This window comes from Globicephala melas, chromosome 6, assembly GCF_963455315.2.
Source record: "Globicephala melas chromosome 6, mGloMel1.2, whole genome shotgun sequence".
Classification (NCBI taxonomy): Eukaryota; Metazoa; Chordata; class Mammalia; order Artiodactyla; family Delphinidae; genus Globicephala; species Globicephala melas.
The window spans coordinates 99,804,638-99,917,225 of NC_083319.1; the positions used below are offsets into that span (position 1 = coordinate 99,804,638).

At 53.6% G+C, this 112,588-nt stretch overlaps 5 protein-coding genes across 23 annotated transcripts; 3 read left to right on the forward strand and 2 right to left on the reverse strand.

Annotated features, from left to right (window-relative positions):
- Nucleotides 1-1,042: 1,042 nt before the first annotated feature.
- PDLIM2 (PDZ and LIM domain 2) lies at nucleotides 1,043-14,065 on the forward strand. Of its 4 annotated transcripts, XR_009564192.1 has the most exons (11): nucleotides 1,043-1,118; nucleotides 2,561-2,655; nucleotides 3,353-3,504; nucleotides 5,531-5,600; nucleotides 5,703-5,854; nucleotides 6,009-6,087; nucleotides 10,109-10,197; nucleotides 10,430-10,575; nucleotides 12,125-12,242; nucleotides 12,531-12,618; nucleotides 13,318-13,454. XR_009564192.1 is itself a non-coding variant. In XM_060300024.2 (10 exons), exons 2-10 carry the CDS (start codon nucleotides 2,563-2,565, stop codon nucleotides 13,493-13,495), a joined length of 1,077 nt encoding a protein of 358 aa, XP_060156007.1. In that variant the 5' UTR covers nucleotides 1,043-1,118; nucleotides 2,561-2,562; the 3' UTR covers nucleotides 13,496-14,063. The 4 variants fall into 4 exon arrangements, 3 of the variants coding, with proteins under 3 accessions (XP_060156007.1, XP_060156008.1, XP_060156009.1); XM_060300024.2 differs by lacking the exon at nucleotides 12,531-12,618 and having other exon boundaries at nucleotides 13,318-14,063; XM_060300025.2 differs by lacking the exons at nucleotides 1,043-1,118; nucleotides 12,531-12,618 and adding an exon at nucleotides 1,365-1,449 and having other exon boundaries at nucleotides 13,318-14,063.
- A 4,010-nt stretch (nucleotides 14,066-18,075) lies between these two features.
- C6H8orf58 (chromosome 6 C8orf58 homolog) lies at nucleotides 18,076-22,952 on the forward strand. 11 transcript variants are annotated; one of them, XM_030832629.2, is made up of 7 exons: nucleotides 18,076-18,618; nucleotides 19,756-20,264; nucleotides 20,550-20,729; nucleotides 20,838-20,946; nucleotides 21,075-21,187; nucleotides 21,387-21,493; nucleotides 22,037-22,952. In XM_030832629.2, the coding sequence occupies exons 1-7, from the start codon at nucleotides 18,570-18,572 to the stop codon at nucleotides 22,146-22,148; spliced, it is 1,179 nt and encodes a 392-aa protein (XP_030688489.1). In that variant the 5' UTR covers nucleotides 18,076-18,569; the 3' UTR covers nucleotides 22,149-22,952. The 11 variants fall into 11 exon arrangements, with proteins under 11 accessions (XP_030688489.1, XP_030688491.1, XP_030688492.1 ...); XM_030832631.2 differs by having other exon boundaries at nucleotides 20,550-20,690; XM_030832632.2 differs by having other exon boundaries at nucleotides 20,550-20,690; nucleotides 21,411-21,493.
- A 736-nt stretch (nucleotides 22,953-23,688) lies between these two features.
- On the forward strand, nucleotides 23,689-38,890 carry CCAR2 (cell cycle and apoptosis regulator 2). 4 transcript variants are annotated; one of them, XM_030832612.3, is made up of 21 exons: nucleotides 23,692-23,867; nucleotides 24,740-24,835; nucleotides 25,105-25,196; nucleotides 25,639-25,730; nucleotides 25,935-26,049; nucleotides 26,192-26,321; nucleotides 26,507-26,603; nucleotides 31,130-31,249; nucleotides 32,953-33,175; nucleotides 33,262-33,375; nucleotides 33,687-33,850; nucleotides 34,305-34,476; nucleotides 34,572-34,802; nucleotides 34,908-35,126; nucleotides 35,769-35,913; nucleotides 36,038-36,117; nucleotides 36,790-36,936; nucleotides 37,099-37,210; nucleotides 37,301-37,489; nucleotides 37,633-37,838; nucleotides 38,065-38,890. In XM_030832612.3, exons 2-21 carry the CDS (start codon nucleotides 24,778-24,780, stop codon nucleotides 38,107-38,109), a joined length of 2,751 nt encoding a protein of 916 aa, XP_030688472.1. In that variant the 5' UTR covers nucleotides 23,692-23,867; nucleotides 24,740-24,777; the 3' UTR covers nucleotides 38,110-38,890. The 4 variants fall into 4 exon arrangements, with proteins under 4 accessions (XP_030688469.1, XP_030688472.1, XP_030688470.1 ...); XM_030832610.3 differs by having other exon boundaries at nucleotides 23,693-23,867; nucleotides 36,035-36,117; XM_030832609.2 differs by having other exon boundaries at nucleotides 23,689-23,867; nucleotides 37,099-37,489.
- Nucleotides 29,705-83,300, reverse strand: BIN3 (bridging integrator 3). 2 transcript variants are annotated; one of them, XM_030832637.2, is made up of 9 exons: nucleotides 83,199-83,299; nucleotides 60,331-60,379; nucleotides 53,053-53,093; nucleotides 52,629-52,690; nucleotides 49,939-50,075; nucleotides 49,016-49,056; nucleotides 42,909-43,050; nucleotides 42,546-42,680; nucleotides 29,705-39,989 (listed from the first exon to the last, which is right to left on the reverse strand). In XM_030832637.2, the coding sequence occupies exons 1-9, from the start codon at nucleotides 83,204-83,206 to the stop codon at nucleotides 39,843-39,845; spliced, it is 762 nt and encodes a 253-aa protein (XP_030688497.1). In that variant the 5' UTR covers nucleotides 83,207-83,299; the 3' UTR covers nucleotides 29,705-39,842. The 2 variants fall into 2 exon arrangements, with proteins under 2 accessions (XP_030688497.1, XP_060157244.1); XM_060301261.2 differs by lacking the exon at nucleotides 29,705-39,989 and having other exon boundaries at nucleotides 40,009-42,680; nucleotides 83,199-83,300.
- An 18,139-nt stretch (nucleotides 83,301-101,439) lies between these two features.
- On the reverse strand, nucleotides 101,440-107,056 carry EGR3 (early growth response 3). Of its 2 annotated transcripts, none has more exons than XM_030832640.2 (2): nucleotides 106,488-107,056; nucleotides 101,440-105,131 (listed from the first exon to the last, which is right to left on the reverse strand). In XM_030832640.2, exons 1-2 carry the CDS (start codon nucleotides 106,639-106,641, stop codon nucleotides 104,122-104,124), a joined length of 1,164 nt encoding a protein of 387 aa, XP_030688500.1. In that variant the 5' UTR covers nucleotides 106,642-107,056; the 3' UTR covers nucleotides 101,440-104,121. The 2 variants fall into 2 exon arrangements, with proteins under 2 accessions (XP_030688500.1, XP_060157245.1); XM_060301262.1 differs by lacking the exon at nucleotides 106,488-107,056 and adding an exon at nucleotides 105,980-106,301.
- Between the last annotated feature and the right edge of the window lie 5,532 nt (nucleotides 107,057-112,588).

Genomic DNA, 112,588 nt, shown 5'->3' on the forward strand with positions numbered 1-112,588 from the left:
GTGGCCTCCCCTGGAAACAGGCCAGCCTGAGAGTGAAGTGGAGACCAGAGGGAGATGGGAGAAGCCGGCTCTGGTGGGCCCTGAGGTCCCCAGGGTGAGGGTTGCCAGGTTTGGCTCTGGGGGAACCATTTGCCAGATGGTTCTGAGTTGACACCTGGGGCCTCTCCTTGGCTGTCCTCTCCTGACCCCTAGAGCCGGGGATCCAGGTGGTTGGCAGAGGGCTGGGGGCAAGGGGGATCAGGGCCATTGGTGGTTGTTGGTAGCGGCCGGCCGCAGGCAGGGCAGCCGAAAGGGTGAGGGGAGGGCAGCCAGGAACGGAACAGGCATCAGCCCGCAAGGGACGTGTGTAGCCCAGGAGGGGGCCCGGTCACTTCCAGCCGGAGTCTCTCTTCATCTCTTCCTGGGCCTGGCATGTCGCCCTGAGTGGAGCAGGCTTACGGCGCATCTCAAGCAGGGAAGCTCTGCGCATCCAAAGCGCCGCAGCAGTCCGCGACCACCGCCCCGCGAGCGCGCTGGCCAGGCAGGAAGGCGGAGGGGCGGCCTCTGGGTTGGGATTTATGGGTGTCGGGGCTGCATCTGCGCCAGCCTCGGAGCCTGGAGTGGGCGGAGGAGCCGGGCGGGCCGACCGCAGACAGCCCCAGTCTGCCCTCCCCCTCCCCCTCCCCGGCCCTGGACTGGGGTTGGGGGAGCTCAGGGCCCCTTTGAAGGAGGGGGGGGCGAAGGCGGCCTGGGCGAGCTTCGGGGGTCGGCAGGCTCAGCTGTCTGCGAAGTGGGACTCCGGGCCCGTCACCGGGTCACCTCCCCTGACCTCGAGAGGATGGGGACACCCCGGGGAGGACGGCCGCAGCCTCTAGGGGGCTCTCGGGAGAGTAGCCCCGGGCCCCTAGCGGGCGCGGGCCAGGTGGCAGCGCCGGGGCTGAGCTGCGCGGAGGAGGCGGCCTCCCTGGCCAGGGGCGGCGGCAGGGGCGGCCCTGGGATCACATGGGCGGAGGCAGGTCCCGGAGTCCCGGGCGGGCTCTCCCCAGAGTCGGGCAGACGGCTGCGGCGGGAACGGCGGCGTCTCCTCGCCTCCCTCCTTCCTTCCCTTCGTTCCCCGGCCCGGCCGCCCAGCCCGACAGGTGAGCGGGAGCCGGGTGAGCGCGCCCACCTGCGTGCGGTCCGCACGGCCGGCGACCTCCCCGGCCCCGGCGCCTTCGCAGCTCTGCGCGCCTGCGGCCGGCTCGGCGCCCGGACCTCTCCTCCGCGCACGGCCGCTCCCCGCAGCCTCGCCTGCGGTCGGCGCCCCCCGCTAGCTGGGCTTTCCCGTCCCGGGTGCTCCTCCTCCAGCCCCCGGCGTGCGCGGGTACTTTGGTCTTGGAGCTCAGAAGGAGCCAGAAGTGGGCAAGCCGGGCCGACGGTCTGGGCACCTCCCCGCGGCCCCCGGAGCGGAGTCCACTGGCCGGCTCAAAGGTCTGGGAATCCAAGGCATCTGCTAGCCGCCAGCGCCGACCTGGGGCCTGCGGGAGGGACAGAGGCTGGGCCTGGGCAAAAGGGGAAGCCGGAGGGCCGGGAAGAGGGCAGACAGCCCCGCTCGCCTGGGCGCCCTCTCCCCAGGCTCCTAAACGCGGGAAGTGGCCCCAGTGTGCCTGATAGACTCGGGCAGCGCTTGTAGTCTGTGGGCCTCCCCAGGGACGGCCTCAGGGTGGGCGCTGGGTAGGGCGGTGGCCCAGACTGGCACTGCAGCTTCCTGCCTGGGTTGGCTCCTGACTCCAGAGCTAGAGGGTCAGGAAATCCTACATGGGTCTGGTCTACAGGGACACTCCCTTGCCCAGTGGAGGGGCAGTGGGTGGGAGGCCGGGGGCCCCAGCTAGCGGGCAGCATCAGTCAGCTCGCCCTGTTGGCCAGCGCCCGGTGGCGGGTGTGTCCTGCTTGGCAGATAAGCCCGTCCTTCTTGCCGGAGCTGCTCGGAGGGCAGCAGGCTGCTGGCGGAGGTGGGAAGCCCAGTCTTGCCTACCTGGACCACACGGCCAGGGGCGTGGCAGGCAGCCAGGAGGCCCCTCTGAAGACCCTGGCCTCACGTGGGCAAGCTGCCCCGTCCCCAGCCAAGTACTTGAGAGTATGTGGTGGTACCACCCCTTTCTGTGCTGCCACCTCTGTTCCCAGAGCGCTGCCCTCCCCCAGAGCGGGGAGGAAGTCTCTTGTGCTGTCGGTTTCGGGGACCGGAAACAAGCACTAGGGGGACTTCACCCTGATGGTGGAGGAGGGGAGAGGGAGGAAATGCTGACATCTACCACCTGCCAGCCCCGCCCGCCCGCCTGCCTGTTCTCAGCAAGCCCCTGTGTAGCACCCTGCCGCTCTGCCGAAGACGGGGCAAAGGGGGAACTCAGGAGTCCTGACTTCCCAGGGTGGGGGGAAGTGGAACTGGGGCACGCGGGAGAGGTTAGTCACTTCCTCTACCCACCTCCACCCACCGCCAGCCCCTGACTGGCTCCTCCGGGGACCTGTCACCCCCTTCTGCCACCTCACAGAGTCCCTTGCGGGGCGAGGGACAGGCTCCATCTCTCCAACCTCTCTCCCTCAGGTATGGCGCTGATGGTGGACTTGGTGGGACCCGCACCCTGGGGCTTCCGCATCTCGGGCGGCAGAGATTTCCACACGCCTATCGTGGTGACCAGGGTAAGGGCTAGTTCCAGGAGACGGGGAGGTACCCCCAAAGTCAGAGTCTGCCCTGTCCACTTGGTCCTCACAGACACCTTTCTTTTTCTGTTTTGAAGCCAGAGGCCTGCTTCTGGGATCGTTGGCGTGGGCAGGGCTGGGGCCCCGTTGCCATGGGGATGCGGTGGCCACTTCAGAAACAGGCTTCTAGAGAGTGAAAGGGAGCTGGGCCCAATGCAAGGCCTTCTCTTTTCTCCTTGGCCACTAACCCCGTACGTGCTGGCAGCCATTTTAGGTGATTAGAACAGGAGCCCCGAGCTCTTGACAGTTTTCCCCTGACCCAGGCCCAGGCCAGGGAGTGTTCACGCAGAGGGCCTGCGTGCAGGCATGATTTGATTTGCACGGGCAGGGCTCTCTATCCAGAAGTATTTCCAAGCACAGTTCCTGAAGTTCTGCCATTACACGTTCTTTGGGGAGCCCCGTTAGAAGGCCAGCGCTGAGGTGGGTGGCGGGGGGCTGCCACTCCAGCTTTTGGAGGGGATTGGCTGGTGGGCTGGGTGGACACCGGCAGGCAGGGAGAGAGATGTTAAAGGGAGATGCAGGCCAGCCTGGTTGAAACCAGCCTCTGTGTTTCTTGGGCAGGGCAAGGAAATCCCTTCCTCTCCATCCCTACCTGCCTGAGTGTCACCTCAGACTACCTGCTCCTCACCCCCTACAGGTAACTGAGGAGGGCAAGGCCGAAGCCGCTGACCTCCGGCCCGGTGACATTATTGTGGCCATCAATGGTGAGAGTGCAAAGAGCATGCTGCATGCCGAGGCCCAGAGCAAGATCCGCCAGAGCCCCTCGCCGCTGAGGCTGCAGCTGGACCGGTAGGTCCTCCACCTCTGCTGGGCCTGCCAGCACTCTTCTGCCTTCTGCCAGCCCGCTGCACAGTGGCCGCCCTCACCCCTTGCTCTCAGCTCCGACCTGGCCTTCCTGGGCCCTCACGGCTCATCCGTGAGAAGGTCCCAAGCTCTGGGGCTGCAGCAGGGTGGGCTGAGGGGTGTCCTTGTGCCCAGCTGGGCGTGCACTCACAGGCAGAGCAGGCTGGCATCAGCCACCTGGACACCCGGGTTTGACTGGTTCCCAGGTGTGCAGGGTACAGGGCGTGGGCATGCAGTCGGTTGAAGAGGGGAAAGGTGTGCCTTAGGCTGGGTCTGCAGGGCCCCTGCCTCCAAGGGGTGGGGGGAGAACCTTTGCTCAGATCCTGGGGTGGTGAGGAGTTTGGGGGCTCACTCCCCATAGAACCACTCCGTTGCTCCCCAAGTTGCCTCTCTGGGCCCTGCTGGGGAAGGCAGATTCCCAGGTTCCTGGGACTTCAGCCTGGGGGTGTGGGTGGGAACAGGTGGCTCCCTGGGGGTGGGGCATCCCAGTGAGTCATGGGGCAGGAATGCTGGGAGATTCCCCAGCCGGGAGAGCCCTCTGGGCGGGCCTTGAACCTGAGTCAGGTACCTCTGCTCCTGCCCTCTCCTCGCCCCTGCCGCCCTACGTCACTGCAGAACCTGGCTCCCGTCTCCTGGGACGCTCTCACGGCCCGGCCCCTTCAGTGACTGTTTTGTACCAGTCTGGCTCATGAGTGTTTACAGGAGTGGGACCCAGAGGAGGAGGGTAGAGAATAGCTCATGGCATCTGGGAAGGGGACCAAGATCTACAAGAAGCTGCAAAGTGGGGCGGGGGAGGGGCAGGGAGCTGCTGACACCATCACTTCCTCTCGGGTCCCTCCAAGAGCGACCCAGCTCCATCAGAGAGGTGGGCCTGGCCGAGTACCCCCAGGCCTCCAGTTCCACGTTGGGCAGGCCAAGGCTCCCTGTCTCTTCTTTCTTTTGCCCAAACCCTTCCTAACCTCCCCCAGTAACCCACCCCCAGGAGACCTCTCCAGCACTCAAAGCCCCAGGCAGGAAGCAGTGCTCTGGGCGGAGCCAGGGCCCGAGCTCCCCTGCTCTGGCCCTAAATTCTCCCCAGGGAGGGAGGCGGAGGCTGTGGCTGGTGTGGCGTGTGGTGACTGAGGTTCCTGCTGACCTCTCTGGAGGCAGTCAGACATCCAGGAAAGGTGTAGTGGGACATGGTGGGCTCATCCCGCACCCTCAGCAGCTCCCAGTCCTCCAGTCACCTCCTGTTTGAGGCTTCAGCCAGGTTCCACTGGGCAGGGCTTTGGAGGAGGTGGGGGGTCCCTGGGGAGTTGAGGAGGGGGAGCATTGGTGATTAGCAGGGGAGTTGGGCCGCCTTGTTCTCTAGGTCCTTCAGCTGCCTTCATGGCAGGAAGGGGGGCTGGCTCTACCCTCTGGTTTACAGGGGGCGGGGTGAGGGGGGATGACTTTGGAAACCACAGGGAGGGATCCTCTCAAAGGCAGAGCTGATGGGGGACAGGCCCCTGGGCAGAGGGGGCAGCTGGCCCAGCCATTGTTGGCCTTTAGGAATTTGGGCAACTCACTTTCCCTCTCTGGGCTTCAGTTTCTCCAGGGGTGAAAGATAAAGGATTATTTATGTACAATCAGCAGTCCAAAGCAATCTACAAACTGATGCTGACCAGCGACAAAGTCTGGATGAAATGCTCCCCCCACCAAAAAAAAAAGACTAGAAAAGGAAAAGTAAAGGCGAGGCAGGGGGAGGGGTGATGATGTGAGGAGCTCTTAAAAAAAATTTGAATTTATTGAACTTTTTGCTGAAATGATGTCCTTTCTACTTTTTGGTGCTAAATTGTCCTTTCTTTTAAGAAATGATGGTGGTCGTTGAGGACAGTTGTTTGTTGTGAATTTGACGAAGTTAAAAGTTGGCTACCCGATTTCCAAATGTTTTGGACATGTTCCTAATCTTCAGAACCCGGGGACACTTTGTCTCCCTCTGTCCTCTCTTCAGGCCTCAGGTTGCCTCTCCCGGGCAGACCAACGGGGAAAGCTCCCCCGAAGTGCTGGCCACTCGCTTCCAGGTAGGATGGTGCCTCCTGCTGGGAGCCCCACACCCTGAAGTGATGGGGGGCCCCCTTCCCTGCTCTTCCCGGCCCTGCCCTTCCAGGCCCCTCTCTCCGCAGGGCTCCAGGAGGACACACACCGACAGTCAGTCCTCCCTGCGGTCTTCCTGCTCCAGCCAGGCCTCCCTCAGCCCCCCGCCAGGCAGCCCCTTCTCCACCCTGCCCCCCGCCAGCCCCCAGGCCCCCGTGGGAGAGGTGGTGCCCAGCCACAGGTGAGTGCAGCGGGTAGGCCCCCTGGCCACCAGGTCCAAGCCGGCCTCTCAAAGTCTCTGTAGCTGGGTTTAGGGGGCCCTAGGGTCACCTCTGTCTCCCGGGGCAGCCTGGTGGCGGGGCCCCCGGCACACACTGTCCACTTCCCCATTTCAGTTTCCAGAGCCTGGCGTACTCCCCAGAACCCACTACTGCTGACCACTTGTCCTACAGGGGCCGCCCTGGAAGCCAACAGGTGAGGATACCTGAGGCGAGGAGAGAGCCTCCTGTCCTGGCTGGTTGCTAGTGGTGCCCGTGGGGCTGCATGTGGCTGGTCCCACCTAGGCGGCCAGCACCACGGTCTCCTAGTAATAGGTACGCTCCTCTCTGGAGCCGGGAGGCCAGAGCTCTGGTGAGGGTCACACTCACTGCACCGGCCCTACCCGTCCAGGCCCAGGTGTCCTTCTACCTCTTACATTCAGACCCGCCGCTGCCTCCCCCCTTCCTGCTGGCTTCCTCCCTTCTCAAGTGTTTCTCTTGGGCCGGGACCGAAATAGTTTAGCTGCTGTTGTTGGGATGATTCCCTTTGGCTGTATCTCTTGAACACATTCCTCCCCATTCCAAGCCCCATGCCCGCCCCCAGCTCCCATCACCCATTCCCCCTCTTCGTCCTCTGACTCAGCCCCCGAGAACCACCAGAGAACCACCAGCCGGCCTGTGGTTCCGACTCCAGTTGCACTTGGCTTACTCTCTGTCTGCCCCCCTCCCCTGCCCTTTTCCCCTGGACACCCTGCCAGGTCCCACTGTCCGCTAGTGACAGCCCAACACCGCCTTGGTGGTATGTCTCCTCTCTAAGGGCGGGGGTGGGGAGGTGAGGAGTGAGGCGGCCAAGAGTCAGGGCCACAGCTGCTGGGGGCAGAGTTAGTGGGGGCATGTCCAGCCTTTGGGGTGAAGAGGATGAGGCCCAGCTGCTGGAATCCTACCTCGGGTAGATTCTGCATTCCAGAAAGCAGAGCCTTTGGAGATGACTGGGGGAGGGTGCTAGAAACTGGGGGCTCTGGAGAAGGAAAGAACAGGGTCCTCTGGGGGCTGCATAGTAGTGGCTCCCTGGTGACCCTCTGTTGGCCTGCCCAGTGACCCTCCAGGAGACGTGGGCATAGAGATGGATGTATTCAATGAGATCCCGTCTTTAAAGAATTAAAACTGCAGTGGCAGAAATAAGATAAACATGCAAAACAATTTTGGGAAAATTAAGCACTGAGCAGTATGATCTTAATTATAAAAGCAGGAGGCATTCGGGGAGGGGATAGCTGAGTGTGGGCTGGGGTGGCCTGAGAAAGCTTTGTCAGGAATTTTGCTGGATGTCAGAGGCAGGATGGGGTAGGTTTCGGATTAGAGAACGATGAGCTGGGGAGATGGGAACTCCACGGTACAAGCAAGACCTGGCGTGTTGGGGCCTGGGGGCCTTCTCCAGAGAGCTCCGGCCTGAGATCAGCTGGGAATGAGCTTGGTCCACCCTATCCTCCTTCCTCGAAACCGGGGCAAAGGGGAGAGGCGGGTGGGACAGGGAGTGGCTCTTAAACCAGCAGCAGCACCTTGGAAATTGTTAGAAATGCACGTTCTCAGGCCCCAGCCTAGACTTACTGGATCGGACGCAGGGGTGAGGGGCGGGGGTGAGGGCACCCATCCCTGTTCTAAGGAGCCCTCAGGGATCTGATGCACGCACAGATTTGAGGGCCACCCATGTGGTGTGAAGAGGAGCCCTGAGCTGGGTGGCAGGGAGACCTGGGTTGGTCCCACCTCTACTGTGTCACTTTGGACAAGGCACCCTTCCACTCTCTGGGCCTCAGAGTCAGACCCGACGCTCTGAATTCCCTTCTTTCACCCTGAGGCCCCTGGTCATTCTTTCAGCAACTATTTGTGGAGCAGCTGCTTTGTGTCAGGCCCCCTTCTAGGCTTTGGGGATGCATAGGTGGAAAAACAGAGAAATTCCTAACCCCGCGAAGCTTGCATTCTGTTCTACAAATGAGGCTGTGGTCAGACGGGGTGGGAGTCACCGGGTCCCACAGCTCCCTCTTGGGAGTCACCGTGCACTTGAGCACCTTAAAGGCTCTGAAAAGTCCTGCCTGTGAGGAAGAAAGATGTTTAATTTTTTAATTTCCTGAACTTACTTAACTGCAGAATTTCTCCGGGGATCCCCCTGCCAATCGCTTATTAATATCCCCCCAACACATTTTGAGAGGGGTTGGCTGGAGACAGCTCTTGATGGACAGGTGAGCAGCTTTTCTGGATCTAGAGATGAAAGGTCGCTTCTGTGAAGGCAGGTGTCGCCTACCGGTGACTGGGAGGGAGGTGGGGAGAGGAAAGGGCGTTGGGCGCCCCTCCACCGGGGTGAGGTGCTCTGGCAGGAGAAAGGCGGCAGAGGTGACTACAGATGAGGTGCCCCTGCCCCAGGCTCTTGTGGCCATGGCCTTGCTGCTGGCTCCTGAGGGGGCTGAGGCTGCGCTGGGCCCAGGGCGAAGAACATCGACAGACCTTACAGAAACCGGAAGTTGCCCCCTCTGGAGAGGCACACACTTGGGTGAGCAGATGTAAAGTGAAAACAACCCCTGTCCCTCTGGCCGGCATGAGGACATGGCCTGAGAAGGGAGTCAGGGCGGATTTCAGCCCTCCCTCCCTGCTGGCCGGTGCCCCTGTGCAGGGCACACGCTGGCCTGTCTAGGACAGCGAGATGGGACATCGTTCTTGAGTACCTGGTGCCAGTTGTCCTTCCTGAGTTGACCGCATGGAAGCAGCTGGGCACCCAGGAGCCTAGGCGTGGACTCCCAGCCCTGGCTCCCACTCCCCAGGTGGCTTGGATTGGCCACTTTGCTTTCTGACCCTTAATCCCCTTACCTGTAGAAGCCCAAGAACAGAAGAAGAATGCAGGCTAGTGCAAGAGGGCCAGTGGGGTGAGGGGCTAAGGGCTTTTTGTTTTTAATTAAAAAAAAAATTTTTTTAAAACATTTTTTAGGGCTTCCCTGGTGGCGCAGTGGTTGAGAGTCCGCCTGCCGATGTAGGGGACGCCGGTTCGGGCCCCGGTCCGGGAAGGTCCCACATGCCACGGAGTGGCTGGGCCCGTGAGCCATGGCCACTGAGCCTGCGCGTCCAGAGCCTGTGCTCCACAACCGGAGAGGCCACAACAGTGAGAGGCCCGCGTACTGCAAAAAAAAAAAACAAACCCCAAACCAAAGAAACCCCACATTTTTTATTTATTTATGGCATGTGGGATCTTACTTCCCCAACCAGGGATCGAACCCTTGCCCTCTGCAGTGGAAGCACGGAGTCCCAACCACTGGACTGCCAGGGAAGTCCCTAGGGCTGTTTTTTAGCTCTGTGAAGTTTCTGTTTTCAGGTTAAGAAGTCATGCAGCTTTTCCACTTGACCCCATAATTCATCCCCAACTTTGAACTTTAAAATCGAGGGCATTTTCCTTTCCAGGAGACCATGCCCTCAGCCGGTGCACCTTGGCCGGCCTGGTGGTCTCTGAGGCTGTCTTTTCCATCGGGGCTGGCCACGGAGAGGGAGCAGAGTAGGGGAGGGTGCAGAGTGCAGGCCGGAAAACAGGGAGACTGAAGGCAAGATTTCCAGGTAGAGAGCAGGTGTCGGAGCCCGAGAGGGACAGCACACATCGAGCAGGGGGCTCTGCTGTGGGGACCTGGCTCCCCAAGGCTCTGTGGGGCAGGACCAGACCTTCCAGGGCAGCTGGGAGAGGCTGGTAAGCCCAGACCCTGGCCATTTCAGAGGAAGGACCAGAGGGTGTAGGAGACAGGACTTTTGTGCGGCCTGAGCCCTGACGCCAAGAGGGGTCTTGGCCCTTTATGTTTCCTGTTCCTCATTGCAGAAGGCTCAGCTTACTTTCTCTCTGCTTGTTCTGCCTGCCAGGCCCCAGTGTAAAACATCTTTGCAAACACATTGTGTGAGATGGCAGAGGAACAGCCATGGTGGCCCCGCACACTCATCTTCATCCTGCCCCTTGCCCAGTCCCCTTAGGGCAGCAGGCTCACCCTTCTAGAGCTGGGCGCTGGCCTCCCTCCCCTCGGGGACCCAGCAGGAGCAGTTGCAGGCGGCTGCTGACCCCCGGTTCTGCGAGCTGGTTGGGTGGGGCTACTGGTCAGCGAGGGCCGGGGGCCCCCTGGTGGTGGGCCTGGGGAACAGCGGGGTTCGGCTGCCCAGATGGGTGTGCTGGCCCCAGGCCCGGCCGCTGACTCCTCCCCTGGTGCCTCTCCTTCCCGCAGGCCGGCCTGGGCCATGCTGGCGACTCGGCTGTGCTGGTTCTGCCGCCACCGCCTTCCCCAGGTCCCCGTTCCTCCAGCCCCAGGCTCAGGTACCAGTGAGTTCTGGAGGGTGGGGTGGGATCTTGGAGGGCCTGGGAGGGGCAGGAGACAGGCTTCCCAGAGAGGGATGGGGGGGTCCCCCCTCCCTAACCCCCGTCCACTTTCCTCTGGCCCCCAGAATCCCTTTTACGCCCCCGGGACACTCTTTCTCTGTCCTCATGTTCATCCCAACCCCTGGGAACGGGGCCCTCACTCCTGGCTGCCTCCTTCCCATCCCTGCAGCGTGGCCTCGGAAGGGGAAAGCCACCTCCTGAGAGAGGACTCAGAAGTCTTCAAAATGCTGCAGGAAAATCGCGAGGCACGGGTGGCCCCCCGGCAGTCCAGCTCTTTTCGGCTCTTGCAGGAAGCCCTGGAGGCTGAGGAGAGAGGTGAGCCCCCGGGGGGCTCGGGTAGGAGAAGGATGTTCCCCCAGGACACGCTGGACCCCCGACTGGACATGTTATGAAATGAGTATTTGTTAAGTGCCCATCATGGGAGTGGGCTCTGACTTGTAGAAGCCACAGCCCCTGCACTACAGGAGCTTAGGGTCTGCTAGGAGTTACTGGGGTGCAACCCAGAGGTGCTGGGATCAGGGCAAGTGCCAAGGGAACGATAAATGTGGGCGGTGTGGCCTGGGTCTCCAAGAACGGCTTCGTGGAGGAAGAAGAATCGACTGGGCCCTTGAAGAAAGATCAGGACAAACGGCCTTAAGATGGTGGCCAGGAGCAGTGTGGAATGTGGAGGCTGGAGCCGCAGGGCTCTGGGGTGGGACTGACAGGACACTGGGGCCTGGCTGCATGGACGGTGGCCACGAAGGTTAAGTCCTGGCTGTGAGGCCTCGCATACCAGGCCTGAGGAGCGTCCCAACCCAGGAGGACCCGTTAAATAACGCCAGGCGGTGTGTGAGGTGCCGAAGTGAGCAACAGAGATACAGGCTTCTGCCAGCCGTCCAGTTGCTCATTCGAGACGTTTGCCGAGTTGTCTGATGGACCAGTCATGTGCTGTGTGGAGATCGAAGGCGGTCAGGACCCACGTCTGCCCCGCCAGGAACTCTGTTTATTGGGAAGACTGGTTTGCCCAGCCGCCCAGGAAGTGGACCGTGCCGCAGGAGTTCGTGTGGGTGCATGGGGAGTAGGGGGTGAGGGGGGCACTGCCATGGTCCAGGGGAGAGATGAGGAGGGCCTGGCCTGGGCAGTGGTATCAGGGAGAGAAAGGATGGGACAGTCAGAAGTATTTGACTGGCACAATCACTGGTACCTCGGGGCTGCTTCCAACTCTGATGTTTTGGAGACAAGGTGAGAAGGTTTGGAGCAGAGCTTGTCCATCACTACCCTGAGGCCTCGGCAGGCCCTGGGAGGGGGCACGGGGAGAGGCGGAAGGGTGGGGGGAGGGCGGCGCAGACAGATGGTGACTTCACCCCTGGAATCACGGGGTCCTCGGCTGCACGTGACCACACCTGATAACATCCGTGCTTCATCTTAGCGTCGTTCCAAGGCTCAGGCACAATAATGCACATGAAAGCCCTTTGGAAACCGTACAGAGGTGCTGTGATGCTGTTATTATCTATTATTTTCATCTCTTGATATCATCATCCCTGGGTCAGGAGAGAGGAAATGCCTGCTTGGCCTGCCGTGTCAGACACCAAGCAGACGCTGCTCAGGCTGCCTTAGCTTGGGCTAACTCAGCCTTGAACGTGCTCCCTGCCCTTGACCAACCTCCGCCAAGGATCTGGGGTGATCGCTTCCTTCCCCCGTGACCCCCTCTCATGCCCGGGCTTACTTTAGGGGTCTGCGTGTAAGTGCACCTTTGACAGGGGCTCTTTGGAGCTGTGTTGGAGGAGGTGGAGTGGGCATCAAAAATACAGCCTGATGGCACTGCCGTGGGCGAGCTCTGATGTGTCTGTCTGTCCTCCCCACCCTCATCCCCCACCCCCCACAGGTGGCACACCCGCCTTCCTGCCCAGCTCGCTGAACCCCCAGTCCTCCCGGCCCACTTCCAGGGCCCTGGCCACCCCACCCAAGCTCCACACGTGTGAGAAGTGCAGCGCCAGCATCGCGTGAGTGCTGGCGGCCTGGGGGGCAGGGCACACCCTGCAGGGCGGGGGCCAGGGGCCAGGACGCTCTCAGGAGGGGCCTGCATGGCTCCAGTAGCCAGGGACCCTGCGGGGAGCATTGCTACAGTGGATCTGTGATGGGCTCAGGGGTCACTTCAGCCTTCGTAGGATGCCTGCACTGGCTTTTCCCTGCTGTCTCTCCTCTTCCTCGGTTTCTTTCCCCGCCTCCCTGGAGGAGGAAGAAATGCTACTGCTTTCGATTTCTCGCCAACCATCTCAAAGCCTCTGCAGATCTGCCTCTGGATGAGGGGCCTCCTCTTGGAAACTCTTGCTGTTACTTCCTCCTCCCCCTCTTTGGAATGGGATGCGTTTTCCAGAGGTAGGCCCATTTTTCTCATTATAATGCAGCCACATTCTCTGGAAAATTGAACCCTGCCCCCCCCCCCCCAGATAAATTTCTTCCGTGCACAGTGGTGAGGGTCAGATGACTCATTTTAGGCAAACCCCTAGCCTCCGTGGGCCTCCGTGGGCCTCCGTGTGTCATCTGCAGAACGCAACACTGCCCAGCCCTGCTGCGCAGGCCCGAGGAAGGGGTCCTATACGGTGTTTCTCAAAGATCAGCAGCTGGACCTCTGAGGGGTTTCGGGCCCACACCCCCAGAGTTTCCTCTTCGGGAGGTCCCTAGCCCCAGAGTTTGCATTTCCGATTCATCCCCAGGTGATGTGATGCTGTGGGTCCTGGCACTGGGACCGCATTTTGAGAATCACTGCTCTATTAACAAGCCACAAGATTCAGGACGGTGCTTGTCTGCCTTTGTGTGTGGGAGGAATGACTTTTTAAAAATTGGGGTTCGGGGATGTGGGCTGGGGGTCTGTTGAACGGAGATTCCTGAGGGCAGGCCTGGGGAGTCAAGTGACTGAGATTTTGGGACCTTACCGGGTCCTGACTCTGGGCTGGAAACTAGGTTCCCTGAGAATGGGAATGGTGGCTTCGTGCCTGGTGTTCTCCCCTCTCTCCTCCCCCCTAGGCTAATGGCTCTCTCCTCCCTGTGCCCGCCCCCCCCCCCCCCCCCCCGCAGGAACCAGGCCGTGCGTATCCAGGAGGGGCGGTACCGCCATCCGGGCTGCTACACCTGCGCTGACTGTGGGCTGAACCTGAAGATGCGAGGGCACTTCTGGGTGGGGGACGAGCTGTACTGCGAGAAGCACGCCCGCCAGCGCTACTCCGCACCGCGCACCATCAACTCCCAGGCCTGAGCGCCCGGCTGCGCTCTCAGACCGCCCTCCACTCTGTGGGCACCTCCGCACCCAGGCCGCGCCAATATCAAGTTGGCCTGGAAAGGCGATGGGGACTGGTGAGGCCCCTTCCTCCTCGCTGAGTGAGGCCAGAGGCTAGGACCTGCCTGTGCTGCGGGTGAGGGCAGCCTCACCTTCCCAGGCCTCTGCTGGATACTCTCGCGTCCCCCTGCTGGACAGGCTCTGCGTCAAAGTGCGAAGTGGGTGCTGCCTTGGACACCTTTGTGTACCAGGGGTTAAGCAGGCTGGGACGTGGAGAGAAGTATCTGGAAGGAGAGGGCTGGGCCAGAGGCTACAGGTATTCACTGTGTAAAGTTTTCAACATACGAGCTCTATAAATATATACTGTACGTGGACAAAATAAAGTAGGTGCCCCTCTTTTCTCTCCTTCCCTGCCCCAGCCCCTGGGGATGAGCTTCTCCCTACCACTGGGTGGAGAGTCTTCCTACATACAATTTTTCTCCCCTCTTATTTCCGCCTCCCTCAAACCTCCACCCTACCAGATGCTTCACCACGTGACACTCCCGACTGAAGACACCCACTCCTGTTAGTGGAGGGTCGTGCTCTTCCTGGACCCTCTTTTAAAGATGTGTGTTTTATTGGGATGATCCCTGGTAGAGGAATGAGTTTCTCACTGGGAGCCCGAGAGGGGAAGGGATGCTAGAGGGCCGGCAGCAAACAGGAAGCAGGCCCTGAGACTCCTGCCCAGGCCCGTCTCCGTGAGACAGTTTCTGCGCTGGCGCTCTGTGCCCCTTGCTTTACTTGGTTTGGAGGCTGCTTGCCCTGCTGACGCACCCGGGGAGCTCGGTGGGCCAGAGAGGGGGCAACATCTAAAGGACCTCCTGCGCCTGCCCGATGCTGTCTGCACCCGTTTGAGAAAGCTTATCCCAGGAGTAACCTTGGACAGGGCTGTGAGTTAGCTTTCCCTGGGAGGGACAACCCTGCAGCGCCCCTACCCTGAGGACCAACACCCTCCAAACCAGGGTTGGTCTGCCTGCCCCTTCCCCGGGAGCCCCAGCTGGCTTCGCTGGTGGTTGATTTGAAAGCTGCCGCTAGGCAGGGCAACAGTGGTCCTCTGCCCGACTTTTGGCTTGATTCACCCATCACTCCCAGTCCTAATTCCAGAGGACCCTTCAGAAAGATGCATGGGTGCTGCTGGGTGCTCTAGACCTACCCTATCGCCCACTCAGCCTGAGGGAAAAGATCAAAGCTGGGCTTCAGAGGGTGCTTTGTGCTATCTGGCTCTTTTGGGAGGGAATCTTGGCAGAGACTGTGTAGTATTGCCTCCCCAGGCACCTTGATGTAATTTACACCTTGCTATAATTGTCTCACCTTTTGCCTGGATGGCTGTCTTTATTTTCATAGGAAAGATCAAGGCTGTCTGCGGCTCAGGAGTTGTCAGGCCAGAACTGTCTGGTCCCAAGTGGGATGGGCTCCTTGGCGCCACCTAGTGTCAGGTGTAGCCCTTGGCGGGGAGAATGCTCACAAAAGGGGATTCACTCCTCCGTAAATTCTCAGGTCCTGGCACAGTGGGAGTACAGAGATAGAGCACTTTTCTGGCTTTCCTAAAGATAATAGTCAAGTGGCAGCGACTGAGATGGCATGAATGAAATAATGTTACATGGTACTGAGTGTAAAGAACTCGTGCGGAACAGACAGGAGCGCCCTGAGAGTTCAGAGCAGGGGCCGTGGGTGTGAGAGGAAGAAAGGACACAGACAGATGGAGGAGAGAAATGCAGCGTGAGGGGCTGAGTGCAAGTGGCATGATCAGTTTAGGGCAGCGGCTGAAAGCGACACTGAGATAAGATTGGAAAGGAAGATGGGAGCCTTGAATGTTGTAAGATACGGTTTGAATTTCTCCTTGCGGCTCTAGGGACACTGAAAAATTTTCAGCAGGTAAGTGACAGGTTGGAAAAGGGTGTGTTAGAATCTTAATATGGTCACATCTTCGCCTGTAACAAACCATGCTGGGCTAGCAGTGCTCTAAGGAATGGAGAACAAAGGGGGAGTGGAGGCCCGTGGGAAATGGGTAGGCCAGTGAGTGGTTGAATGCCTTTCGAAGAGTGGACCGGGGTTCAAGCTAAAATCCGCCTCTCTGTGTCAGCCAGCTCTCCTCCCCGGGGCCAGAGGGTTTCAGCATCAGAGCTCTCTGCAGCCACACAACTAGCCCGAGCTTGGGGGTGAACTTCTTCGGAAGACGGAGTTATTAGTCCATCTCATTTGTCAGCAGAGGAGGTTGGGGGCGGCCTTTGGTCTCTGCCCAGCTGTGTACACCCACCCCCTTTGGCCCAGACGTGCTGGGGTGGGGAGGGGGCACCGCCCAAACACGCGGCCGTTATTTGTCCAGTGCTGTGCCCTTTTTACTTTTTCTTCATTTTGGGGAATAACTTCAGAAATGATGACAGATTCGAGTTAGAAGCGACCTGAGAGAGCGTCTGATACAGCTTCTATTAGAGATGAGAAAACGACTTTCCCAAAGTGACACCAATAGATAATTCTAAAGTGCTTTCAACTCCAGTCCTCACCATTCTGAAGTAGGTACTGTTGTCATGCTTGCTGTGTAGATGAAGAAAGCAACGACAGGGAGGCTAAGTCGCTGGTCTAAGAGCTCCTAGCAGTAAGGGGAGGGTGCAAAGGATGAGCCAGGAGCCTGACTCCTGGGTTTCTGGTTTGCCCTGGGGTGCGCTTGCCCTTCCCTTCCAGGCCGTAAGGGAGGTCACCACAGCTTCCAGCCATCTCTAATCTGGCAGGAGCTGCCCTAGGCTCTTGGCTTTGCCCTTCCTCGCACAGGGCCTAGCTCAGCACTGAGCTGGCAGGAAACATGCTTCCTGAAGCTGGGATTTCCCCATGGAGGCTGGGAGGCATCGAGCATCCCTGGCCTCAGCCTGAAGGATGACTCTGCTGGGCTACCATGTGTCTCAGGAACTCATGGTAGCTGCTCAGCCCTCAGCTGGGCAGCGAGGGGGTGGCTGTGCCGCCCCTCCCACTCCTTGAAGCATCACTCAAAGGGAGATGATTCTCCTCTGGTAGAAGGTGGGGTGAAGGAGAAACAGCCCTCCGGGCGGTGAAGGCCTGGCCCAGCTCCGGGCCTGGGGCTGCCACAGTCAGGGCAGCAGAAGGCAGAGGGGAAGGCAACATGTTGGCCCTCAACTGCGAGGGATCCCAGCTGCCCTGAAGATTGTGGCATAACTGCATGGAGAGGGGAGAATGGCCTGGAGGGGAGTGTGCCGTGTGTGTGTGTGTGTGTGTGTGTGTGTGTGTGTGTGTGTGTGTGTGTGTGTGTGTGTGTGTGTGTGTGTGTGTGTGTGTGTGTGTGTGTGTGTGTGTGTGTGTGTTCGTTCTGTGTGTGGTTTGAGCCCACACAGAGCCTTGTGCTGAGACACTGCATTCCTGCTGGCTGGGCTTCCTGCTCCAGATGCATTCCTGCCCCAGAGTCACCACGGAGACTGCTTGGAATCTGGCCCTACATTCTCCAAATTCAGGACAAGATCTGGCAAAGGGTCCCTCACTTTACCTCCCCATCCTCTGACTTTGGAGGGAGGAAGCCACCTGATGGCCAGCCCTCCTCCTCTCCTCCCCAGGGAGGCCTGGCGTGGGATCTTCACGGACTGTTGGACTTGGGTAAAGCAGCTCCCCCCAGGCCCAGGTCTCCCTCTCTGTACCTGGGAAAGAGGAAGGTGGGGGGGCAGTGCTTTCCAGGAGGATAGGGTTGGGAGGCGGCAACCCAGAGAACCCGCAGCTAGCAGGAAAGAGGTTGGCCTGAAAAATCAAGGTGTTAAGAGAGGCTCTCATTCTTCCCCGGGCTTAGCTGTAGGCCTGTTTCCCAGAAGTTAGAATGTTGTAGTTCGTGACTCTGATTGCTGACGGCTCCTGCGTAGGGTGCTGGCAGAAGGGAAGGAGGGAGCTGGAGGTGGGCAGACTGTCTTCTCCCTCCCAGTTAATAACCACTTGCTCCCAACGCCTCCAGCTCCAGCTCCGGCCCCCTCCCCCAGAGGCTCAGGTGCAAGTTTGCACGTCCGCCAGCTCCCTTATCTCCCTCCAGGGAATTTAGGTCCCGCTGGGAGTTTTCCAGCCTGGTGGTCGCCTTCCTCAGGAGGCTGAGGTTTCCTTAGAGCCCACCATCCCATCTGGTCACCAGGCTGTCTCACCGTCAGTGTCTGCCTGGGCTGCCGGCCCCCTTTCAGGGTGGTTGGGGGGGTGGAATCCCACGGACCCAAAGAGTTCGGGGGCGGGGACGGGAGAGCATTTACACTTCCAGCACCTCAGGCTTGCCCTCCTGTCCCCCCTGTTTCGCTTCCCCGGATCCTGAAGCCCCCTCCCCCCGCGCCAGCCCCCAGCTTTAGGGTACCCGGGTGAGGAAGAGATGTGGGACGAGGAGGGGGTTCAGATCTAGCCCAGAACCCAAGGCGCTCTGCAGTTGTTGGAAAGGATCTTCCTGTGCCGGGAGTCACTTCCCCCTTTGATCGCGCCAGGTTTCTGAGTGGCTGAGTGACTTGCCCCAAGGCACACAGCTGGGAGCGCGGGTACGCCGGTGTCCAGGTCCGCTCTCCTCCCTCCGCCGGCACGTGCGGCTCCATTTCCTTCCGCGCTCGCGTCCGGTCGCCGCCGCCCCCCATCCCCGCCCGGGTTCATTTCGGCGGCAGGAAGACAGACCCCGCTTGGAAACCGAGGGCGGGGTGACCCCGCGCCACGAACCAGACGGCGTCTCCGGGCAGGGCTCCCCGCTCCTCGTCCGGGGTCGGCAGTGCGGGGCCGCCCGGGGCCCGAAGGACGGCAGATCGGGGCCCGCGCCCCGCCGGCCCTGGGGGCGGGGGGGTGGGGCCAGGTCCCGCCCCCGCGGCCCCTCTCCGAGCGCCCGCACACCTGCGCACCCCTCCCGCCGTCCCTCCCCCATCCCCGCTGGGAGTGTCCGGGGGCCTCGCCAAGCCAGGTCCGGACGCGCACCCGACAGCAGCGCGGGGACGCCGGCCGGGATCGCTCCGTCCGGCTGCAGCGGCCACGGCCGGGGCGCCGTGTCGGGGCCGGGATTGGGGCCATGCTGGGCCGGCGGCGCGTCTTCGCCGTGGAGCCGCTGGGCGGCCGGGGTGAGTCACCCACCCCGGGGCCGGCCGGGACCTTTGGCCTAGAGCCGACTCCCGTGCCCGGGCCCCTGTCTGCGCTCCCCGCCCCACCCGGCGCAGCCCGCCCGACCTCGCTGCGCCCTCCTCGCCGCTTCCCTTAGGAAGGGCCGGGGGATCGCGCCTTGCCCGTTGGAGACCCTCTGGCTTCTGGCGTTAAAACGACCGCCACCTCCATCCCATTTCCTCCGAGTCCACTTCCCTCTAATTCCCGGTCTGGATCCTCCTCTGACCGGCCCCTGCCCCAGCCCGCAGTTGCGAAAAGCTCTCTCCGCGGCGGCGGACCCCTTTCCAAAGGAGCCGCGCAGGGGTGGACTTCCTGGTCGACTTCCTTGCCCAGAGGGGCCTGGTTTGGCATCCCGTTCCAGCTCTCCCGCGTGGCGGGCAGGGAGACGAAGGCGGCCCTCCATCGTCTCCAGCCTCCGTTTCTGCATCCTTACAATCGGGGCACCCAGATCTCAGGAGAGCCTGGCACAGGCCAGGAGAGCTGTAGGAGAGGACAGTGAATGGGTGATCACGCTGTTCCTCCTCCTGCCCGCCTGGTTCTCTTTCTTCCGTTTAAGTTTTTCCTTTTCAACTCTCCAAAACCTTCTGTTTCTCACTTAAAAGAACAAAAGTCCAAAATGGTCATAGCGATTGTTATTTTTACTACCCATCTCCCCCCAGGAATTCCAGGATGGACTTCCTTTTGCATCCTGATGCCAGTTTGGGCCCAGGCTTCCCTCTTTGCGCCCTTCCCCCTCTCCCTGAGGCTAGGGCACAGTCATACTTCCCCATGGGGAGCACTTGAAGAGGCTACCACTCCCCAGTTATGGCTCAGAGGTCTTAGGCCAAGCTCAGGGGCTGGAGCACGAGGGCTCCCTGGAAGAAAAAGTGCTCACCCCTCCAAGGCGGATATCACTAACAATTACTTTTGTAAAGGGAACCCCATTCTAACATCTCCCAGCCAGGGTTGGAGAGAGATCTGGGCGGGGCTGTGGCCAACCAGTCTCCTCCTGTCACCTCTGGCCCAGGACACTCCTCCTCAGGGAATGTCGCCAGCTGCCAGGAATGCCGGGGGTGTTGGGGCAGCCTGCCCAGCCTGATGACTGATTCTCCTTGCAGATGGGGCTGGCGAGGACCTGGCACGTGGTTGTGTAGTGCCTGGAGTCACCAGCACCTACAGACGGATCCCGGATGCCGCTCCAGGGTGGTCGGCAGACTCCTGCAAGGGGCATGGCCGGCTGAGAGCACCTGGGAGGCAGGTGCCGCTTCTCAAACTGGCCTCCCAGGACTCAGGAGTGGAGATGGCGATTGGGGACAGGTCCCTAGCCACCTCCCCGGGCCTTTCTCAAGACTCTCTGAACTCTGAGCCCATGCAGAACGCTGAGCCCCTGGCCCTGGGTGCCACGGAGCCTCCTGCCCGCCTAAGCCGGCTTCTAGCCAGCCGTAAGCTGGAGCAGGTGCTGGAGCGGTCCCGCCAGCTCCCGACTGCCTCTGCCAGCTTGTCACATTACCGCTCCCCAAAGCCGCCACGCAACCCTGAGTATGAAATGCCCCTTTTTGGAGCAGGAGGACAGGAGGCCACCAAGGCAGAGAGTGACCTAGAGGCAGGGCTGGAAGAAGCAGAAGTGGTGAGTGCCGACTCTCAGGCGTGGGATGGAGATGCCTCCGCCCCCCAACTTCTTCTCTCTTACGCCTCATTGATGTGTTGTGTGAGAACGTCTTGCCTCACCCCGCCTCCAGCTGTGTGGAGGTGGGCAGGTCCGGGGCCTGCCCGGCACTTTGCCTGGCTGGGCACTGGGAGGCCAGCCGGGTGTGCGTCCCTCCTCCCACTCATCCTGCCCCCATCTGCTGGCCCCTTAGGGTGCGAGTCTGGTTGAGTTCAGAATTCTCCCCTACCTCACTACGTCCCACAGGTGGGGGGCTTGGGGCCTGAAGCCTGGGCCTGCCTCCCAGGGCAGGGTCTTCGCTACCTGGAACACCTGTGCCTGGTACTGGAGCAGATGGCGAGGCTGCAGCAGCTCTGCCTGCAGCTGCAGACTCAGAGGGCCCCTGGGGTGAGTGAGCTGTGGGCAGTCGGGCCAGCGGGCAGGCAGGTGAGTGGGGAATGCAGAGGATGGGGGGGACCCCTGGAACCAGGACTCCCTTCAGAACAGCCTCAGCCCTCTAGCCAGGCCCTGAAAGCCCGTCTCTCCTGTGCACAGGATCCTAAAGAGGAGGAGCCGGCCCTGGCGCCTTCACCTCCACCCTCTCACGCCCCGGGCAGTGAGGTACACGGGCGGTGGGAGCGGCTCAGCCAGACAGAGGAGACAGGTGAGGCGCAGTTGTGTCTCTGTCTGTATCTTGCCTGCCCAGGTCCCCATAGGCAGACCCCCTGAGCTCTGGGCTTGATGAGTGCCTTCCTGTTCCTGGCCTTGGGTAACTGGATTCTCTTTCCGAAGGAGCAAGCACAGCTTCACCCCCAAAGGTAGGGGTGCCCAGCGCCAGCCCTTCCAGGCTGTCAGAGGCCCTGGCAGAGCCAGCTCACACCTTTCCATCCTCCCAGGGGCACAGGGTAGGTGAGGGATGTACGTGGGGGCAGGTGACAGGATGCGGCGGAGGTCGGGGGTGGTTGGGATGTGTGCTAGAAAACGAGAGGATTCCTGTTGGGGACAGGTGATCTGTCCTGGCTGTGCTGACAGCTATCTCTGGGAGTTTGGTCAGGGGTACGTTTTGGGGAGGGGCCCTGGGTAACCCTCTCACCCTCTGCTCAGCGGGATCTCTCCCACTGGAACAAGGTCAAGGTCCTGCTCAACCGGATCCGGTGGAGAAGCCCCCGACCTGCTGAAGCCGCTGCCCCTCCTGATGGCTCTGCCCCCAGGTGAGTCCTGTGGCCCAGCCCAGGGCAGAGGGAGGAGGCTGATGAGCTAGGATGCCAAGATTGTGCTGCCAGTTGTTATCTTCGTCCCTGCAAAATTTGAGAGACGTAGTCTTGGAGAGGGTGCTGGAAAAAACAGAAAGTGGTTAAAGCACCCCGTTTAAGGATGAGGAGGCTGAGGACTGGGCTGGGGACGGAAGTCATTTTCCCGAGGCCACACGGTGAGTCAGTGGCAGAGCCAGGACCAAAAGATGGGAAGTCCTCATATAAGCCCAGCAAGCCCTCACCCCTCAAAGCTGAAACTTAGGTCACCTCCCTGGGTTTCCCCAGGAAAGCAAGGTAGGGCACACGGGATGCCACGGTGGATGCTGGGGGTTGGGGGGTAGGGGTCTATACTGAATAATTCTGGCGCCTTCAGGGTGGTCAATGGGGGATTATCCCTGTCATTTAATATCCCCAGGCCTCCCACAATGCTTGGTCAACTCTGGGACCATCCTTACCTTTGTTTCTTCCTCCTAGCCTAGTGCCTCCTTTCTTTCTCCACAGGATTGCATCAAGGGACCTCCCTGAAAGGCCTCCAGGCCAAACCCTCCAGAAGACCTTTATGCCATCATTAGTGGTTAAGAAGCAACGAGCAAAAAACCTTACTGTATGCTGAGACTTCCTGGTGCAGGGATGTAACCCCAGCTGGGGGGAGTGCAGTGAAGTCTTCTTCCTCGCCCTCTGCCCTGTTGCTGCTTCTGGGCACTGCCAGGAAAAGCTGTTGAGCCTCAGTTTTCTCTCTGAGGCAAGGGCTGAGTCTTTCTCCTCTGAGCAGCCAAGGAACCCTGGGTCCCTGAGAGGCCCCAAGGTGCAGCAGCTCTCGGGCTCCTCCCTGGTTGCCAGAAATCCCTGGGCTTAGGCAATGTGAACTTACTGATTCATCTGGCGTCCGTGGAGTGTGTTTGGTGTGGCGATCTGTCGGGGCCCAGCGTGTCGCTGGGGACTGTGGGACTGTCAGTGTTGTGAACTGGCTGGATCCAACCATCTCTCTGGAATCATGCACTCAAAGAGTCAGTCTTCAGGGTGAGGTAACTGCAGAACGATGGACTTGACCTTCACTCCTGAGCGGACAGTTACTGATCTGGAGTCCTCCCTTCCTACTCATACTTGCACGGGCAGCCCCAGGACAGAGAAGGGTGCTCTCTTGGCTGCCTCTGCATTGAATCTTGCCTGAAGACTGCACCAGGGATGGGAGTCAAGGACAACATGGGGAACAGCAGAGTAATCTTCAAGGTCTATTCTCAGCTGCTTTACTCCTTACTAGCCTTTCCACGTCACAGCTGAAACCAGAGGCCCATACTAGCTTTTAGACCTTGACAAAAATCCCTTAACTTTTCTGAGCCATAGCTTCCCACTTAATCTCCCAAATGGTATAATGATGCCTGTCCTACCTACCTCACAAGCTTGTTTTGAGGGTAAAGTGAGATTAAACTGTCTCAAAATGCTTGGTGAATGTTAAATGAATAGGAAAGGGTGTTGCAGGGAGGCTAGACTGGAGGGTGATGGGAAGGTCAGAGGGTAAGGGGGAACTGGGATTGCTAATGGGGACTAAAATGGCCAGTGATTAGCGGCAAGACTTTGAGCAAGTCATTTCATTGAAGTCTCTCAGGTTTCATAGCTGAGAATTAGGACACTAATTCCTGACCTCCTTATCCCCCAAGGGTTGATGTGAGGACTAAAGGAAATGATTGTGAGAACTCTTTATATATGTATACCTAAATATTGTGGAGGTTTATCCTACTATATGGCCTATTAGGTTCCTAGCTCTTTGTTAATTGAGAAAGGGGGAAAGTTTAGTCTCCTGCAGGTACGCAGGAGGTGTGTGGGGAGGGGTGTGCTGCCAACAGAAGGGTAGGGCTAGGGATGGTTGAATCAGACACAGGGATGTCTTCTGGAAATGGCCACTGATCATGCATCCTCCTCCTCCAGTCAGCTGGTTCTCTTGCTGCTGCGGTCTTGGGATCTGCCAGAATGAGGCATAGGTGCTCCCTTATGTTTGGGACTCCAGCTCCAGCAGTCTTGGGGCCAGGAACCAATTCTCCGAAGCCTGCTTTTCGAATGGGACACGTAAGAGAGGACACCACTGAGGCGCGGCTTCCTAACGCGCATCCGATCGGGGAAAGCGCACTTCCGCTCCACAGTTGGAGCGGGATGGCAGGCCGGGGTGGGGGAAGGGACAGGTCAGTGGATAGGAGGGAGGGACCATATCCGGGAGAGAGGCAGCTTCCGACCAGTGGTCGCGCTTCCGGAGAGGCGTTTCCGGTGGCGGCAGCAGCAGCGGCTGTGGTGGTTCCGGGTGTCTTTGTCCCCCCGGTGTCGCGGCCCTGGCCCGCAGGTGGGTTGCGGGGCCTTCCGCCGCCCCTCTGCCTCTTCGCCCCTCCCCTGGCCGAGGGGCTGCGAGGGCCGGGCCTCGAAGATGATCCGGGCGCGGAACGGGCCGAGCCCCCCTTCGGCCTGCAAGTTCCGTCTCCCTGGCAACGGTCTCGGCCCTGGGGGCGGGCGGGAGGAGGAGAAGCCGCGCGCCTTCGTCCTCCCACGGTGGCCTGGCCGCGGCCCGCCCCGGGAGACTCGGCGCCGGCGGCTGATGAGGCGGGAGCCGAGGGCCGGGGAGCGCGGGATCAAGAGGGCGGGCGCGCAGCCGGATTCGCGTTCGGCCGGGCCACGGAGCTGTCTTCCCACCCGCCCGTCCGGGGAACAACGGGCCGGGCTTCCGGGGAGAGGGCCCACACCATCTCCTCTCCGGCAGCAGCCTCCTCCATTTTTCCGGGCCTTGCGTGGAACTCTTTGGCGGATGCATTGAATGAATGAATGTCATCGGGGCTCTTTCCAACCCTCCACTCTCCCCAACCATCTGAGGGTGGCGTGGCATAGTGAGAGGAGCTCTAAGTTGTCGGGAGATCTGGGTGTGAGTCCTAGTTTTGTACCTACCTGGTTATGTGGCCTCGGGCAAGTCTCAGTCCCTCCGAGCTTCAGTTTCCTTTTCGTTGAAAGAACATAACAGTATCACCCATCACTAGATTATTGTGAGGGCTGACTGGAACATTGTAATTTCTCCATTTCCTGCTCCTTTTCATATTCTCGCCATCCGTCTCCTCCTTTCCTTCTCAGTATCCATCTCTCCATTTTCCTTAAGATCCTTAGTTCCTTTTTTGGGGTAGATGGAAAATTTCCCTATGGGCTGTTAATTTATTTCTTTTCTGATTGAAGGTTTTTCCCCAAGACTCTGAAAGAGGACAGCATTCCCAATGTCCCAGTTTAAGCGCCAGCGGATCAACCCACTACCAGGGGGACGCAACTTCTCAGGTGAACACCTTTATCTCTACCTGGCCTAGTACTGGGAAGTGTGTGTTTTGGAGTTAGTCTTTCAAAATGTGGCTTTTGGGGTTTCCCTGGTGGAGTGCAATTTGCTGCTGACTTTTCTTAGGAAAAAGCATGACCACAGTAGTTGTCGGCGAAACCCTGTGTGGGACATGCTTGGATCCACTTTGCTCTTTGGGTTTACCGTTTCCTCTAGCTGGACTAGTGCTTAAGATGGTAGGTGCAGTTTCTGGATTGCTTCTGTGTTCCAATAGGCGCAGCTTCAACATCTCTTTTGGGTCCTCCTCCTGGTTTGCTCACTCCTCCTGTGGCCACAGACCTGTCCCAAAATGCCAGGCACCTTCAGGTAGGTTGGGCATCCTATCTAGTGAGTTTCGGCACTCGGGACTACCCCAGCATGCATGGTTGCCCGATGCTTTCATTCTTACATCACAGTGTTCATCCTTCCTGACACTCCTGTCCTTGGCCAGTCCAGAGGCGACTAGACATCTGTGACTGGGGAGTCCTAGGTTCTGGCTCTAGGGAGATCTCTAGGGTGCTTCTTGGAATTAAAGAACTGGAAATCTTAGAAGAAGCTTATGACCCAAGAATCAGCATGACTCCCCCCAGTAGATTGATTGTGTCCACTGTACATATGCTTCCTTCTATATGTATGCTTCCTTCCATGGGAATCCGTGCAGTACTCTGATTGAGCTGAGGGTGGGGCGGGGTGGATGAAGATGAGATGCTAATGGCAGAGCATGGACAGATGCTCCCTGTTACCTTTAAACTGCACTCTTCTCTTACAGGGTGGAGAGAAGCAGCGGGTCTTCACTGGCATTGTTACCAGTTTGCATGACTACTTTGGGGTGGTGGATGAAGAGGTCTTTTTTCAGCTAAGGTAGGCTTGAGGCTGATCCCCTTCTGGAAATGCTTATTGGACTCAGTTCTGTCACCATGCTGGTGGGTCCCCTATAATGCCATTGCTTTGCTGTTGTTATGCAAGGTGTGAGAAATCTTGATGGCAAGGGCCTCATAGGGACAGTCAGGGTGGCTTGGCCAGGGTTTCTTTCCTGACTGGGTCTCCTGGCTTGTGTGCTGGCAGTGTGGTGAAGGGCCGGCTGCCCCAGCTGGGTGAGAAGGTGCTGGTGAAGGCTGCATACAACCCAGGCCAGGCAGTGCCCTGGAATGCTGTCAAGGTGCAAACGCTCTCCAACCAGGTATTCATCTCTCCTTGGCATGTTTATTGGAAAGGCGTGGGAGGGAACCTTACTTTGGTCAAGGGGTTGGGGCTGCATCTTTCCAAGGTAGTGAGCAGGTCAGCTATGGGATGCCCTGAATTTCCTGGTTACTGTCTTGCAGCCCCTACTGAAGTCCCCAGCACCTCCCCTTCTACATGTGGCAGCCCTGGGCCAGAAGCAAGGGATTCTGGGAGCTCAGCCCCAGCTGATCTTCCAGCCTCACCGGATTCCCCCACTCTTTCCTCAGAAGCGTGAGTACCAGTGGCATGGATATTGGGCGTGTGGCTTTATGGGGTACTTGGGATGAATGGACTTGTAACTGTTAGGTTGCTGCTCTCAGAATAGATGTGGGTATTTCATGCACTGGAAGAAAGGTACAGGAAAGTTGGGCAAATATTTAGGGGGTTTTGAGTCACCAGCCATTTCCTTTCTGCAGCTCTGAGTCTCTTCCAAACATCCCATACGCTTCATCTGAGCCACCTGAACAGATTTCCTGCTCGGGGCCCTCATGGACGATTGGATCCGGGCCGAAGGTAAGAGGATGGTCAAGCAAGAAAGGAAAGGTGTTTTATTTTATTTGCCTCTAAGACAATGTACCTTTTTTTTTTTGGCCACCTGTTGACACTAACATTCTCTTTCAACAGCTAGATCCTAGTCCCTTTACCCTGAAATAGGCTGATACATTGAGATGTATATACAAATATCGGAACTTCATAAGCTGGTTCAGCAAGTAGGGATTTGGTGTAATTCATTTTTCATAGTATCACGTTGAATTTTTTAATAATATAATTTTCCTTTTTATTTCTTGTGCATAAGATTGAGCCACCAAGAATCAAAACTATCAAGAAAATAGTAATTGTCCAAAAAAAGTAACTCTGCAGTGTATTTTTAAAATTGAAGCATAGTTTACAATATTATACCAGTAGATTGGCTATTTTTATATATTACGAGGTGATCACCGCAATAGGTAGTTACCATCTGTCACCATACAAAGCTATTACTATATCATTGAGTGTATCCTCTGTGCTGTATGTTACATCCCCATGACTTGTTTTGTAACTGGAAGTTTGTACCTCTTAATACCTTCTCACCTATTTTGCCCATTCCCCCCAACCTCCTCCCCTCTAGTGACCACCAGTGTGTTCTCTATACCTGTGAGTCTGTTTCTGGTTTTTTTATGTTTGTGCATTTGTTTTGTCTTTTAGTTTCCTCCAGTGCATAATTTAATTCTTAGTCTAAAATGTGTTTCTTTAAATACACTGTACAGTTCAGTGGTGTGGTAGACTGTGTGTGTTGCACTCTGCCCAGAAATCCAGGTCTGTGCCATGGATATGCAGACACGGCCTTTTGTGGAGCAGGCATGGTGGATTTGGGCCTTTGGGGCATCCCAGGCCATCCTGTATCATCTGTGAGCGTTGGGGGCTGCCAGGAGGAGCGTACTTCCTGTTCTCTCTGGCTCACATGTTCCTCATCCTGCCTTACTCTCTCCCTAAAAGCTTTTGTTTATATCCCTAGGGCTTACGCTCTAGACTAGTTTGCTTTGAAGACTTGTTCTAGTTCTGTCCGTCTTCATTTTAAATTTTATTATGAAAAATTTCAAGTATAAGCATAGTAAGTAAAAAAGGATGATGAACCTTCACATACCCATCACCCAGCTTAAACAAGTATCAGTATCTGCCATTCTTTGTCATCTGCTCCCTGCCTTGTACTTGATTTTTTTTTTTAAGGTAGAATTTATTTAGGTTGATGTGCACAAATCTTAGATGGACAGTTTTGACAAATGGAAAATTCTGTGTAACTCTCACCCCTATTAAGATATAGAACATTTCCATCACTCTAGAAGGTGTTCTCATGTTCTGGTTCTCGTCTGAAATAAGAACTGTTCTGAGAAGGAAACAGCCCCCTATCCCAGAGGCCAGTAGATTATTACACGGTAAGGGCTGAGAATGCGGTCCACTGAGAACATGTAAAAGGAGCATGGAGTTCCTCAGAGAAAAAGTTTAGGCAAAGTGATGTAGCTAGGCTCTGTGCTGAAGCTACTGTTTGTTCCCTCGGGATAGGTCACGTGAACACTAAGGAGGCGGGAAAGCTTTGATTGTGTAGGATTGTTTTCCACAGTGTCTCTGCTTGAAACACTTTCATTCTCAAGTTACTGGTATACGTCTTGCATACACCCATCTTCTTGGTCTTCAAAATTTACAAGGACTTTCCACCTCTTACATTCCATGAGTTTATTAAAGGCTTCATTCAAAATCACAGCAGGTGCCCTCGGGGATAATGTAGCCTGGGTGGAAATCAGTGGCTGCTATTGACTTCCTGCTTTAGGTTCACATTCAGCCTTTCTGTATAGCCAGTTGCATTTGATTGTCCTGGACATGCCAAGCCCCGTGCAAGACCTATGTTCTGTTACTTTGGCCATAATGCTTCAGTGTCATGGCTTCTCGAGAAAGGAGACATGACCATTGGGAGGGAGATATTACCATCAGTCAGTAGAGAGAATTTGCAGACTCATTCTGCAAAGGGGGCAGTAGGAATGAGGTCACCCTGAGGGGGAACAACAATTTATAATGGAGTCACCCATGTTAGCGTTTGACTGGAAACCAGGTTTTATTTTGAACTTCAGGTTTTGGGAGGCAGGAAACAGTGTCTCCTTTGGATTGCTAATGCTGGACTACTGCGGTTTTTGGACAGGGCTATCCAGCTGGATATACCATCTCAGTATCCTGCTGAGGTTACGGAGATGGCTTCCACTGGTCATTCCTTATAACCTGTTCCTGGCAATACACGGTAAGGGGAGAAAACTGCTTGCTGAGTTTACAGAATTCAGTGGAACATCCACTTTAACTTGAGGTTGACAGCATTTACTGAAGAGTTCACTTCAGTCATGGGTGAGCTGAAGAGAGTTGTTAAAATGACTTTGCAACAGTTCTTCTGTTAGAGACACAGAAGCACTGACATCCCACAAGGGCAAGATTAGAAGGCAGCTTTTGGAGGGAGATGCTATGAACAAGGAAATTACCCAGGCAGAAATATGAGAAAAGAAGAAAAACTTTGTGTTAAATATAATCAAGTTTGTTACTCAGGGGTGTAATGACTAGGGAAACAACCCAGGCAGGTCTAAAGGGAAAGAGTAGACACCTTCTGGTAAATATAATCAACTTGGCATTACCTCAGCACGAAGAATTGACAATTGATTTTATTTCTCTTGTGAGACATGGGGGTTTTTTCCCCTTATCAGTCTGGCATTTTATGATGGTCTAAAGGTTTTTTCTCTTCTATTATTTTTTTTATTGCCCCCATAACATAGTGATACTATAATAAGTGATTTATTACAAAAATGTATAAAGTAGTGCATGCTATTATATAAAGTTAAAAATACTATAAAAATATATCATTCCCTCTTTTCCTTTAAAGGTAGCCATTTAAAAACTTTTAAATTAAAGTATAGTTGATTTACAACATTGTATTAGTTCCAGGTGTACAACATAGCAGTTGTACTCCATTTAAAGTTATAAAATGTTGGCTATGTTCCCTGTGCTGTGCATTACACCTTTGTATCTTATTTATTTTGTATATAGTAGTTTGTACCTCTTAATCTCTTACCCTTATCTTCCCCCCCATCCCCAAGGTAACCATTCTTAAAGACCTTTAGAAAATAATTTTGAAAAGCAAATTTACTTTCTGCTACTTTTTCCCCCCATGTTCTTTTCTAGTCTTTGTCTATATATATGCATACTTTTTATAATTTAAATCTTTGAGTTCAGATTTTTTTATACGTTCTTATCGAACATCTGTTCCATATTGCACTGTAATCCTCATAATTGTTTTAATGGCTGTATGATTACTGTACTTATTTACTATGAAAATTCAGGATTGCTAGATACACACATGGTTTTCTTTTTTTTTTTATACATTTATTTATTTTATTTTTGGCTGTGTTGGGTCTTTGTTGCTGCGCGCGAGCTTTCTCTAGTTGCGGTGAGCGGGGTCTACTCCTCATTGCGGTGCGTGGACTTCTCATTGTGGTGGCTTCTCGTGTTGCAGAGCACGGGCTCTAGGCACAGGGGCTTCAGTAGTTGTGGCACGCGGGCTCTAGAGCGCAGGCTCAGTAGTTGTGGCAGACGGGCTTAGTTGCTCCGCGGCATGTGGGATCTTCCCGGACCAGGGCTCGAAGCCGTGTCCCCTGCATTGGCAGGCGGGTTCTTAACCACGGTGCCACCAGGGAAGTGCCACATGTGGTTTTCTTACTCGGCTTGAATTTCTTCTACTATATATAACCTTTTTTCTTCTTCTGAATTAACTTCCTTGGGATAAATTTTTAAGAGTGAAATTACTGGATCGAAGGGTTTCAGTATTTTTATGACTCTAATGTGTAGTGTTAAGGGTTTTTACCAGAACTGTCTTTTTTTTTTTTTTTTTTGCGGTACGCGGGCCTCTCACTGTTGTGGCCTCTCCCGTTGCGGAGCACAGGCTCTGGACGCGCAGACTCAGCGGCCATGGCGCACGGGCCCAGCCGTTCCCCGGCATGTGGGATCTTCCCAGACCGGGGCACTAACCCGTGTCCCCTGCATCGGCAGGCGGACTCTCAGCCACTGGGCCACCAGGGAAGCCCCAGAACTGTCTCTTTTAGTGAAACTTGACAGAACCCGTAGCATGGTGCCATATGTATATATATCTTAGTAAAAAAAAAATCAGTTAAATTCTTCTTCTCATTTCAAAAAATTATATTAAATATAAGAAAATTATTCATCACCTTTATCTGTCAGAGGTATCCACCATTAATATTTCTTTTTAAAGCTTTTTTTGGCACATTTGAGGCACTATTGTATATATAGTGTTCCATATAATTCTTTTTGTTTAACATGAATGGTTTTCTGTGTTATTAAAAGCATTTAAATATCTTAATGTCTTTTGTAGCACTCTTATATGACTGTTAGCATGGCTTCTTTATTTTTAAAGTTGGGGATTCAGATGGTTTCCAGTTCTTTTTAGGCCAGTATGTACTGAATCTATATGTAACAGTGTGGTCTCTTCCTTCTGGTAATGGATCAACCTCCAGCGATGACTATGACTCCAAGAAACGCAAACAGCGGGCTGGTGGAGAGCCTTGGGGTGCTAAGAAACCAAGGCATGACCTGCCTCCTTACCGAGTCCATCTCACTCCCTACACTGTGGACAGGTGAGTGGTGAGGCTGGGGTGGGGGCTGAGACTTGTAGCTGGTAACAGTTTCTTGTGTAAGTGAGATATAGTCTGGGAGTAAGAGTGAGTGAGTGTATGTGTGTGTGCGCGCGCGTGCGTGCGTGCGCTCATGACCTTTTTGTTTCACTTTTGTTTTTTAATGTGACAGATTTTTTACTTCAAAATCTCAAGTTCTGACCAGCATAGCACCACTGACATGGGTGCCCTTGATAGAACTTTATGATTTGATCACCAGAAATTGTTAGGCCAGGCTATAATCAAGGCTTATCAATCAACATCCAGGTGCCCAATACCAGTTGTAAGTCAGGTAGAAACTGGGGGTCATAGGAACCATGGGACTGGTTTCCCAGGGAAGCTCTAAATTATTTTTTAAGTGCTACAGCATGTATGAGGACACTGGCCCACAAGCTTACTCCGCACACGTAGAAACTCACTGACTGAGAGGTAGATGAGCAATTCCAGATTCCATCTAGCAGGGGAGATGCAGGGCTCCAGCTGCTGTATTAGAGATAAGGCCCCAGAGCCAAGTCCACCTAAGTCCGAGCTGAGGTGAGGGCAGCCTCCTGGCACCACCTCCTCAAGATGGCAGGGAAGGAGGGCTGCCACTGTTCTTCCCCTGTCACCGCTTCCTCTCTCCAGGCCCAGGCAGGGCTTGTTTTTCTCCATGCTGACCCACCTGCCTCCCAAGGTTAATCTGATGAGATACTGGTCCCCACATCATCACCACTGGAGGGGTGAATGTAGAGCCTCCTCATGTGGTCAGAACATGACCGCTAACAATTAGCCACACACACACAGCTGTGGTTTTTTTCCTAAAACACAACTGGAAACCTATTGTACATACCGTTCAGTACTTTGCTTTTTCACTTGTCTTGGAATTTATTCTACGTTAAAGTTTATTAGACTGATCTCATTCTTTTTAGCAACTGCACAGCATTCTACTAAATGAATGGACCAGAATTTATTTAACCAGTTCTCCATTTTTAGTCTTTAATTATCCTAAACATTGTTGTAATAATAAACATCCTTCTCTATACATCTGCGTGGACAGGTGCGAGCATTTTATTGCGCTCAATTCCTAGAAATGGAGTAGCTGGCTCACAGGTCTGTCAGCCTTGACAGGTATTGCCAGGCCGCTCACAGAGGCGGTATCGGTTTACGTTCTCACACGAGGTGTGAGGTTCTTGCACCCCCAGCCTTTGCCAACACTGTTATCCAGCTTTGTGATCTTTGTCAGTCTGATAGGTGAAAAGTGATACCCTGATTTGAATTTAATTATGAGTGAGATTGAGCATGTTTTCATGAGCTCCTAAGTCTCATTTCTTTTTCTAAGTTATCTGTTGCTGTCCGTTTTTCCAGTTTTCTCTTAGACTTGTGAACTTTGTTAGTGACTTGTGGGTTCCTTTTATATTAAGACAGTGACCCTTTTCTCTTTCACATATTGCAGATGTCTTTTGTTTTCCTTCCCCAGATTGACTTTATTTTGCCACTAGAGGTTGTGACATTTTAATGGTCAAGTCTGATCCATTTTTATCTTTTCAGAAGTGTCTTACTTAGAAAGCTCTTCTTTTCTCAGATTATAAAATAATCTGCTCCCTTTTTCTTTCAGGTCTTTTATGGTTCCATTTTTAAAAATAATTTAGTCTTGGCTCCATCTGGACTCCCTTGCTTTCTTCCCATAGCTCCACCTGTGACTTCTTAGAACTCCAGCGCCGCTACCGCACCCTGCTGGTTCCCGCAGATTTTCTGGCTGTGCACCTGAGCTGGCTGTCGGCCTTCCCTCTGAGCCAGCCCTTTTCCCTCCATCATCCAAGCCGCATCCAGGCATCTTCTGAGAAGGAGCCAGCTCCAGACGCTGGTGCTGAGCCCACGTCCACAGACAGTGACCCTGCTTACAGTTCCAAGGTGAGTTGGCTGGGGTCCTGCCTCTTTATCCCGTTGTTGGAGGCTGAGAAAGCTCTCGAGTGTCTCCTTTATGCTGTCCCTACCAGGTACTGCTGCTCTCTTCCCCGGGGTTGGAGGAATTGTATCGTTGTTGCATGCTCTTCGTGGATGATATGACTGAGCCAAGGGAGACGCCAGAACATCCTCTGAAGCAAATTAAAGTAAGAGCTGGAGCCCAGGAGGCAAGACTCACTCACTGATGATGTTCAGTTCCTGTCAGCTCTGCTCCTGCTCAGGAACTCATAGAAGCGGGGTTTCGGGGCTGAGATACCAGTCGTTTTACCGGGAGGACAGCATGGCTGAGAGATGTTCTTTCTTATCAGAATTATATGGGGTTCACATTCATGGGTAGAGATACCCCTCCCGCCCCCAGTGTGGCGGACCCTTTGTTCCCCACTGGTGGCAGGTTGCCTCCCTGTGGGAGACCCACATGATTGGTTTTTCGTTTCTTACCCCTGATCTCTTTTTGCAGTTTTTGCTGGGCCAGAAAGAAGAGGAGGTAGTGTTGGTGGGGGGCGAGTGGTCTCCTTCTCTGGATGGCCTCGACCCCAAGGGCGACCCGCAGGTGCTCGTCCGCACTGCCATCCGCTGCGCGCAAGCCCAGACCGGCATCGACTTGAGTGCCTGCACCAAGTGGTGAGTGGCTGCCCGAGCTGTTGTCTGTGGCTGCCCAGTGAGTGGCGAGACCCGGCAGGGAGCCAGGCTTCTGCTGGGCCTTTCTGACCTGTTAGTTCCCGTCTGTTCCCTAGTCCCTGCTCGTCACCCCCTCCCTCCAGCCCTCGCAGTGGTCGTGAGCACGGCGAGGGGTGTGTAAGTGTGTTGAAGGCCAGCTGACCCTCCAAGGCTCGTCAGGTGTGGCCCCACAGCCACATTCCGTGCTCCTTCTTGTTGCCATGGCACCTCGGATAGTAATTGTCTGCTTACTTGTCTCTCCCCACTGACTAACCATTTCTTGAAGACTTGGTCTATATTTTATTTCTGTACTGTCAGAATTTGGCACACAGTATGTGCTCATTAAATGCTGATTGGAAACTGAAGCCCTCACAAATGTCATGGGTCAGTTCTGCATTTTTCCTTCTGCTGTGAGCAGGTGGCGCTTTGCCGAGTTTCAGTACCTGCAGCTGGGACCCCCGAGGCGGCTCCAGACCGTGGTGGTGTACCTGCCGGACATCTGGACCATCATGCCTACTTTGGAAGAGTGGGAGGCCCTGTGCCAGCAGAAAGCTGCAGAGGCAGCTCCCCCGCCCCAGGAGGTGCCAGTGGTAAGGCTGAGCCTTACGAACACGTGGGGAAAGTAGAGGCCCTGGGCCCTAACCCCTGGACCCAGATGGTCATAGCTCTTGACTTTTCGTCACAGGAAACAGAGCCTACAGAACAGGCAGCTGATGTATCAGAGCAGGCAGCAGACACCTCTAAACAGAATGCAGAGAATCCGGAGGTCACTGCACAGCAGGAAATGGACACCGATCTCCCAGAGGCCCCTCCACCCCCTCTAGAACCTGCTGTCATGGCACGCCCCAGCTGTGTAAACCTGTCCATCCATAGTATCGTGGAGGACCGGAGGCCAAAAGAAAGGATCTCTTTTGAGGTAGGTGTAGGAGTCTGGGGCCTGTGGGGCAGGGCGTATAGGATGGTGGGGTTTGGAATACCCCATTTTTTGATGCTCGTGACCCGTTGTTGCCTCTTCCACCAGGTGATGGTGTTGGCTGAGCTGTTTCTGGAGATGCTGCAGAGGGATTTTGGCTATAGGATTTATAAGATGCTGCTGAGCCTTCCTGAAAAGGTCGTGGCCGCACCTGAACCTGAGAAGGAGGAGGCGGCCAAGGAGGAAGAAGCGGTCAAGGAGGAGTCCAAGGAGTCCAAGGATGAGGTACAGAGTGAGGGCACAGCTGCCGAGTCAGATGCCCCGCCGGTGAGTACCTCTGACCCCGTGCACGGGCACTGGGGCTGCACATGGTAATGCTGAACACAACTGGGGCGCTGCGTGGCACCAGCGCTGCTCAGAGTGCTTTAGGGCTCTCCTCTCATCACCCCTCGCTCACTGCGCACACGCGCTCTGTGACCCTGGTGTGACTCAGGTGCGGGGCGCCTAACTCTCCCACGTGGCCACACAGCCCGGAGGTGGTTGGTGTACCTGGGAGAAGGGAGGCGGGCCTGGAGCAGTGAAGGGAAGCGTGGTTGACACGGCAGCATGGAAGTCTCCATTAATAGGAATGCTTTGATGGGTACAGGTGTTTCGATTACCTGACGGTTAACTAGAACACTGCATTTTCTTAAACATTTCTAAAGCACATGGGTCTTCTTCTTGCCTAAATACTGTCAAGTAAACAAATTTTTTACGGGACTGAGATTGACTCTTGAGGAAAATCCCAGGTATCTGGAACTCGCCCTGGTCTGCTCTGTGACCCCCATGTAACGAAGTGTGTTAAATGAGACGTTGTGTATGTGCCTTCGGCGCGGTGCCTGAACGCGGCTGACGCACAGATGTTAACCGTTGTTATTGTTGGTAGTCACAGGGGCAGTTCCTCTCATCATCTTGGTCTGCTTCTCCTAGAAGGAAGACGGGCTTTTGCCCAAACCCCCATCTTCTGGGGGAGAGGAAGAAGAGAAACCCCGGGGCGAGGTGTCCGAGGACCTCTGCGAGATGGCCCTGGACCCCGAACTGCTGCTCCTGAGGGACGATGGGGAGGAGGAGTTCGGTATGTCTGGCGCCTGCCCGGGTGGCGGCTTCCTGGCTCTGTGGCTCCCGTCCTGGCTGTGTGTGGAGCCAGTCCGGGCCTGTGTGCTCCCAGCTCCAAGTTCATCTCTGGCTTTCTGTAGCAGGAGCCAAGCTGGAGGATTCCGAGGTCCGGTCGGTTGCCTCGAATCAGTCAGAGATGGAGTTCTCATCCCTTCAGGACATGGTGAGACCTCTGTGCCTCTCTGGGTCTCAGTGATAGGAAAGCTTAGCAAGGCCTCTGACTCACTCCTGGGAAAGGGGTGCTTTTCCTAAATGACCTCTGGCATCTTCTGATAGACGAAGGACGAAAGGTGGTTCCTGGCTTATGGGATGGCATGCTCGTAGGATCCAGGCGAGCACTTCGGTATCTCCATCAGGGCGGATCTAAGCGAGCTGTCTGACCTGGGAGCACCCAAGATTCCTCTGTGTGACAGCCCCTGGGGTGAAAATGCCCCAAAGACGCCTTTGGTTACAGGCCAAGGGACTTGCCTGGCCCAGGGTCAGGTCTCTAACTGGAAGGTGTGAGTGTGTCAGCCAAGCTGCTAGATTCTTTTTGTGTTTTTTAAACTTTTCTTTTTATGTTGGAGTATAGCCAATTAACAATGTTGTGGCAGTTTCAGGTGCACAGCAAAGAGACTCAGCCATACATGTACATGTATCCATTCTCCCCCAAACTCCCCTCCCATCCAGGCTGCCGCATAACATTGAGCAGAGTTCCCTGTGCTATATACAGTAGGTCCTTGTTGGTTATCCATTTTAAATATCAAGCGGCTTGATTTTATAAGGGCTTCGTCCTGGGTGATTGAGCATCAAGGGACCTGTTTGTAAATCCTGTTCTTCCTTGTTTCTCTTTTAGCCCAAGGAGCTGGACCCCTCTCCTGTGCTCCCTCTGGACTGTCTTCTTGCTTTTGTCTTCTTTGATGCCAACTGGTGTGGCTACTTGCATCGGCGAGACTTGGAGAGGATCCTGCTTACCCTTGGGCTCCGGCTCAGCGCAGAGCAGGTGCCTTCTCATGCCCCGCCCTAGGCCTCTCTGAGATGCCTCGCCCGACATCCTCGTGTGCATGCGCGGCTCGGGATGCTGTGGTTCTAGGTTCTTGCACGCCATTGTGGGGGGACTTGCACCTTCTCATCCGTGGGCATCTTGGGTGTGTGCTTCCTACAGGCCAAACAGCTGGTCAGCAGGGTGGTGGCCCAGAACATCTGCCAGTATCGGAGCCTTCAGTACAGCCGCCCGGAGGGCCCGGACGGGGGGCTCCCTGAGGAGGTGCTCTTCGGTGCGTACTGTGCTCTGCGGCCTTCTGGGGACAGCGGAGCAGGCTGCTTTCTCCCGGGACCGTCTCTGAGTCTTTTCACGGCCCTTCTAGGAAACCTGGACCTGCTACCTCCTCCTGGGAAGAGTGCCAAGCCGGGCGCTGCCCCTGTGGAGCACAAGGGCCTGGTGTCCCACAACGGCAGCCTCATCAACGTGGGGAACCTGCTGCAGCGTGCGGAGCAGCAGGACAGCGGGCGGCTCTACCTGGAGAACAAGATTCACACACTGGAGCTGAAGCTGGGTGAGTGGCTGGCGGCGCGGGGACCTGTTGCAGCCGGGCGCAGACGCAAGGAGCCGAGCGGGACGCCCGCCCCTCAGCCTCCAGCCCTCTGGCCCTACACTCCCCTCCTTAGCTTGGCAGTCTTTCCTGTCTTCCCCCGCCAGAGGAGAGCCATAACCGCTTCTCAGCCACTGAAGTGACGAATAAGACGCTGGCCGCAGAGATGCAGGAGCTGAGAACCCGGCTGGCTGAGGCTGAGGAGACGGCCCGGACGGCGGAGCGACAGAAGCACCAGCTTCAGCGGCTGCTACAGGAGTTCCGAAGGCGCCTGACTCCCCTGCAGCTTGAGGTGCAGCGGATGGTTGAAAAGGTGAGCCTCCTGGGAGAGCCGGCCGCCGGGCGGGGAGGCTGGGTCAGGGCAGCCGGCACGGGGCCGGGCCCAGGTGTGCCTTGCTTCCGCCTCCATGCGCTAGTTTCTTATGGAATCGATCAGTCAGCAGCTGGCACCCTGGAGTCTCCCAGGAGGAAGTGCTCAGTAGTCCTCGGATCTCGGCCCTTCCTCTGAGTCCGATTCTCGTGACATCTGTTTCAAACAGGCAGACAGCTGGGTAGAGAAGGAGGAGCCAGCACCTAGCAACTGAGGGCCTGGTGCAGGAGCTGCCATCCTGTGAGGTCAGCGATGGAGCCTGCTGAAGTTAGAGCCCTTCTGGTTCTAGAAAGAAGCTGGAGCAGGACCTGGGAGCCATAGGCAGGGGTGGCTGACCCCTGTGCTCGGCCTCTGTAGAGGAGCTCAGGCCGTCAGGGTGGGGTCTGTCTGTGCCGTGTGGGACGGATGAGTGAGGAAGCCGGTTCCACTTGCAACTAAATCCAACATCTTCTGCACCCCTCGAATGTCATTTTGCCCTCTACCTTGGGATTCCTCCTGGGGCCCTTTCGTCTTGTGCTTTCTCCTGTCCTCTTCCAGTTTAGAATAAGACGGGAGGAAAAGGCTTTTTGAGTCTGTTGTAAGGTCTGATGCCAATAAACTGAAGAAACAGACGCGGAAGCTGGCTGGGGGTAAGAGCCCCTTCCTCCGGATGGCACAAATCCTGCCAGGTTTCAGGAGCAGGTTCTGGGGGGAAGGGTCTCCCGTGGCCATCGCAGGAACAGTCAGTCAGTGCTAGCGAGCGTTTAGCGCTGGGCAGTGTTTGGCAGTGAACACTGTTCCAGCCACCCCAGACTTGCCAGAAGAAACCAGCACCTCTTTTCCCTGGCTCCCCATGTTCAGAATGTGGTATTGGCTCTGGCCCAGCCTTTTCCCTGTTCCCCATAAGTCTCGCCTCTTTCCATAATCCGTGGTTTCAGTTTGACTTTGTATATAAAGTGTTCTGTTTTGGTTTTTTTTGGCTTTTTGTTTTTTAAATAAACCAAAGTCAAAACAAACTAAGTGTCCTCCGTAACTCTCCCCTCGCTCCTCTTCTAGGTCTGCCTGTGCTCCGCCCTCCTCCCAACCCTCAGCGCAGCCTCTGCTCGATGCAGGTGTCACCTCCGGAGGGTGGAGGGGTGCAGCTCTGGGCTCTGCTGCCCAGGAGGGGGGCTGCCGCGGGGTCTGGGAAAGACTTGGGGTGGCTCCTCCCCTCCTCTCTTTAGTTACGGCACAACAATACACGGACATTTTATTGAAAACTTTTTACTTGGAAAAATAAAATCCCAAATAATGAGGTAAGACATAAACCCACTGTTGTTGCTCTGAGGCCTGTGACTCGGTCTGTGACATTTTGTGGGGTAGGCTGTTGACATGCGTTGAGTCCCAGCTTCCTAGGGAAGCTGCAAGACTTGGGGCTCTGCCCCGCGGTTGACCCAAAGTCTAGAAGTGGGCAGAGCCGGCCGCTGTCTTGCCGAGAGGCTGGGGTGAGGGGCCTGTTGCGGCTGGGAGACCGTGGCTTTCACATTGCCCAGGGCAGTGTCGAGGCCTCTCCCAGAACAGGCGAGTCTGAGGTGAAAAGGCAGCAAGGGTGGGTGACTCCCCAGGGTGGCCCTTTTGGAGGTAGAAGTGATCCCAACCGTGCAAGCCAGGCTAAGACTTCAAGGGAGCAGACAAGAGCCCAGGCTCTGGCCCTAGGCCAGGATGCACTTTGGACGGTCCTTTAGGGCCTAAGACAGTCTACACTGCTTACCTGTCGGTGGGTTCTTGCTACGAGTGGGGAGGTGAGAGCCTGCTCGGGGCTCCTGGTTCCAGACTCATTCCCAAGGCTGGGGTGGTGCAGTGGGAGCTGCCGGTATCCCCATCCTTCTCCCAGGCAAGGCCCCTTTGCTCCCTGATGCCCGAGCCTGAGCTCGTGAAGCGTAAGCTAGAGAGGCCGACTGGTGTTTCAGAGACTTCCGAGGGCCGGGCTCAGTCATCGGCCACGATGGAGAGGGCTCTGAGCTCGCTCAGTCTGGCCTCGTTCTCCCGCTCCCGCTGCTCATCAGGACGGCCGGGCTGGGCAAGCTGCTGGGTCAGGTCTCCGAAAATCTTGTGCATTTCCGAGTAGTACACGACCTGGGGTGGGAACGGGAGGAGGTGGGCGGTGGGGGCTCCAGGGTACCAGCCCCCCCGGGGCACGGCGGGTGGGTGGGCGGAGGGCCGGAGCCTGTGGGAAGTGGAGCGCAGGTCTCGACTCCACTCTCCCTCCACCACCGCCCCTCCCCTTGAGCTGTGTGGCAACCACAGCCCCGGGTCCTTCAGGAGCATTCACTGCCCACTGCCTGGGTGGCAGAGGGAGCGACGGGTCCTTGGTGAGGCGGGGGTGGGGGTGGGGGGTGGTGCTCTGCCTCCGAGCTCTCCAGGCAGCTGAGGGGGAAGGGCTGGGGGGTGTGGGTGGGTCCTCGGCGGGTCCTGGGGGCGCCAGTGAGTCAGGCCCTGTGACCAGGGGCTAACTGCTTTACAGAAGCTAGGAGAAGCTCTCATCCATGGGAGAGGGCACAGCAGCTCCCAAAGCCCTGGGCCAGCCTTAGAAGTAAAGGTGAGAGAGGGGACACGGTTCTAGCCTCCGTCCCTTCCCAGCTCATCCCGCCGCCAATCACTGCCTTAGCTGCAGAGCCAGGAAAGCAGGGCCCAGAGGCCAGGCTCACTTCCACGTTTCCCTCTGCACAGGCACCAGAGGTGGGCTGGGAGAGGCGCACAGGAACCAGGCGGGGGCAGGCCGAGGAATGGGGGGGACCCATGGGCAGCCCTCAGATGGCTGAGAGCTGAGCAGGCCCAGGGGAGGAGGGCAAGGACCATTTCTGCCTCAGTCTCCACCTCACAACCAAATGAAGTCACGTACTTTCAAGAAAGTGTGCCACACCACTCAAACACCCCTACGTGTTACCATCTCCAGCCCCAAGTTGTCTCTGGGGAGAAGGAACTCTCCTTCTCTAGCAACCTGGAGTGCCATTACTGGCAAGGCCAGGCCATGTCTTCCACACTCGCACAGCTGGGCTGAGGGGGATCTAAATCAAGGTCTCCAAACAGGGTTGTCACCTGAGGGGACAGGGCCCGGGCTAGTGCTGGAGGGGGGAGCGGGATGGCCCCCCCCCGCCCCAGCTCCCTGCCCTGAGCCGCACTGCGCAGGCTGAGTCACTAGGAATGCTCACTTCTCCAGTGACTAATGGCAGCAGCAGCCGCTGGAGGGGGAGGCTGGCGCTGACGAGGCAGTAAACAACCCTCCGCCACCCTGCTGCCTGGTTACAGGGTATCCCTGGCTCCCAACCTGGGCAGCCTGGAGCTGTCTCCGGTGAGCAACAGGGTGGAGGGGGCAGGGCAGGTGACTGCGGGTCCGGGAGCAGCGGCACAGGACAGGGAAGTCACAGGTCTCCTGAAACACACCGTCCCCGGCCCAGGCCAAGCTGCTGAAAGGAAGCCCGCACCTCCAGGGGCTGTGCTCTCGGGGCAAGCATGGGAACCTTCCACGTCCCTATGCACGTAGCTCTCTGCCTCATTTTCCCTGAGCCCCTAAGGACACGGTCACTAACAAGTCCCGGATCCAACATTAATCCTGCTCAGGGGTCCTGATCCCAAGTGTCCGGATCCCATGATTCCCATGGGGTTTGGTGTTCTCTGAAGACACAGGCTGGGAGGCAGGAACCAGGCTTTTCCTGGGTATCAGTGATTGTGGACTGTGTAAGAACGAGAGTGCCCACTGGAGGGCGCCAGACACTCAGGCCCAGCGGCGAGGCGGGCTGGAGGCAGACGGGGACATGTTGAGCCTTCAGCTTTGTTACCTGGTGGGGAAGGTGGCCGAGTGCTGAGCACCTGCAGTCACCTGGCGGGCGGGAGGCGGGGGGTGTTTCCCACGTGGAGAAGACCTCTTGGTTTTGGCACCTCAACCTTTTCTCTTTTACAGATGGGGAGAACACTCCCTGCCAAGGGCTTGAAGGACGTGGGGGAGGGGGAAGGAGGGCAGGAGCCACACGTTGTCTTTACAGCCCTGAGTAGCAGGAGGCATGGGGTCTCGGGCCCGGTGCTACCATGGTGCACGTCCACCCGCGCCCAACGCGAGCGGGCCTGCCTTTCCGCTGGAAGATGCACCACGGCCTGGCGCCCAGGTGGGGGCCCTGCGCGTGGCTCTCGCCGGGGTTTAGGGACCCCTCCAAGGGTTGCTAAAAGTCAAGACACCCCCTAGTCTTCCACCAAAAGAGAAGGACTAACTAGGGAGGGGAGGGGGTGCAGGGTCCTCGGAAAAAGGCCTTCACCTGTGGCCCCTGTCCCTGACCTGGGCCCGCCAGGCAAGCGACCTGCCCATCAGGGTGAGGCGCTGCAGGTGCGGCCTGGTTTCCTCTTGCTGCTCATGGAGAGAGAGAACTTCAGCGAAGAACTCTTGGACGACAAGGGACCTCATGTGAAAGTTGGGATTAACCAAAGAGCAACGGAGAGACCGAAACGGGAATTCCAGCCAACAACCGGGGGCGCCCTGCATTCCTCCCTCGGGGGCAGGGCTGGGGGCAGAGAGTGACTGAGCCCCGCTTCCGGTGTGGGGAGCAGGGCGGGGCTGGCATGAGATGGGTCTCCAAAGCCCGCGACTGCCTCCCGAGGGAAGAAGTGTTGGGCCATCATGCGGGGTGGCAGCGGCCTCACCTGTGCTCGGATCAGGGACTCAAAGCTGGGCTGGAAGTAGTCCAGTCGGCTGTTGTAGAACCGCGGCATCTCATCCAGGAGCTGCTTGTTCTTGGCCTCAAAGTCATCCCGCACAGGCCGAAGCTCTTCTCGGGCCTGAGGAGCAAGACTCTGGGTGGCACAGCTCTTGCTGGCTCATCCAGCTTCCTGAGTGGGGCACGGGGGGTGGTGGAGGTGCTGTGTGTGTGTGTATGGTGGTGGTGGGGGGAGTCAGGACATCCGGTGTCTTGGTCCCTGGGTGAAGGAGGAACTTGGCCTCCTGTCCCTGGGTGAAGGAGGAACCACGTGGCCCCCTGTCCAGCCCCAGCCCCTTCTCCCCGGTACCTGGTGGAGTTTGGCCAGCACCGGCCCTGTCTTCTCCTTCTCCTCGTACTTCTCCACCTTGGCCTGCAACCTCCTGTAGTCCTGCAAGGCCTGCTCCCGCCGTTTCACGGCCATGTTGAGGCTCGGGAAGACACTGCCAAACCTGCCGGCCACAGTGGGTTGGAGACGGGCTGTTCTTGGAGCTGCAGGCTGGCAGCTCACCACTCATTCAAAAATATGTATCGAGCGCCTACCAAGCGCCAGACTCTGTTCTAGGTCTTGGGGATCTTGCTGTGAACGAGATAGATGGGGCCCTGGCCTTGGTGGGGCACAGGCTGAGAATGTCGCCTTGGGGTAAGGCCAGGGCAAGGAAGACAGGGTAAGGGCCACTCCACCGACCTGGGTAAGACTCAGAAGGTCATGAATGCATGATGCCACTGATGCTGCCACTGCCCTTTAGCCCCCACCCCGCGTTTCAGAGACCTATGCTGCAGCATGGAGGAGCTGACCTGGTACAGCTCCTCCATGCTGTTGACCTGGTACAAAAAGATTCAGGTTCTATTAATTAGCATCAGGCATCTCAGAAGAAACAAAAGACAGATGAGCTAGCAGAGCCAGGAGAGCTCTCTGGACAATCACGGAGGAACAGGGGTGGACAGAGCTCAGGAAGCCATTTGAGCAGATGGAGACAGCACCCCTTGGGAGTGGGCCCAGACCCAGGGGTGCTCCAGGAGCTAGGCCAAGGGCAGCTGCTCTGAGGGCGGTATCAGAAAAGCTGGGAGATCAAGCTTCTGTCCAACATCTTCCATTAGAAAAGTGAAAAAACTGAGACCAGGGAGATGACATGACTTGTCCAAGGTCACAATTAGGTAGTGACAGTCCAGCAGATAACTCAAGTGTCCCAGCTCTCCCTCTGGCACCTCCCTACCACCTCATGCTGCCAACAGCAGGTGACAGACCTGCAACCGAAATCTACTCCCATATTACTCAGCCATTAACAACAAGTGAAGTGATGCCATTTGCAGCAAGATGGATGGACCTAGAGATTATGACACTAAGTGAAGTAAGCCAGACATAGAAAGACAAGTATCATATGATATCGCTTATATGTAGAATCTAAAATATGACACAAATGAACTTATTTACAAAATAGAAACAGACTCACAGACATAGAAAACAAACTTGCGGTCACCAAAGGGGAAAGGCGGGGGAGGGATAAATGATAAATTAGGAGTTTGGGATTAACAGATACACACTGCTATATATAAAACAGATGAACAACAAGGTCCTACTATATAGCACAGGGAACTATATTCAATACCTTATAATCATCTATAACAGAAAAGAATCTGAAAAATATATATACACACATACACATGTACATATACATGTATACACACCTGTATATATACATATATATACATGTATATCTATAACTATATATAAAAAACGGAATCACTTTGCTGTACACCCAAAACTAAGACAACCTTGTAAATCGACTCTACTCCTATTAAATGATGACAAGCTACTCCCAGCCTTTTCTACCAACTCTGCCGGAAAAACAGGAATCCTCATGCTCTACTGTTGAAACAGCCAAACTGTCAAACCAAATGTTTGAGGAAAACGACTGCAGGAGCTCTTCCTGCCCCACCAGGACTACAAGAACCACAGGGCAGTGCTAGGGTGGCTGTTCAGAAAGAGCAGTAGCAGAGGCTCTGGCATTTTTGGCACCATGGGCATAATCTTTGTGACTAGGATCTTCTTTGACTGGGAAGGGCAACACAGTCTTGGGGTGGACCCAGGGCAGGACCGCATCCCAGGCAGGAATGCTGCATTCTCCTTGACTAATGAGTGTGGGAGGAGGCCAGGCCAGCCTGCAAGCAGGTTTTCTGGAACTGGACAGAAGATGGGGCAGCTTCCTTGAACACAAAGCCTGAGGGGCTGGAGCGTCTATCTCGCAGCTGGGAGCCCGAGTGGCCGGTGGAGCCCCGGCCTCAAGCCGAGGTGACGGCGCAGTGGTTATTCGGGGGGGGTTGCGAAGCACACAGAGGGAGACCCAGGACCAGAAGCAGAGTCGGTTCTTCCCAGAGCAACTCAGAGAAGATGAAAGATGGGGCAGGAAAAAGCCTCAACAAATCAAGAGTCCACGTGACATAAGAGTAACGAATACCTCTGCCAGAGAACAGAGGATAGACACTTGACTGACGCATAATGCCCCAAACAAAGCTATAGGCCCAGGCAGCAGAGTTTGATGAAACAGATAGAAAGGCCACTAAAGCGGATTCTTCTCACTCTCTGGGTGTCCGTAATGGGCTCACCACGTAGCTGGAGATGCTAACGTGGGCCAGACCACCCACGCTTCTCCGAATCCTCTCCGAATCCTCAGTCGCAGGCCCCTCTACACTGCAATCAACCCCTGAATGACTGCTCTGCCAGGCAGAAGACGCAGGCCTACTTGGTGCTCTGCAAACTGGACCAGCCACGCCCAGGACACAAGGTCCCCCTGGGGTAGGGCTGAACACGCCTGGGACGGCTGAGACCCTCTGGGGGAGCTGGACTCACTTCACTGCTTTTGCCTCAGGCAGTGCTACGACGGGGTCTCGGATGCCAGGCGAGCCCCTCTCCCTCGCCGGCGGAGAGGCATGTGGCTCAGGGGAGCAGGTGCACCTGGGCCTGGGAAGCCGCCACGCCACCTCCCCCTGCACCCCACGTCCTCGGGGAGGAGGGTGGCACGAGTAAGGAAGGAATGTGCGGCATGGGCGTCATCCGCGGGTGGTCAAGCAGCTCTCGATACTCTGACCCCGGCAGCACTTGGGCCAGTGCTCACAACCCTCTTCCCCCCATAAAGTCCACTGGGCTTTATCTCCAGGGCCAGGGTCGGATACAACAAGGCTGACTACAACATGCTGGGACTGGGCTGGCCTACAGAGGGTGTAGAAATCCAGCCCCAGGGCAGCTCCTGAGCCAGGGCGAGAAGGCGTGGATCCAGGGCTGACTGATTTCCAGGCAACCTCAGGGGACGGGTGTGTCCACAGGACACTACCTTCAGCCTTCCGGAAGCAAGGCCACGTATCCTCTGGGGGGAGGAAGCGGCTGCTCTGTGAGGCCCGAGGGAAACTTTGGTCAGCACGCTGACTTCCACCTCCCACGGCAGACGGCACCCTTAGCTGAACCCAGAGGCCGCGGAGGGCTCAGCTTGATGTCCGCCGCTGCCGAGGGACGTGACTCCTTGGGCCCTGGGCCTCGGACCGCCCGGGTAGGTGTCACGCCCTTCTCACAGTAAAGCAGGGAAGCTAAGGTCAGGCAGGGGAGATCAGACACTGTAATCGGAGGTAGCTGACAAAAGGGGGGGTGGGGACCGAACTCTGTAATCCCTGGCTCAGGTCACTGCCCCACTGAGGCCACACCGCCTCGTTTTCCGCTTAGAAGTAACAGGAAGAACTCTGCCAGCTCCACGTGCCAGGGGGTATAAACACCAGGGTGCTGTTCGGGGAAAGGGGCTCCTGGCAGCAGACACCCCTCCTCGTGTGGGGTGTTTTAGTGCTGCCCCTACCTTCTCGTCAGGGCAGGGAAGCTGCAGGGAGGCAAGGACAAGCATAGGCTGGTCCCCAGAGCCCGGGCCCCTTCCAGACATGCCCCTGGGACCTGACAGGGTACCTGCTGACTTGACCTGACAAGGATGGGGTGATCCAGCTCTCCCTGGGGCACCAAGCCTGCACTTTTATGGGGCTGCCACGAAGGAGCAAGGCTGCAGGCCCAGAGCCTCTCTGCTCAGTGCCCGGCGTCCCCCTGATAATTAGTGGTGAGGGGCACATGGAAGTCCCTGGGCTAGGACCCCAGGAGGGACTCTGCCCTCCACATACAGCGCCACTCCAGCCCACGATACCTCCCTCTCTGCTCAGGGGAGTGCCCGGCTCTGCCATTTTGAGAGTTCAGCTCCGTTCCTGCTTCCGCAGAAGGGGAAGAGACTTGGAGGCACAGGCCTGTCCTGTCCAGGGCTCTCCCCACTCCAATGCACTGCCCCGCCTCGGCAGTTATCATTCTGGTCCGTTTCTCGGGGGATGCCGCATGGCTTCTGCGCTACATCCTAAGCTCCTAAAGTTTGAATCGCAGAGAAGGGAGGACAGGGCTGGGCCTACCCCAGGCGCTCCTGAAGCTCTGCCCATTTCTTGCCTGTCCTAAGGTGGGGCAGCAAATGGTCCTCAGGGTAAGCGTGGGGTGAAGAGGCATCAAGAGGCGGAGGGAAAGGGGGAGGGAGGGAGGCTGGCTGGGAGGTGGGGCATGCCTGCCATTCCTCAATCTGTGCCCACACAGCCGGGATCTTCCACCCACCAGGAAAAGGAAATTGAAAGCATCCCCATCCCACCCTGTGAACACGGCCCAGAGACTGGGGGATTAGAGGCCGAGCCCCCTGGGGGGAGGCCGGGGGCGGCGGGGTGGCCATGTGGCGATGTTCCTCATCAGAGGACAGGAAAGCTGCAGCTTCCTGTTTCCGGTGCTGGGGTCCCTGGGAGCTTCTCTCCTGGCAAGAGGCGGCAACAGGCAGTGCCGGGTTTATGTGGTTGGGGGAGATCGCATGTCGGCCACGGGATACAAAGAAGCCAGCCGGGCAGGCAGGCAGGCAGGCCTGGGGGGCTTGGGCAGAGGTCAGCGGATCTGCTGCGGAGATGGTGGCCACCCCCTCGGCCACTCACCCACCTTCCTGGCAGGTGGTGCGCGGCTGGAGTGGTGGGAAGCAGCCGCGATTTCTCTCCATTTGGCTCCAGAAGCCAGGCATCAGATTTCAGGCCCGCCTCGGTGGTGGTGAAATCAAGGCGGAAGTCAGTCCCCAGTTCTCTGGGCCGGTGTCCCCTGCCTAGCTCTGCAGCCATAGGTGTGCACGGCAGCCTCCGTGGCAGCCCCTGGGACCCCCGTGGGCACGGTCAGCTCAGCCAGGGGTCCTTCCCACCCAGTTCTGAACCCTCAGGCCTGGAGACAGGGTCACAGAGCTACAAGCAGCGGAGCTCTTTCCGACGCTCCCTCCTGAGCTACTGGCCTGCCCAGCACGCTGCTCCTCACATGACACTGCGACCTGGGGCCGAGCAGGGGCTGGGGACAGGGGCCCGGGGCAGGAGCGGGGAGGAATCCCTGTGGGCCAGGTTCTGCCTGCCCTCCACGGCTAAGCCTCCAGACAGCCCAGCTTAGAAAGAGCTTTGCCTAACCCCACCCCTTGGACCTGAACAGGGAACAAGAGCTCAACAACCTGAACGCCAGGGGTCACAGGATCAAAACCTGCTCTCTCCATCGCCCTCCAGGCCCTGATCCAGGCCTCATGGTAATTAGCACAGCCTCATTACCCAGGCCCTGGTGAGGCAACTGCCAGGGACCACCACAGAAGAGGTAATAAAGTGCAGCTGCTGGGCTGGAGCGGGAGCCTCTCTAGGCCGGAGCCGAGCTGGGAGAGGCCAGGGAGGAAGATGAAGTGATTCGGGAGCTTCAAGGCAATGTTCCTGCCTGTCTCCCGCCCAGCGCCACCCCCCTAGGGGACCTGGGGAATAGGCCTGTCTGATCACTGACCAGAGCCTGCTGGACAGAAGATGAGTCTCACAGAAGAATTTCTGACCCTGGCAGGTCATGAATCGGGGGACCGTCCCAGGCGGGACCCCGCTGCAGCGCCCTTTCCTGTGTGCGGCCACCCCCCCCCCCCACCGCTTCAAAAGCCACGTGCCGCAGGCAGCTGCTTCCCCCAACCCGGCCGAGCGAGATGAAAGGCCTCACTCATCTCCGTGGAGGCCCAGCCAAGATCTCTGCTAGCTTAACTCCACAAGCTCTGGTCCCACTGGTTCTCGGTCAGAAACAAAGGGACAATGGCAGAATGACCACAGGAGCGCCGGCCGGCCACTGTGGAGGATCAGACAGGCCCTGCCACCACTGAGCATGCCTGGCCAGGCAGGTGCTCTGGAGCTACCGGGAGTGTCAACCCCAGGGCCACAGATCAGGGAGCTGGTGTCCCCTGGAGGTTCCTGTCCACCCCGTGTGAGTCTGGGGACAGGCTGCCAGAAACAATATTAGGTCCCCAAGTGGCTGGTTGACCTGCCTGTCCAGTAACTGCCCTCAGGCCTGTGGTCCCCCCGATGACCTTTACTCACTTTTTTAAGGGTTCAATCACAGTCTTTTGTATCTGGTTCACCTGTCAAAAGAAAAACCCGATGGCGTCAAAATTGGGGGGAAGCCAGGGCTTCCTTGGTGGTGCAGGGGTTAAGAATCTGCCCGCCAATGCAGGGGACACGGGTTTGAGCCCTGGCCCGGGACGATCCCACATGCCGCGGAGCAACTAAGCCCATGTGCCACAACTACTGAGCCTGTGCTCTAGAGCTTGCAAGCCACAACTACTGAGCTCACATGCCACAACGACTGAGGCCCACGTGCATAGAGCCCGTGCTCCACAACAAGAGAAGCCACTGCAATGAGAAGCCCACGCACCGCAACGAAGAGTGGCCCCCCGCTCTCCACAACTAGAGAAAGCCCGTGCACAGCAACGAAGACCCGACGCAGCCAAAATTATAAAAAACAAAAACAAAAACTGGGGGGAAGCCAGACTCTTCCCAAAAGGGGGAGCCTCCAAGTTCCTGAGAAGAGAAAGGGAGCAGGACAGGGGTACCCCGAGAGCCCCAGGCAGGGAGACACCCCTAACTGCCGCTGGAGTGAGGCAGAGATGACAACCGGGGAGCCTGAAGGGTGACAAGGCGCACCGGCCTTGTCCCGGGACAGTTCTCATTCTGTGAAGCCGATGATGGCCTTGCTCAGTGAGGAGGCTGGGCGGGCAAGTCTGAGGGGCTACAGGCGTGGGTGGGCAGAGCCGGCCTGAGTCTCCCTCGTGGCCCCATGTGAGTGATGTGAGCTAGTGGGAGCTACGGGAAGCAGCCGGTGCGGGGGCAGGGTGGTCAGGGGAGAGCTCACAGGGCTGGGACACTCAGGTGTCCAGAGAGGAGACCAAGCCCCGATAAGGACTCCATGCAGCACTCCGCCCAGAAAGAAGCCTCGAGGAGGGGGAGACCAAGACCCCAGTCACCTTTTCCTGGTTGAAGGCATCCATCCGCTTCATGGCCGTGTCCAGGGCTGTCACCATGTTCAGAAAGTCCTGGTCTTGCTCGCAGAGGGGATTGGAGAGCAAGTCCAAGGATATCTTCACAGCGGACTTGGACATGGCTGTAAGAAGTCAAAGCTCAGTGAACCAATGACAGGGCATGCTTCAAGGTCTTGTCCTCAGGACTCCCTGTCGTCCTTGGGGCCAGAGGCCTGCATCCGGATGACCTCCATCCATGGCCAGAGGCCATAAACTACACAGTACCCCAGAGGCACAAGACACCAGTCCTTATGGTGTAATGTGCATTCCTGATACTGCTCTGGGTAATTCTTTTGAGCACATTTACCTGTTGCAATGACTTACTTTCCAAACTCTGGATTATAACAGAATCATTTGGGCGGGAAGCTGTAAGAAGTACGTATTTCTAGCTCCAAAGATTTATTTCAGTAAGCCTGGAATCCAGGAATATGCATTAAAAAAAAAAAAATCTCCAGGCGGTTTGGATGTGAAGCTTGGTTTGGGGCTCCCTCACAGAAAGAGTAGCATGGTATCTACACCAGAGAGGCAAACCTACTGTACAGCTAGAGATAAGATTTTAGGCTTTCAATAACTCAACTTTGCCATAGATGACACCCAAAGAATGGGTGTGTTCCAATAAAACTTTATTGACAAAACTAGGCCGGATTTGGTATGGCGAGGCAACCTGTTGGCAGCTTTGGAGTTCTTGGTCCCGTGAGAGTTTTCAGGCCTCCATTACCAGCAAACGAAATCCTAGAGGGGCAGGAAAGGCTGGAGAAGGGCCTTGCTTGCCCCACAGTGTCTGTACTAGTTTCAGGGGCTCACGGGAAAACGTGTTTTTGATCTATTTCTTATTTTATGTCATTAAATTTAAGATGCTATTAACTGTAACACACACCATTATTGTATAAACCGTGAAGAAAAAAAAAATGCTGCCAATGAAACCAGAGCACACTACTAAGTGTTATATACCTTGATTTCTCTTGAATCTGGGGGTGTGCTGCAGCCCCCTAGCAAAAGGGCAAAATATGAGAGAAGACTAGAAATGTAAACTTCCCAGAGATGTTGAAGCAACGGAGGCAAAAACCCTCTTAAAAAAAAGTAAAGTGACTTTGTAGGCTTAGGAGCAAACTCACGTGTCATTTGACTGGATTATGAAACGGTCACAGACTGCGTAATTAAAAGATAGAAAACGAGGACAAAACTGGAAATGTTTTTGAAAAATTTCTTCCCCTAATTTTTTTTAATAGTTGAGGGAAAACCCCCAAAAGTCAGGGGTTGGGAGGGAAGACTTTCTTCCCAATTTTCCTTTTCTTTCCTAACGCCTCCACATCTTCACGCCAATGTCTCTTTGCTAGAACCATCTGAAGTCAATGAACGGTGAGAGTCTGCGGGGCGGCCCTTCGTCTGGGAGCCCCACCCCGAGACATTGCCGGCCTGTGTGAACACAGCAGGGTGCCGTGGCCTCCACTCTCCTCTGCAGCAGCTCACATCCCTTGCTCTACCTCTACAGTGACAGGGGAGGGGCATGGTCAGCCCAGCACAAACCGGGAGGCTGGCGGGCTTCGTACCTTAGGGAGCCCAGGAGTCCTGGACCGCACGTGGGTCTCTAGAGCCCTGACACAACCTGGGAGTGCAGGGGTCGACGAGGACCTGGCAGGGTCTGGTCACGCCTACTTGGTCTTATTTTGGACCCACAGCTTTGGATGTGAGATCCTGTCCAGGCAGCAGCTCAGGAGTTTCCAAGACCAGGAAAGGTGTAATTTGATTCCCCCCGACCGTGTGGAGCAGTGGTTCTCAAAGTGGGGTCCCTAAGCCTCACCCAGACCTGATGAATCAGAGAGTCCTGGGGTGGGCCGGGCGACCCACACTGCAGCAGGCCCTCACTGACTGTGATGCCCCAGCCAACAGTGTGCGAGGCTCTCTGGCCTGGACTGGGGGATGCAGGCTTTGGGGTGGGTGAGGGCACCACTGTTTCAGGAGGGCTTCCGCTGCCCAGACTCCACGTCTGACTCGGGCCAGAAGCAGCCAGAAATCCTAGGTGCCAGGGGTCACCCATTTGTCCTGATTTCTTTGTTAAAAACCTGCACTCTCTACAGCCAGACTCCAGTTCATAGATCCCTGACGTTCTGTCCTTTCCGTTCACGCTCTGAGAGTGCAGCTGTGTGGAAAAGCAGGAAGGAAGAGAAGCACAGGCCACAGCATTTCCCTACTAGAAAGACAGCGGGAGCCACAATGAAAGATGGAACCCAGGCAACTCAGAGCTAACTACAAAACAAATAACGGACAGACTGAAAATCAGACCCGTGGCTTGCTACACACACAGTCTGGAGACGCGGGGGTCAGAAGCAGGGGCGGTCGTGGCCAGACCCCCCCCCCCGCCCCCCATCCTCTGGAGGAGCACTGGCCGGAGGCTCTGGGGCACAGACCACGGGAGCTGCCCTCCACCCGCCAGTGGTGGCTGCTGCCGCCCCAGGGAAAGCAGGGAGTGGTGATCTGCTAAGTGAAGGGCGACCGCAAGCCACTTCTCAGGGTCATCTGCGGGGCACCTACTAAGGGCACTTTCTTCTAAGCCAGCCCCAAAGGGACTGAGCGAGGAGGGTGTCCACCTCTGCCCCTCCCCCGTCCAGGCCGGGCACGGGGGACGGGACGCCTACCCAGGTCGGCGTCCGTGCTCTTCTTCATGTCCTTCTGCAGCCGCTTGGTCTGCTCCTCCAGCCTGCAAGGCAGGGACACGGGCCTGGGGACCTGGCATCACCCACCTGCTTCTGCCCCCGTTCTGCCCATCCCCCTGAGCCGAGCCCCACGCGACACTCAGGTCGCCTGCCAGGAGGAGGAAGGGCCTGCTCTGCGCGGATGTCCCCACTGACTGAAGGGCCACCGCGAGCTTGGCGCGAGGCACCCAAAGGCTGAGTTAACGACTGTTACAGAGCCACCACCCCGGGGGAGAATTTCTGGCAGGTGGTGAACTGAGCTGCCCTCAGCTCCCAGGGTGAGCGGACGAGGCAGCCCGGGCAGAAGGCTCTTTTCCTTCTCGGAGCAGCCCCCTCCCTGCCCTCCCTTCTGGGGGTTGACACTCACTGCTGGAGTTTTCCATACTCCCTTTCAAAGTCTCTTTCCACCTGTAAGGGAAGCGACAACTCAATCACTGGAGGAATGACAGCAGGCTGGAGAAAATCTGTCACCTACGAAACTCCCTCCACGCCCTCCCCGCACCCCCTTCTGCAGAAAACACCACCATCCAGTCCACACAAGCACCAGCACACCGTTCATGACAGAAGCCCTGTGGTCCCAAATTAATTAAGTGTTTGACTTAGGTCAAAGGACGCCCCTCCCAGACGGGCCAGCCAGGCAGGTACCAGCGGATCCCGGCTGGCTCTGTTCTTCCACCTCAGGGAGCGAGGCTGGGCTGCGCTCCCTCCCCTCCCCTGCGGGGTCTGGGTAAGGGGCTCAGAGCGTGATAGAAGCTCATCATCGGGGAAGAGGCAGGGTACGGAGGAAAGCGGGCGGATTGGAGTCCGGTCCTGTCCCTGCCGCTCAGCAGCTCTGGGGCTGGAACGGCTCCCCTCCCCTCCCGGTCCTGGTTTCCTCACAGGTCCAGAACCTGCTGCGTTCAGGGTGGATCAAGAAAGACCAGGTATCCCCGCTCTGTGCGCTGGGATGCAGCCATCACAGATACGATTATCGACTCGGGCAAGGCTCTCTAAATTCTGGACGAGTCATCGGATTTCCCTGATATTTAGACCGAGTCCTGATGTCTGAGGGCCGATAGGAGGACGGAGCCCCCGCCTCTGCTTTGTCTTCTTCCAAGGAGGCCGAACAGCTCCCTGCATGCCTTGTTGAGGCACCACACGCTCCCGTGACCGGCTTCTCCTCCATCACTCACCTGGCAGGCAGGTGTGCTGACGGCCCTCACCGCACTGAGGTCAGCGGGACAGAGGGGGAGTCACCTGCGCAAGGTCACACCACTAGTAAGCGGCAGGCCTGGGGTCTGAACACGGGCCAGGAGGCCTGGTTCCCAGGCCTGCGCCCTTTACCGTCATTCTACCTAAGGGGGAAAAGCTCTGGCTGATGAACTAAAGCCATGACCTATGAGAGCACCTTCCTGGCGGCTGCCCCGAGACTCCTGCCAGGGAGAGCCGTAAATCCTGGCTATCACAGGCTGGAGGTGAAGGAGTGTGAATTTGCAGTGATCATCAAAGCCCCGCTGTGCCTCACCAGGAGTCTTCTAAAACCCCGTTGGCCTCATGCTCCATGTTTGGATTAAGGTAAATTTGACAGTCGTAGACTGGCAGAACATTATTCAGGCCAATTATTTCACGAGATAAATGAGAATGCCACCCAGAGGGGGGAAGTGATTTACATCAGGACACAGAGCTAGTGTGTGGCAAAGCAGGGCTAGAATTCAGACTCCTAATCCAGGCCTTTTTTTTTTTTTTTAAACTGCATTCATTAATCCCACAAACATTAATTGAGCACCAATTAAGTGTAGTGCATTCTGCCAGGTGCCAGGGATACACTGGTGAATAAAACAGACACGGGGGCTTCCCTGGTGGTGCAGTGGTTGAGAGTCCACCTGCCAATGCAGGCGACACGGTTTGAGCCCTGGTCCGGGAAGATCCCAAGTGCCTTGAAGCAACTAAGCCCACGAGCCACAACTACTGAGCCCGTGTGCCACAACTACTGAAGCCCGCGCACTTAGAGCTCGTGCTCCACAACAAGAGAAGCCACCACAATGAGGAGCGCATGCACCACAACGAAGAGTAGCCCCCGCTCGCCGCAACTAGAGAAAGCCTGCGTGCAGCAATGAAGACCCAACACAGCCAAAAATAAATAATTAAAAAAACCCAAAACAGACACGGGCCCTGGTCGGGAGATCAAAAGAACAAACACACACGTGACGGGGGGCTGTGGGGAGCCCCATGGAGGGCAAGGAAGGGCCCAGTGAGGCCTGACGCAGAGGCCCTACTTAGCGTCCGACCTCAGGGCTTGACAATGGGGCTGTCTTGCATGGAGATGGCTCGCCTTCCTCATTTGAACTGTAAAACTCAGAAGCAGAAACACATGGTCTCCCCCTTACATTATGATCCTAACATCTGGGACCTTCTACAAAGTTGTGAAGTAAAACTCATCACTGGGAATTCCCTGTCAGTCCAGTGGTTAGGACTCCGCATTCTAACAGACGAGGGCCCAGGTTCAATCCCTGGTCCCAGAACTAAGATCCCAAAGCCATGTGGTACAGCGAAATCAATCAATCAATCACTGGTGCCCTAGCCTTCTGCCCTACAGTCTTTTCCTCTCTTTTCAACAGACCCACTTCTTCTCCATCTGGGAACCCAACATTTTCATCATCACCTTTTGTATGACCCACCAAAAGATTCTCTCAAGAAAAAATTCACAATTCACTCCCGCTAAAGTGCATGTGCCTGATAAAAGTTTAAAGTGCTACCTAAGTCGGGGGATTTGTAGCTGGACAGGAATCAGAGTCTTAGCTGAAGGTCTGAACAGCTGCTGGTGTGACCGTGGATGGGAGATTTGTTCTGGAGCAAATGGGCCTCGCCCTGCCCTTTGGAGTCCGCACTGAAGTTAGTCTAGTCCTTTTTTCAACAGCGCCCGGGGGAAGGCGGTGGAGGGGAGCAAGCAGACAGACGATATGAACTCTGATACTAGATGAGGAGCTTTAGAAACATTTCCAACATTTTGAGCCTCGGTTTCTTTTCTAATAAAATGGGATAGCTTCACTTGGTCTCAGCCCATGGGAATTTCAGGTGGCTGACAAGGCAGTGGGCTGACAGCATCAGCCTTGCTGGCTTGTTTGGAGGATTAACGAGCAGTATGTGTAGAGCACAGAGCACAGCGCCCGGCTTACACACGGGGTCTCCCTGCTCCCCTCCCCTGGGGTGGTGAGAGGACCGGGGGTCTGAGGAAGCAGACTGGTCTGTGACCCTCTGGCACAGAGCACTCAGTCAGCTGGCAGGTGGGGTAAAGCCTGGGCCCTGTGCCTGGGGCCACAGAGGGGCCTCCCTCCACTGGACACGTCTCCTTTCTTACTTTGTAGGATGTGACGGCTGAGCTGAGTCTTTACGTCGCACAAGTATTTTTTCTGCCGAAAAGATGAAGTTGAAATTAAGGATGCCCTGGCCAGGGTCCGGCTCTCCTGAAGACCAAGAGCAGAGGGGGTGGGTGGGCGAGAAGGGAGGCAAGGGCCAGGCTCCCCTCGCTCTCTTGCGCAATCCCCAGCGTGCTGTGTGGGATGTCAGGGAACACCTGGTCTCCCGGGCTGCCACTGCTGGGACTTGCACAGAGAAGGACCGCAGGTTTCCAACTGGCTGAGGAGAAACTCAGGGTCTCACGCTGGAAGCGGAGAAGTGTGTCGGGGTGGGAGCTTGAGTCTTCTGCTCTCCCAGCTCAAGGCCATCTGACAGCCTAAGAGAAGGTCAAGAACGCTTCACCTCTTTTGTCGGTAGCCAGCTGGCGTTGCTTCCACAGCTCACTGCTCCTGAGGTCTCTCTCCTCCCCAGGGGAAAGATCTGAGAGGCACAGCACCGGGATTCTAGGCCCTCAGACAACGGCTGAGGGGATCAAGGGACACACTGGAGTCTCATTCCAAGGTATATCCGTGCAGAGGGAAGGAGCCAAATACAAAAGATCTGAACATCTCTGGATGCTTGATGCCTTTGCCAAGAAGGCAACTGGACCCCAGTCAACAATGCAAGTGTAAACACATGTGCACGACTGTCGGCAGGTCAGGGTGGGCTGGGTCAGCCTGGCGAGGTCAGTGCAGGGAGCGTCAAGCACAGAGACTGCCTCAGCAACCCCTGCATTCTCGGAGGCTCAGGGTTGCAGGAGGGGCCGTGCTGCTCACAGCTTGTCCCCAGGGCCTAGGTCAGGCTGCCACACGGCAGGAGCTCGGTGGTTGTTAAGTGAATAGTGGGCTGAGTTCCCACCCACTCACACTCATGGTGAAGGGAAGAGGGAGGCCAGCAGGCAGGGCCAGGCTCTAATCCCGGGGCTAAGCGGAGCCAGATTGGATCTGAGGCAGAGCGAGCCTTGTGCCTTCTGAGAAACTCCTCTTCCAGGGTGGCTCAGGGTAGAGAGCAGCCTGCCTTTGGTTTGTTACAAAGGGTCCCTCCACTTTGCACGTGAAAACCCTTCTCAGGTGAAGGCGCAACCTGCAGGGACTCCCATCTGCCTTGACCTTCCAGAGCGCCTGCCTAGCTGGGAATCTAGGTGTGTGCGAGACCCAGGGAAACCCTTGCTTCAATGTGCGAAGTCTTCCATCATGCCGGTTGCAGAGGGAGGTGTAGCTTCTCTTTGCCGTACCAAGATGCTCCAGCTCCTTCATGAGCTGGGGCAGCGGGAGGGGACTAAGCAGAAGGTTAGGACTGGAAAGTGGGGGAGTGTTTGTCCTTCCATTTCAGCCCCAGTGGTCAGCCCCTGCAGAGAACACGCCCTTCCAGCCAAAGCCTTGACAATACTGGAATCTGTGTTAATAACCTGGGCACAGCAGAATGGGGAGGGCAAACGCACAATGCTTTCTTTGTTTCTGATGGTTGGGTGCCTTGAGCCAAAAATCTCCTGAAACTCCCTGAAGATAACATGAGCTTTTCTTCCCATGACAGGGGTGCCACGACTTCCAATAACCCAGACAGCCACATCTGCTCCCCTCCCTGAGAGTGCCTGGACAGGAAAAATAGAGTGCGTCACCCATGTTCGGGGGCAGCTGCCAGAGATGCTGAGACAACTGCACAGCCTCGGCCTGTTTGGGGGCCAGGAGGGGGCTTGTGCGGGGGAGGGTAGGGAGACTCCGAAGAGGTAGGGTCTTGCTACATAGACTTCAGTGCCTCTGGGGAGTTGAGGAAGCAAAGGACTCTATTCCTCGTGAGATATCAAAGGCCCAGCCTACCATTTCATTGTACTGGGGAATCCAGCTGCTGGGGACAGGCTGGGTCCTTGGTGGTTTATTAAGAGTCAAATCAGCTATCGTCTCATAATGCAGTTAATACTGAGGGGTCACCACGTGCCAGGCACTGTGCTAAGTGCTTCATGTGCATTACCTCATGTAAGATGCATAATACTTACATCAATGACATAGGAGCTAGTATCATCCTCAATTTACAAAGGAGAAAATGAGGGCTCAGGGAGGGTAAGGAACTTGCTAAAGGTCACGGACAACACGTGGCAGGGCCAGGATGGGAATCCAGGCAGGGAACCTTCCAAATCCAGTTTCATAACCATTCCTTGATGCCCAGTCTGTCTGGAGGAGCTGATGCCAGGTGTTAGAGGGCTACAATTCCATCCCAAACACGACGGATGCCAGGAAAGGAAGAGGGAGGCCACGGGCCCATCCACAGGCACTGAGATTGTCCATCTGCCCTTCCTCCGGGGAGTCCTGGCCACCCCTTAGAGTAAAAGACCTAGAGACCTTTCCAACAACAAATTCTGGCAAGGAAGCGAGAAACTGCATGCTACCCTATACTTTTCCGTGGAGAACAAAGGCTATTTCCATCAAGGTTGGGGTGTTAGGAGAAATTTTTGTTTGTTTGTTTGTTTTTTGGTAGTGAGTGCTGGGAATAAAAGACCCTTCTCGAAACCACTTCCCTTTCAGATCTGCCCTGGATTAAACTCTGGAGACTCAAAGCCACACCTTCCCACTTCCTGTAGCTGGCTGGAGCACGCCCAGATTCTCCGCGCTTCAGCTGAGAGCCTCCACAGCTGGTCAGCCTCTGCATGGGAGGTATACTCTGAGTCTGTCCTTGGCCTGCCTTTGCTTGAAAAAAAGGGAGGGCCCTTTTAACATGGACCCATTTCCCTTTAAGTGACCTAACTTTGGATTTCCCAAAGATGGAGCCAGTGCTCAGATGCGTGCTGCACTTCCCCTCCCGCCAAACCCAGTTCAGAGTCTGGAGCTAAGGAGCTAAGGAGGGCCAAGGTTATAAGACAAGAACTGTCTTATAAGCGGCTGGGATGACAGTCCAGGGCCTCCAGCAGGCTGACAGTGCTAACCTTACAGATATAGTCTCTCACGTTAAACCCTCAAGAGCCTCACCCACATTGGTGGGTGAGGGGTTGGAGAGGCCATTCTTTTTTTTCAAATTAATTAATTAATTTTTGGCTGCGTTGGGTCTTTGTTGCTGCACATGAGCTTTCTCTAGTTGTGGCAGGCGGGGGCTACTCTTCGTTGCAGTGCATGGGCTTCTCATTGCAGTGGCCTCTTGTTGCGAAGCACGGGCTCTAGGCGCGCAGGCTCAGTAGTTGTGGCACTCGGGCTCTAGAGCACAGGCTCAGTAGTTGTGGCACCTGGGCTTAGTTGCTCCGTGGCATGTGGGATCTCCCCGGACCAGGGCTCGAACCCGTGTCCCCTGCATTGGCAGGCGGATTCTTAACCCCTGTGCCACCAGTGAAGTCCTGTGGAGAGGCCATTCTTGACTAGAATTCCAAAACCTCAGGAGATCTTCACAGCCCGAGTGAGCTCGCGTGAAGCTATGGAAAGTGTACGAAACGGAGCCTCAAACTTGAGTTCTAATTCCAGCTCCATCAGAATTAGGTTTATGAAACGTAATTCTTAGAAAGTCACAAAAACTCCACGGGCCTTGGTTTCCTCATCAGGAAAACTCAGAAGGTTGGACTGGATGATCTCTAAGGGCTTCCAGTGCTTTTTTTTTTTGGCCACACTGCGTAGCTTGCAGGACCTTAGTTCCCCAACAAGGGATCGAACCTGGGCCCCCTGCGGTGGAAAGAGTGGAGTCCTAACAATTGGACTGCTAGGGAAGTCCCACAGTTCTAACTTTCTGAGAATCTAGATTCTCCTCCTCTTCCATTGTGGCAATAAAACAGAGACAAAAACTGTGGACTTACAAAGGGGTAGGATTCAATCATGCCCTCCCAGTGAGTGGCTCCGGGTCCTGGCTAAGAATGAATGTAGCAGCAGAGAGAAGGGGACCTGGACATCCCAGGGAGGCTTTCTGGCCTTTTATGCAGCCTGAGGGGGCGGGAGATAGAGGCCTGGGACGTGTCCTTGGCGGGAGCCTATGTCTCAGGAACCCTTTCAGGAAAGTGCAGACTGTCACGCTAGACCCCAGTGTTGGGCTGTTCAGAAGCAGGGTGTCTGTCCTCACTTTGTAACCCACCTCTTCCACCTGCCCAAGGAAGGGGAGGGGCCCAGGCTGACCTGAGGGAGGAAAGTGTCCCAGGATAGGAGGGCCCTATAAGCCCCCACCTGTGTGAGGTTCTAGAGCAGCACGACTGGGAATAATAAGGCCTGGGTTCTGCCTTCCCAGCACCACCATTCACTGAGTCAAAGCTCCGGTTCTACACAAAGGCCACGTGAGTCTCGGAGTGAAAGAACTGGTTACTCACTGTTTTGGGGACAACCTGTTTCTTGGGCTGCCCAATCTTGAAAGGAATCCTGTAAGACAAAGAGTCAAAGAGAAAGGTTAGGAGAAATGGGGAAGGATGTGGCTGAAAAGACTTGATGAGGTACGGCCACTTCCCCCCTGGAAGGAGTGCCTCACTCCCGGGACTCGTACCACGTGCCTGCGGGTCTAGGACCATCAGCAACCAGGCTGGGCTCCAGGAGAACGGTCCCCCATGGACAGAATCAGAGGGAGGTGCCCCAGGGCATCTTTCTCTGCAATGTCTACAAACATTGCAAAGGTGAAGGCAGGAAAGGTGAGATACTGTACTAGTGACAGTCACTACAAACCTTGTGTCTTGAGGAGCTGCGAAGTCAGAGGTTGCAGGCTCACCTGGACAGCTATCATCCTTGAAAACATGCCTTTAAAAAACACCACAAAGCCCACTATCGTCTGTAGCAGGTGCTTCCCTACTTCTCTATAGAGAGACAGACTGTGGAGGGCTTTTTGTGGGGCTGGGGAGAGATGACGAACTGTAGGAGCACTGAGGACCAGTCAGGCTGGGTTATTTCCCGCGAGAACTGACAACATCTAAAGAAAGCTAGCTTGGAGAAGAATCTGAATCCAGTTCAAGTCTGCCCTGAACTTGCTGGGAAGCTCTGCACCACAGGTTCCCCACTTGGAAATGGAAGAAGGTGTGGCATAATGGAAGGAAGGTCATGGCCCAGGAGTGAAACCCTGAGCGCTAACCCTGCCTCCACCCCTGAGGAGCAGGACGCCAGGAAATGACTGCGCCGGGACTTAATTTCCTACTCTGTGAAACAAGAGGGTTAAACTGGGTAATCTAGAAGCTTCCTTCAAGCGCTGAAAATGCTCCCATCCTACAGTTCTGAGAATTAAAGAAGCCACAGGGCATCCCCACAGCTACAGAAACGCGGGCTTCTCCCACCAAGATAGGAGTGAGTTAAGCATCCCTGGCTGGGATCAGCTCAGGGAAGAGCCCTGAGGGTGCAGGTTGGACCCCACTCTCACTGCTCTCCTTCCAGTGCTCAGGACCAGTGGTCCCTTCCATTCAAATCTCCCGCTCCCACTCCTTCCCCCCCACCCCCTCCACCAGGCCCCTCCCTCCACACCCCCCTCTCCCCAAGCCTGGCTTCTCTTGGCCCATACTGACCAACACTGCTGCTAAGCCCAGTGGTATAATTAACCACCGATAATAACCCCAGACAACGATCTGGTTGAGAGGATGGGCCAGCCTGAGTCACAGCAGTTTAAATTTAATTTCTGGAGGACATCCTGTTTATTGTTAATCCAGCCCCGTAATTTCGGAGCGTTAACCCTTTGGGGGCTGGCTGATTCACGTGGCTTCTGTAAACAAATAACCTCTGGCTGTGTAATTACCAAGGGAAGGTAAGCTATGGAATTGAAAAGGAAAGAAAAAATGAAATTGCCATTTCCCTCGCTCAGACCTGAAGAAGAAAGGTTAAGGGGACAGGAGAGCCTTAGTCCTCTCCCCCCGCAACAGTTACTTCTGCCCAAATCAGGGACTCGAGCTGACTGACACAATGGTTTTGGACAGTGAGCAACTGCCCGCAAGGACCATTTTGGTGACAGTGCAAATGAGGTCCTGGTGGCATTGCAAAAAGACCGATCCTGCTCTGTGTGAAGCATGTTGCCATATAAAAAGCTCTGGACCAGGAATCAGAAACCCTGGTCTTGGGCTTCCCTCGTGGCGCAGTAGTTGAGAGTCCGCCTGCCGATGCAGGGGACGTGGGTTCGTGCCCCGGTCCGGGAAGATCCCACATGCCACGGAGCGGCTGGGCCCATGAGCCATGGCCGCTGAGCCTGTGCGTCCGGAGCCTGTGCTCCGCAACGGGAGAGGCCACAACAGTGAGAGGCCCGCGTACCGCAAAAAAAAAAAAAAAAAAAGAAACCCTGGTCTCTGCCTCTGACTAGTTTCTTAAACAAACTATAAAACAAAGGAGCTGGACTACGTAGCCCTTTCAGCTTACCTAAAACTTGAATTCTAAACTGAATCTCCATTCCAAGCACATGGGGAGCGGAATGCGCATTCTAAAGAGCCCTCAGAGCGGTCCTCAAAGTGCCTCTAACGTGGCGTCTAGTACTACAGACTAGCTACAAAGGAATTAGGAACTTAGATTCCATTATTTGTGGTGCCACAGCCTCTCTCTAAATCTTAATTTGGAATCACAGTATTTTTAGAGCTGCAAGTTACCATAGAAATTTTTCCAGTTCAACCCTCTCATTTTGGAGATGCGGAAGCAGATCTGGAGGGGTTCAGTGACTAGCCCAGGGTCACTCAGCAACAGGACCCAGAACAAACAATCAGGGTTGTGATTTCTTGTCCAGTTTTCTACTACTCACAGTTCAATACTCTTTCACGTAGATATGTCATATGTGTTTGAAGGAACTAGGAAAAAAATCATCTGGTCAAAATACCTAATCTTAAAATACTATGGAATTTAGAAAGGGTTCATTGTTAGAAGCCTGGAAATGAAAGAGGACCATGTTATCAGGAGGAGGCTAGTGCTGAATTGGGTGCTTCTGCACAAATGAGAGGCCGTGTGAACTGTGTAGAAGGAACCAGGCCTCTGTAATCTCACTGCAGCTACTGACAATCACCTATAACTTTATCATATGATTCTGATTAGTTTTCACCTCACCTCTTCAAAAGCCATCTCCCTGCCTGAAGAATGCCTTAAAAAAAAAAAAAGTAACTTTTGATTAGAAAAGTTTTAGATTTACAGAACAATTGTAAAGACAGTACCTAACTCCATATATCCCACACCCAGTTTCCCTTATTATTAACATCTTATATTCATATGGCATACTTGTCACAATTAGCAAACCAATCCTGAAATATTAAAGTCTACACTTTATTCAGATTCCCTTAGTTTTCACCTAACGTCCCCTTTAAGTTCCAAGACCCCAGCCAGGTTGCCGCATTCCATTTAGTCATTGTCTGCTCAGACTCCTCCTGGTATTTTCTCAGACTTTCCCTGTTTTTGATGACCTGGACAGTTTTAAGGAGTGATGGTCAGGTACTCTATAGAAATGTCCCTCAGCTGGGACTTGTCCGCTATCTTTCTCATGACTAGACTGGCGTTACAGGTTCTGGAGGGAAGGGGTGAAGTGCCACTCTTACCACATCATACTGAGGGCTCGAGCCATCAACCCGACTTCCTACTGCTGATGTGAGTCTCCGTCACTGGGCTGAAGCAGCCTTTCCCGGGATTCTCCGATATATGGTCCCCCCCCCACGACCCCCCCACCTTTGGAAGGAAGCCACTGGGCACAGCCCACACTTAAGAAATGAAGAGTAATACTCCACCTTTTTGTGGGCAGAGTACTGGCATAAGTTATTTGGGATTCTGCATGGGAGATTTCTGTTCTCTATTTATTTATTCAGTCACTTATAGCAGTATAAATACATCGATATTTATTTTATATGGGTTATAATCCAATCCTACTTTATTCTGTTGCTCAAACTGTTCCAGCTTTGGCCACTGGGAGCTCCTTCAGTTGCCTCCTGTGTCTTTCTGACATACCCACATCAGTGTGTGTGCGTGTGTGTGTGTGCACGTGCGTGTGTTTTGTTTAGTACTTCCTTGTTTTCTGGACTATGAACTGCTCCAGGCTTACCCTGTACATTTCCTGAGCCAGCCCTAGAACTGGTCGAGGAACTTCCTAAACCAGCAGTCACTGTGCCTCTATAATATGGTCTCACCCCGCCTTTTAGTTTCCCTTCCCATTCACCCAGTACAACTACTCTGATTCAGCCAAGTGGCTGTTCATTTATCCCCCAAATCTAGACGCCTTATAAGCAACTTCCTGTCCCAAAGTGGAGGTCCATGTTTTAGTGCCAACATGTCATTAATAATTTCATCAGGACAAAAGGCATAAAACATGGACTGTCCAGGGCGACTGGGACATACGGCCACCCCACCCAGAAGGAACCTTTCCCTTCTCCTGGCTTCATCAAAGCTGTTCTGACTCCCAAACCTTGCTTACCTTCTTCAAAATGTCTACGACTTTATTAGGCATTTAAAAATATTCTACCTTTTACAGTTGATTACAATTCATCTCTTTAAAAAGTAAAACATGTTCATCAGAGAAAACTTGAGAAAGTACAGAAAGCCTAAAAGAGAGAGAAGAGAGGGAGAGAGAAAGAGAAGGAAAAGAAGGAAAAGAAAAAACTCCAAAATAGCCCTCTGTCTCATATTGAAAAGATAACCAAGGTTAATGTTTTGGTGTTAATTATATTTTAAACATTTTCAGAAAGAAAAAAACCTGAAGCTGATATGCCAAATGTTAGTAGTTAATTCCGGGTGGTGAGAATATGATTACTGTTTTCTTTTTTGCACTTTCCATATCTCTCAAATAAACTGAAGAAAAAAAAAATCCCTTAAGTTCTTTTCCTTGACTATAAAAATAACACCTGATCAGTGTCAAAAACTTGGAAAACCACAAAGGACAAACACACACACAGATACAAATACACAAAATCCCAGAGAAAAAGTAATACCCCAAATTTCAGTGTGTACAGCATATGCATATTGACACAACTTTTAAAAAAAATAAAGGAAACATATATCAGGAGTGTTTTTATATGCCAATACACAAGTTTTCATCAGCCTGACTTTTAAGAGCTACCTAGTATTTCATTAATCAACTGTATCACTAATTTTCTTTTTGTAACCCACATGGCTTACATTATCATTTCAACTGCCTCAAGTTTTTCTTCTAATATAAACAAAAGCCAACGGCTAAATCTTTGGGCATATCAAGGATTAGTCACATAGGATAAATTCTTAGTGTTGGAATTGCTGGGTCAAAGGATGCATGCAGGTTCAAGGCTTTGATTCGCTTGCCAAATTGCCCGAGACAGGCTGAAACCGTTTACATTTTTTAAAGGATTGAAATCATTTACCACCAGTCCCAGGATTTTTTTCCTGTCTTAACGTTTACCTTTCCATTTTGTACGTGTGTGTGTTTAATGTACAGAGGCTTTTAATTTGTATGAAGCGAAACTGCCCAAATCTGTCTCTTTCCTTTACGATTTCTTCTTTTGGTGTCATACTGAGAAAGACCTGCCTCTTCCACTCCAACACAGAAAAATTTCACCTGGACCTACTTTTTACTTTTATGATTTCCTTCTACTAATCTAAGTTTTGCTCTTATCAAAGTTATACATGTGCATAGTTTAACAAGGCAACAATGTCTGCTAAGTAAAACATTACGTTCTAGGCTCCCCTAAACTCAATCGCCTGTGATGAGCACTTCTAACGTGGCTGGTTTTGTTTTTGATATGTACCTTTGCATCTCTAAATAAAAATGCGGGCATTACCACCCTGTGATGATTAGGTTTTAGGCCCTAGCTGTTGACTTTTTATCTTGGAAGAGGAAGATTTAACTAAACAAAAACACACACCTCTTTTGGGTCTTCACCCCTATTACCCAAAGGCACATTTGCAACTCTGCCTTCTCAATAGAGGTATACTGTGATCTGGTTAGAGCAATGCGAAATACACTATTAGGAACAGAACATGGTTTGTTTTCCTTCCTGCATGTGGCAGCCAGCAGACTGTTCAGCTTCAGCCAAACCTTCAGGAGACTGTGGCGTTCCCAAGCCAAAACCCCCAGCCGAGCCACTCCCAAATTCCTGACAATCAGAGACTGGTATTATTGTTGGGAGGCACTAATTTGTGGGGTAATCTGTTCCACAGCAATACAGAACTAAGAACACTGCACAAGTTTCCCTAAAAATAATTTTTCCTTTTCTTTCATATGCTTCATCTTCTAGATGTTTATCCCTAATCCTCTCTCAGTTGTCTAAATCTACTCAATACATTCATGCGTATCAGGTGTCCTATCATTTTCCCTTCCTGAAGCAGTCTCTACTGGAGCCTTGGACCTGCTTGGGTCTGGACGGGCTGCCTCCACTCTGGGCTCCCCTGTCACCACCCTCACAGGGATTCCTTCCACCTCTCTCCTAGGAGCTTTTCCACCTGGATTCCATGTCTTCTCCTTTCTTGGTTTACTCCTCATCTGGGTGGAGAAAAAGTGTGAGGGAGATCAGTTTTGAGACTGCGCAACCCAAACCCCTTTTATCCTATCCTCACACGAGTTAGTTTTGACTGGGTATAGAATTATAGGCTGGACATGATTTCTTTCAGAATCTCAAAGGCACTGTTTCACTGGCTTCTCATTTCCCAGTGCTGCTGTGGTGGTGAAGTCTGAAGCCAATCTGACTCCCAACCTTTGTATGTGACCTGCTTTTTATCTTCTTCATGCCAGCTTCGAGGGTCAGATGTGTGTCTCCCGTGTTGCAAAATTTCACAACGATGTACCTTGGGGTCTGTTTTTATCCATTGTGCTGGGGGATACACAGGACTCTTTCGAGTTGGCAATTTATAATCTTTAGTTCTGGGATTAAAGGAAACTTTGTTGCTACTGACCACTCCCCCCACACCCATTTTCTCTGTTTCTTATTTCTGAAATTCTTATAATTCTGATGCTGACCCTCTTTGGCTGGTCCTCTAATTTCTCTATTTTTCAATGTTTCCTTATCTTTTAATATTTCTAAAGAGTTTTTCATTTCTGCTGCCATGTTTTTAATTTCCAACAGCTCTTCTTAATTTTCAGGATGTCCCTTTTTTTTAAAAAATGGTACCCTGTTTTTATTTCTTGGATGCCTTATCTGAAAATCTTAATGATAGCTTTGAAAAAAGTTTCTTCTTCCTTTATAGTTTCAGTTTCCCTTCAAGTTGGTTTTGTGTTTCTTTTAGTCTCCATTTTTCATATTAAACATGTCCCTTGGATGAGTGGTAATTCTTGGTTGTCTTCTCCAATATATGACTGGGGACCAAAACGCTGACTAGAAGCTGTAAGTACATGAATAACGTCTGTCTATTGTGTGGGATGATCTGGCTGAGAAGTTTTGTGGGGGATCCTCGATGCCAGTTTGTACTCTTTTCTCCAAGGGAGGTAAAATTCCCTAGAGAAGATTCTTCCACTGTCTTGGACTGGGAATAAAGGCCCAGCTCACTGTTCTGGGAGCGGAGTAGAAGAGGTTGTGTGTGTGTGTGTGTGTGTGTGTGTGTGTGTGTGTGTGTGTAAGAGGATGTGTCAGCACTCCACATGCATTCATCCACTTCATCCTCCTATGAAGTCCTGCCCTCACCTGTGCTTGAAGCGGATCTGGGTTTTGTGGGCCTGAAGCTTACACAATTTTGCATGCCCTTTAAAAAAGAGAGATTACAAAACTGCAAATGTAAAAATAGGCCTGAAAGTGAATGTTTATTTAAACAGAGAAAAGAACATTATAAATTACAAGCTATAAAAGCTGACAAATAACATGAACATCAGAAAATCAAGAATAACCTAATATTTTTATTAATCATCTGCCTGACACACCTTTATGTTTATTTCTGCACATTTTTTTGGCTGCATAGTCTATGATTGCCTCTTCATGTGACACAGAGTTGATAAATCATTTCCTTAGAGAGAAAAGACACATAATTCAGCCTTTTCTCTAGTAGCGTTGATTGAAATTTGCTTTCTATTACTGACAGTTTAGAAAAGCTTTTTTTTCCAGCTTACTGGTAACATATAAATATAAACTTTAGGATTGTTGTAAAATTTAGGAAAATCTCATGTTTCTCTCATAAATAAACTATAAGATTTCAGGCCACATTTCAAATTTTCTTGTACAATGACTAATCTTAAATGCTCTCTGAATTAATGAGAGTAACTGGTCTGTCACTGAGGTCCTAGTAGGAGGGTATGAGTTTTATGTTATCTTTGTTATGTCTTTCATGTTAAATCCACTAGAAATTTAAATGTTTTAGCAATAGGTTCATATGATTTGCTCCTCCTCTTCATTAACTAGATCATCAGATAATCATCACTCCTATCTAAAACTGATCTTACTCTCTTAATGAATTACTAGCTTTGGTACAATGTGACAATGTTTTGTTATACTTTACATGATTTCAGAGTAATATCTATTGATTTCATTCTCACCTTTGTCACTTTTGTTTTGTGTTCTACTTTTATCCAATTTTTCTCTTAGCTATAAAATACATTTGAAGATGATCAAAAAAGGTATCCTTTGTGCGCTTCCAACTCAGGACTCTAATTTCTCACTTGTTTTATGTTTTTCAAAAATGTCTTTACAAACTGAAGTCAAAACAGCATACTCCCAATTCAACAACCCCCTCCAATCCTGTCCCATCCCAAAAAGGGTCTAGGCTACTCCAAAGCTGCCTGACATGAAGGGTAGTATAAAGAAGAAAAAGAAGGACCTAGAGATTGTCATACTGAGTGTAGTCAGACAGCGAAAGACAAATGTCATATGATATCGCTTATATGTGGAATCTAAAAAAATGGTACAAATGAACCTATCTACAAAACAGAAATTCAGAAATTGAGTCACAGATGTAGAAAACACCCTTATGTTACCAAGGGGAAAAAAGGGGGGGGGGAGGGATAAATTGGGAGACTGCGATTGACATATACACACTACTATATATAAAACAGGTAACTAATAAGAACCTATTGTATAGCACAGGGAACTCTACTCAATACTCTGTAATGAGCTATATGGGAATAGAATCTAAAAAAGAGTGGATATGCGTGGCTGATTCACTTTGCTGTACGGCAGAAACTAACACAACATTGTAAATCAACTAGACTCCAATAAATAATTAATTTAAAAAAAAAGGAGGAAAGGAAGGCAGAGATATTCTTAGCTGAGTGCAGTATAAATACATTTTCGAAGTTTACAGAAACACAGGATCATTTGAACACATGGCTAGGGTTCCTTCTAGGGCCCTGGACAAGGTCCATGTAAGCGAGGGGCCCTGAGGCTTAAGCTTCATTAGTTTCACACAGTAAATCCACCTCTGTGTGCCCTAGTAGACAAACTCCCTGCTTCACTCTCCAGGGGTGGGGCCCCTTCATTCTTCTGCTAGGGTGAGGTGGGGACAGTGTCCAGTGAAATGGCGTTGGGGAGGAGATGGTAGGACTCTCAACTTATTCATAAGCAGCTTTCAACCAATCCCCCTGATCTGAGTGTTCGGCTTCAGCCCACTCCTAGAGGTACCTAGTGTCACCAGTTCCTGAACCTTTGAGGATTCTGTGATGTAAGTTCTTGGTTTTCCTAAATGCCAGTTCACCACCTGGCCTTCTGGGAACTGCCAAGTCAGTTACCCCATGTCACTGCATTCCAATCCCCAAATGTTGTCAATGTCTGTTCTATTCTCCCTGAATTGGTAGGTTTATGACTTAAAAAAAATCACCTCACTGTGCTTTGTGTGGGATTTCTGAGGGAGATAAAATAGATGTACATTATTATACATTATAATGTATAATGTGTTATACATTATAGATGTATATGTAGTATGTTATTATATACACCTGGTTTTATCTCCTGCACAAATCCCACAATTTGTCACCTTTACTCAGAAACTGCTTTATTAATTTTAAATAACAACTTTATGAGATGTAATTCACATACTGTAACATTCATCCTTTTAAAGTGTACAATTTGGTGTTTTGGCTGTATTCACAGAGTTGTGCAACCATCACTACAACTAATTTTATTTTTTTTGGCAACGCTGCGTGGCTTGCTGGATCTTAGTTCCTTGACCAGGGATCAAACCTGCTCCCTTGGCAGCGAAAGAGCAGAGTCCTAACCACTGGGCTGCCAGGGAATTCCCACCACTAGCTAATTTTAGAATATTTTCATCACCCAAAAGGAAACCCTGTATCTATTAGCAGTCATTCACCATTTTGTAGTGTGGTACAAAGACAATTTCAGGCTCCATGGATTTGCCTGTTCTGGACATTTCATATAAATGGAATTATATAACATGTGGCCTTTCGTGTTTTCTAATTTTTTAATATGGTGTAGGTAAGGATCCTACTTCATTCTTTTGCATGTGACTATCCAGTTATCCCAGTACCGTCTGTTGAAAAGACTATTCCTTCTCCATTGAACTGGCATCCTTGTTAAAAATCAACTGACCATCAGTATAAAGGTTTATTTTTGGATTCTCAATTCTATTCCATTGATCTACATATCTATCTTTATTGCTAGTACCACATTGTCTTAGTTACCGTTGCTTTGTAGTAAGTTTTGAGATTGGGAAGTGTGAGTCCTCCAACTTTGTTCTTCTTCGTCAAGATTGTTTTCGCTATTCTGTGTCCCTTGAATTTTCATATGAATGTTAGTGGTTTGTCTTTTATATTTAAATCTTTACTCCATGTAGAGTTTGAGTGTATGGCTAACCAGTTGTTTTAACATGATTTTAAAAATAATCCATCTTTGGGACTTCCCTGGTGGCGCAGTGGTTAAGAATCCACCTGCCAATGCAGGGGACATGGGTTCGAGCCCTGGTCCAGGAAGATCCCACATGCCACAGAGCAACTAAGCCTGTGCGCCACAACTACTGAGCCTGCGCTCTAGAGCCTGCGAGCCACAACTACTGAAGCCTGCCCGCCTAGAGCCTGTGCTCCGCAACAAGAGAAGCCACTGCAGTGAGAAGCCTGTGCACTGCAACTAGAGAAAGCCGGCTTGCAGCAACAAAGACCCAATGCAGCAAAAATAAATAAATGAATGAATTAAAAAAATAATCTATCTTTGAAAAATCATTTTATCAGCATTAAATACTTCCGCTCTATATCATAGATCTGTCTACTCTTTTGACAATAACACAAATTTAATTATTTAGGTTTAAAACAGATCTTGATACCTAGTAAGCAAATCCCTTCTCATTACATTTCTTTTTCAGGTAATTTGGCTATTTTAATTTTGTTTTCATATTTAAGATGAAATTCAAAATCATCTGCTGTGTTTCCCCTTCCAAATCAGGATATTAATTACTGAAAATACATTATATTTATAGATTAACTTTTGAAGAACCTACATCTTTATAAATATTAGGTTTGCTCATTCAGGGCCAAAATACTTCTCTCCAGTCATTCAAGTCTTTTTATTATGCCCTTTAGTCTTAAGAGTTTTTTTTCACATAGGTCCTCTACATTTGTTTAGTTAAATATTAACATCCAAAAGTAACACTTATCTGTGAATTTTTTTGCCCTACACATGTCTTAGGTACATTCCATGGAATTTTATATTTTTGGTTATACTATAAATGGATTCTCTTTTTCATTTCATCTTCCTAGTACACAGGAAAGCTAGTGGGTGTTAAATATTTACCCCACAACCAATCACCACAGCTATACACCTAACCTACATAGCCCAAGAAATTTGGCTGGGAAAAAAAAAAAGAACTAATTGGGTTTTCCAAGTAGACAGTGATACCATTTTAAAATAACTGTAAAATTTCCCTCTTCTTCCCCAATATTTAATACCTATTTTTGTCTTGTATTACGGCATTGGCTAAAAATTACAGAAAAATGTTTTTCACTTTAGTAAGAATACTTCGAGTTTGATCTTTCACTATAAAATACGAAGAGGGCTCCTGGTTTATTTAGGAGGCTAATAGTAAGGAAATATTTTTCTGTTTCTAGTTTACTGAAAGATACAAAGACTGGATTTTTGAATTATATCAATGCCTTTTCAGCATGCATTTGGTGGACCTGTTGGTTCTCCTATGACCTAGTGCTGTGACGAACTGTGTGAATACATGTCCTAAGACTGAGCCATCCTTCCATTACTGAAGTGAGCTCTGCTTGGTTAAAGGTACAGGTTAATTAACTTTGATGTGCATACATCTTGCTTTCTGATTATGACACAAAAGCACCTCAAGGGTAGGGACTCAATGTTATGCTTCTCTGCAACTCCTGTCAAGTGCTGTACTAGGCACAGTGCTATTTTCAACCTTTTACTGAATGAACAGTCAGTAAATATGTATTAGGGGCCTCCTTCATGCCTAGCACTACACGAGGTTCTAGGGATATCAGGATGAATACGGCAGACTCATTCTATGATCTCATGGAGCTTACAGTCTGGCTTCATACACATAGTAAGCAGGGAATGAATGATTAAATGAATGAGTAAAATGAGTCTATTGGCCCAGGGGCCCTATCAAATACCATACTCTAATTTAGGGTTCCTGAAAAAAGCTACTCTTAGATCAGGCTATATAAAGAACAAAGAAAGGTAATATCATTGTCCTTGGTCTCCCAATCCTTACCTGAGTAAAATAAAACCTAAAAAGGCATCGCCAGCTACAAGTATCAGCCTGGGTCAAGGGAAAGTAAATTCAGTGGAGACGGAGAGAACGAAGCTGGCCTTTGGCACTGGCAGTAAAGCCTGGCGAAGTTATCAGAGTATGGGTCAAGGGAAAACATTTTCAAGAGCCTGAGAGGAAATATGAAAGGAGAAGAGTCTCCTGGGTTTATTCTCAGGCTGCCAAACAGCAAACGTACTCCACTCTGCCAGAGAAAGAGCCAGAAAACTGGGGCAGGTGCCCTGATGGAGGGATCGGATTCTCTGCCACTGACGTGAAAGATGGTGAGACGAAAGAGCAAAGCAACTGCACGTCAACTGACTCTCCTGCCTCTTCTTCTCCTTGACCTCTTGATTTCACCCTGCGGTCTAGGCCCCCGCAGGAACCCAGGGACGTCCTCAGGAGAAGCGACTGCTTTGGAAAGTGTGCGGCAAGACTGACAGTATCAGAGCATCTCAGAGCAGTGCTGTCCTGGCACGGCTGGGGCTCTGGGGCAGGGGGCTTCCAGACTTTTGTTCCTCCTCCTTCTCACAGCTTTCCTCAGGGCTCTCCCCCTGGAATCGGGCGGGTACGCAGAGATCCAGAGAGGAGACTGGGCTTGCTCCCCAGAGAATCTCTACGTTCTGGAAACCATCATGAAGGCTGTGAGCTCCCGGCCCCTGGAGTAGGATTCTTTACTTTGTTCTGCTTGCCATTCCATAAATATGAGCACCAGAGGGCAGGAGGAGGGGTATTTTGGTCTCGGCAACAAAATGGAGAAAACATTTCTCTCAGCCCTACCCTTCTCCAACCCCCAACATGCCCCACCTCAAAAAAGAAAAAAAAAAGTTCTGTGTGTACAGAGGGAAAGGGGGGAAGAAAAAGGGTTCTATTTTCTTTCACAATAAAGAAAAGTCAACAGGATGTTCTCCAAAGCTACAAATATACTTTTTCAAACAGTAAATATCTCTATTAGCAGCATGATGCCAGTTGGCTAATTCTGTCTGTCTCAGGAAAACCTTTCCCCAAAAACTCCTGCTCTTGGGTAATGTCTATTTACAAAACCAGCTCTTGTGCATTTTCGATTTGCTAGGTTTCTCAATCTTTTGTTTCCCCACCCCCTCCACTGCAGAGGCAGAGACGAGAGGCAGGCCCGGATGGCAGCTGGGTGGGGATCCCCTGGTCACCCCAGCAGATTCCCCGAGCCCCACCTTCTTTGGAGAGTCCTCCACTCCATTACCAAGAACAGCTTAAAGAAGCTAAAACCTACCCCCTCCTCCCTGGCCTTCACTGGGCCTCCAGAATTTGTTTCTACTGAGCCTGAATGGGCCGAGGCCTTGCCCGGGGGTGGAGAGAACCCTGGAATGATTCAGTCAACCCAACCGTGTATCATCCCGATATCTCCAGCTGGGCAAAGATCACAGTTTTGGGGGTGGGGCGTGGGGGGAGGGGAGGGAGGTGAGAACGAAGGGAGGGCTGAGCAAAGAGTAGGAGGCAGCAGATAGTGGCTGAAATCCTGGCTCTCCGGGGAGTGGTCTGGGCCTGAGTCACTGTCTCGGCAAGAGCAGGAAGGTGGGCGAAAGGCAGCAGCTTCTGCAGGCTGGAAGGACAAGCCCCTCCTCCCCCATCCTTCTGTCACTCTATCCTCCGGTCGCTGCCTTCTCTGGTCTGAGGCCCCACCAAGGCTACCACTACCTTGACAATCGGAGAGAGAAAACAGTGGGCCGGGGCCAGGGCAGGGTTTACGGAGAGTCAGCTGGCTCCGGCGGAGCAGCTGCTTGTTGGATGCCATCCTCTCTGAAGGGCCAGCTGGCCACAATGCCCGGGGCCAAGGAAAGTTCAGCCCAAGCAAGGACGTGAGAGACCCACCCCATCAGAAGGGGAAATGGCCTGAGCTGTGAAGGATCCATTTCCAGTGCCTATGACCATAGCCTCTCCAGCCCCACCTCAGTCCTTCCCCTAAATTAGCTGGATTCCGAACCAGAGCACAGACAACACCACTCTCGCTTGCCACCAGTCCGAGGAGGTATGTGTGTGTTTAAAAATAAAAGGCACGACTCTGTGACTTGGCTGATTTGTTACTTGACCAGAACAATGGCCCAGCTCAGCTGTGATCCCCCCTTCCCCATGCTCCCCGGGCTGACCGCTGAAAAGGAAAGACAGAATGAATCACAGAATGTTGAGTGAGATCATCCAATTAAAGTGATCATTTATTGAGCATCTACTATTGCCAGTGTCTGCGCTAGGTGCTTCCGATATGTCAGCTCATTCAGAGTGCTGCTCTCCCATATTTCACCCAAGAGACGGCGCACTGGATGAGGGGGCGGACTGTGGAGCCAGGCTGCCTGGGTTCAAGATCTGGCTCCGCCAGCTGCCAGCTCTGAGACTTGGATAACTTACCTAATTTCCCTGTGTCTCAGTTTCCCTGTCTATAAAATAGGATCATAATATACCTATTTTATAGGGTCGCTGTGAAAGCTAAGTGAGTTTAATCTTTAAAATAGTTCCCAGCCTACAGTAAGCAGCCTGGGAGTACCTGTCGTAAAGATGATGGTGGTGGTATTTTGATGATGGTGATCAAACTGATGCCCAGATGGGGGACTTGCACAAAATTACACAGAGGTAAGTATGGTTAGGAAACCTGAAATGGTTGTTTTCTGTTTGGGGAGCACGCAGGAGTCCCTGCCATAATCACCACTACCAGGTCCAAGTTAATATATTTGCTTAAAATTGAGTGGTGACTTCCTCGTGAGTAGTAAAAGGATTTGTGACCCAAGTTTGGAGGCTGATGGAGCATCCAAAGGTCGAGAAAAGAGAGGAAGGAAGGCGATTCAGGGAGGTGGTTGGATTTTTTTTTTTTTTTCCGGCAGCTCTTTAAGAAACTCCTAATATTTGACAGACAAGTTACTACCTATTCTCATTCTAACCTGCTAAGATAAGAGGAAGTAGAAACTCGGTTTTCCCATTTTATAATAGGGAATCAGAAGACATTTGGAGGTGAAAGCCTTGTCCTGCCTACTGAACAAGCCAGAGAGAAGCCTCCTACGGCCTGACTTCCACTCTGATGGGTTCACAGTGGCTGAGGGCAGACACTCTGAGAAGCACCAGACCAGCTGAGGCACTAGCTCTAATCTCATTCTCACTTGTCCCTTACCAACCAGGAATCTTAAAAAGAGCTTTCACTCCACTGTTTCCTCTTCTCTGTTGAAGGTTTGGTCCCTAGAAGCAGAACGAGGGCTGGGATGGAAACCCACTTCTAGGCCTGCCTGCCTCGGTCATCCCCAGCTTTTGGCCACAGGAGGCAATAATTCTCCTGCTATGAGGTCAGCCTTAGCCATGATATTGGTCAGGCTAGGCATGACGACAGTTACAGAAGTATTGGAAACACTCAGAAAATTATAGAGCAGAGCACATATAATAAATACTCATGTACCCACCACCTAGCATTGTCAAATTCTAACACTGAGCCGTACTTGCTTCGGGTCTTATTCTTCAAGCAGCACACCAGCACAGATACTGCTGAAGCTCCCTGAGTGCTCCAGCCTGATCCCATTTCCTTCCTTCCCTCCCTCCTGTTATCCTTGAGGTAACCACTACCCCGAATTCAGTGTTTATTAATCCTATACTTTTGCTTCATAAGTTTGAATCCATAAGCACAACATAGTGTTGTTTTACAGATCTAAACTTTATACAAATAGTACAATATTGAATGTATCATTTCCAAACTAGTCTTTTATGTTGGGCCTTATGTTTCTGAGATTTGCCCCTGCTGATACACATGGCTCACTTCATTCATTTTGACACTGCGTATTTCACTATGTAATGACACCATGTTTTATTTTCCCATTCTTCAGAGGCTAGACATGTATAAACAATGAAGCAGCGGACATTTCTGCTCAGGTCTCCTGCTGCACAGGTGCAGAAGTTTCTCTGGGTGAGGGGCAGGTCCGTCTTTGGCTGTGTGAGGCACTACAAAATCTCCCAGTAATTGCGTCAGTTCCCCACCCCGCCACCCCACTCAGCAGATGCCAGTTCCCACCGCTCCTCATCCTCAGATACTTGGCATTGCCAGACTAAATTGCCCATTTTTGCCAGTCTGATGGCTGTGAAATGACATTTCATTTCTCAATGTTGGTTTAATCTGCTCTCCCTGATTACTAATAAATGGAACTTTTTTTTTTTTGCGGTACGCGGGCCTCTCACTGTTGTGGCCTCTCCCGTTGCAGAGCACAGCCTCCGGACACACAGGCTCAGCGGCCATGGCTCACGGGCCCAGCGCCTCTGTGGCATGTGGGATCTTCCCGGACTGGGGCACGAACCCGTGTACCCTGCATCGGCAGGCGGACTTTCAACCACTGCGCCACCAGGGAAGCCCAATGGAACATCTTGATTTAGGCTTTTGTCTACCTGGGTTTTCTTTTCTATATAAAGTGGTTGGCGGCTTTCAAATCTATGCAATAAGTTCTTATGCAGAACCAGCCAGCGTTCTTTACAGCCGCCCCTTCTGTATTCCTCATTTATAACCAATGACAAACAACCAAATAAAGAACACTATCTTTACCTGGCTGAAGTCACAGGTATAAGCTTCTAGTCTGAATATTTGTAATAAACTCCTAGAAAAGTGTTTTTCAAACCGGGGTGTGTAGAACACCCATCCCTCACTGATCATTTACACTGCTACACATCATTCCATTGTAAACATCTATCAAAATTAGTCATGAAATCAACTGAAGTGGGTCATGCTTTAAAAAACAAAATAAAACATAGTAGAAAATATCTGAGTGCATTGTACACATACAATGTGAAACTTATTTCGTGTGTGTGTGTGTGTGTGTGTGTGTTTGTGTGTCTGTTGATATCAAAGGCATTTCTGACTGCAAGCTGTGGTCAAAAAACGTCGGAAGCCACCGTCCAAGGTATCCCGCCCCCAACTCCATTCTTTCTCTTTTCTGAGTTATCCTGCAGACCACTGCCAAATTAACCTGACAAAAATCATTGCTTTTGCCCTGCCACTTCCCTGCTCAAAAACCTTCAATTTTCAGAAGCCTAGGCTCAATTTCAATTCCTCAGCATGGCACTAAAAGTGCTTACAGTATGGCCCCAACCAGAGTGCCAGCTTTCATCAATGAAGCTTCCACCCAAATCACTATTTACTAAACCCAAGCTGGCCTCCTGACTGCCTGCCCCCAACACTCTTCACGCATTCTGTCTCCACACACCCTTTTCACACCATTCTTCTAACCTGCACACCCCTCTCCTGTTCCCCACTGCAACAGGGCACGCTTGCTACGTCAAGGTTCAGTTAAAAATCACATCCTCTGCTTGAAGTCTTTCTTGATGCTGCCACAGGGACGTTTAGTGATCTGCTGTCATTCTTGTGAACCTCTGGCACTTTCCATACACCGGCCGAAGACAAGGATGGATTCTTAAAGCATTTTGAATGTCTCCCAGTGTTAAGCACAGGCCCTTGTACATTAAAAACTGTTTGATATGCATTAAATCAACAAAGATTCATTGAGCACTATCTGTGTGCAACAAACTATACTGGGCTCTACTTAATAGATTAGCCACCAGAATAATGGTTTTGGGAAAACAACTTTAATAGTTTAACTGCCAATTTGAAAGCTACCTCAACACATTTACTTAAAAGTATAATATACAAGAAAACACCTTTGACTGTGAAGCTGTGGGACTCAAGGTACTTGACTCTTTCCAACTACTCCAAAATCGGGAAAAGGTCCCTTCCCCCCTTGTTACGAAAGGCTGAAAGAAGAGTTTTACGTTTGTTCCCAAAACAATGTTGAATATAGAATCTCATGGGTTCCTCATGGGGTCCCTGTCTTCTAGGCATTACTATGCTGTTTACACAGGAGGAAGAAGCTTGGGGAGAGCCTGGTCTGTCCAAAGTCACAGAAGCAAGTGATAAGGCTGCCCCATGCAGGGAGGCCCCAGAATAGGAAGAAGCTGAGATGGTCCAGAATACCTGGAGGTCTGCAGGACACAGGACTTCCTCTATCACTTTACCTGTGAAAACTGGTCACTTCCTGTAATTCACTACCAACCCGGTGGTGTCAATACGGCCTAGCAAAGTCAGACACCTTCCTTTGGGATCCAATCAGCTTGGGAATGGTCTTCCACTTTCCTAATGTTCCTGTTTAAGCACAGGGAATACTCAGGAGATGCAGGTTTCAGTTCCAGTTCCGCCAGGTGAGTGAATTCGGGTAAGTTGTCAAAGGGAGATAATCAGACCTGAACTGCAAAATTCAAAGGGTAGATGTGGCGATGATATCAGAGAATGGATGGGAAAGTACTGTGCAAAGTTAAAAGCACTATATGAATGTAAGATAGCACTGGTGATGCTAGAGGGAAAAGAGACTCCACGGAGAAAATGTTTGCAATTGCATGGATGGTTCCCTCTGATCCAGCAGTTTACCGTCCTTCTTTACATTCCATCCACTTCATTTGACAATTACCGATTAGGTACCCACTATGTGCAAGACAGTATGTGTACACACAGATGGAGAAGCTGTAGATCATGCTCTCACGGACTTTATGTGGGAGAGAGGCGCACGTTTGTGATACGTGGATAGCGTGGGAGTACTACAAGAGAAGCACCATGGAGCTCGAGAATAAAGGAGTTTGGGTGGGGGAAGGGTGGGGAGGGGAGGGCAGAGAACAGAGACAGCCTCAGAGAGCCTCGGAAGCCACTTCTTCATGTTAACAATAGCACGCTTAGAGGCTCTTCACTTCAGGAAGTGGCCAGTAGCTTTTGCACATTTTTATCTTAAATTTTTTCCTGAGTGAAGGCAAGTCAGTAAATGGGAAGAAAGTCCTCATTCATACATTCTGTAAACATTTACTGATTGCCGGGAACAGCGCTAGGGATACAGTGGTGACCAAGAGACAGCCTCTGCTTTCAACAACTCATGGACTAGTGGGCTGACTGAAAAGTAAGCCAAGAATTCAAGTACAGATGCTAACGGTGGTCAGAGGAGGGGCACCCCACTCAGCTTGGCAGGGTGTGGGGGGCCGTTCAGGGAAGACCCTCAGAGGAGCTGAAGCCTGCCCTGACTCTTTAAGGATGAGTGGATGTTGGCCTGGGGGATGGTGGGTGGGGAGGTGAGGGGAGTAAAGGGCATTTTGGGCAGGGGAATGGCACGCACAGAGGAGCAGGGGCACGAGAGACCAGGAGAAGCTTGGACACAGGAGTGAAGGGGGACAGCCAGATCCAGAAGGGCCTTAGTTAGGCCATGGCCTCCAGTCTCCAGTTAGTTAGGCCTTAGTTAGGCCATGGCCCAGAGTTAGGCCTTTATCCTGAAGATGATGGGGAGGGTATACATGGTGAGAACAGGAAAAAAAAAAAAAAAGATGTTCCCTGAGGAATACCAATATTTAAGGGGCAGAAGAGCCCAGAAGAGTCAGAAAACAAAATAGCATCCGCAGGGTTTCCATTCTTTTTTTTTTTTTTGCGGTACGCGGGCCTCTCACTGCTGTGGCCTCTCCCGTTGCGGAGCACAGGCTCCAGACGCGCAGGCTCACCGGCCATGGCTCACGGGCCCAGTCGCTCCACGGCATGTGGGATCTGCCCGGACCGGGGCACGAACCCGTGTCCCCCGCATCGGCAGGCGGACTCTCAACCGCTGCGCCACCAGGGAAGCCCAGGGTTTCCTTTCTTTTCACAACAGGTCTGGGTGACAAAGTATCAGCTGAGCTTATCCATTCCGTGTTATAAGTGGAGAAAACAAGACAGAGGAAGATCAGACGCCTAACCAGGCCACACTGAGAATGAGGGAACCAGAGCCTGAACTCAGCACTCCAACTCCTACCAAATTTATCTGCACTGACTTTAATTTCCTTCCTTCTGAGTCAGACTCCTGAACCTCTAGGTATAGGACGATTTCCTCCAGCAGTGCTCCTTTTTCCTCGTCATTGAAGCCTAAGATCACCATGAAGGTGTGTGGTTCCAAGGAAGGCTATGGGTCCTGGAGACAGCTAAGCAAGATTAAGGTCACTATCCTTAATTCCATTTAATTCTCCCTCCACACCATAATAAAGACACACAACACACAACACACACACACACACACACACGGAGAGGGGGGTGACACGGAGGAGGAAGGGTAAGAAAGCAGCACTTGGCTTGGGGCCAAGAGGTGGATCAGTGATCTGAGATGTAAACATCAAATGCCTTCCTCCGAGCAGAGCCCACCACTGGGCCACTTTGCTGAAAAGCAGATCAGTGGACGGATGGATGAGTAGATGGTACAGGAAGGCAGCAAGTGCCCACTAAACAAACAGGCGGTGGGCGGGCTGCATGCACTGAGGAAGCAGAGAACAAAGACCTCTCACTCTTCATGCAAAGTCCACAGTGTGCAAAGGGCACCAATATTGGACATTTCTCACTGTGACATTTTGAAAGTCCAGCCTAGCCCAGAACAATGGTTACCCTCTGGGGACCATGGGCCGCGTACCCCTAGGCCTTATTCGACGATGGCTGGCATATCCCATGTGCTTGGTGAACTTGACCTTGGGCATCAGACTCCCATGACGGCTCTACGTCACTCTGGTCTCTTCCCCCACTGAAAATTCCAATCTCGGATGAATGGATGGATTCATTCTGGGAGCAGGAACACCACTCCAGGAGTGAATCAGAAGGACCCAGCCCTGGTCCCCTTGCCAGCCATTGAGCCAGGAACTGAGTGCAATTGTGTGCCCAGGCGCTGGTGCTATTCCCGTCTCAGGGAGAGAGGGTCAGGGGCCACGCAAGAGATGACGTAGAAGCCCTCTAAGGAGGAAGAGAAAGGAACCTCAGCTTTGAGGGACAAAGCCACCCTTTTGGTTGTGACCCTCAGTCCAAGGAGGTGCCAAGATGTGTGTGTATTGTTAAATTAATTCTACTGGACAAAATCTCAGCTTTGGCTGGGCAGTTACTTGTCAATTTCAATTCTCTCCAGCCTGAAATAGGCTACTAGTTTTTCAGAAAAAGGATTTCTGTAAGACAGGTGGAAACAATGCGTCTCAGATCACCCAGAGACGACTCTACCTTTAGTGGCCTCTGCTCTACTCTTCTCCTGATTTGTGAAGGAAAGATCAATTCATTCTTAAGAATTGTAAATGCCAGTCTAGGCAACGTAAAGCACCTTGTACTGTCTGCTTTTGGAGACATTAGGTAAGAGAACTCCAAAGATTCAAGATGCAGCAGGCAAGAAGTCATCTACATCACAAAGTAAAGGGACCCAGGTTGATCCTTTAAGGAAGTAATCCCTCTAGGAAGGGGAATTGAAGGATTGCCACTATGCCCATCACTAACCAGGTTATAACAAGACGCGAAAGTTAGCTTTTTAAGGCTCCAGCCCCCTATCGGCCTCCTGGAGCAAAGGTGGAGGGAAAAGGAGCAGCTCCTGCTGGGGCTTGTTAGGGGGTTGCTCGGGGCTGACCCCCACGCGCTGGTGCTGTCTGACATCTGTCGGTCAATCTTCGTCTAAGAAGCTGGGGGGAGGAGGGGACAGAAATGGCTTACATTTTACATTACAGGGCTGTCCCTGACACTGAATGACATCAGTTGTCTGTGGCCAGAGCTTAGTCTCCATTGATGGCCAAATGTGAGGCTGCAAGCGCCTTCCTAAAGAATATTCTACCATCTTCACTCGTTCATAACTAGCTAATGTGCACTTTTCGTAAAGCAACAGGCTAGACTCTGAGGAGAGAGTGGCAAACATGTACCCTATGCCAACGTAACTTGGATTCCAAAAGGACTGATTCATCTTGTACATCTCCGGGGATCAATGTATTCATACAAGCACACTTTAGTTGGATGCCCTGAGGTTTGGGTTGTGGATATACAGGCCCTCAAGCCTGAAGGTAAGGTCCTTTGGGCAAACTGAGTCTTACAAAAGAAATCAACCATTGAACATGATCAAGTGTCTACTATGAGCCAAGTATCATACAGTTCCATAGCAACGCACGTGCCAGCTCTGGAGTTGTGACTACTACTCTGAGGCTCCCTGGCTTCTTTTCTCATGGCTTGATAGTTCCCATAACATTTAAGCTTACTTACGTTAATTTAACAGGGAAAGCAAAGAGTGTGTAAGGCCCTGGGAAAAAATTAGTCCAATCCCATAATGGGAGTGCGGGTGGCGTGTAATTCTGGCTCCTTCCGAAAGAGAAGCAAGTTTTGTCTCTTGAAGACTAAGTGGAGCAAAGGCTACTCGTCTGAAAGCTAGGGGTTTTGATCCATGAGCTGGGCTCAGACGGCCAGAGTGAGGGCCACCTGGCAGTGGTGGAGAGATGCCCACGTGGGAGAGAGAAGTGGATATTTCTCAACGGATACTTAGTAAAGGAGGTAACAGGGGCGTCCCTCACTTCACGCAGCTGAGAGAAGACGGACGGGACCAGCACCTTGGTACAGAGTCAGCAAAGAGACGCGGGATCCCACACTAAAGGGATCCCCCGCCCCACCTCCCGGTGAGGCCTGCCGAGAGCTGGAGCCTCCAGGAAAGCACCAGAGGAAAGCCCCTTGAACGACCCCAAGGGCTGGGGCCAACTGGGCCCTGCTCCGGGGCAGAGGGTCCGCGGGCAGCGCGGGCCAAGGGACTCAAGTCGGACGGACGCAGGGCAAAGCGCATTGCAGGCCGGGGGCTCCAGCTGCCCCCGCCGCCTGGGCCCCACTCACCAGCTCATGGTCCCGAAGCTGGCCCTGCCGCCGGGGTCCTCAGCTGCACCTCGGTCCTGGGGGATCGCTTCCGGATTCAGCCAGTCTCCAGGAAGTGACGTGGGCTCCGCCCCCCTCTGCCCGGAAGAGGCGGGCCGGGAGGACGGGGCCAGACGCATTAACCCTTCCGCTGCCGCTGGCTTTCGCGGAGTTTCCCTGGCCCGCGACCCTCGCGCCTAGGCTTAGGGGCTCCAGAGGATTTAGCCTGTGGCGGGGGCATGAGGACCCCTGGGTGCGTTTTGTACCTTAAACGCTGACTTGGTAAAATTCTCCTCCATGGACTACACGTGTTGCTTAACCGGGAATTGCCTTAGTTTTTCAGTTTGTAAGGAGATTTCTCATCCAGGGACAGTAGCAGTAATTAATTGTCTAGCGGGGGCAGGGGGGAAAGGAGCGATGAAGGAGTGGGTGTGAGGGAGACTTACATTCACTCTACGGTCTTCTGTATCTTTTAAATTTTGTACCCTGTACATAGTTACCTGTTGCAAAGAAACAAATGGATCTCTTCGCTCCTCCAAAATGGCACAGGGCTCTGAATAGAAAATAGAATAGTGCTTTTCAGGTTGGCATGTTCTGTGGATTTACTCAACAAAAGAGGACAAAGAGTAAGGGTTGCTCCCAGTCTTCCAGTCTTCCCTCTGTGCTCGGCACTACAGAACCCAAATGATGTGAATGGTTCCATTTTTATGCTCATTCATTTAACACATATTCATTGGGCTCCTACAATGTGCCAGACACTGAGCTAACTTCAAGGATACAACCATGAAAAAGCAGTATGGATCCTGCCCTTATGCCCTCCCAGGGCTACTTACCTGGAGAGAGAGATAAACTGGCAGCAAAGTAATAATATATGATGGGAAAGAAAGTGCTGTGGCAGCCTGTAAGGCCCCCCCTCACTCCCAACTGCACATGGAGTTTTAGTGAAGGCTTCTGGGAGGAGCCAATGGGTAAGCCACATCCTGAAGGCAAATCAGGCTGGCCCGGTGAGTCTGAGGGGAGGGCTGGGGAGGGTCCAGGCAGAGGGAACCTATGGTGGCTGAGAAGAGGACTGAGTTCCAGGCAAGCAGCTCACTTGCCGTGGGTCTTCCAAAATCCCTCCTAAGCTGTTCTGGGCCAAGTTGGCTTCCTCACCCTCCCAAATCTCCCTGCCTTAGAAGAGAGAGCAGCAGGCAGTGAGGCTGCTGGTAACTGCTGGACACCCAAGGGCCTTCTCTCTAAGAATTCTGCTTCAAATGGGCTTTAGTGTTATAAGGGATGCTTGGGGAGTAGCTAAGCTGATGAACTAGGGCAAAGAAATGTATAGTTTGTTCTGACCTCCCAGGGCAGGGTGGAGGGCTTGGCCAGGGGGAATAGGGGAGCTCAGAAAATTGTCCAGGGGAGGTTGTCTCTCATTTATATTTTCTCTTTCCATTCTTGAGTGGGCCCCCAAGCACATCACACAGATCAGCTTCATCACCATTGTTAGTCCTCAGGAAACAGGCCACAATGAGCACCTTGAAGAGTAAAGAGGAAGAAGAGAAGTCACCAAAGGGCAGCTGGGGCAGAGAGTGTGGGCAAAGGGAAGGACGGTCCTTGCTGCTTTGCACAGGGTGTGATAAATGGATGGAGGGTGCAGTGTGCTTATGAGGCTCCTGGAATTTCAGCGCGTGTGGATGGCTTCCCCACCTGCTTCCTCCTTTCCCCCTACTCTGTCTCCCCTGGTTATTGCCCCACAGTGCTAAAGAATTTCCAAGTATTAACCTAGGCAAGCGCCGTAACCCAGGGCAAGTCTGTTTGAGGGCTGTGGGGTGGAAACCACATCCTGCGGGGCAAGAATGATGAGTTCTAGATTAAGAATCTGGAGGAGTACTGGGCTCTAGTTCTTTAACCCTACAGCTGATGAGTCCCATCTCCTTTCCGGGTCTTGGCCCCCTCATTTAAAAGATGAGTAGATGGATCACATCACCAAAGTCTCCAATAGTTTGAGAATCCAAGTCAACTCTCTTGTTGACTCCAGAGGCCCTCAGGAAACAGGAGAATGGGGAAGGCATGTGAGATGGGGCCCAAACAGAGAGGCAAACCCAGAGAAGTGAGCTGGTCTGAGGAATCATGGATGTCTTGGAATGAAGCCAAACATGTACCTTCTGGGATGGAAGGATTCAGACTGAGGCCCTACTAAGGCTGTGCTGCTTACTTTCAACCCCAAACCTTTCAGGTAGCCAGCAGGACGTTTGAGGGGACTAGGAAGAGTGCTGGCTTCCTGGGAGTCTGTAAGGAGAGTGCCTGCCCTGAGCTGAGCTCCGTCTACTTACCTGTGGCTCATTGGTTCAGCTCGAGGCCTGCTGGGCTGAGGCAGGCATCCCGCTATCCTGTGGACCCACAGGCTTCCCTCCGTGAGTGTGGCATGCCATGTACTGATTCCTGGGGAGCTGAGCACGAGGAAGCACAAACACCTCCCACTGTTGGGGAAAACTCAGGGGCAGGGTCTCTAGACCCAGGGCTGGGAGCTATGTCTTTCTCTTCTGTAACCAAAGGACAGCACAATACAGGTTGACCCTGCCCCTTCAGTGGGTGGGGTGGAATAGAACACAAGCAAATTCAGTTTCTAAGTGGAAGCAGAGAGTGGAGGAGCTTTGGGTAGAGGCAGATGCTCCTGGTTTCAAGCCTGGTGACTACTGCTTTCTCCCCAGAAGCCTAAGCCGGAAGTTTAATGAGTGTTCAGGTAGCAGAGATCTACTTTAGGGGACAAAGCTATTTACCAGAGGGAAAGGAGTTGAAGAACTACCAGCTCTGCCATCAGACCCCTGACTTCTCTTTGGAGCTTTTCATGCAGTAATTGGTAAGCAGCTGCTCCCCATTGACCCTCAGCTCTGCGCTTGTCATATACTTCCTCTCCCAGCTTCCCCACACAGAAATCTAGGGAGTGCTGGAGTGCTGTGCTAAGGATGCTGGGGAATCTTCTACTGATGGGGAAATCTGTGGTTGATTAGCAATGTCTGCCATGGATGAGTAAGGGCAATGTGATGGTACACATTCCAGTTTGTTATTTTGTTGTTATTATTTTTATGAGTGAACTGAACACTCACGATGTGGCAGGCAGTATTCTAAGCGGTTCCTGTTTAATCTTTACAATGACTCTACGAGGTAGGTACTGTTATTATTATTAGCATGAAGCTAATAATAAGTAGAAAAATGGAGAATCCAACATGGGCAACCTGGCCCATGGCCGGGTTGGGGTGAAGGGAGGGGGCAGTACATGACCACACACCTAACTAACAAAAGATCTGGCACTCAGCCTCGGCCTGGGAGCTTTTATATGCCTCCTCCAGTTTGGAGCACTCAGGACCAGCAGGTGGCAGCACCTCGCAGGGTGAGAGGAAAGGGCAGATCCCAGCTTGGCATGGGAGTCCTTCAGGGATCAGACAGCCCAGAGATCTATCGAGGAAAGCAAGAACAAATGAGGGTGCGGAGGAAGGCTAGCCAAGGGGCCCAGAGGAGGAGGGACAGAGCCTCAGACCCACAGGGAGCTGCCATGGCCAATGCTTTAGTTCCATCCGCAGCGCGAGTCTCTCAGCTTGCATTTCATGGTGCCTGCTGTGGGCTTTTTTTTCCTCCACTCTGGGAGAATGACTAACTTTAAGGACTAAAAAAAAAAAGTGTTTTGATTACACTGCCTTTTTACCAACTGGGAGCATTAGTCACCGTGGATTGCTGCAGATAACGGGGAAGGCAAGCAGCATCCCCCTCCTCCCCCTCCTGCTCCCTGATTAGCTCACAGAAGCCAGGGAGGAGACGCGAGTGAGGGAGAGAGAGAGCGCGCACCAGGAGGGAAAACAATCCCCCCTGGACAACATATGCCCCAGGCATCAGTCCAAGGATGCTCTGTCAAGCCTGGGCAGCCCCCTGACGACTTGCCCCACAGTGGGAGGCGTCCACTGGAAAGAGAGCTCGCGGGAGGAACACTGAGCCCACTGCTCCCGCCGTCCAAGTTGGCTTTGGGTGGCCTGTTCCTCCAGGTGGGTCCACCAAGGGGAAGTCAGAGGAAGTCCCTGAACGTGTGGCTCCCGAGGTGGGGCGCTGGTGGCTGAAAAGGATGAGGGAGAGCACAGTGGAGTCATCATGGCTGTGATGTGAGGCTGGTACCCAGGCCGTGGTGGGGCTAAGAAATGCCTTAGGGCTGGCATCCTCAGGGCTCGGATTGGGGTTGAGAAGTTCCTGCAGGTGGGGATGGTACCCACTTTCCACGCTCCACACTTCACCATTCTCTTTTCTTCTCCATCCTCACGGGGGCGATATCTAGTACTTTGGCCTCATCTTTCTATCCAGAGTGGCCTTTGCACCTGCTGTGGTGCTGGTGGGGCAGGAGAGCTAAGGCGCTCTCCCCGTCTGGCCTGTTGGCCAAGGTGCCAGAGATGGGAGCTCTGTGCCTGGTTGGGGAAGAGAAATAGAGAGGCATGGCGCTGGGCTGTGTCAGGGACTGGCTGGCCCTGTGAATCCTGTTTTCTCTGCCCAGCCCTGCAGCCCATTCTCCCCAACAGTGTTGTTCCACCCTAGGAAGAAGTCACTGCTCTGAGTGGCCCTAGTAGGCCACTCATGGCTATCTGTGTGAAGAGTTCCAAGGGTCAGGACAAATTAGCATTGGACTCTAACAGTAAAGACAAAAGAAATTTTATTTTTCCATCTCTCAAGATCAAAGTACTTCATCTTGATTTTGCTACTGCTGATTCTCTTTTATTTTTTTTTTAGATTTATTTTTGGCTGCGTTGGGTCTTCATTGCTGCGCACGGGCTTTCTCTAGTTGCGGCGAGGGAGGCTACTCTTCGTTGCAGTGCACGGGCTTCTCACTGCGGTGGCTTCTCTTGTTGCGGAACACGGCCTCTAGGCTTGCGGGCTCCACAGTTGTGGCTCTCGGGCTCTAGAGCACAGGCTCAGTAGTTGTGGCGCATGGGCTTAGTTGCTCCGCGGCACGTGGGATCTTCCCGGACCAGGGATCGAACCCGTGTCCCCTGCATTGGCAGGCGGATTCTTAACCACTGCGCCACCAGGGAAACCCGTGATTCTCTTTTAAAACTAAAACATCCACAGGTGTCTGGTGTTCACTGATCTCAAAAAGCGTATAGGGCAGCACCTTAGAGCAAACGGGGTTAAAAGAGGGAGAAGGCCTGGGAGAAATCACCCTCAGCCCCCAGGGCCATCAGTGCAATAGGGGATGTCCAGGTGCCAGGGTTGCTGTGTAGTTAGTTCCATCGGCTCTGGCCTGTCTCTCCAGGCTTTGCTCCCCTGAGCGTCTTACAACTGGCCTCTGGATGCTCCCAAGCCCCCTTCTCTGCCCTCTGAAGTTTCCCGTAATAGTAACTACCATTGACACTTACGGGCACTGCGTTAAGCATTTGGCACGTATTAGATCGTGTCTTTTTCACAGTAACTTGATGCGGAGGCTCCTCTGATTATCTCCTTTTTATTGATGAGGAAACCGAGGCTGAACGGATTGCCCAACGTCGTAGAGTCGGCCAAGTGAGAACGACAGGTGTTTTAAACCCAGGCTGTGTAAACTGCCTCGGAGTAGAAAAGAAAGTATCAAAAGGTCAGGGAGCTGGCATTTATGGGAGACCTACTCTCACATGTCATCTCGTTTGCCTCCTCCCTGAAGGGGGACAATGAGGCTTGGAGGGCTTGACCCCGGGAAAGCTTGTGCTGAACGTCAAACTGAAGTCCTAGCTGCAAAGCCCGTGCTCCAGCCGTGGTGCCGTCCAGCGGTCAGCTTGCAGCTGCGGGAGGGTACCCACTGGGGACAGTATAGGGGGGACAGGCTTTGAGATGATTGTGGGTGATAGAGTGACCTCCAGGTTTTTGTCCCCTGGCTGGGATGGCCGCCCATTCCCAGCTGTAGCCACAGGGCCTCCCAGGTAGGCACAGCCCCCAGGAGAGCATGGCTTTCATGGGGAATCCTTGCAGGTTCTGTAGGTGGCGAAGAGCAGATCTGGGGGGATGGGGAGCGTTGCCCTAGCCTGACCTCACTCCAGGCCTGGCTGCCAGCGTCCACCCCCTGCTGCTGTGGCCGAGACAGCCCCCAGACACCGGCAGGGCAGGTGGCAATTATCCCTGGGCACTGATTATACCGCAGGGCCGTCCAGAGCCCCAAATAGCAGCTCAGCCTGGCACAGGAGTGGGGGAGGAGAAGGGTCCCGCTGGGGAAGAAGGGGCAGGATTGAGAGGGTGCATATGGGATGGATGTATTTGGAAGGACTGTGGGGTGGGGGAGGAGCTCACCACGTCAAGGCTTCTGCCTTTCGGGGCAGGCGAGGGCCATCAAGGAAAAGAATGAGGTCCCCGCTGCAGCAGGCCGACCCAGAAGAATTAGATGGGGCAGACGCCACTACTCCAGCCTTCCTGAGGGTAAATCTGGTCACCCGAGAAGGTGGTACCCAGCATAAGCGGGGATGTAGAGAGGGTCTCACAACATAGGAGGAACCAGTGGCGCCACTGAGGCCAGACCAGCTGCCCGCCTCCAGCCTTGACCCGCGGCACCTCCGGATTGATCAGCAAAGGACCCCCAAAGAAGGCACACAGGGAAGGGAAGGGAGGCTAAGTGAGTGCGAGGAGGGGGTTGGGGGCACAGATTCCCCAAACCCCACAGGGCCAGGCCAAGGTCTGTGTGCAGTACAGGTCTTAGACCCTCGTCCAGCCATCCCTTGCCTCACATGGGTCTGCAACTTCCCGGGCCCCATGGACCCTCCCTCAGGGTGATCTTCAACCAGAGGTAAAGCCAGGTGGCCGCAGGCCTCAGAGGCTGAGGTTCCAGGAGCCGGGGCCACGGGGCGCCCTGCAAGAAGAGGCTCCTCGCCCCTCCGTGTCTAACTGCCCTCCCTCTGCCCAAGCCGCTGCCTCTGGACCTCTCTGAGGTGTCACAGAGGGCTTGAGACCTGCGGGGCCAGCAACTCTCCACAGCGAGGGCTGAGCAGGATGGGGGTGGAGGGAGAACCCAGTTTCTCAAGCAAGTCAAGGGAAAGTCAGGTGGCTGGACCCTGAAGGCGCTTGGGTGCAGTGAGCCGCAGCTTCCTTTGGGGGCCTCTCGGATCCGCCGCCCCCAGCCCTGGATCTGGCATCTTTAGAGGCTTGCCTGATGCAGCAGGATGGGCGCCCAGAATGGCTGAATGGGAGGAGCATGAAAATAAAATAGAAAAAGAGCAATATATTCCCCAGCATGTACCCCATTTTCCTTCTTGTGTAAGTATAGATTCCTCTGTGTTTATCTCCCCCCACCCCCCACCCTGCACACAGACTTTGAGAGTCTGCAACCATTGCAGCCTCCCTTCCTGTCGGCCCGGGAGGGGGCTGAGCTGCCAGTCCTTCCCCCACACCCAGGAGCTACAGCTGAGGGGAAAACCAGGGCAGAGTTCTTCCCAATATATGCCACTCTGGGGACAAGGCCAGGCAGAACCTGGTTTCCCAGAAGCCCTTGATTGTTGCTGGGTTTTTTTTTTTTTTTTGGTGGGGGGGGGGTTCTCGTGGACCCACCGTGCCCAGCGTCTGCACTCCTTCCTTCCAACCTGTGGGACCCAGTACCCATCTGGCAGCACCTGCTTGAGGGCCACCTGTGAGTCCTCCAGGCGCAGGTCAGAGAAGGAGGCTGTCAGTGGCTCCAAAGCACCTCTCCCAGCAACTCTGCTAATCCAAATAAGATAGGGAAAAGGCAGTGGGAGGAAATGATAGTTTCATGGTTATTTTCAGAAAGGAAACAAAAAAAAAAAAAGATGCAAACAGGAGCACACCCTGCATTTTGGTGCAAAATCTAGGAGTCTTGGGGAAAAAGAACCTACAGTTCTTCTTTCCTGTCCTTTCACCAGATGCCAGGGAGGGGCTGCCAGGGCTGCTGGGGACCTTGAGCTGCTTTCGTTCAGGGGGAAAGGGAGGTGAGGGGCTTAGGGAGGAGCCTGCAAAGACTCTTCTGATAAAGGCAGGCTGGGGGAAGCTGAGGCATGTCTGTCTTGTGGGCAGCCAGGGGCCCACCCTTTTGGGGGTGGACGAGTTAGAGGGGTGGGGTGGAGGAGCGAGTGGAGAACTGGGAAATTCTGGAGCCGATGCTTGTAAAGCGCAGTGGCATGTGTAGGATCGGTGGGCTGGGAGGGTGTGTTCTAGGAGCACAGCGCAGAAAGAGAAATCGAGAGGGGGAGGGAGGGCAGGAGAGACTGCTTGCGGGAGAATTGAGTGAGGCCGCTGTGAGCATGTGTGCAGGGCGCGTACAAAGAGGGGAGCCCCCACCCCCCGCCGCACACCCCCCACCCCCGCCCTGCCGCCAGCGGGCTGCACACAGAAGGGACCGCTGAGGGCCCCGCCAGCTCCAAAATGCTGCATGAACAGAGGCCAGAGCCCATCTTCCGGACCCCAGAGGGAAACTGGGCTTTGCTCTGTAACCTCTGGGGTTCCCTGGACGATGCCGGGGGAATGCAGAGGGAAGTAGTGACCTGAACCTCTGGTGGCGGCGTGGGATGGGGTGGTGTCTGGAGGCCTGTTCTTGGATTTGTTTGGAGATTCCTATAAGAAAGTCTGGAGAGACTCAAGGGTAGGGGGATGTGGATGGGAGAGAGGTGGGAGCCAAGGACAGAGCTGCTGGGAGAAGGCTGGTGTGCCAAGGATGGGGAAGAAGCGAGCTAAGAATCCCAAGTGGGTGCAGATGAGGTGCTGTTCTCAGAGTAGGGGCGAGAAAGAGCTGAGAATAAGCAGACCTAAGAGAACCGGAAGAGGACATTGGGAAATCGGCTGGCCCAGGGTCCTGCCTGAGGCAGGCGAGGTATTATTATCCCCATTTCAGAGATGTGTCATCTGAGGCCCAGAGAGGTTAGTCGCTGCGTCCAAGTTTCTGTGAGTACTCAGAGAAGGCGCTGCAGGGGAGAGCTGGGCAGGAAGCAAACTCAGGCCATCTGTTGGGTGGTCAAATGGGTGATGGAGGGGTCTCTGGTGTTGACATAGGGGGACCCACCAGGTATTGTTCCAGGGAAGACAAAGGTAGGCTGAACGTCAGGAAAATCCCTGTCCCAGGAGGCCCATAGGGCCTTGGATTCTCCTTGCGTGGGAGGAATGCCTCGTCCCTCCCAGCCTGCTAAACCAGACCAAGCCCTGGGACCTGGGAGAGTTGGGGAGGAGGTGGAGGTAATGACTCAACCCATCCGACACAGGCTTGACCCAGGGGTGGTTGGGAAACCCAGCAGATGCTCCAGTGGGGTGAGGGGTGGAATAAATAGGTGATGTTTAGATAAGGGAGAGAGAGTGTGCCGGCTGGGAGACGCTGCTGGTTCCGGGCAGCCCGTTAGGAGGAGGGTGGGCTTTGGGCTTTGGGCTTTGGGGTTGGAAAGAAGGAATGAGGTTCCAGAACCTCCTGAGAGGCCTTTCCCGGTAGGAGAGGTAGAGGCTCAGGTGGTGGGTTTGGGGCTAAACTCCAAACATGGAGGACTCCCCGCCGTATGCGTCTTCAGGGTGGAGACCCAGAGGCAGAGCTTCTGAGCCCTCCAGGCCCTGCAGCTCCCTCAGCGGGGCAGTGGCTCCTGCCAGGAGCCGGCCACCCTCCGGGGCCTTCCAGTCCACGGGCGGGAGGCTGACCGTCCACGCCCCTCAGGCCACTCTGAGAGCATTTGGATCGAACGGGACCCCAAACCAGGGGACCTCACTAAATGCCAGTTTCTATGCACTTTGCAGACAAATAAGGGAGAGAAAGGGTTAAAAAGCACATTCCCCAAACAATCACAGCCGCAGAACATTCCCCCACCACAGACACAGGCCAGAAGGAACTATAGTCAGGGAACAGAGGGCCCAGGGAGCCAGTGGGTCTGGAGAGAGGCCGGAAAGTCTGAGCAGCAGGAAGCAGGATCATTAAGTTCAGGCCCAGGAGGTCAGGAGCAGAGGTCTCTCCCGCGTCCTGCCGTCCTGCCGCTGTAGGCTCTGGCTCAGCCCCGCTGTGGGGAGGTGAAGGGGTGGGTCTTGTGTGTACTGTGTGCTGGTCCCAGAACATCAGAGCTGGGGGTGCTGTATAGATCTACCACTAGCACCACTCACTTTCCTGCTAGGACTTTAAGACCCAGAGGGGGACGGTGACTTTGCAAGCATCATACAATTTTGTCCTAATCTCAGAGTCAAGACCGACAGCCAGATCGCCTGACTCCTGATGTAGTGGAGCCCAGAGGTGTACAGTTGTTTGACGATCTAGATTTTCATTGGATGTAGATTTCAGCGCCCCAAGACCCAGAAGTTTCTGTGAAGCAGGGACCATTCATTCCTGAGCTTGTCACCTCTGAGCCATCTGGACCCTGTGCGGTTTCCTCACCTGATCTAGTAGGAAGAGCTCAGACCTAGCTCCTAGCTCTGCCGGGAACATCTGCCTGCAATATTCACCTGTCAAAGGAGAAAAGCATCCCTCAACAGTCTTCTTCAGGTTTCTGGGACAGAATAGCTCTTTTTCACAATTTTACATAGCAGCACATCTGCTCAATAGCCCTGTGGAGAGGAGGGGCATGAACTCCATTGTACAGATGGGAGAACAGAGGCTCAACCAGGTTCCAAGATCGACCTATGGTCTAACACAGAGGGAAAGGCAATGCTAGGGCTGAAGCTACGCCTTTGGTCTTTTGGCTGAGAGCCTGAGCTCTTCCAACAGCAGCAAAGGAGAAGCAGGTGGGTAGGCTGAGGAGGGGGAAGGCAGAGGTCTGTCCGTGTCTGGAATTGTGGAAGCTGAACTCTAAGTGCCCAAAAGAAAGAGGGTGTGGGGCGGTCTTTACTCCCAGCTCACCATCTCAGGTTCTGGGCTGAGGAGCAGGCGGGGAGGCCAGCAGGAGGGATGCTCTGCACAGACCGAGGAGAATCAGAAGATGGAACCCACATCCTAACCCCTCCCCCCAGCCCCAGAAATGGCTGCCCTGTAGCAAGAAGTAGCGACCAGGATGTAACACAGGGAAGTGTCATCTGGGTTGGACGACCTCCACCGAGCCAGCTGGGCCTGCTCCAGAGATTCCAAGCTGCTAGGTTGTTTCCTGGGGACTGTGGGCCACTGGAATTTTCTCTTCCTCTTTGGGGAAAAGGACAAGAGAGTGAGCAGCCCTACAGGCCACCAGGGGAGCATCCCAGGTAATCCACTCTACCTAGAGTCCAATGGGATAATTCACAAGAGACCTTAGCACGGCACTTGGCAGGTAGTAAGTTCTCAGTACCTTTGGGGTTTCCTTATTATTGTGGGACCTGGGAGAGGACTTTCTAAGATCCCCCAGGAAGTTTCCCTCAACCCACCCTTACCTCCCCCGCCTCCCACTAGACTCTGATTTAGGTGCCTTACTATCAGGGACCACCATCCCATGACACCAGGCCCCATGTATTGAAATAGTCTGTTTATGCTTCTGCCTCTCCCTTGACAGAATGGAAGATCCTCGAGGGTAGGGACAGTGTCCTGTGCATGTTCGTCTTTGTACTGCCTGCTGCTTCCCTCCCCTCCCCAGGGCAGGCACTGGACCTGCTTTAATACAGTTTTGCTAAATTAATGGATAAATGAATAGATGCAAAGAAGCTCTGGTTGATGCCAAGTTGCCACGGAAAGACAGACACTGATGGGGGCTTTTGGAAGGACACGAAGCGGAAGACCAAAGAAAAGGCAAGGGGAAGACATTTTCCTCCTCCAGAATGAAACTGCTCAGACAAGTGTATAGAAATGATTCTCCAAGACTGAGATTTGCAACAATCCAGGGAGCTGGAGCTTGTGGATGGGAAGATGGTGGATGAAGTGATTTCAGGAATGTCCCATCTTACACGTTCAGGGCTGGGGTAAGAATATGATCCTATCAGAGGAACGTGGCCATCCACCAGCTCTTTGCCAAGGCAGGAGACATGGCCAATGCAGCCGCAGAAGGAGGGAGCTGCCTTTGCAGGGGCAGTTCCTGAGAGAAGAGGCCACGGGAGATTCCCACTCTCAGGTCGGGCAGCAGGAAGGGTCATCCATCTTATTAGGAACTTGGTACCAAGGCAGGTGGCAACGGGAAGAGAAAGGGTTCGCAGGCTTTGGTTCTCAAGGGAGGCAGTTCTGTCTCTCTGTGGACAAGCTGGAGTTTAGGAGGCATTGGTGGCCTCTGAGAGGACGTGGAAGAAAGTTTAAGAAGACTGCAGTCAGGGAGATGAAGAAGCCAAGCAGGGGAAGGGGGATTTGAAGGCTGAAAGGAGAGGCAGCCTGGACAGAGGGAGAGGACACCCAGGTACGGGTTGTGGCTCTCCCCAGGGGCTCGGTGGCAGGTTGGGGGGGGCTCTCCCTGACCATGAGTCTTCAGATTGTGTTTGCTTTCTCTGTGATCTGGTCCCACACTACCTCTCTGACTTCTTCCTATGGCTGACCCCTTGCCTCACTCCTTTCCAGACACTCTGGCTCCACGTGATTCCTTGAATAGCCCAAGAGCACCATCACCAGGACCTTTACACTCTCCATCCCCTCTGCCCAGAGTGCTCTTGCCCAGAGGCCCCTGTGTGGCCAGCTGCATCACCTCCTGCATCTGTGCACAGAGGCCCCTTCCCCGTGAGGCTGTCCCGGACCACCCTGTAATGTATGGTAACCTGCTCGCCAGCACTCCTTCTTCCTCTGCTGCATTCTTCTCTGCGATATAGATCACAGTCTGACATATTATGTATTTGCTTGTTTGTTTTTTACCTGTTTCTGCCCTGGAGAAGAGAATCTTTGAGAATGGAGGGATTTTTGTTGTTGTTGATGGCTATATCCTTCCATAAATATTTATTAAATAAATGAAGGAATCGGCACCTTCTTATGGGACCCTCCACTGATAGTCTGGATCTGAAATCCTGGCTCTGCCTTTACTGGATGTGTGACCTTGGACAAGCCACGGGACCTCTGGAGGTCTCTATTTCCTTACCCGAAAAGCAGTGTTGGACTAAATTGCCTCTCAAGGTCCCCTAGGACTCTACAAATCTAGGGGAACCCACCCAGGGGGGTGGGATGAGGTAAGGGCCCTGACATCCCTGATTCTCTCATAGACCATCACTGCCATTAAAGCCTTAGATGACACTTCTGCTCCCAGACTAGGGTTGGGGGTGGCAGTGCCACCAGCCCTGGGGCTGGAAGCTGAGAACTGGCTAGAAGGCTGAGGTCAAGGATTGATGACTAAGAACAAGTCTCAGATCCAGGGTGAGGGACTGTTGGGGAAGAGCTGGGGCTGTTGCGTTTTATTTAAATCCCTGGTAAGGATCAGGAAGCAGGCAATAGCTCAATGACACATTAATTAACTTTGCAGATGATACTGGATCAGGAAGGTGTTACACCCACCCATCTAAGTGAGAGAGACAAAAGGACCTGGGAAGGGGTCAGGAACCAGGTCAAGAAATGGCAACAACGAGCAGCAGCTGTGGCCAAGAGGGGACAGAACTTGTGTCCTCTGGTCAGATTGGGGGTGGAGAGGATTCATTTTCCGAATACAGATGTCCAGTGGACGGCTGGGGTTGGGAGTGGTCGTGAGGACTGCAAGTTCCTCTGGCCGTCTTTGAATCGGTGTACCCATCCCTGGTGGAGCCTGAGCCCACTTTCTCACATCTGGGTTTGGAGGATGGGGAAAGGGGGCAGGGGCAAGGGACAAGGAAGATGAGTAACGTTTATGGAGCACCCACACTGAATCAGGCCCCATACACATCACTTCTTTTGAACCCCACAAGAGTAATGATCAGACGGGAGGAAAGTGACATCCAGAGAGACTAAGAAACGTGTTGACAGTCACGATGCAAGAAAGTGGCAAGAGGTGGGATTCAGATCGAGGATGGAGGTGGTGATTCCAAAGCAGGTTAACGGCCCCAAAGGAAAAGCTGGAGTAGCTGCTGGGTTATCAAACTGCCTCTCAATTTTCAGGACAGAGATCTGAGTAAGTAACAAGTGCCCCCAAGGAAGCTTTCCTTAGTACCCTAGGGTCATGCAGGAACCGGAAAATTTTCTGCTTTCCTGCTCAGATGGCCTGACCTTCCTAAGTAGTGGGGAGAAGGGAACAAGGAAGAATGGAAGAACTTTGGGCACCCGGAGGGGAAAAACCCTCAGGACTAAAAGCGCCAGAGCTCTTGCAGCCTGTCGTTGAGAAGAAGCCAACGTTCCTGAAGGCCCAGTTCTGTTCTGGTCACTAATCTCCCTCCCTTTGGTGGAGACAGGGACCCGATGCATTCTGGGTAAGCGGTCAAGCCCTGGCGTGAACCACCCCAGAGAACGCAGGGGTAACTTCAGACAAGGGTAACTTCCCCCATGGAGGGCTGGGCTGTCTCCAGCCTCAGGGGCTTTAAGACATCTCTTTTCCTCCAGGGAGCTGAGAGATGGAAGCATTCCTGAGCCCCTTGCTGGGAACTCAGTGGGTGACCCCAAAGGGGACTCGAGTCTGCTGTTGGCCGGATTAGAAAAGAGCTTCTGTTTTTGGTCGGGTCATGATGCTACTGAGAAAGGTCCAAGGTAGAGATGGCTGCAGGCCCTGGGCAGGCCTCATGGGGAGAGCCACCTGAAGGTCTAGCGATCACGCGCCATGCAAATGAGAGAACATCACTGGAGTGATGATGGAAATGGAGGGTTGCAGAGTCCTGGAGGCCCCCAGGAATGGGTAAAGGAGGAGACTGTAGGAGCAGAGTGGGGTTCCTGAGGTCCAGGAAAGGCATTCCAAGGCCCAGAGATTGCCTTGTTCGTCCTTCATCCAGAGACGTTGAGAGCAGAGCAGGATCTCAGTAAACCAGCCCCATGTTCTTTTAAGTAGCCAGCACCGTCTAGAACCTTGTATTCTCTAATTCTTGTTTGCGGCTTTGCGTCCATGATCTGTTTGTATTACCTCCTTAGTAAGATTGCTCGGAAACCTTTCTTCTAGCCATCTGTGTGTTTGCCAGAAAGGAAGACATAGGTTTTTCATGCCCAGGTCAGTGGGCAGAGAAGCGCTGTGCCCCTGGTAGCCAGCAGGGGCAGCGGCAGGGACGACCCCAATTCCAGAGCCCAGATGAAGCAGTCGTGATGAAGATGGGGAATGAGGATCCCAGGCAGGAGAGTCGGGGCCTGGTCCCTTCCTGCTTGGGCATGGACATGTCAGAGACTTCAGCACAAGTTGGGGAAAGCCCCGTGACACTGCCCCCAACCCTGGCCCACCTCTGTTCTTGTAGAGGGTTGCGAAAATGATCATCGTGGAAAATATTAGAGGTGGCATGGATGGTAAACTTCAAGCAAAAGGAGTGGTGAAATTTCAAGACCTGGGATGCTGGGAGAAGCTGATGAGGCCAGACATGTTCCAGGCCTTCTTAGATGACTGATGGGGGAGTGATCATGTCCTCAGGGCTGTCCCAGGGACTGCTGTGACCAAGGGGTTCCAAGCGTCACTCAGATCTTCCCCCTTCTTCTGGAGACCTCATTCCTCTCCACACACAGAGTGGGTTTTCTAAAAAGAACCACTTGAGATAGATTTAGGATTCTGACCTATTTTTAAAACCCCATGGTACCTTTTAGAAAGTCATTTTCCCCTAGTCGTTAAGGTTTCTGCCAGTATGATTTCTAGTCTTTGGGACACACAGAGGTCTCCTACTTTCCCCGGGTTTATTATTCCAGGACACAAGGGGAGCTGATCAAGGCTGGGAAAAGGCAGCTCACAACCCCCTCATCTATGGCAAGCAAATTCTGGACTAGCAAAAGGGGATCAGTAACGATTGGCCATAGCGCCTGCCTACATTCACCGGAATCCATCTTCCTATTCCTTTTAATATACTTGTGAATAATACATAAAAACACACATACACACACACACACATACACACTCACTCACCACCACCTCACCGCCACCACAACCACCACCATATAAAAATATAAGTAAGCTATTCCTTGCCCCCAGTTCTCACAAAGTATCTTCTCATTTGTATCCAATTCCATTTAACTGAGTACAATTTTGCAAAGAGTCATCACCTTCCGTAGGCCACTCTGGAGGGGTATGTGCATGGGGGGAGGGCATCCTTTCATTCACCCCCAAACAACTTAGAGTTTCCACACTTTTATGCCTGATTTTGTTCCTAGGCCTCTTCTTTGCAAAGCCTCCCTTGATTCCTTCTCATGATAGCCCCATCCAGGCCTTTCCTCTACCATACCCCCACTTCACCCCTAAGTTTCAGGGTTGAATCTCCTCTCCCCATATTTACAAAACCCAGGCAGGTTGGGTTGCTGGTGTGTTGCTATCTGGGGCAGCCTTATCTAGCTACAAGGTGTGAATCAGAGATTACACCACACAGGGCTGGTACCAGCCAGGCAGGCTGCCATATTGCCAAGTAACCCAGTGGTTGAACAAGGATGGGTTGAGCAATATGCACCAATGGGAAGTGAGTTTATTAATCATGCCGCATAGTACACTGTTGACGAAAGTATCACTCTGAAGGCCTGGCTTGATTGGAGAAGGTGCAGGTGGGGCTGAATGCTAACTGTGACGACACCCAGTAAGCTATCTTCCTCTGACGATGTGCACTTGAAAAACACATAGAAATCTGGAAGGATTCATCCAGTTTAGCAAAGAGATGGATTATATGCTCCATCATTAGGACTTTTCGGCCATCTTGGATTCCCTCTGTTAAAAAAGAAGGATACCTCCTTGTGGCTGTACACAAAGTTGCAGCTTGGAAGTTTCAAAGTTTCATGAGGTGAGAGAAGGGAATTCAAGATGGCAGCCAGTGACCTAGAACTGTGTGGGCGAGAAAATTTAAGACTGCATCTTGCGTTCTTGTTATTGATCTCTTACTTCAAAAACATTCTTTTCTAAGGCCAGAGCCCACCTCCTCCACCCAGGTCTGCCTTCAACGTCTCAGTAACTATAGCCAACCAGAAATACCACCCACATTTTTCACTGTGATGGGCCTACATGGAGGGCAGGATGCAGGGGTGGGGTGGGGGTGGGGTGGGGGGCGGGGGGGCGGTGATAAGAGCAGTTTCTGAGCAGGGACATTATAGTATAGTTCTGTCACTGTATGGCTGGCCTGAATGGCACCCCAGGCGTTGAGACACTGTCCCCCATTCATAATGTCACGCTACATTGACATAGCTCTGTATCAGACACCAAGCCCCTAAATGTTGCTGAGGCAGATAATATGCAAAATGCATGGCTGAGAAACCCAAGCAAGAGGGCAGGCAGGAGAGAGAGGATTGCTTTGTCCAAAGACTGTTCTAGAACAAGCCTCCCAATGATAAAGGATTCTAAAAGCGATGGGAAATAAGGTGAAGGGAGCAGGATGGAGATGTGGACACGGGAAGGAAGTGGAGGGTACATATCTCTTCAAGAGAAACGGAGAAAGCTCTAGGGCTGGCAAATCACATCAGTTAAGGAAAGGGAAGGTTCTGGAGAAGAAAGCTCATAGGGTAGGGAAGCATCACTTCTATGGGTGATAGAAGTTGTAAGATGGGAGGGATTACTGCTCTATAAGACATTCCCTGTATTTCTCCAAATTCCTGTGTTCTTTCTTCTCTTCTAAGCATCGGCTCCTTGGGTAGCTCATAAGAGCTAGGACAGGCAGCTACAAATAATGAGGCCTGGAGTATCCTGTCCAAGTGTGACTGCGTTGTAATGCTTTTAAACCTGATTTTTCCCAATTATCTGACCACCAAAAAGCTTTCAATCTTTCTGGTTATCTTGCCAACAATGAAGAACCCCCTGTCAAATCTCCATCTGTTTCTCAGGCTTCAAAAGCTCTAGCCAGAGTAGTACTCAGTGTGGCCGCAGAGACCACCGCAGGTCCTATTCTGGTGCTCCCTGAAGCCACCAGAGAAATAGTTCATAAGCCAGGAGATTCCCCTCCCTTCTACTCTCAAATACCCATTGGAAACCAGAGAGAAAGATTCTAGAAGGTTCCAGTCATCAGCCCCGGCTCCCATGAGCTTATCTAATCTGTTCACCTAATCTCTCTGGCAGTTTGAGGCTCCCAGAAGGGTGGAGGAGAATCCCTAGAACCACAGTAGAATTCTCTGAGAACCAGAGTAAACACTCAACATTGAGTTTGAAACGCCAGAACCCACACGAAATTCTAACCGACTTCTAAGAACACCAGACTCCATGTTTCCACGGTGAGGGGTTTCAGAGCAAGAACCACAAAAACCAGGCGTAAGAACCTATCAGACCAACCACCAGCCAGAAACAAAACAAGACAAAAAACGGGCCAAACCAAAACTTTATGCTATGAAAACAAGAAATAAAATAAGGAGATTTCTAGGCCGTCTGATTGTCAGCAAACACAATATATTTACTGTATTAGCATTTGCTCACAGTGCAAATGGTACAACATTACACCATTTCAATATTTCAGTTTTTAAAAATGCTGTTTTCATGAACTATATTATATTGGCATAACAATGTGACAAAGGAGCAAATGAAATGTTGGTGAATAATTTCACCTTTTCACGATAACAAGCATATTTTTTTAACCTTAGTATAAGGTACTATAAATCCAAGAAATAAAAACATCCACAAAATATATTACATCTGGTTTGTCTTTTTCTAAGTACTCAACTTTATACAAAAGTCTTTCAAAAAATATCATTCCCCATAGGTTTTCCTGTTTAAAACCTGATTTTTTTCTCTCAGTTCACATAAGTTAGAGTGCATTTTCTTTTGCTGTTTTTTTCTTAAAACATGCAGACATATAAAAAATCTGGATAGCACAACCTTTTGGCAACAAAGCTAGTTTTCTCTTAGTTTAGCTTAAATGTCTGAGAACAGTTTTATTAAAACAAAGGAAAACTCAGAGTTATCATGCAGTGACATGCATATACCAGAAGGAGTAAGGAAAAAATATTAAAGGATATCTGATTCCTCCTTCCAGCTTTGAAGTGACCAAAATTTTTGTTTTTAATAATCATCACATTATAAAAAGTATTCAGCAAAATACTGTCTCTGCAAAGAAAGATTTTACCCTTCAGCTGAAAAAATATGGGCCCTCCCGGCAAACTTCATCCACTTCTCTCTCCTTCTACAAAAAGTCCAAGTACCTGGAAGTCCACAGTCCCCTGCTCTTTGATTTTTTCCCCCCTTTCACTAGACTCCTTTAGTATTATCTATCCACCACCAAAAAAACCGGTGCTTTTTTCTTTTAAAAAAAAAAAAAAAGTGGGAAATGCATAAAGTGACTTTAAAAACAGACATTCTGTAAACTCCAGACCTTTGTTCCTTCTCTCTGGGCAGCTTACTGACCACAGGAGAAATAACGCTAACAGGGAACAGTACATTCAGGCAAGACTGCACTGGAAGCTGTGTCAGAGAGTAACCTTCCCTACTACTCCACTTCCAAAGAGTCACCCCTGTGTGGAGGAGGCTGGGGAGAGGGGGTGCCTGAGAAGAGGTGAGGTAGGGCGGGGAGAAGGTGAGACTGGGGTATGGAGAAGATGTGCCTCATTCAGCAACATGGATTAATGCAAACATCCCCATAGCTTTGAGGAAAATTTGGACAGAGATGTGTGTATATGTGTGTATATGGATGTATATATACATACTCACACACACATACACACATGTAGATATAATCTCATCAGTTAAATTTTTCATAAAAAATAAATCATTTAAAGCTGTAAATGCCTACAAGTTCTCTTTATTCCAGTGCACTGCACTGGATAGCCAAGTACCTTAGAGGTTTTATTTTACTAGGAATACATATTGTGTGCATGTTATATATAAATGTATATATGTGTGTGTGTGTGTAGACACACATATATACATACATACACACACACACCGTATTCATAAATTTGAATTCTACCTGTTGTGTTGGTGATGACAAAGAGAGAGAGGAAAAGAAAGGCTGCATTCCCATTAATGGTGGGAAGAGAAATGGGTATGTGAGTGAGAGAACAAAAAGATGGCAAAATGGGGTGGTTGGTTGAGGCCTGCCTTTTTGGAAAAAGATTTGGAAAGAGATGGGAAAAGGCTTAGAGGGGAGAAGGGAGAGGAGGGGGAAAAAGGGCAGAGGGCAAACTCAGGAACAGAGATTTAAAAATCTCTGGGGCCGAGGAAACACATTTTTTTTAAAGGCAGGTTCAGTGATGGCTGCTTCTTCTCCCCGAAGATCAAACTGCCCTGAGGCCTTGAGAGGGAAGCGCTCGGAAAAGGAGGGATTCTGAGGGGCCAAACCCTAAGCGGCGGTAGCAGCACCGCGGCGGCGGCACCCGAGGCATTTCTGTGAGAAACATTATTTCGGAGCAGATGGAAGACCGTCTCGTCCCGCCACGTGCAGGCCCCCAGCGGCCTGGGGACCCGAGGTGGGGAAGAGTTTGGGGTGGACATAGCCCAGTTCAGCTCAAGAGTCTCGCACACACACGTGCGAGCGCGCGCGCGCACACGCACACACACACACACACACACACACACAGAAACACACACGCACACATACACTCACGCGAGCACGCACACTCGCGCGCATCCCCGCACGCAGGCGCGCGTGCGTGCGGCGGGCAGCAAGCTCTGCGCTTTGGTGCGCTCCTTACCCCCTCCCCCTCTCGGGTCTTCGATGGGGAGCCGAGGGAGACGTGGGGAGAACCGTGAGGTGCTTGGGTCCAGCGAGGCTTGGGCGGGCCCAGCCTTCAGTCCCCCGCAGGTCCTTGGCCCGGCCCGGCGGCCCCTGGATCAAGACGATCCCAACTGAACAAAGCGGGCTAGACGCCACCTTTCCGCCCCCACGCCTTGGCTAATGGGGGGCAGCAAGGGGAAGGCGCCTCCTGCCCTGGCCCCCGACCGTTGGCCGGTGTGAAAGGGTGGAAACGGGGGACAGCGAAGGGAAACAAGGGGCCTTACGTCCATGGAGAGGCCAGGGCGCGGCCCCTGCGCCTCCGTGGCTAGCTTTCCGGCTGCATTCAGGCCAGCAGCCGGGAGACACTGAAGGGGAAAAGTGTGATCTGGGGGCCCGAGCCTCAGGCGCAGGTGGTGACCACAGGGGCCAGGGACACCGGGGCCGCCGAGGACGCAGAAGGCGCACCCCCCTTCTCCGCCTTCTTCTCCTTTTGCTTGAGGTGGATTTTGGCGTGGCGCTTGCGCTCGTCGCTGCGCGCAAACTTGCGCCCGCAGAATTCGCAGGCAAAGGGCTTCTCGCCCGTATGCGTGCGGATGTGAGTGGTAAGGTGGTCGCTGCGGCTGAAGCTCCGCATGCAGATCCGGCACTGGAAGGGCTTGTGGCCCGTGTGGATGCGCAGATGCCGGGTCAGCTCGTCCGAGCGGCTGAAACGGCGGTCGCAGCCCTCCGCCGGGCACGCGTGGGGCCGCTCGTGTAGCGGGGTCTTGCTGGGTCGGTTGGGGTACTTGCGGGGCCGGATGGGCTTGAGCGTGAGCGGCGGCTGGGGCAGGCTGCCAAAGCCCGGGTGGATCTGCTTGTCTTTGAATGCCTTGATGGTCTCCAGGGGGGTAATAGGGGGCGGGTTGACCCGGATGGGGTCCATGCCCTGGAAGGGCTTGTGCTCCGGAATGGAGCCCATGTCGTTGGGGTGGTGGTATAGGTTGTAGTCAGGAATCATGGGGAAGAGATTGCTGTCCAAGGCCGGTTTGGCCGATTGGTAATCCTGGGGGGAATAGGCGAGCCCGGGGTTGCCCTGGGGATCGTGGAAAGACACAGGCTCCGAGTAGAGATCACTGCAGTTAGAATAGGGGGGCAGCGCCGGATACATGGCCTCCACTTCCCCCTGCGGCGGCTGCACCATGCTGGCTGTGGAGGTTTGCGTGCTGAGTGCCCCAGAGGCCGGGGGCACCCCCAAGATGCCGGCGCTCATGAGGCTAATGATGTTGTCCTGGCACCAGTTGGAAGGGGAGTCAAAGGCGAACTTTCCCAAGTAGGTCACGGTCTTGTTGCCAGGGGCTGGCTGGAAGGAGCCCGAATAAGAGAGTTCCGGGTTGGGCTTCTCGTTGGTCAGACCGATGTCCATCACATTCTCTGCGGAGAGCGGGGGAGAGAGGGGAGGGGTGAGTGAAGCCGAGTCGGCTCCCAGGCAGGGGCGCCCAGGTCCTTGCCCAGGTGTGGAGGTGCGGCCGGGTGGAGTGCGCAGCGCATGGGGTAGGCTGCGCCAGGCGCAAAGCGGGCGGTGCCGCGCTCCCGGGCGCAACCTGGATACAGGAAAATACTACTGATCGGGGTGTGGAGTGGCTGCTGCACACACACCGCACACGCCGTACACACACACTCCCGTACCACACACACACACACACACACACACACACACACACACACACACAGGCGCGAGCGCGAGAAGCATTGTTGTTATTCCCGAGGTGGGGCGGGCAGGTAGCTGCAGCTACAGGTAGTTTCAGACCCGAAGCGCGCCGGGCTCTCGCTCTCCAGCGCACACAACTCGGCCTCTTCCCCTAGCGCTGTCCGCGCCGGACCCCGCGCCTCTCCTGCCCCGACGAAGCCCCCGGTGCGCACTGCGCCCGGGGAGCTGACCCGGAGTGCTCCGACGCTTTGTCCGCGGCGCGTAGAGGGGTGCTGTCCGCAAAGGGAGCTCTCCCGCCGCCTCCCCCAGCCCCAGTCTCCTCCGGGCCTGAAGGAGCTTTCGGCTTTTGCTGGAGGGGGAAAGCCCAGCCTCAGCTTAGCGAGAGTGGAGGGCGGCGGAAAACCGGCCGGTGTCTCCATGGCGGGAATGGCCGCTCTTCCCAAGCTCCTCGGTCCGGGGATCGTCCCCTGTGGCAGCCCCCGCGCGGGTGGGCCCCCACCTTCTCCCCTCCCCGCCGTCCCCACACCCCCACGGCTTTGCTGAAAGCCCTGGAAAGGCAGCGTCGCAGTACCTCTCCCACCGCGGGGACTCCACGCCGCACATGGCTCCATCCCGGGTGGGAGGCTGAGGGAGTAAGGGGGGAGAGCGCGGGTGAAAAGGGACGTTGGGCTCCTCCTGGGAAAGGGGGCGACAGCATTACGCCTTGCGCACAGCCCGGCGATCGCGCTCCCTAAGTGGAGAACCCCAGAGCCGCTTGCACCTACCTCCCTTCGGTCGGCGGCTGCCCCCACCCGGGAGAACCGAAGCCTCTACCGTGGCGTCGCCAACCGAGCCTTCCCGATCGGGGAGGGCGGGAGGAGTGGGTGGGAAAAGCAACTCGACCCCCGGAAAATTCCCAGCGCGCCCCCCATATCTCCATCCATCCATCCATCCATCCATCCATCCATCCATCCATCTATCCATCCATCCATCCATCCATCCATCCATCCATCCATCCATCCATCCATCCATCGCTAGCTCGTTCCCTCCTCCTCTTCCTCTCTCCCTTTCCTTCCTCGCCGCCTCCCCGCCGCCCTTACCTGTAGCCATCTGATTGTAATGGGCTACCGAGTCGCTGCTGCCAGAAAAGAGGTTGAGCGCGCTGGGGATCTCCTCGGGGTACAGATTGTCAGGCAGTTGGTTTAGCAAACTGCTCATGGTCACCGGCAGCTTCTCGGCGAGTTTGCCGGTCATAGCACTCCCGAGCTGCCGCCGCCGCCGCCGCCGCCACCGCCGCCGCTCGCTCTTAACGCAGCTTCCAGGCAAGCGGCATCGGAGAGGCGATCCGTGGTGCAGGGGAAAAGCATGCGAGAGGGAAAGTTCGGGAGGAGGGGGGAGGGAAGAGGGGAAGGGGTGGGCCTGGGGAGGGGATCTTCTCTTTTTGGGGGGTGGGTGGGAGAGAGGGCAAAGGAGGGTAATCCTCTTGGGTGCCTCAGCTGGTGCCGTAAGAGGCTGGGTCGTGGCGTGGGGGGGGGGGGGCGTGTGCGGGGTGGGTGGGTGGGTGCTGGGCCGGGGGGGGATCTCGGCCCAAGGGGGTCGCACGCGGCCTCAGTATTGATAACACAAACAGACGCGCGCCCGCGGCCCCCCCGCCCCCCGATCCGCCACCGCCACCGCCGCCACCGCCGCCACTGCCGCCGCCGCCGCCTCTGCCGCTGCTGCTGCCGCTGCTACCACCACCACCAGCCCCGCAGCTTCCTAGCAAGCGCACTGCTGCCCAAAAGCTCCCAGCCAGGGAACTCCACCAGCCTATTTATCTGAGCCCCGGGAAAGCTCCGTGACGTAGCTGCCCATATATGGACAGACAAAGCCCAGCCGAAGGGGCGCGACGTCACAATGGAAGCTCCTCACAATGGAACATTAGAAAGCAGGAAGCGGGCCGCAGCCAACGTGCGGCGCCCGCACCGCTCGCGGATCTTAAAAAAAAGAGAGAGAGAAAGAGAGAAATAGAAGAGAAGAAGGAAAGAAAATTCGAGAGGAGAGAGGAAAGAGGGGTGTAACTGAACGTGCGGCGTAAAGCACGCAGCGCGGGGGTGAAAGAGCAATAATCGCCTGTGTGTTTATTTGATGTCTGCACTAGGAGAGCGCGCTTGCAGGACAGGGCGCCGTGGGGTGGGGTCGTTCGCAAGTGGCCTCTAACAGCCCCCCAGCAGGAAGAAAGAGAATTGAAAACACTCGGCGGGGTCCCTTTGCAGCCTGGGAACTTCTGGGGAACCCGGAAGGTGTGCGCTCCGACCCTGCCCCGGCCGCTCTTCTCGCGTACAGGATCCTGCCTGGCACTGGGACAAAGTCCCTCTGAGGAGGATTCCAGCGGGTCAGGGATCTCTGGTCCAGTATCCCGGGAACTTTTGTGCCGCCCTCCCTCCGATGCGCCGCCCACAGCCCTGCTGCTCCCTGGGCCCCTGACCCTGTGCTGACACCCGGCTGAGCGCAGTGGCTGGGAGATTTCGTAGCTGCATAGCGGCTGCGCGGGAGGCGAGAACTCCTCACCTTGGGGGTCGAGGATGTGCAGTTTTGGTGGTGAAGGAGAAGGAATGAAGTTGAGGGGATAGGGAACACGTGCACCAAACCCTCCATAAATTCCCTAATGGTTCCAAAGCACCCCTTTGGCCACGGGATGGCAGGAGGGCCCAGCAGGCCCAGGCGCAGTCGCTGTCTATTGCTGCCTGCGAAGGGCCCGCCACTGAGTTGCGGCAGCAGCCTGCCGAACCACAGTCTCTGAGCCACCACGACGACCTCCCCTGCTCTCTACCCTCCCCCTCGCCTTCCACAGGGCTGTCCCCATTGCTGACTGCCGGCGCCCTGCAGTCAAGGGCTGCCTGTTTGCCGACCCCGAGCGCTGTCACCTCCCAGAGAGGCAGCAGATCCCGGGGGCGGCTATGTTCCCCGAGGCCTGTTTTCGGAGCGCGCGCGGCCGGGCCGCGGGAGAGGGAAAGGAGAGGAGGGGGGCGTGGGGGAGCGACCCCGGATCACACCGGCTCAGCGTGGGAGGAGTCCCTCCTCGTTGGCCGTGTGGGCGCGGTGGATCCCGCGTTCCTCGCTGGGGAGTCGGGGTTGGGGGAACATGCATTTCTCAGGGGGAGTGGGAGTATTGACAAGGAGGAGGAGAGGATCCCCGGGCCTCACTCCGTGGGAGGGCCACGCGGGCCGGGGACGTGTGGGAGGAACTCCCGAGCTGCACATCGTCGTGGGGGTGGATGACAACCTCTCTCTCCTCCCCTCCACTTCACTCGGTGGAGAACTAGGGGTGGGAGGGCCCGGCCTCCCCCGGATCTCCTCTGGTTCTTAGGAAAGGAGGGATTCCCGCCGCCGCGGGCCCCCTCTCCCCCGCCCCTGCTGCCGCTCCCGCCAGGCTACCCACGCCTATACCGCGGAGGCTCTGCGCCCCTGGGCTCTCCTCCGCCCGCGCGGCGCGGGGAGGGAGCGCTCTGCAGCGGTCCCCAGCTCCGGCCGGAATCAGGGCATGCAGCGCCTCCCGCCCCCGGCTCCCTCCCAAGGGGGGGCGATTGGCCGGCCCGGGGGCGTGGGCGGCAGTGTGAGCCAGGCTGGGCGCGGGAGGGGCCCTGGCGGCTGCAGGGAGGGTCGCGGGGCGGCGGGCCAAGCCGGGAAGAGCCATACAAGGAGCGGATCCGGTGACGCGCCGGCCGCGCCCCTTCTCCTTCTCTATTTGGCTGCTGATTCCGGTCCCCGGATTTGCATATTTTGGCATCCAGTGGAAAAGGAAAGAAGAACGGAACCCGCAGCCTTTAAAGGAACCGCACAGGCTGTAGCGTCACCTAGGGAGGCGGTCTGGGGGGCGTGAAAAATTAGCCAGCGGCTCTGGCCTCTGGCCTTGGAGCTTGGCAGCTGGGGGAGGCGGGGAGAGGCGGGGAGCCGCGGCCACCAGAGAGCTTCGGCCGCTCCAGTCCCAGTCCTGGGCTCTCCGCGGCGCTTCCTGCTGCGAGTGCACCCGGAGGGTCTCTGCGGGTTCCGGCCCAGGACCAAGAGACGCCGCGAGGTCCGCGGCCTTTAGGCGAGCCGCAGGCCCCAGTAGTGACTGCAGTGCCCATGTTTCCCAGCGCGAGGCACAGCTCAGCCTGCGGGGGTGGCGGGGAGGAAGTGAGAGCCCTCCCGGCCGCCCAGCTCAACTCTGGAGGACCCTACCGTGATGCACCCCCCTCCCACCTGTTGAGACCTCTTCCCGGAGAGGAGGAGATTGAGGAGCTGCAAGCCCCAGTCCTGTTTGATAGGGGCCTACATTAGGAAAGGCAGAGGCAGTGGGAGCATTTCGGATCCTTGAAAGCTTCCAGGGCCCCAAAGACCATGGAGGAGTGTAGCCATTCCAGAGATGACCTGCAAACACTTTTAGGAGAGCTGGACCTGTTGCATCCAAGCAGAACAAGTAACAGGGTTTTGCAGGCCTGCTCCAAGCCTTTATGCCTGTTGGTGAGAATGGATAGGAGTCTTTTTGGGCAAGATGTCTGCCCCTCCTTCCTACTTGTCCATGACCTAGAACGGGAGCCTTCAATTCAAACAAGTATTCATTCAAACTTCAGTGTGATGTTGGGCAAATGTCTGAATCTCTTTCTTGGCCTCAGTTTTCTTGTCTGTAAATTGGGATAATAATAGTACCTATCCCTTTGATAATCCTCATGGAGCACTTTTGCCAGACCCCTAGCCAGCACTCAGTAAATGGCAATCATTATTGGTAAACTATATTTTCCCCAACCCTACCATGTGACTGAAAAGCCCTTTTTCCCCTTGTGTGTCTTAGGAGTGAGTGCGGTTGGTATAGGGAGTAAAAAGGGCCAGGTATGACACTGCATCCCATATCAGTGTGATCATATACAGGAAGTCCTATTTGTGTGCCGGGTACCTGCTGGGCACTATGTCATCGCAGAGATGGTGAAGGAATTGTCCCCACTGTGCGAGAACAGAGGGCCCTCAATAGCTGGTGGTGACATAAAGTAGGAAACCAAGAAGTCACTCAGTTGCTCTTTAACACTCTGGAGCATCCTTCTAGACTTTTTATGGAGGGTGGCTATGGCTCCAAGGTGGGGTGGGGGACTCAGGTGCCCTTCCTCCCCTCCTCTGCCCTGGAAGGAGCCATGCTGGGGAAGGCCTGCCTCTACAAGCATAGGTTCTCACTGCCTGGTTGCTGGTCGGGTTGCAGCCCGCACAGGTGTCCCCTGTCAACCTGGATGTTGGTGGCAGATGGAGGCCAGGGTTCCGTGGCGGGTGGGGACAACCCTGGGTATAGAGTAGGGGTGGGGGGTTTGGAGTGGCCCCTTGCAGACTAACAGCATTCTCCCTTCTGCTGGCCAAGTCTTGAATTCAGCCTAGAAAAAAGTTTTTTTCCTTCCCTCCCTCTTTCTTTCCTCTCTCCCTCCTGAACAGGGGCTGAGGGTGAGGTCTCACTTTTACTGGTGGGCTTGGGTGAGATTACCTGAACTGCAGGCCCCGGACTTGTTGGAGAGTGAGTAGGCACTGGTTCAGGGCGTCCTTACCCTGGAGATGGTGAAGGGCAGGCCCCGCCCCTCTGCAGCAGAGCCAAGGCTGCCCAGCCCCCCGCTGCTTACCTCTGGGGGCAATGGGTGTGTTTGTCTTGGTGAAAGGGTAGAGGAAGGAGGGGACTTGCCCTACAAACCCACCACAGAAAAAGACCAGGTTTGTGCTCTGTCTTGCTCCGTAGTCACCTCTGTCCTCTGAACTTGAGCTCCCTTTTGCTAAAGATATCCAGTCCTTCTCTGCTGTCTTACAAGCAAGAAGCCCCCAATTAGTTCAAACTGGGGTGCTGGCGACTTAATGCATTACCCATCTCAGCGGGTATTTGCCTTTTTAACAGAAAATGCTTAGAAGAGGGTCATATATAACCTAAAGGGATTAAGCCTACCATTAAGCATGGTGCCTGGAAAATGGTAGGAACTCATATATGCTGGTGGGCTGAGGTCTAATGGTGGGATGTGAGGCCCAGTGACAAGGAGTAGGAGTTTTGGGGTGCAGAGAGCATCTGGGGTTCAAGTCACACCAAGCACCCATGTAGAGGGCCCACCCTGGTGGGATTGCTCCCGAATGATAGCTCCCTCGAGGGCTTTCAGTTGCTTTCCATTTTGGGTGTCCCCCAGGAGACGGACAGGTCGTTGGTGGAATCTCTCTGGCCAGCTCTCCCTGGCATTCTAGAGGTCATTGCCATTCCTTCGGTAATGACAGACAACTCTGAGGTGAGGTGGGTTTGGCCTAGAAGCTCGCGGAAGGAACTTGACAGCCACGACGACTTTGGGGGGGGGTGGTCCCAGTTAAGAGCATTGTTTGGGGACTGCTGGAGGCTTTGGGCTCGCTGACCTTCTGGACCCACAAAAGATTGGGGCCTGTGGCGATATATCTTCTTCATTTTTTACAACAATCCTGTGAGGAAGCTTTTAGGGCTGCCCCCCAATCGTTTTTTTTTTAATTTAAAAAAATTTTTTTAAATTTATTTATTTATTTTTGGCTGTGTTGGGTCTTTGTTGCTGCACACGGGCTTTCTCTTGCTGCGGTGAGCAGGGGCTACTCTTGGTTGCGGTGCGCGGGCTTCTCACTGCGGTGGCTTCTCTTTTTGCGGAGCACAGGCTCTTGGTGTGCGGACTTCAGTAGATGTGGCACGAGGGCTCAGTAGTTGTGGCTCGCGGGCTCTAGAGCGCAGGCTCAGTAGTTGTGGTGCACGGGCTTAGTTGCTCCGCGGCATGTGGGATCTTTCCGGACCAGGGCTTGAACCCGTGTCCCCCGCATTGGGAGGCGGACTTTTAACCACTGCGCCACTAGGGAAGCCATGTTTGTTTGTTTTAAATGAAAGATCTAAGGTGTTGGAAAGAGTCTGAGTAGTTAGTTGGAGGACCCTTGGCCAGGAAGTGGCTGAGCTGAGATTTGAACTCACGGCCTTGTGACTCCAAAGCTGCCGCTCTTAATTTCAGCCTTTGTCCCCATTCTGGCTGTTAGGGAAAAGAAAGGAGACGGCAGGTGTGGGTAAGAGGAAGGAGAGGTATAAAAACTGTGCAGAAGGCAATGAACAGAAGAAAGACTAGCTGGACCTGCTTCCCAGCACCCCTGGGACCCAGCATGCAAGGTAGGGGAGGAGCCCCTGCCCAGGGGAGGGGAGGGGGTACAGCTCACAGGGACGTCAGGG

Excerpts from the sequence above, each read along its gene's own strand:
- PDLIM2 (XM_060300024.2), top strand. The coding sequence starts at position 2,563 with ATGGCGCTGATGGTGGACTTGGTGGGACCCGCACCCTGGGGCTTCCGC. Across the intron at positions 6,088-10,108 it reads GCCGCCCTGGAAGCCAACAG|GCCGGCCTGGGCCATGCTGG; the intron begins GTGAGGATACCT and ends TCCTTCCCGCAG. Across the intron at positions 10,198-10,429 it reads TCCTCCAGCCCCAGGCTCAG|CGTGGCCTCGGAAGGGGAAA; the intron begins GTACCAGTGAGT and ends CCATCCCTGCAG.
- C6H8orf58 (XM_030832625.2), top strand. The coding sequence starts at position 18,570 with ATGCTGGGCCGGCGGCGCGTCTTCGCCGTGGAGCCGCTGGGCGGCCGG. Across the intron at positions 20,947-21,074 it reads CAGCCAGACAGAGGAGACAG|GAGCAAGCACAGCTTCACCC; the intron begins GTGAGGCGCAGT and ends CTCTTTCCGAAG. Across the intron at positions 21,494-22,036 it reads CCTGATGGCTCTGCCCCCAG|GATTGCATCAAGGGACCTCC; the intron begins GTGAGTCCTGTG and ends CTTTCTCCACAG.
- CCAR2 (XM_030832609.2), top strand. The coding sequence starts at position 24,778 with ATGTCCCAGTTTAAGCGCCAGCGGATCAACCCACTACCAGGGGGACGC. Across the intron at positions 34,477-34,571 it reads CGCCCCAGGAGGTGCCAGTG|GAAACAGAGCCTACAGAACA; the intron begins GTAAGGCTGAGC and ends TTTTCGTCACAG. Across the intron at positions 36,118-36,789 it reads TCTCATCCCTTCAGGACATG|CCCAAGGAGCTGGACCCCTC; the intron begins GTGAGACCTCTG and ends TTTCTCTTTTAG.
- BIN3 (XM_060301261.2), bottom strand. Across the intron at positions 52,691-53,052 it reads GAGTATGGAAAACTCCAGCA|GCTGGAGGAGCAGACCAAGC; the intron begins GTGAGTGTCAAC and ends CCTGCCTTGCAG. Across the intron at positions 49,057-49,938 it reads ATGCCTTCAACCAGGAAAAG|GTGAACCAGATACAAAAGAC; the intron begins GTGACTGGGGTC and ends TTCTTTTGACAG.
- EGR3 (XM_030832640.2), bottom strand. The coding sequence starts at position 106,641 with ATGACCGGCAAACTCGCCGAGAAGCTGCCGGTGACCATGAGCAGTTTG. Across the intron at positions 105,132-106,487 it reads TTACAATCAGATGGCTACAG|AGAATGTGATGGACATCGGT; the intron begins GTAAGGGCGGCG and ends CGCTCTCCGCAG.